General features: G+C 42.5%; 1 protein-coding gene across 2 annotated transcripts; it reads right to left on the reverse strand.

Moving 5' to 3' along the window:
* Positions 1 to 2,378: 2,378 nt before the first annotated feature.
* Positions 2,379 to 65,580, reverse strand: PARVA (parvin alpha). Of its 2 annotated transcripts, none has more exons than XM_058025876.1 (13): positions 65,329 to 65,580; positions 26,852 to 26,941; positions 26,682 to 26,752; positions 25,967 to 26,069; positions 23,109 to 23,249; positions 21,078 to 21,193; positions 15,601 to 15,659; positions 14,740 to 14,759; positions 13,517 to 13,578; positions 12,750 to 12,818; positions 11,416 to 11,517; positions 10,581 to 10,653; positions 2,379 to 7,257 (listed from the first exon to the last, which is right to left on the reverse strand). In XM_058025876.1, exons 1-13 carry the CDS (start codon positions 65,462 to 65,464, stop codon positions 7,181 to 7,183), a joined length of 1,119 nt encoding a protein of 372 aa, XP_057881859.1. In that variant the 5' UTR covers positions 65,465 to 65,580; the 3' UTR covers positions 2,379 to 7,180. The 2 variants fall into 2 exon arrangements, with proteins under 2 accessions (XP_057881859.1, XP_057881860.1); XM_058025877.1 differs by having other exon boundaries at positions 65,315 to 65,365.
* Between the last annotated feature and the right edge of the window lie 43,482 nt (positions 65,581 to 109,062).

The following is a 109,062-nucleotide window of genomic DNA, read 5'->3' on the forward strand; positions in this document are numbered from 1 at the left end:
TTTTTTTGTTGTTGTTGTTCTTACAGTTTGCAAAGCAAACAATCCAACCATATTAATTCCAATACTTTAACAGTCTATCAAATACAGCAGCTCTGTCACTTACCTTTCAGGCTACTGCCTTCATAGGAATCTTTTTATTTTGTAGCATTATCTCATATAAATACACATGTAAGTTTAGCACAAACCGTAAAAATGTGTTGTACACTTCAGCTAATCTAGTATCTTTCATTTCTAAGGAGGATTTGGGTGGAGGCCAAGTCAATTAAAACCAGAATAGAACTGGGTTCTATTCACATGAGTCATACACCTCTGACTCACAATAGAGTCTGTGCAGCTAATGGGTTAATTTGTCCTGATAACAGAAAAAAATAAGCTGGAGGTTATGACTGTTTGGAGTGAGTGCTGGTTTCAGACAGTAGATGTACAAGGTTTTTATGCCATTGAGAATACAGACCTGCTCTAATGATGTCCTTTCTGTCTATTCAAGTGCTGTAACAAACAGTTCAGAAAGATCTGGAGGCACAGAAGGCTCAGAAATGCAGGCCTGACGCCTTCAAAGCTCTATTATTGTAACAATGTGCACATGGAAGTGTTTAAGTCACTGTCACAGAGAGGGAAGTCTCAGCCACATGCAAGCAGCCAGCAATGCTGGCAAGAGGCTGATGGCCCTGCAGCATTCAAGGGGAAGGATTCCTCCCCCAGGCACCCGGGAAATCCACACACTTCCTTACCCCAGTACTGAGCACCCACCTCTCCACCACAGAAATGTGGAAATCTTCTAAGCCAACAACCTGCCTCCTGTCCCTGTGCCCCTGGGCACTGGCACCACCCCAGCCTCACTGGTCACTTTTAACTCCTTGTTTTACACCACAACCCAAAGGCAGAAAGGGGCACTTGGTCCCTAATCCACACCCGTCGTTCCTATCGTGAGATAGAGAGGCTCACAGCACAGAATTCCCCCCTGCCTTCCTGCAGGACTGTGAGCCTCTCAAGACAAGTACTTCATCACCATCCCTGCACTCAGTGTATCATCACATATATATTATGCAGAGTGCTGGCAAAGAGGAGTGAAAGTAGAAGCTCAGCAGGAACTTTGCAGTGAAACAGAGGCAAGACAGAGGTCTGTCTATTTTCTCTTCAAAACATGTTTGGGAATTTTAACAGTTTTTGATTGACTGAAATACAGAAGCAGGCCTTACAGGAGGCCCAGAAGACAGGTTCTTCCCCTAAATCCTTTTCCACCTTTTCAACAGCTTAATCACCAGCTATGCTCCCTCTTCTGCTCTCCTTCTGTCTCAGTTAATGTGGAGTTACTCTGCACACTGAGTTCAGCTTAGGCATCAACAGTGCCCCTCCAACAATAGTAAAAACACCATTTCTCCTTCATTTCATACTGCAGGATTCTAAAGAGGATGAGGAGTAACTCCCATGGCTGCAGAAGGGTATTAAAGCCAGATCTTTTGCTTTCTGTGTGAACAGCAATGAAAAGATTGAGGTAGCCAGACCATGACCTTTGTGTTGTACTGCAATGTTTGAAGAAGAGCAAGTCTTGTTCTTCAGGACAAAACCCACAAAATTTAGGACAAAAGCTCCAAGTGCTTATGGTGGGGGTTGAGAATGTGGATCCTAAGCAAGCAGAATTGCTTCTATCCAGCCCTGAGTAAAACTGGAGACTGAAGACTGGCATTAAAACTCACCCTGTCTTTAGTGCTCCCTGTTGATTAGGCAGCTCTGCTTGGTGGTTTCAGCTTTATAAGCAGACCTAAAGATCAAACACCTGCTTCTGGACTCCAGCCAGTAATTCAGTGGCTATAAATGTCGATCTGGAGCACTTTAGATGCCTATATTTTGGACTGGTTCCAAGCTCTGCATTGAAGCTCCTACATTAAAGGGTCGCAACAAAAACAAGTTTATAAAAAAATAGATCTCAAAATCTTCCTAAATGCAATTATTTTATGACACAGACATTATAATTTCAATGTTTTGCTAACATTTTGTTAGATTCAGAATTACCAAAATTGCTCTGCAGAGAATTGCATTATATCCAGCTGGGATATCCCCACTGAAGTGCCCAGCACCACAAAGTTAAAAGTAAAGGTGTTCTTTGCTGCTTTGAGTCAAAGACAGCATTTCCTGACCTGCTGCTGTTAATCATTTCAAACATATGTTTACATGATTGCTTTTGCCAGCCCCCGTTCAGCTGTCACCAGCCCCCACAGAATATAATAATAAACACCTTGCACACCCACAAAGGGGTTACTGGAAAAGGCTTGGGTGCATGGAGAGGTCTGGAAGTTTTGAGAACACAAAACACACAGCTTCCCTAATTTTTTGTCAGACAACTCATTCTTTGACCCAACAACAACATGCAGGGTTGATTTTCAGGTGCAAATTTTATTGTGAATCATAACAAAAGGTTTCAGGAAAAGCACAGGAAAAAAAAATCAGCAAGAGTGTGTCTTTTACTTACAGAGTACATATATTCTGTGAAAGCTACTAACTCTGCAGCTGAAGGCAATGCAGCTTAATTTTAACTAAAAATTATTTTCAGATACATGTTCAGCAAATTTTGAAAATATTCTTTTTTTCTCAGTTAGTTTGATATTGAAATTGAGGACCAAATGTTTCAATGACTACTATTGTTGCAGCGTGCATGGTATTAAATTGTCAGACAAAAAAGAAAATCTCATTATTGCAGAAACAATCTCACAGAAAATATTTTCAGAATACATAAAATTAGCCCTTGTAAATGTTGAATAACTCAAAAGCTCTTTGGAAAAATCTGTGGATATTGAGGTACGCCTAATTTCAAAATTTTGGTGGTGCTATGTCAAGTTTTCATGTGACAAATCAAAGTAAAATATCTTCATGCAAGCTAACTGTAACTTTTTACAAAGGATTTCTTCAGTCTGTAATTGCACCTTGACTGTGAAGAGAAAGCCCACATTAATTCTTACAATAAAATGACAAAAGTCATACAGGTAACAGTCTAAAAATCTTGCAAGAGGTCTTCAAGGCACTGTTTTCTCTTTGAATGCTTGGCCATTGATGAAGGTTGTTTTGAGAGGAAGACAAGAATAACAAAAACAAGACCTAAGGCTGGCATCTAGTATATTAAATATCACATATATCTTTACCTAATGAAATAAACTTCTAAAAGCCATTCTGCTTTACAACACTGTGGCTTGCAGTAAGGTGTCTGCTAAAACAACCTGAAAAATGAATTTAAAACCATACTTCCAGAATAAAAAGTAAGAACAAAAGCCAACCAATACCCCAATCACCATGGTCTGCTTGAATGCAGCCATCCCCCAGCACTGCAATGCTCTCTAAGAGAGGCTCTGGTGATTCCTGCCACAATTCACTGCAGTGGATTAGGACCTCATCCAGCTCCTGCTGGTCCACTTGAATTCCTGAGCTATGGAGCTGCAAGGGCTGCCACCCTCTGTAACATGACTAGGAAATGTAAAGAACTGCATTCTGCAGTCAGCACATTTAATAGGAAACTTGGTTCGTCTGGACTCCATCAGAAATACAGAGCAATCCAATTCTGGGCTTTATGAGTGTGTCTTGGGTAAAATCATGCAAAGGTTCCTTTTTATAGGACTTGTTCTTTATGGCAAATAACAGCCAGTCAGCTGAGAAAGAAATCTGAAAGGAGCTGACCTCAAGATATTAGGGTTTTAGGTAATTATCTTGACAACAGCTTATTGACACATTATGAAAAATCTGTAGCTCCTCTTTAAAAAAAAACCCAAACAGCAAGTTCTGTGTGCTTCAAAGAGCACACCAGGATCCATCAGGAGGGAAAGGATGCCCATCTCCAGCCACAGAAGAAACCTAGATATCCTATTGCTGGATGCAATGGATGAATCAGAAGTCACAGAAAATTGCTCTTTTGGGGGGTTTCACAATGCCCCAGCAGCAGCAATGATTACTGCTTGATTGCCTCTCGAGGCAGGCCAAGAATTGGCCACTTTTTGGTGGGCCCAGCTGCCTGTGGGGCACATTGGTCTGGTGGGTGGGATCCCAAAACCACCACGAGATCCTCAGGAAGGGCCCTGGATTTACCCCAGCTGGCTTTAGGATCCACAGTGCTGAGACAGCAGCCTGGGGACCACAGGCTCCCTCTGGGACCAGGGGAGGAACTGGCCTCGCCAGGTGGTAGCTCATGTCTCACACGAGCTCAATCAATTGATTTGGGTCCACTTAATCATCTTAAGTAATTATAAATAAACCTGGGATTGGCTAAAATTTAAACAACTTCTATCTTGATTTAAACAGTGAGGAGAATTCTGCTTTCAGCAGTATGTCAGGGTGCATTGCTGTGTATCAAGAATAAAAAAATGTAGGTGTGGCAGAATTTGGCCCAAATAACTTTTCCCTTCCCTGAAGGAAAGGGCTGGCCTACACCAACTGCTGAAAAGCAAGCTGTCTACAGTAGTATTCTATATTTCTCTTATATTCTGAATCAAAGCAATAAATATTAGATATAATCTCTATATTGGATGAATCTCTATATTGGATTTCATATTTATATGATAGCTATTTAAATCTACACTGTCAAAAATAAAAGCAGTGACCCACTCCTACATGGCAGCATATACTATTTGTGTGTAACTGTTCAAACTATCACATGGATCTATATTTACATAGGACACTGTTGTTTATATAGCAGATTTTCATTTACATAAATTCTTACCATGGGATAGATAATTGTGGAAAGGTTGGATATTATTTAAATGCTTCTACAGTTCTCCATAATTGCATTTCAACGTGAGGATTTAATAATTCTGTCTCAGTTTTATGTTTTATAAGGATGGAAATGGAGCCTGACAGATAAATCTCCAATAATGTTATACCCATATAGCACAAGAAATACTTATTTGCAAGTCCAGGCAAAGAAAACTGCTTCAGTGTTCACTTTACCCATACAAATCTCCTCTTAAAAGAAAGTGCACTCCTGAAAACAAAGGCTGTCAAAATCCTTCAGCACTGTTGAAATGTAAAAGAGTTGCAGCTGAGCATGGTCTGCAGAAAAAACATAATTTGTTTTTTTAATTAGCTATTACAATTACTACTAGGTGTGCAAATGAAAAGCTTGCATGTTAAACATTAAAATAAGCTGAAATTGCTGCTGATATATACACGAGAAATTCTGTCTCCGTTTGCTCAAAAAAAGTTTGGTTCATTCCTATTGTTTAGCTTCTCAGATACTACAGCTATAATGAAAATGTTCATTTTCATTGAGGTCAAAATGTCAAAATGTCCAGCTATTTCTCCCTGTAAAGGGGAAATAAATGTTGTTTTCTGTACCTCTAATTTCAGAAACTCAGTTTAAAACACACAGGTAAGAAAATATTTTAACCAAGATATTTAGAGTGCTTCTTACTCACATATTCTTAATCAGATAATTTCTGAGATCAGAGAACACCCAGGTATTGTCCTTTGAATTGAATATTGACTTTCCCTTGGAAAAGTTCATATTATGTCTCCGGAAAATAATTTTGTAGCCCCCCAGCAGAAGTCAGCATCACCTTATTACCAAATACCAGCTGGCTTTTAGCAAAGACAGAAAATCATTGCTGGAGTTCCCTCTGTGCTGACGTTGTACTGGAAAGCTCTACATAAAAGAAAAAGAAAAAAAGCCCTGGCAAATGGAAAGATGTAATGCTTTACATCATGAGTGACACCCAGCTGTTACTGAGTGTCCCTGCCAGCTCTGCCTTTTTGCTGGTGACCATTCAAGCACTGCCCCATCGCTTCTCCTTGACCTGAGCCAGCCCTGCTCCAGCTGCAGGGCTGTTAGCAGCTCTCCTTCCTGCACTAAGCACTCCCAAGATTTCTGAAGAGTTATCAAGGAATTTCAGCCTGAGGAATTTTTTTCCTGGCTGTGTAAAGCAGGACCCCAAGAATCTGTGGTTGCAACAGAGCGCTTTGTTTCAGAAGTGATGCAGGCAGCCTCCAGCAGCTTCCTCAGGAAGCATAACTGGAGCTTGGTAACAGTCTAAGGGAAGAATCATCTCCCATTTCCCTTCTGTGTCTTTGTTAAAGCTAAAACCAAACAGATAACAGCTCAATTGGTGGTAATTAAATTAAAAAAAAAAATCTTTGTAGCCATGTAAAATCACCAAAGAACTTTACACTCTAATGGAATCTTTGGATGGAAGTAGTTTTGACCATTTCTAGAAAATGAATCTTATTTCTTCATGTTGAACATCATGCAGTTCATTATGACGAACATACATTCACCATAAAATCAACCAAAGGGACAATTCTAAATTCTATTTAGCAATGAATCTGAACTTGCAATCTGATAATCCTGTGATTAAACTGCCAAAATAAAAAGCAGCCATTCTTCTACTTTTTAAATGTTATAATAATACAAATATTATAGAAAAGCTGTATTATACAGGTGTGTCTTCCTGAAAAGTGTTCTTTGCAAAAAAGATCTCTTCCTTGAACAAAAAACAAGTGACAAGCTGCAAAGTGTGGTTCTGTGGAATGCTCAATAGCACATATTGAAGCAGAGCATCACATCATAGTAAGTCTGAAGGAATGAGTAGGCCACTTCAGTTTGTACCCATAAAATTAAAGCCTAATAATAGCACTGGAACTATATATTCAGCAGGTTAAGCTTCTTCTTCTTAGCTGTCATGTGAACAAGTGTATTTAACTGTTTCTCCCCATGCACATTCCTCACAATTAGAATGGAACTGTCTTATCATGGATAGAAAATATTCTTCCCCTCCCCAGATTAAAAAAAGATTAATGTAAAAAAATAATTAAGTACTCAGTACAGAATATTCCTATGATTGGCCCCAAAGGCTGATTTGAATCAAACTTACTAATTTTCTTTTCATTGTTGCTTCACCTATTAAAAACAGTGTGAAGACAAGAATGCCTCCCAGACAAGACTGAATTATCCCAGAATGAAGACATGAATTCTCCCAGAAAATACCCAGATACCTTCCCCCAACCCCTTTTTTCTTTATAAGTTATATTAGATTTAAATCTACTGTGAAAATAGTAGTGCCAGAATAATCAACTAAAAACCAAAAATTCTTGAGGTAAATGGATTTGTTCCTTTTAGGATAGAGATGCAGAGGAATACTTATGGAAGATAGGCTAGTTATGATGTTTTCTTTGTCAACACTCCTTTGTGACTCAAATAAATTCTTCACTCCACATTCCTGTATTTGGAAAACAGATTGTACAGTACTCTCAGTGTAGACTTCAAGTCACAATTTACAATATCTAGAAAAAAGACAAGGGAAGACAAATTAGTAACTTCATTAGCTCCAAATGTTTTCCAGAAAAAAGTGGCCATTCCCCACTCCTTTCCCTTGCTCACATTGATAACCATGAACATTAGATCACAAGGACAGCAAAAAGAGTAGAAATATCAATAAAACACAATTTTCAAACTGGCAACTCAAAACTTGGTGTTTTAACCACTTCTAATTAGGGATAGAAGTAGCTCTTGCTGCTGCTGATGAAATGTAGCCAAGCTCAGATGCTCCTGAGTCAAAGTGTGCCCAGGATTACACATACTTGTATGACTTCATCTTCAGACAGTTGTGGCTGGAAAGTAATGATTTTGAAAAAAAGTCATCAGGCAGTAACCAATGGAAGCTTCCTCTTATGTAAGAATTGTAGGACTTGGCACACTCTGGACTGCAACATCCTTCACTAGGCCCAATTGCAGCAGGATAGCTAGAGGCAAGTTTAAATTTTCCAGAGGATCTAAAGAAGCTAGGTATACAAGTGCTCCTTGAACAAACATCTGAAAATTCTTTGAGTTAGCTGACATTCGTGGCTGAATTAGTCCTCAGAAACTCAACATCTAGAGTAAAGGATTTATATGAAACAAAAAGCTAATGAATACCTTCTGTTTCAAAGAGCAGTTCTTGAGAAAGTCAATATTATTTCACAAGAAATCTATAAAACAAACTGACAAGCACTACTGCAGCAGTCTACACCAGTGCTTGAGTCAATCTCAAACATGGATTCAGAACTGCCCCAGAAAGAGCAGAGTGGAATCAGAATTGTCCCATCTCTTTCTGCTGAATGCATAAGAACTCAAATTCCTAACTGTGGTTCTTGGAATTGGCCAAAACCTCCAAGTGAACCCAGTAAATGGTGCATATAGTCACCAGAGTTTAGCCATTATATTTTTCTACATTGATGTTTCTCACAGATTGTGAAGGGTCACACTTTAAATAATTAATCCAATCAAACCTATGCCTGGTAAGTGTGCCAACTAAAGACATTGAATTTACGTCCATGGACAAAGGGTGGAAACACTCAAGGCTAGATTTTATTCTGGGCCTTGGTCATATAACCAGAGCCAGCATTGGTTTGTGGCTCTTTATAAATCAGATGAAAAATGCTTGGTATAAAATGCAGAGGAAATGCCAAAAGCTGCAGGAAGGGTGCACTGCCCCCACAACATCCCACAGCAATCTGTAATACTGTTTGCATGCAACACTGGAAGTTTCCTCTTTCAGGCCAGCAGCAAGGTGCAGAATTACTTTTTTTCCAAATACAGAACTTCTATTATTAAAGAAGTAACTTTGTTAGTTCTTTGCAAAGACACCACGACAAAAAAGACACCACCACAACAACAAAATCCCACAGAAGGGCTCAAAGTAAAAGAAGCATACTCCCAGAGAAGGATGGGTTATTGCCATTGCTACATGGGGTTTGACCAGCACATGTAACATTTCACTGGTTGTAAGTAAGTTTCTAAAAGAGAAACTTGAGGTTGGCTTTGATGTACACATTGCAAAGAGCTCTGAAAAAGCTCAAACTGCAAATGAATTCATTATAGATTCAGCAGATTAATGTTCCAGCCATTTTTAAAGTAAAAGGTCACAGAAAGCTTTTTAAGACCTTTTTGATTATATTGCAAATAACCCAAATAAACTGTTGACCCCATAAAAATCATTGGTTTTCATACTCATTTATTTAACTGCATTCTTTTTTTTTTCCCACTAAATATGTTTCTCATATTCTAAAGCACTTTTCAGCATATTTTTTCCTCAAGGACCTCAAAGAAACAGTGTAGGAATTGAAAGAGTATTTAGTGTACACATTTAGGGTAAGATCCTTTTCAATACTCTTTTGCTCACTGGAAATTTTAAGTACGGGCATTGTGCCCAATGTAACAACACATAAAACACATGTGTTTTTCCATTCACTTTGGGCAGGAAGTTTCATATTAAGCATTTCAATAATTGCACAAGAAATGTCTTATATATGCTGAAATATCCTTATGGCTTGATTTATACTGGAAAAATTAGCTGTCCCCTAGAGCAATAAATACCTGAAAAATTAAATGCCATAAGAATTTTAAACCATCCATGGGGAGCAAGGGATCACAGATACTCTGTGTTTTACTTGGATCCCTCGATTTCACTGTTTCCTCATTCTCACTTTGACTATTTCAGACATAAAGGCTTGTGATACACTCACCAGTGGTACAGCTAAGCATGACTGTGGATAAGAGTTCAACCAGTCAAAAGAAGTAAAAAAACCAGGCTGGGTAGGTGGAGATTTAATGCACAGGCTCGATCCTGAGATGCATTATTTTTTGTGTGTGTGTGTGTGTGTGTGTGTGTCTGTGGCTGTTATAACCTGGAAGTTGGGAGGGATGGAAAAAGCCCTGAATGGAGCAGAACCTGATTGAGCAAGCAGTGCCTGAATCTCCCAAGAGTTCTGACTGCTAGAAGCAGCACTCTGACATGAGCTTATGTCAGCTCCTCAGGGAATGACAATCCAATATTGTGGCAGGAAAAGACTGTGAAATGTAAGTCTGAAATTGGCCTTGAAAAGACACAGCTATGTTGATTTTTGTGGCAGGTAACCAGCAGGAGCCCAGATATTCCTGGTGGGAAGAGGGGAGGAGAAGCTGCACACCCAGCTCCTGCATGGTAAGAAGTGGTAACTCCTCACAGGAGGAGCAACAAGAGATACCCATTGCCCGGGTGAATCCAGGGCTCTGTCTCCAGCCTGAAAAGCTGGATTTGAACACTGTATGTGTATGAACAAAGAGGAGTGGAATCCCAATGCTCCCAAAGTCAGCAGCAAAACCTTTATCCTCCCTGAAGCACATTCTACTGTCAGTCCCCAGCTCTACATCTAATTTGAATATGCATTATTAGGTCCTGCATCCAAAGGCAGGTATGTGACCATTTGAAATTCAGCTCCCACAACATCTCCTTCGTTTGTGAAAATCTTATAAATTACTGGAATACTCAAGGTTTAGCGTAAAAATGTGAGATGGAGGAAAATGGAGCAATTGGAGCAACTGACACCTGCCAGTGACACCAATCACAACTGTGCTCTCTTTCAGGGAATATTGGAGTATTACTGCATATGTTTGGCCAATGAATAAAGGAAGCATTGCAACCTTTGAAAAAGAGCATTTAAAATACAGAGTTCCCTGAGCACTATAAAAATACTGAGTTCCCTTTTGCTGCTGATTAACTTTACTTTCACTTAGCCACACTGTAACCTTGTAAGATCTGGAGCCCATACAAATTTTTAAGGAGATAGAAAAAAGGTAGAACAGGTACCTTCTGGTCTTGGCTTTGGTTTTTCCAATCCACCATCCTGCATTAGCTCAAATGCAAAGGATACATTGACAACCTGGCAATACAACAGAGGCAGTCACTCTTGTGAACTCTGTACAGTGCAAATGGTCAAGACAAGACATATTTAAAAGATATTCAAAAGGAAAAAATAGTCAGGGCTCTGTAGATCTGGTCTTTGGAATCCAGACAGTCCATTGTTTTGCTGTTTCTGGGTGATGGTGGTTGCAGAAAGATAAAGGTAATTGAAAGTTAACATGAACTAACACAACCCTTAACAAAATTACTCACAAGTTAGCACAGCCCACTTCCTACAAGTTCAAAAATTGGAACATGATGGCCCCTGAAGTGCTCTTGAACAGACAGATGAATTGCCTGGATAGCTACAGACACTGATGTAATGTTGGTCTCAAATTGACACATTGTACATATATGCCTTTATGCTTCCAAAACCCTTTAAACCTTTCCAACATTAAATTCTCGGATTTTGGACACACAAAGAAAATCAATTCTGTCATCAGTGCCTGTATGTAATCCTATATATGTTAATGAACAGTAGGTCTTGTATAATGACAGCACCACACAATGGCTGCCAAAATCTGTTAATACTTGCTAACCACCCCATCATTAATATAATTTTCTGTTTCATTCCAGCTAAGTATTAATACTGATTTTTTAAATACTTGGAAATGGTTAGCAGTACAATCCTTTCTTGACTTCAGCTATTAGCATCAAACTTATGCACAAAAGTTCGTGTTATCCTTCTACAACTAGACATATTTATATGCTTGTTTTTAACAGAAAGATGAAATCTAGTTACCTTTTGTTCAAAACTATCAGGAGTCAAAAAGAAGCTGTGCAGGGGAACAAAATAGCCTTCCAAGAGACCCATTAGCAGGACTAAGTACACTCCATCTGCAAACTGTGGAAAAAAAAAACCAAAACATTTCTCAGTACATTTTCTGAAAAATAGTTCACTGCTTTCCTTATTTGACAATGGAGTCCTGGAACAGATTTGCCCAGGGAAGTGACCAAGGCTGGATGGGGCTCTGAGCAAGCTGCTCTGGTAGAGGCGTCTCTGCAGGAGGAGTGGAGCTGGATGATCTTTAAGGTCCCCTCTAACCCAAACCATTCCATGTTTCTGTGGTTTTGTCACTCTCACTCCTACCCCAGTGGCATTAAGTCTATGGGTCTATCAGCCCATCACCTTCCTCAGGCAGGTGATTTTCCTTCAGCTGATGGAAATACAACCTCTCATTTCAGAGAATGCTGTTTCAGATAAATGCTTAAGGAGTTTCTAGATACATTTGAATGTTTTCCCCCAAGGTAAATGATGCAATGAGCAGAAATAGGGAATGCCCTTTTGAAAGCCTTTACACACAATTTCCATCTAAATCCTAATTTTACCTTTGAAAAATCTCTATCAGATTGGTAGGTGTGTAAATAAAGCAGAAAATCTTCATAACATGAACCAAGATATAAAATAAAGCCTGACCTGAAGACACCTGGGGTTTTTTGAGAGTGCAGATCCCAATCCCTTCCTGCCTGACCCCGTAATTTTCTTACAATAACTGCTGCAGTTGTTCACATGAGGAGGTATTAATACAGCAGGATTAAGCTTTTCTTTTAGCTTCTTTTCAGCCAATTTAGCAGCTGAGAACACGACAGAAGAGCATGCAGCACATTATTTCTGTGGTGCAATCAAGCCTGCAGCCCAGCTGTACAGCTGCCTGTACACTTGAGCAGCTTTGCTCTGGAGAATCCTGAATTCCCCCTGAATGGAGGCTTTGTGATCCCATGTGCTTGTGCAAAGGTAGGCAGGAAACAACTGCTCAGCCTGGTACTGCAGCAAACCAAGTGCACACAACCCCTTCCTGATCAAAACAAGCAGGTCCTCCTTGCAGCACTTGGCAGCACCCACAAGGTAGCATTTGGTAATTAATTTTTATGCTAATGGAGATACTAAACTGTTTTAGATGCTTGATTGGTGAGGTTCTTCTTTGTACATCTTTAGAAATGAAGGATTTCCTGCTGAAATAACATCTTAGAGCTCATTGAACAATAATTCAGTGAAATTTCTGGATAAAGATGAGGGCACAGTCCACAACAGAGTGCAACTACCTCTCCCCTTTAAGAAAGGCTATAAAATCCTACCTGTGTATCCAGTTCAGTCACCTCTAAATTCAACTTATTCAGATGCTTGTTCACAAAGGTGATGAGAGTCTGAAATATGAAAACACTGCAATGAAGGCCTATTCAGCAGGGCAGCAGCTCAACACCAGCAGTGTGAACTCCACTCAGAAGAGAATCTGCGTGAGTGAAGAGACTGCAACACAATCTCCAAATTTTGAAATTGAAATGTGACATTTAAAATTGTTTTAAAATTATTTTTTACAAGAATGAAGAACAGAACTAAAATGAATGCGATATATATATATATATATATATATATATATATATATATATATATAAATACACTGTTAAAACATAGAAAACCCCCAAATTTTTAGCAGACTAGGGAGAAGTGGGTAATTGGACTCCACTCAAATCTGACAGCAGCCAAAATACTCTAGGGTCAAACCTCTGGCAGCTGTAAACTGGATATCTCATTGGCATCGGTACAGTCAATGTACCAGTTGGGCTCTACTCAGCACACACTTTGTCAGAATTCTCCTGATGGAAACTTTGATAACTGTATGTTGTTCCATGTTCCAAAGTTAAGTTCATGCTGCTAAACATTAAATAAAAACTAAGATTATAATCATGACTTTGTGTATTTAAGCATAAAGCTTAATTGTATTTAATGTATGCAAAGCATGCCATTATACATTATATCCACACACAGCACATCCACACCATCTGATACACACAAGCATGCACATGAGCACAAGAGGTATTTCAGAAATAAAAAACCTTCCAACCTTTTTCACTACATTGAGCTTGTCTGGGGCATGGTCAAATAAAGTGTCGAATGCATCTCTTTCTGAAAAACATTCAGGGCCATTAATATACTGGGCAGCAGTTGTTCCAGTGCAGAATAAACACTTCCTGAGACACACATTCATTTCAGACAGCACAGTCAGCAAAATGGTTCAATATAGTCTCTGAATTCCAAGTGCCAAGGAGTTTGCATACTTCTCTCTTGCGGTGAGCTGTCAGTAACTTATTCTCTATTATTCACAAAAAAGCATCATTTTCAGGTAGGATTTGGGTCACCTAAAGACCCCATTTCTCAAAAATGAGCTAAGAATAGCATCTTTCTGCATGAGATCTTGAACAGCCAGATAGAGACAGCCAAGTAACCAAATCATTTCTGCAGAAGAACATGAGTTTACATTAGTAACTGTATCTACAGAGGAAGATTTTCCCCAAGGGCCACTGACTGCATTATAAAGCAGGTTTATGATTAAACTTCTGCAATACAATCCTTTGTACAGATGTTTTTGGCCATTATATGAGGCAATTTAGGACAGCCAATCTAAGGTAGCATGACTGGAGTGCTACTGCAGCCACCTTCTGAAGAAAAGAGAAAAATACATAAAAAGGCACCAGAGCCTTTTCTGAGCAATTTGTGTTTCAACAACCACCTGAATAACAGCAAATGACTCAACAAACATTCATATTCCTCAATTTAAGAAAAAAACCAAAGGCATTTGTGGAAGGCAGACCTTACACCAAGCAAGACTCAAGGGAGTGTTTTCTATTGTCCAGCCTCAATCCTGGCAGTGAGACACACGAGGCACAGGGCCTGCTGAATAATGACTCCACATCTTTAAAGTATAAGTAGGTAATGGATGTGGAATATCAACATTCACCAGCTGGTTCATGATAAGACACCATTTCACATTGCTGGGAACTCAGGACCATCAATACCACTGCAGTAATGTTCTGCAGGTTAAACCACAAAGCATATGCAAATTAACAAGTGCTGGACAGCAATGAAATGTGTTTTAAAGATGGTCAGAGTGATTTTATTGGCTTTTTTCCCCTTGTGTTAACTGCCACAACAGCCTGTGGTGCTTATTTACCAGGGCAACCTGAAATCCTCTCCTTTCTTGCCACTTGATCAAAGTGACCACCCACTGGAGAACTCATGTACCCTCTGGCTGCCTCAAGAAAAGAGACAATAATCAAATGAACTTACCATGCCTTCCTGATAATGCCCTGGGGGGGAAAAATTGAAAAGAACAAAACAGTTACATATAATTCACCTGCAGATATTGTGCTGCAACAAAACCCAGCATACATGGTATGATCTTCATACCATGATCCTCAGCTTGGTGACTAATGGAGTAGATCCATGGATTTAGGAGAATTTTGGGAATAACTTCACCAAGTTACTCCAGGGTTAGTCTGGAGTCTCTCAATATAATATCTCTTGTCTCCACCAAAGTCTCAGGAGGCCAGATCCCATATTCCCTGCTCTGAACCAGACCAGCACACCCTGCCTGAGTCAAGAAGGCTTTTCCATGTTGATTTTGAGAAAACTCTTCCCTCTGCTTCAAAGACGCATCTACCACACCAACCACAACAGAAATCCAGCCCAAACAAGGCTTGGGCTGGGTTCTTAGGAACTGCAGGATTTCGCTCCAGTTGATCCTTCATATAACTATCACACATAAATCCATACAGATTAATAATAAGTCAGTAGTGCAGCTTCTCTCCATTCAATTAGAAACCTGGATATTCTACTACTGTTCCCTTTTGGTTTGGAACAACTTTTCTGTTATGAAATGTTCAGTGAAATGGCACATACAAGGCTTACTACCATCATTTTACACACCTGAAGTCCTGCTTTTAGTTCCCCACCTCTCTATTTCCTCCCCCTTTTGTATTTTTAGATGGTTGTTTGCAGCTCTTGAAAAGGCTAAAATACAGTCACTGGCTGATGCATCATCTTCCCTGGAACCCCAATACTGAAAGCTAAATATCAGCAAATGTTTGAATTTCTGAGACACATCTGTGTTCAATTACTGTACTGCTGGCAAATGTGGTGTTGACATACTCAGTGTTACCAGTTATTTCCTCTTGGATTTGTCGAGACTGGAGGATTCCTTCTCGTTTCTGCAAAAAGGAAAAAAGCGACATTTTTCTCACTAAAGTTTAATGCTTAGGGTACAGTAAAAATTTGTGATCCCCAAATATAATTAGATAAGAAACCTGCAGAATAAGACCTTTTCTTACACAAATTTTCACAAGTAATATATTATTTTACCTTGCAAGTATTTCAGAGAACTCTTTTATACATTAACAAGAAACCTGAAACTCCACCTGTAGAAGGAAGTATTTATTTTCCTTTCTCCATTGTTCTTAATTCACTTTTCTTTTAAAGGCCCCAATTCAGCGAGACATTTGAAACACCCAAACACACATGTAAGTATTTTGGTGGAGATAGGTCTAGGTGAGCTGAATTAAGCCCTGTATTTCAATGAACAGCTTGGCAGATGGTGCCCACGCTTCTCTTTTGCAAAAATCATGCTCCCAGGCTATTTGCTATTTTGTTCTTTTCTTTTTGCCCTGTTTGTACTCTTTTTTTTTTTTTTCCTCAGTGTTTCCTTTCTCTGCTGACAAACAGCTCTATAGGCTTCTGACAGAAACCAAAAATCCACACTGCCATGCTGGTCCAGCAGTGACTGATGTTCCCCAGATGGGAGCTGGTGCTGAGGAGCCTTTGCCCAGAGGCTGTGCCCAACCTGGCAGAAGCCAGCTCCAGTCACTGCTGCTTGAATCAGCTGCAAAATGCAGCACTTGAAGAGTTTGACACTGTTTCAGTTTGCTGATCACACTCATCTGGGCCTGCTGCTGTAAATACCACACATATGTTTTGCCTCTCTTTGTGCTCTCTCTGTCAATCCTGTTCGCTGGTATTACCAAAAATTTGCAGTACACAGAGACAAGTCAGGCAAATGCTGACAACTCCATTTCAAGTCTAGACAAGATATCAGGCAATTACTCATGATTCTTCACTCCCTGTCATACAAGGAAATGAGAAAAATAGATTTATGCTGGTCCTATACTCATCTTCTATGTGGAAAAGCAAAAAGGAGAATTACCTTTAGAAAAGTCCTTCATGGCATCTGAACTGGGGCTGCTGCTTTCTCCTTCCTTGGAGAAGACAGCACATCCCTACCTGAGGCAGTCCTGAGTGTGTGATGTGCTGAGGACTGAGCCAAGCTTGTCTATTTCTTCCACTACTAAGATACATTTCTTGATATATTTTTCCTTCTACATTGTATTACTAAAATATATCAATAAATATATTTATTTCTCAAGTAAAGCTGAACACGTCCCTCTGGGTCATTCCAGACTGGCACCTGGAGCAATGTGAACTGTCCTTGCAGCTAGATGACAGTTTCAGGGGGTTTCCATGCTATTTTTGAAAGTCCAGTTTCTAAATATCTTGCACATAGTGAAAAATGCATTGAGGGAGGACCCTGGAGAACTTAAAAGACAGGGGAGTCAAGGGTGTTACACTGTGGAAGAGGGGGCACAGAGCAGCTGCAGAGGCATTGCCTATCAAAGCCTGAGGAAGAATGACATAATTTAGAATGACATAATTTAGGGCTACCTCCACTCCCAGCTTGTGCAGACAGCAGTGAGTGCTGTCTCCAGAACTAACTGAAAGCCCAAGTCACAATCTAGCTCATGCTAGCACAACTTGGATCTTCACTCTGTTTGGTATTTTTGTTTATTTTTCCCTTTGCTGCAGGGTGAAAGGAAACTTTTATTTCCTCCTCATGAGGACTCTGATATGCCACTGATGCCTCATGCAGCAAGAACCCTGCTGCTCTCATCTCCCACAGGGGCTGAGCACCACAGCAATGCCATCTGTAGCTTTCAGTGATCAGACTGGGAATATGGGAACAGAAAAAGGTTTATAATGCTCTACACCTTCTCTCTGCAAGCACACAAAAACTGCCAGAAATATACTCCAGTACTGATATTAAAAATATTTCCTTTTGCGATAAAACGCAGCTAAAATATTAAAAGAAAGGAATCCGCAGCCTTGTTGTTGACAATAACAACAAAAACAAACAAAAACCCCAAACCAAAATGATCCCAAACCCTTGTTTTGTGTCTGGCACCTGACCACTAACACTGATGGGATTTCCACACTGCCCAAACACAACGTGCATCCCCTGGACACTCATTTGACCAGCACATGTCAAGACAGACTTTCCTATACCTTTGATTTGTAAAAAGACTGGTAAATTCCCAGTGGAATGGACCCTAAAACACGGGTCTAAGCACCTTCTCTGAAGGCTGCTTCTCATAATCTCTTGCTCTTTAAAAACTCTTCACTCAGAATTGACCCCAGCACTGATGTCACCTATTGTGAGGTTTGTCTTATACTAGACAGAGAATGACACAATATTCCTGAAAATACAGAGAGGTGCTGCTGAGGACTGAAAGACTATCCAGCATGTTTCTTAAAGGCAACAGTGGCTAAAATTAAAACAACAAGCTATAAAAATCAATTATTTGAAAGTCCCTGAGAAAAGAGGCATGAATTAAAATTCCCCATTAAAAAGAAAAGCTGGAGATGCATTCCAGTGATAACAGAAGACCTTAATGAACAGGCTTGGCATTTTCTTCCCTCACAGCTGAAAGACTTCAGAAGGCCCTGAAGATATTCCTAATCAGTTACCATTTAAAATTGGCAACTCCCTAGAACAAAAAAAGGTAGTACATCTGGAATTAGAAAAGATCTCTTATCTCCTTTTGAGTCAGCATTTTTATGTAACTGAGGGCCAGCTGCTTAATTTCCCCCACAAAGCCCCAGTCTGAAAACCTTGCCATTATTTGGATGGCTTTTTGCCTATGTCTTGTTACAACTCATTTCACCTGGAGGACCATGTTTTATAATTGCCCCACCAAAGTGAAATGCAGAATTATTCTGGAGCTTGAAAGAACAAATGCATTTGTCAGGGGTCCAGAGAAGACTTCACTGGAACCTGGAGGCAGTGCTGCTCCAAACCCTTTCAGACCTTCCCAGGCAGTGGTACCAAGGATCTCTGATTAGGGCTGTGATTTACACACTCATCTCATCCCAATAATTACCTAGCTCTGCCTAAGAGCAGTTCATGCACCCCAGAACTGCTGTCCCAGAACATGCTGAAGCCATTCTGGCTGCTCTGCCAATGCATTCTTACACTCTCAAGATTTCCATCTCTTGGACACAAACAATCTGTCATCTAACCATCCGTGGATGGTAGAAATACATAATTTTTAAGAAGAGGCAAAATGATGACAAAACCTAGCTCTCCAAAAAAGCTCTCAGTCATTTCAGTAGATATGATCAAACAAAGCCTGGGCTTTGTTCAAAGTTATTTATTCTACTGTTATGGCAGGAAAAGAAAATAATAGAGTAGCTACAAAAGGTCCAACTATCACATTTTTTCCTAAATCAGCTTAAACCCAGATTTCATATCACTCTCATTGCTAACAGCTTTTGTACAAAAGAGCCAAAGGAAATAAGCTTTCATAAGAACTAGGCTGATTACCTGTTAGACACGAGCACATTTTTTGTTTCACAAATATGCTTTTTCTATTTCAATAAACTACATCCAGCCAACATAGCAACCCTCAAATTTTATGTGTTTCTATGCCTAACAAAATCATGAAATGAATTAAGGGAGTCTTTCTTAAAAGACTTTATAAAACCACTTTGTTCCTTTATTTCTGTCTCTCCTGTTCTCTTTATTAAACCATGCACAGCAGAATTTTAAAACAGCTACTGCATAGTCTGTTAAGCTTCCCTAGGCTTGATCCTTCTTTACAGAATGCATAAGTGTTCAGAACATGAGGCGTGCAAGCCTGACCACTAAATCAGCCATTAGGACCTGCTGATGGTTGATTAAAACTTCTGTGAGTTCAAAGAGTACATGATGCATGATATAGAATCAGTCCCATCACACAGGATGTGAAAGACAGATTTAAAAAACAAAAATAAAACCTTCACCCACCATTAAAAAAAAAAAGAGAAATGTCTGAAACAATTACAGCAATTACAATTACAGTAAATATACTGGCCCCCACCCTCTGTTAATAGGAATCAGCAGAACTCTGGAGTTCACTGGATTTCACCAAGGTCAGGGTCTGCAGGACAAAATCTCCTTCAACATGACTTGGAGATTATTCTGGCGGAACTGCCTCCCCTGCCAACCACTGGCGCCTGAGCTGCAGCTGTGCAACCAAGAGTGAGCCAGATTCTCCCACTACTTATTGTTTTAAATTGGTTTATCTGTACTGACTTCAGTGGATTTGCTCTTGAACTACATTAGCCTGTTAAACAAGAGGATAATGATGCCCACTGACTTAAACTGGAATTTTGTCTGGAGGTATGGAATGACAGCAGAGGTTCTGATTCTTTCTTTAAGGACTGTGTTATTTTTCTCATTTAGTTTTTCATCATTAAGATGCCCTACTCACTGTACTCCAGTTGGTTTTGGTGGAACTTTGAGATAAACCAGTATAAATAATACATTTATAATAGCCAAAGGTTAGGTTTCTTCAAAGCCTTAGACATATAAGTGCAGATTCCCAGGGATTGTCCTTCATCATCTGTAGAGAAACTCATGAAGCAGAATCTGAGTCAATGAGTCACTACCAGACACCAGTGACACATTTACCAGAGACTCTCCTTCAGATTTCTCCCTAAATTACAAAACTTGTCCTATTTGAATTCTACAAGAGAGAATGTTTACTTTCTCAGATCTGTCTTGCAGATTTTCAGCCACACAAAACTTGAGCAATAGCTCTTTCACCCAGTTACTTCAGGGTAACATCAGTTCAAAGACATAAATAAAGACAGTTGCAGTGTGAAAAATAAAGGCAAAGTTAATTGAGAGAAAGAAAAGCAGATTAAATGGGAAGAGGACAAATAAGATAACGAAAGCACAAGTTCAGCTGAAAGAAAAATGATGAACAGGAAAACATGAATTTGAATGGATGAGGCTCCAATAAGGAGACTGACAAAAGATTTAGTTGATGGGGATTTTTTTGCATGCCTTTGAGAAAACCAACACTGTAATCAGACTAAATTAGCATGCACAGAGCTGAAAAAGAAGTTAGTCACCTAACATAAATGCGAATGTAATAAACAGTGACAATTCATCATTCAGTGCCAAGAATAATTTGAATCTCTACACAAGTGAGAAGAGCATCAAAAAATGGGGAAAATAATAATTCTAGCGATCATTCCGGGTGATAAACACATTCCAACAATAATAATGTTTCATGTATTTTTACTGTCACAGTCTGGCCACTTCACAGTCAAAGTAAGACATTGTGAGGCACAGCTCAAGCTGGGAAAGCAGATTTTTCTCTTCTCATGCCTTTTCCAGGGAAGATGCACGGGTGCTCCTTGTCAGCCAAGGAGACACGCATGTGCCTGCCCAGCCAGAAACTCCAGGTGCATTTTTCAAGAAACCCCTCAGTCAACTTCACAACACTACCAAGAGCTGTTAAAGCCCCTCTTACCTGCACAACAACCACCTGGATGGACACATGGTCAGGGAGTCGGATTGGTGCTCGAAAATACTGAGATAATGCAACCAGAAGATGAAGTATGGCTACGAGACTTTTAGCATGAACAGCTGAAATAGACATTAAAAGCACAAGTTACAAACTGCAAAGTAATTAGGGCACAGATTTTTACTTCTGCTTAGCATACAGGGATTATGGGACTCCTTTCCTCTTGCCACCTGGAGCCAGGGGGCACCTTTAAGGCACCCCATCAGCACCAATGCGCTACTCTTTGCAATATGTCTGAGTGTCACAGGCTCATGGAGATGGAAATCTAAAGCTAATCCAAAAGCCAGATTTTATGTACAACAGTTTAAGTGCTGTCTCTGCATTCTCCTTGCCTCTCTTTTATTCCCTTTACTTCAATAAGGATTTATGGACTATCAGAAAGATATTTTTGTACTCATAACATGCACTTATTCATTTTTAAGTGTCACAATGTCTGCAGGATGATAAATGAGCCTGTTTTGGCACAAGCCTTAAGCAATAACTTATTAAACTCAATGACTCAAACATTCCTCATGAAGTTGTTCTAGTTCTGTTACTGAAGGTTTTTTCAGTGGGTCTCATATATGGGTAGTTAACACTAACACAACTTGCAAGACATCAAAAGCCAAACTGTAGGAAATCCTTGATCAAGCATCAAACCATTGGCATGCATGTGGATAATTTCCAATCCTTATTATTGCCTTTCTTCTTCTTCTTCTATTTTGTTTTTGCATTCCCCAAAGTAGTATTCCTAAAAGATCTCTGACACTGCCGTGCACTTAGATTTTTTGTACTTGAACTAATCATTAAGTACTACCTTACTGCACTGCTGAAACTCGATCAGATTCACTAAAATACCCTTCTCCATAATCCTACAGTGCAAGTCTCAGCTATGCCATGCAGATACACATTGCTATAAAATGTGGCATTGCTGGCAAATGCTGCTGGAGGGCCCATGGTCAGAGATGAGGTGCTTTAGCAGAACACTACAAAGATGTCTGTCTGCCTACCACCAGTGTGTGCTACAGCTGGACACAGCTGCTGCTCTCTATCTCTATTCCAGCTCTAAAACACATGTAAAACATTAAATTAAAACTAGGAGTTAAATTGTCAGGCCACTCCAAACACCCTGCCTCCAGCTGCATAATAAAGAATGGAAAGAAAACTCGGGGCAGGTTGAAAAAAGAAGGGGACAAAAAATTCAGCAGGACCACAGACAGGGGAAAGTCAAATGGCCAAATATTCACTCTTCCTCCCTTGAGATATTCCTCTCCTTCTAACTAATTGTTGTGAATGGAACAGGATACAAAACTGCTCAGCACAAGACAGGTACAGGAGACAGGGAAAATGTGATGTACTGGTCAAGGTATTCACCAGCATGAAATGATTCTGAAAACCAAACTTAAAACAGATTAAGAGGCCTAATTTTCTACAACTGATAACCTGCTTTCTCCAATACACATACACTGAAGTGTCTTGTGCTGGGCCACTGAAGACATTTCTATGAGATATGTTCATTTTTAATACAATAGACCAGGAAAGGCACAGAATTAGTCTTGATTAGAGTTTTGTAACCAAAACTAGTGGTTCAGACTTTGCCTGAAATTATCAGAAATATTATTCATATCTATGTCACAAATTTCACACAGAGTTCTAGGACCTAACTGTCCTTATGTCCATCTGCTGCATTTCTGCAGGTACTTGCCTGTTTCAACAAGCCAATTTAGCAATACAAAACTTAAGCTGGTATGCACACAGACTTCAGAGCAAAGCCACCACACTTGGACAGGCTCTGAGAAGACACCTAACTGGAACAGAAGGCTGAGCACCAGTAAAGAGGACAGAGTGGCACATCTGGAAGCGCCCTTCAGAGCAGTTCCTGCCATAAATCCCAGGTTTCAGCCCTCCCATGCCACTGGATATTTCAGAACTCCAGATGGCACCTACAACCTCCCAGCTGTCAACAGATGAGAAGAGCACAGCAAACACAAAACTTACAGTCAACATTCCACTTAATGCTTCTTGGAGGGAGTTTAAGGGTTTCATTGATCTTTTCAAGCACTGTCTGTAGCTTCTGTTTCTGAGCAATTTCAGACTGAGTAACTTCTGCAACATTCAGCTTCTCACTTTCAAGCTTCTCTGAAGTGATAGAAGAAAGAATGGAAGAAAAAAAAAATTGTCAGCTCCATGAAGAACACAAAGACATTCCATACACCCAGAGGAACATTCAGGAGACATCAGACTTCCTAATTTTGTATCTAAGGTTTTCCAGAGCCACTTTTCCTCTACACTTCTGAGCTTCTAAAGATAAGTTCACATTTTGCCTTTAGTTGCACACTGACAAGGAGAAGGCTCTATGCCACACCACTGGCTAACAAACATTTGCTGCAACTCCCTTTAGGGAGCACCAGACTTGGACATAAGGCCCTTTACTTCTATTGCTTCTGCTTGAAAGTCATTCTGCTTGCAAGTGGCTTGCACAGCAGACCATCAAACCTAGGAAACAGACACCAACTTTATTTCATCAGTCTCAGCCTCCCAGCTTCTACCTCAGATGCCGGAGATAAAAATTTTACTTGGCCTAGTAGTGATAAAATGAAAGTGATTCCGTATTCATAGAGGCAGAGGATGCATCAAAGAAAGGCAAACAAGTTTTCATGAAAACAACTAAAACCTCAGGCAAATTTCTCTCCATGAAAGCACAGCCATTTACTGCACTTAAAATTTGCAGTAGATTTTAAAATACTTTAGGAATTGGTTTGTTACAATTAGTACAGTTGCTATGTATATACATATGTGGTTTATCGTTAACCCTTAAAGAATAAGCAAAGAAAATACAGCAGCTCCCTGGTGACAATACCAGAAACAAAATGCTTGGTCACTTATTAATCTACTTCTACAAAAGAGTATTTTGTTAAGATTTATCTTTTTTGATAGGAGCTGATCTTGCTCCTATCAAAGCCAACTGAGTATCTTTCCAAAGTGAGTGAGCCTAAACCACCTGCCTAAGAGCTGCTATCTCCTAATCCTGCCTAAGAGCTGCTATCTCCTAACCCTGCCTAAGAGCTGCTATCCTCTAATCCAGCCTAAGAGCTACTATCTCCTAATCCTGCCTAAGAGCTGCTATCCTCTAATCCAGCCTAAGAGCTACTATCTCCTAATCCTGCCTAAGAGCTGCTATCTCCTAATCCTGCCTAAGAGCTGCTATCTCCTAACCCAGCCTAAGAGCTGCTGCTATCTCCTAACCCAGCCTAAGAGCTGCTGCTATCTCCTAATCCTGCCTAAGAGCTGCTATCTCCTAATCTTGCCTAAGAGCTGCTGCTATCTCCTAATCCAGCCTAAGAGCTGCTGCTATCTCCTAATCCTGCCTAAGAGCTGCTATCTCCTAATCTTGCCTAAGAGCTGCTGCTATCTCCTAATCCAGCCTAAGAGCTGCTGCTATCTCCTAACCCTGCCTAAAAGCTGCTATCCTCTAATCCAGCCTAAGAGCTATCTCCTAATCCTGCCTAAGAGCTGCTATCTCCTAACCCAGCCTAAGAGCTGCTGCTATCTCCTAACCCAGCCTAAGAGCTGCTATCTCCTAATCCAGCCTAAGAACTGCTATCTCCTAATTCTGACTAAGAGCTGCTATCTCCTAATCCTGCCTAAGAGCTGCTGCTATCTCCTAATCCAGCCTAAGAGCTGCTGCTATCTCCTAATCCTGCCTAAGAGCTGCTATCTTCTAATCCAGCCTAAGAGCTGCCATCTCCTAATCCAGCCTAAGAGCTGCCATCTCCTAATCCAGCCTAAGAGCTGCCATCTTCTAATCCAGCCTAAGAGCTGCTGCTATCTCCTAACCCAGCCTAAGAGCTGCTATCTCCTAATCCAGCCTAAGAGCTGCTATCTGCATAGGTTTCTTGCACCTCCTCACGACAAGACTGAAGATTTAGTAAACAGAGACCTGATCCACAAGGAATTAAGGGTAATGGAAAAGATTCCTCTGAAATCAATAAATGCTAGATCAGTGTATGCATATTTAGAGTCAGGCTGCACCTGATACACATGTTGTGAATTTTGGGTGAAGACACTGGAGATCTGCCCATGACAATCCAACTGCTCAGTCTGGGCAAATCCAGTCCATCACAATATATTCAACAGTTTAACCATTCATAGAAGGGAATAGTCTGTGAAGTCTTTATTAGAAGTGCTCACATGATGTTTCAAGATTCATGTAGGATACTGGAAAGAAATTTACTGGAGACTTTATGAGCTGTAATAACTAAGAAAATGGCTTTCAAGCCAACAGTGTAAAAAGCACATGCCAACACTGCATTAGCAGTTTCTTGTCTCTATCTGTTTCTCAGCTGAAGCTCAGATTGCAGTCCACTGGGCACCATTACCTCAGCCATGTTAAAAGCCAGACATCAAACCAGAAAGAAAATCCAACTTTCCAGAGGAACCTTGCGATGAACAAACTATAGCATGGAAGGAGCAGAGATTAAAAACATCCACCATGGCACTGAGACTGCCCTTGCCTTCAAACTTACTTTCCACTTGTAACATGGCAAAGTTTGTGCAGCCCATATGCACGTAATAAATTTAATTGGAGTGAAGAGTGCTGCCAAGACAAGAGCCCTCCCTCTGCAGCACCCCAGGTAGGCTTTGTGCTGCTCTCACCAGCTGCAGAGCACCACACATTGCACTGCAGCCACGAGGGCTGTGCACACAGCCCATTGCTCAGGGGGCTCATAACACAATGCTATTTTTGTACCACTTAGTGCCATAAATGTAAGATGATACCGAGGCTCCTGGGCAGGAACAAGAGATCCACTTCTTGACAAAGTGCTTTAACACCGTGCACGTGTATTTTTTCTTACCAAATAATTTCTGCAATACTTGTCCATCATACAGGTCTTCAGCCAAGTCTTTCACAATAATCCTCTCTCCTACCAACACATCATTAATCCAGTCAATTAATACCTATGTGGGAAACACAAATTTGGCAGTATTATACACTATTCATTTGCAATTTAAACCACATGCCATTTTTCTTAGCAGAAAGAATACCAAAGCTGCAGTGGCTCAAAATACAGTCTGACATACCTTCAGGAGCAAACAGGAAAGACTCAGGAAGGACTCACCTGAGGTGGTTGTGCCAATGCACCACAAGGTCTGGACAAACACTAATTAATGCAGTATCTTCTGGACTGAAATCTTTCCCTTGCTTTCAGTAGAATTTTAACATCTTATTGTGTTAAAGGTGCTGAAGTTGATTTTAATGAAGCATCCTGCTGAAGTTCTAACCCCAAGAATCACAAAGACAAGGGAAGATCAGCATGATCTTCAATTGGGGATGGGATGGGACTGAGACTCTGGCCTCAGGAGTTTAACAGAAATTTTAAAGTCTCCCTGTGCCACATCTAGAGAAAGATACTGCCACAAATGACCTCCCCATTTCACTGGGATGTATGCACCATGTGGTTCCAACTAATTAATATCTAACTAGTGCTTTCAAGTGCTCAAGTGAAAGAGGCAGGGGTGGCATTAAAAGATAGTTCCACTTTCCTGTCAGGGTTTACATGCTTTCATTACCTTCATTAGTTCTTGCAATTTTGGATCATTTCTTGAATTTGGATCCACCATTGTTCGGACTTCATTTTCCTCTGGAAGGTTTAAAAGAAAAACATTAGAAACTATCCCAGGCACAACACTTCATTTTACAGCAAGTTTTCGAGTTGAGATGTAAAATTTTTGTGAATTACCTAGCATAGTGTCCTCAGGGTCTAGTTCAAATGGAATGGGACTGAGAGGTAAGTTAATGGCATTTATTCCTTCTTCCTGTAATTCAGACACTAGGAAATAAAAAAAGAAAAGCTTGGTCAAAATTCAATTTAATTTTACTTACTATTTCACTCTCACTAAAAGTAGCATTAATTGTCTTAATTTCTTTATAAGAACATGACTCTATTAGATAAGCCACTGGGTGTAATTACAGCAATAAAGTAAAGCTAACAAAAATGGGGGGCCCAGCCAACAAATCTTTACTTGCATGAGTACATTTTTCACAGATAATGGTGCTGGAACCAACACAATTACCTCAAATCTTTTCCAGGACATGGCCCATTGTCTTCAAAATTTTAAAAGGCTTGCTTGCATGTTAATGGTCCTGACATTTTAACACTAATGAATCATTTCAGCTGAGGGAGATGGTTATTGCTCTCAGTATGTCACCGTGGCTCTAGGGATGTTTCAAGTTTAGCTCCTTGGGAAGAGCTGGTGTGGCTGTGCACCCACCCACCCATGCAGGAGTCACCAGGCTGAGGAGCCATCCCAGCCTGAAGGTGCAGCACTCAGCACATTCTGCTGCCCAGGATGCTGATGGGTCTGCACTGTCCAGCTGGAGCAGGCTGCAGGATGCTTCTGGCCTGTGCTCTTGGCCTTTCCTCAGCAGAAATCACAGCAACAAGACACAGTGTAGGATGATGAGCCCCCAGAAAATGGGTTCAGTCTGCAGGTTAGTGTGCAGTCAATGCAGGTTGAAAAAGAACTTGGATATAGAAATGGAGAAGTAATCCAAGATCCCACAGTTTGGAGATGTTGTCACTAAATATAGACAAGGTCTTACTCAGCCAAAGTCCCCGAATTCTGCAAAAATCAATGTTCTTGAGAAGAAAAGACCAGAAAGACCCAGAGAAGTGGTGTAAAGTGGTCACTTGTTCTGTGACAGGCCAGAGCAACTTCGTTCATTCCTCTGGGTGACCCAAACTTTAATAGGTTGCAAAGACAAAACCCTCCCTTCAGAGCCCAAAGGAAGAGCCTCCCTAGCAGAAGGCAAGGAATCCCAACAAGGCCACACACCATCCTGTGCTGTGGAAGAGCTCCCAGCACGGAGCAGGGAGGGAACCAGAGCAGGGATCACACGAGTTTGTACCTTGCTTTGAGAACAATCAGTGCAAAGCTGATTCACCAATCCAGGAAAGGGGCTCACTGTCTTAGCCATGACCAGGCAGTAATGTTGCTTTGACCACTCAATTTCCAACCAGAAGTGGTTGTTAGCTCATCTGTTCCAGTCAGAGTTTACACTTAAATAACTTAATCCAACAATCCTACATATGGCCTAAAGATTCAGGCAGCTGTCCACAGCTTCTGACATGTACTGAAATATCTGACTGATGTGCAGATGCAAGATTCACCATCCAACAATTCAGATTTACCAGCTGATCCTTTCCCCAGTTTATTCTGAAAATCACAGAGACAATTTGGTTTCTAAGAAAACAGAGAAATACTCTAAAGATCTTCTGTTTTATTTCTGCCCTCATGGCTGCCTCATAAATCAGCTTTACTTCCTTGGTGCATTAAGTGTAGCTAAATTCACATGAACACTGATCATCAGTCAGTTGGTGTGATAACAGGGCTTAGAAATTTACAAATATGTTCTATGTTTCATGAAATGTTTTGTGGTCTGCCAGATGAAATGTTTCTGTGCATGCTTCAAGGATCTGTGTAGCTGTATTCAAGCATCTATGTAAGACTCACAGCAATAATGGCTGCCAGAATGTTTATTACTTTTAATGGTACAAAAATAACTCTGAAAAATCCACTACCTTCAACACTGAACCCATAACTTCACTCCATACACTCACCCTGCTTATGTATCTGTAACAGACAAATACTGAGCAGCTCGAAAGAGTCATAAACCCATGCTGACAATAACAGTTCCCTCGACTGTTGTATATCCTCTAAAACTGATGGCTGAAAGCAAGGGACCAAATGAATCCCTGATGTAACTCCACTGAGTTCTGAGGAGTTACAGCAAGGATGAAGTTGGTCTAGCATGTACAATCTCGGGAACTGCTTGCACATTAAGTAATGGCAATTGTTGAAACTGCTAGCACTCCTTGGAGAAAATCACTGTTGGTTTCTTGGTTTCATTAACCTCTTTCAATTTTTTTTTTGGTTATGGGCAAATGTCAGCATGTAGAAAACATCCCTGTGGAGGTCTTCTGCTCTGAAATGTTTAGCTCATGGAGGACTACACACAAAGCCTCCTAGGCAGAAAACGTGGGATTTTTTCACATCAGTCCCAAGGGGGAGCATAGTAAATAAAATCTATTCAAGCCAACTGCCTCCCCTGAGCTCTCCTGTCCCAAAGGGCTGGAGGCTCTGCTTGGGTGAGACACACTGGAGAAAGCAGTCAGCTCATTTTCCAAGTGAAGGACAGTAGTGAAAGCTTTTGGTTCCTCTCTCCCGGGAGCAGGCCTCTGGCAGAGCTTGCTGACAATTTTGCAAGGAGACTGAGTGGACCTTTCAAGGTGGAAAGTTATGTAAGGAATTCTTTACAAGGCCCACTGAACTTTGCCATACCTGTCCTCTAGCATGCACAGCATTCTATCTTTGATAACATGACCTCCATCATATTCTCAGAGAAAATACGAGAAAGCAAATAAACTCCTGCCACATCTTTGAGTGAAAAGGGAACATAAAATACAAATAAGACAACAATAAATATACAAGGGGAACTAAAACACTGGCATGTTCTAGAATGTAAGTGTTCTATTTACTGCCCAGCAGGGGCCAAGCTCTGCTTGCTGTACACAGCTGTAAGCACAGACATTTTGCTCACCTGCCAGAGCCATTTGCAGAACCTCCAGATGATCCAAAGATCCCAGATGGATCCAGGTTTTAGAGAGCACAGCTCCTCCTCACCTCTGCTTTCTGCAGGGCACAACCCATGCCCCAGGCTAGTATTAGCCCCCTAATAAAGGGACTCCTGCCCTCCTGTCCCCCACAAGCAGAAAACATGATGCAGAAACCTTGAACCTGACAGCATCTTTTTCATTTCTTTCCCACTACTAAAAAGCAGAGATTTAACTGCAGATTAGTAATGCTACTAAATGGAGCAGGTAAGCACATGCATTATAACAAGCTGTATTAAACTGAGAGAAAATGTACTATGTAGTATAGCTTCACTTTCTAAGACTTTCCATCAAAAAAATACCATGACAAATCACTGCTATACACTTAGGTGTTTATAGAGCAACCACAAATATGTGATTGAGGTTAAGAGTTTGCATACCACAGTTTCAGTAGAGGAGTCCATTTTTCAGCTGCTTCTCATTAATTTGTTTTAATTAATTTTCATGGAAATCACTTCAGCAACTTAGTATTTTAATAAAAAGAAAGAACACAGCATTGGGGCAATTTTTTGCAGCAGCAGAAATTAACACAACATAATCTAATTTCTTGAAATACTTTGAGGAGTGGCTTTGGAGCATCAGTAAGGGCACTCCAAGCCTTACAGGAAGGGAGGAGGGGATGGGATGGACCTGCAGCAGCTCATCTCTACCTGCTGCCAGGAGCCAGAGCAGGGCACTGGGAGCTGTGGCAGCTCCTGTGAAGGACAGCACCCAGGGCGTGGCCACTGCACAGGGCCAGCAATTGGAGCTCAGACCCTCTGCTGTGACCCAGATCCAGCCCAGGTCATCAGCTCACCGTGCTGGCAGCATTGGGAAGATTAGGGACTTCATCCCTTTGGGCACGACAGCAAAATCCAGCCCTCCTTTTTTTTTCAGTCACTATGCTGAATGGAACTGGGGGAATGCACTTTCAAAGCAAGACCCTGAAAAGCAACAGCTACATCTGGGCCAGACAAGTTTCTGTGGATTGGCAATGTGGAAGTCCCAGTTTTAACTCTGGATGAGGAATGGACATTTCTGCTCAGACTTCTGATTCAGCTCCACGTGCCAAATTTCTTATGATGTAATCAAGTGCAACTCCACTGCTATCAGCTGTCAACAGACTTCCTCCCATCATGCCAGCACCAAATTTGGCCCCAGAGCCGGGGAGCCCTCGAGCCTCTATCAACAGCAACTACAGCAGCTATTTTAAGCTGGATGGAATTCTTACTGTTTTAGATGGTCTAGGATTACGAGGTCATAAACCTGTGCTATCAAACACAGGCGTGTGCTCTGAGCCAGAGCCCTGTGATGTGTGCATCCAGCTGCCCTTGGAGCTGCACATCTGAGATGCAGCACGGCCCATACGCTTCAAATTGCCTTAATTCCTCCAGTACATGCAGCCTGTTGCTCCACATTGTATTTATTAGACAGTTTCATTTGGGTTTTTTACTCATTTATTTTGTGTGCTTGAAGGCTTTTTGCTGCCCTATTTAGTATTCAGGGCTTAGAGTCATTCTGATTTGAATGAAACACATCTCATTATTTAACTGAGCTCAGCAATACCACATCACCAGTGCACTCTCTGTGGTTTAGATGTATTTTATATCCATCAGAAGAATCATGAAACAAATGCAGCAAGATGCAGAGTAAAACAGCCTCACCTCTGAGTGCTGCAGCCATGTCTTCCCCATGTAACTGGTTCTGTACTTACAAAATTAAAATTACTGAAGTGCAATGACAGCAATGGATGAATCCTGAAATTGTGCAATTAACTAGAACCAAACCATCATTTTGGAGGAGCACAATGCCACAGTGCTTCTAACCTCAATCTTTCAAATCCAGGAGGTTTAGATAGATGCATATACAACTACAGACATATATACATACATAACATTTCTGCAGGTCTTCAATATGCCTTATTTTCTGTAGCATAAGGGTTTTCTATTCACGCTTCTCAGCATTTTTAAGGTTTCACGTACATTGAGTTGGGGTTTTTTTGTTTTGGTTTGGGTGTTGATTTTTTGTTTATGTTTTTTTTTTCTTTTTGTGGAAGCTGAGATTTGCTGACATTCACATGACTCCAAGAGTTTAAGCTTTCTATAAGAAAGTCAAAATCTCCCTGATATTTTAAACTGCTACAGTAGGCAGCAGCTTTACATGTCATGTCTCTATCTTAAGCTATTTTTTCCTGGAACAAGCACCATTTGGAAGGCTAGCTGCAGACATCATATTGCCAGAATAACCCTGGATATTTGCATGTATGCCCACATTCAAACATACATGCCTATGCTACACACATTTAGATAGGTAGCCAGAAATTACAGCCAGTTTAGAAAAATGCTCATTTTCAGCACGAAATGTCTTTACTGCTCTTGTATATGACAAACACTCAATTATAGCAGAGCCAAATGTAGATGAATTGGGTTTTGGTTTCACATTCCCTTTATTGGGTGCAAGTTTCTGGTAAATGCCCACGACCTCGATGGTTTGCTTTTGTAACCACTCGGGCACAACAGCAGCTTTAGTTCTTCTACTGCCTTGATAGCCTATAATGCAGACTTGAGTGTAAATGACTGTATCCACACAGACCTCAGTGGATTTGTGCTGATTTATACCAGCTCACTGGCTCAGCACGGCTCCTGTTCCCTCTGATATAATTCTGGTGGGGTAATTCTGGATTTGTACTGGTAAATGAGAGAACTGACCAAAATTACTTAAGACAGCTAGAGAATGAGAGGAAAAAAGAAAACAAAAACACTTTCAAAAAGTCATAGTTCAGGCTTCTATAGAATTATACTATTTAGTCAAGAAAACTTACATAATTGCTTTCTGGGCCATCTATCCAAAATGTTAATTTCTGATACCTGTGCATGTGGATCCAATATGTCCACAAAGGGAAAAGAAAATATTAATCTAAAATAGTACTGCCTAATTTTCTGTAATACATAATTCATTAAACATGGATTCTGGCAGCTCAACTTTAGCTCTGAAACAAAAGAAATCCACACAAAAGACAATAAATCTGCTTTACACATGGTACTAAAATGATCCAATGGATTTATAGATGTTTACAAGTTTGCAGAGTGTGACACAGCGTCCACCAGAAATTTGATATTCACAGCACAAAACATCATAAACATATGTCTGCAACTACAAAAGGGCCTTTTTATGTGGGGATCATTGTTAAAATTGTCTTCAGAACATAAACCTTAAGTTGTAAATGCTACTCTCCATTTATTCTCCAAGACATAACAAATGAGGGAAGAAAAGCAGAGATATGTTTGTAATTGAAAATGTTTCTCAGGAAATGATCTGTACAGGAACATCATTCTCATTCCATTAACTGCTGACTCCAAGCCAACCATTTGTAAAAGTAAATAAATATGCAAACTGGCTGACAACAATGTGCCTGCCTTTAATGTTTCTGCATTAGTACTCAGTCTCCAAAAAAGAATCTATTTTCTTTTCTCATTTCTCCATTAAACCAAACATGGCATGCACACAAAAAGAACAGGAGTAATGCTGTTCACAATAAAAGATGGGAGAAATGCTATTATTTGATTTTCATGTATGCAAAACAAATTAAATGCCTTTTGCCTTGAACTTTCTCTGAAGTCCAAAGCCACGCTCAAGGACCTCAGTGACTAGTTTGCTGTTCCTTTCTCTTTTTGGAATTGGCAGGGAAAAAAAGCCTCCACAGACAGACAGACAGATGTCTGGTTTGGGTAGGTAAAAAACAACAAATCAGGAAGCAAACTCAGTCCTTTTTCAAAAGAGTACACGTGATTCTCTTTTGCCAGCTTCACTAAGCCTTCTGTGCTTTCTCATTTCATTTGGGATGAAGGTTCTTTCTCAGAATTCCCCTCTAGTTTCTAAGAGGTAATAAGCAGTGAAGTGCCAAGCTAACACAGATGCCAATCATTCCATTCATTCCTTCTACACATCCTCTCAACACATCTTTTAAAATACCTAAGCAGTATCTGCAGACATTTTGAAAATCCTGTCACCCTTTAACATCCAACAGGACTGTTAAAAACCCTACTGAAAAATCCCAAAAGGCAATTTTGGGAATAAATACAGACAAGAGTTCAATTGATGCTGATTCTCATTCCCACTGAAGAACAAATCGTGCATATGAGAAATGCTGAGACCATTCCAAGTTCTTATCAAAATGTGCTGTGTGGAATCTGATCCCAAAACAAACTCCAAAGAGCTTGAGATACTTTGGTATGGTGTTTGTGCAACAGAAACATGCAGGTTGTTAGCTGCTCTGCACGTGGTATCCCTACATACAAAATACTTTATTGAAACAAATCCTTTGACAGCAAAGTACTTCATGGAAACAAATCCTCTGCCAGCTAAGATTTCCAACTTACTGAGAGATCTCTGAACTGATTTACTGAGGGATCTCAGAACAACACAGAGCACTTGGGGCCATACAGAGAGGAAGGGAAAGCATTTGTATCCTCCTCACTGACATTTTGATATTTCTCAAGTTACAACAAATCTGCAGGTAGTAATACCCAGAAGAGAGGCAGCCAGACCTTTTGGTGCAAGTGGGGGCAACTGTTCTTCTTACATGCTCACCAGCTTGCTGCAACATTTTTTTCTAACACTGAGGAGTGTAGAAGCAGATTTTACAGGGCTGACTTGCCTCATTTTGTGAATCACCAACCAACCAAGAGCAGCTATTCCAACATCAACAAGAAGCGCTCATGCAGAGAAGACAAAACCAAGGATCTGTTCCAAGAAGTCTTTCCCAGCTCAACAAGTTCTAGCTATTCCTAAGAGAAAACCCAAAAATAGTTCTCAGGAATGTAAGGGCACACTAGTAGCAAGCTGAGGATTTCCTGAATTTCTTGCTCTTTTCTTCTTGTGTATATAAGCCTTGTTCCTGAAGGACAAAAAGTTAAGAGAGACCCACTGCAGCTCAATAATCTAGATGAGTGCTTTTTCTCGAAAGAAAAAAAAAAATACTACTTTTACTGGAAAGTTTGAGCTCCTTCTCATGGACTACAAACTGGTTTATGTGTCACACATTGTCCCCATTTTCAAACTGCAGTTACTAGAACTACTTGTGTTTTGAGATAAGCAACTCATCATTTTCAAGGAAAGACTGTGGCAAAGGATTAAAAGATTTTTAGTAAGTGGCCAAGCATTTCTATGTGCCAGAAGGAAAAAACCCAAAAAACTCCTAAAACACATTAGTATCTTACAAGAGCTTCAAGATCTTTCTTTACTATCAAAATCAACCAGGATGAAGTCTGGGGTTGACACCAAGGCTGGAGAAGCAGCAAACACAAGAAAGATGGGATAAGAGTCACCTGAAGAAATTAAAATAATAATGAATACAAATATGTAGATATACTACTTATTTGCATAACTGGTAGTTTGCAGTCCACTTTTTGCTACCTTCTGTGTCAATCCTGAATATCTAACCCTGGTTCTCAGATTCAGCAGCAGAACTGACTTGCAACATCTAATTCTGTTTTTCCTCTTGACTTTAAAGATTTTCAATTTCATGCTATGTTTAATATTTGTGCCTAACACACAGATGGTTTCTTAAAGTCTCTGCAATATGTCCCAGGGAATTGGAGTTTATAGTCAAGGACAGAATCAGGATCTAATTTGGGAATTGGGATCTAGAGACAGGCCTTCAACATGGCAAAAACAGGCTGTGGCTTTGGCTGGATCAACAGAAACCCAGCCACATTCTGAAAGAAAAAGGGATGGATTTGGTAAAAGGCTGCAAATGAAACCTTAAAATGGAAGAAATGTATCTTCTAGCATCCTGAAGACAAAACTGCCCTTCAGAGCTCTCATGGCCAACGTAGAGGTTAATGTGAATTTGAGAGCAGAAAAGCTTCAGGCTTTGACCTGAGAAAGGCAAACCTCCTTCTCTCACATGGGTGTGCACTGCCAAGCTGCACACCATTTGCGTGGAGCCCCTCTGCTTTTCCCAGCCATACATAGCTCAGGGATGAGAAGGGATGTATCAGGGCTGTCTGTGGAAATCCCTGGCTGGAGGGAGGACTTTGGTCATCTGGCATAAATCACAGTGTGGTGTGATCAATAGTGTGGCTGTGCTATCCTCCTCAAACACATTTACACAAAAGTGCAAGATGATGATGCAAGACAGGACTTTGGTAGCACAAACTAGAAATTGTGTTTGGCTTAGGAAAGCAGAATTTGTTCTCAATTTGCACAGGAAATAAATCAACACTTTCCAGCCTAGGTTTTCAAATCCCTTAATCAGAATTAATTCATTTACCAGAGGAAAACAGCAGTATCCTCATTCTGCAGCATAGAAAAAACCACAATTCTAGTTTAAGGCATTCATCTACATGTTTCCTTTCTGGAGACAAAATTGACTTGTAAAATGGAAGCCTAGCATTAAAATACAGCCTTAAAAGCTCATCTGTAATGCTACATTAGCCTGACAGAGCAGACGGGAATACCTGTACCTTTTGCTTTCCAAACCCCTGTCATGGCAAAGAAAACACCCCTTTTTCCATATAAACCAGCAGCAATGATTTTCATCCAGCCCTGTGGCTTGCTCTTCATGGGCCCTTCCTGGTACCCTCTGTGCATTCCTAATTTTGCTTATTTCCTTATAAAATCAAACAGCTGTTCCAGCTTCCAAATGCCCGGTCTAAAACAAACACCTGACTGAACTGTTCTATCTGATTTTGGTGTTTCTGTGAAGACAGCATGGTAAGGGCAAAGCTCTGACCTGCACCTGCACTGCCACTGCCTCTTCCAAGAGATCTCCAACATGCTGGAATTTCAGAGCAGCCCTTGCTAGCACCTGTCAAGAGCTGTCAGACAAGGGAAGCATCCCTGGGTGAACTCCTACCTATTAAATGCATTTCCTGGGTTGCTGTCATTGCCAATGTACCAATTTCATCATGAGGAACAATCACAGCAACAGTGCCTGTGGCTGTATTTCCTGTCCCACTTTGCAGGTGGGCATACCTAAACCTGCAGCTTAATCATCGATGTAGATAACCTCAAATGGATTTTACTCCATGGCACTAACACATTTGGAGTTTCCCCAAAATAATCTGCAGCCTTCTGCTTTGATGTTGTGAGTTTGTGTTACTGCTCCTCTTAGAAAGTGCATAGTACCATGAGGTTTTCATTTTAATAAGCATGAATATTAAAACTTACTGACTGCATAACACATAGTCCATTTGAAAATTGCTATCCCAAACATGCTTTTGACTACAAATGAAAACTTGCCCTGAATGGAAATTCAGCTGATAAAAATCACTATTTTCACACTGGAACCAGTGTTATCCCAAGACTGCATTTGTACTAAACTGAAGCTAACTGGAACACATAATCTTATGAAACATCACAGGGTGAAACAGCTAATTCTATTTCATATTGCAGAAATACTTCCACGAAATAATATTAAACATTAACAGACTGCTGTATCTTCTTCTTCTTCTTTTACCCAGGAAAAACAAAGTCTGACAGGAGTAAGAAGGAAATAAACTCTCATTCTTATCTTCAAAATATTGCAAACCAAAAATAAAAATTGCAAAAATTGTAGAAATTGTAAAAACACAGGGTCAGAAAGCAATAAGCAGAAAAGCAAAACAACCAGATGAGTGGGTCTGGGCTCCTACCTTTAGGGCAAAATGCTCCACAGCCCATCGTAGGGTCGCTGGGCCACCCTCATAGTGCATCCCAGGGGGAACTGCAGTCCTGGAGGTGCTGGAAGCTCTGGCAGGGCCCTGTGCTGCTGCTTTCAGAGGAGCTGGTTCAGCTTTGGAGCTGTTTTGCACCAGAATGGTCCAAGCACATCTCAACTCCTGGCTCAGAGCATCGCTTCAGAACAAGCGACTGACTGCCTATATAATTTAATATGATGCCACATGAGACTCATAGACCATCTGCAAAAGAAACTAAATCTGCTTTTTGCAGCTTGGTGAGCTGTGTTGTGAAGGCTGGGATGCAGTTTTGATTGTGTGCTTTTGTTATCAGTCATACAACTAAACAAAGTGCTCAAAGGGCAAGTGCAAAACGCACGTTTTTAGCAATCCCAGTCCGTTTCTGTTCTGGGTAACTTGTACCTTTTCCCCTTGTAACTGAATAAAGTCACAGCTCCCCTCAAAGCATAGGAAAAATATGTGCATACACACTGCAACATGTGATGGGAAATTTCTTTCTCTTTCTCTTTTTTTTTTTTTTTGTTTGGTTTTATTTTTTCGTTTTAGTTTTCATTTTTGTTGTTGTGAAACAAAGTCTGATCAATAGGAGTTACTTGAATCCTGTTGTCTGAATTAAGATGCACGTATTATATTACCAAATATTACCAAATTCAGATCCTGATCACAGTATTCTTTTCTCCACAAATACTTCCCTACTGAAATAATTAGCAACACACACGGAACAAGGACTAAGCCCTGAAACAGGCAAAAGCATATAAAAAGCTAAAAAGCACAGGAAAGGAGAGGTATGAGCCATCAAAAAATAATAAACTACTGGTAAGAAATAAACTAGTTTTATGGTCTATGGGCTCTTCCAAAGGGGAACAGTAATGAAAATATAATCTAAAGCAATTACTTACTTGGGCTAAAAATCAAATTCCTATGAAGTTTTCTACAGACTAAAACCTTACAGAAGCTATAAAATGTCAAAGTGCTTGTTTCAACTTGGAGCAGGAGGAGGGAAGTGACACATCCCTGGCTCATTTCGAAGTCATGGAAAGTAGTTACCTTTCTAATTTCCAATGGAACTCCATTTAAAATACCTGTGCCAAAAGACAACTATGGAGAATGGAGTGGTATTAACTGTTCAGGATTATTCAGCTCAGCTACACAGCATCCCTCCCCAGGTTTCATAACAGATGTGACTCCTTGCAGAAGTCTCAGAGCTCTTGTCAGTGTTCTGACATCACATTCTCTGCCAGTTCTAAGGAGTCTCTGATACACACAGGTCTGCAGCCTTTGGGTCGCTCCTAAAAGCAGCTTTCCCTTCCAGCATTTCTATTTCATGCTACACTCACAAGCAGCAAAGGGGCTCCCCATTCTGCCTCCTGGAGTCCCACTGCCTTCTGGCACTGAAAACCTGCATTGCTGGGCTGCTGAATAACAGCATTCAACTACACACAACACTGAGCTGGCAGCTCTTTACCAGGCTTTCCTTTTCTTAATTTCTGAAAAGAATCACAAGTGTCCCACATACTTTATTATGGCAATCCTGTTTGGGACACAAGTACAGCTAAAGGAAAACATGCTTCACTTGAAATGTCAAGAAGGATGCTGAAAGTTATTATATATTAAATCCAAAGTCATAGTTACCTGCATCATCAATTCAATCACTTATTTTATAAGTGCTTATTTACATCTGTTCATAAAGTAGTATTTTTTGCATGCACAAAAGCAGTTATTTTACAAAAAATAGTAAATGAAATTTGTTTCTTTTATGCTGAGTTTTTATACCTACAGAAGCAGACAAAGTATCATGCCCAGGTAGTAGGTGAGGTTACAGCAGGGTAAGAAGGCTGCAAATTAGCTAAAGCAGAGCTCTTTCCTCAGAGGGTATGACATGGCAAGAAGTGGAAAACTTCAGCAGGTCTGAAGTACACAGCTTGGGGACCCAGTAGAGGAATTTCCTCCTTTCTATAATTAATTTTCACTTGCCACAAATGTAAACTCAAGCAGGGCTCGATTTCTAATTCCTGCAATATAACAACACCTTTCAAAAAGCCTGTGCACTTCTCCTTCCCCTTAGCAGAGGTCACTGCAGGGAGAAACCCAGCACATTGGGAAGATGCTTTGGGCCTAGAGTTTCCCCAACTGTTCCTGAGGGCTCATTCTCAACCCTGCAATTTTCAGCTTTGTAAAACAGAAATATACCAGGCAGGACTAAAGTCTTATTCAAGCCGTTTTGGCCATCAATACAGGAAACAATTCAAAGGCAACATGACACTGATAGCTTAATTTGTGAAAATGGATAAATACTGGATCTGCCACATAGCACATTAACCCATGTAACAAATAAATACAGAAATAGCACTGCAATACTTGGTTAAAAGGTTTTGGTTCACAGAGGAGGAAATTCAATTAAAGCATGTAATGTCAATTACTGTCATTTGTAATTTTATTTTGCTTCCCTAGAAACAATACAGATGCAGGATTCTAAAGTTACCTGCATGTTTGATGCAAATGGGATAAAATTATCTAGGTTCTGAGAAAATCCAGATAGTAGTAAGGAAAAAACCCCACAGTTTCACCTAACCTCACTCATGGATCGTCTTCAGAGTGCTGGTCACATGAGAACTGACAAGCCTTCCATTTAAACACAAAAACCAACAACCCAGACCTGAAACAGGACTTTTATGCTTCAAAAGTGATATTAAGTCATCAGAAAGGCTGGGAGGAGAGCAACTGCTTAATTCTCAGCTACTGCAAATGGGCACAGCCTTACTAAAGCCAACAGAAGAGCACTGACTGATAGCAGAAGAGAATTTGCCTTACTGTTTACACTGGAAATTGGAAATTGGAAAATTACAGGGTCAGGTCCTTAATGTTCCTGTCTCCTTTGCCCTGCTCTGTGTAAAAGTGACTAAAAGTCACGTGGAAGACTCCAAGCATCCCAGCAGCACAGAAACAAACATCAGATCCCACCAGTCCCTTTTCCCCTCTGCCACGGGAAATGCCCTGCAGCAGCAGCAGCACCCAGCTCTGCCTTCACACCAACAGCAGAGCTCAGTGCTGCACAGGAGCATCCTCCCCACTGCATCTTCTGCTGACTCAGGAAACAATACAAAAATGGATTAATTAAAGTTACTGGTGCTGAAATAAATGCCAGGTATCTTTCTACCTTGCACACTACAATATGAGCTACACCAGAACTAGCAGAGAATCTGCTGTAAAGACTTCCAATCCAAGCCATTTTCTTTTAAGCATCACCACTTCTAAATATGGAAGCATTCTGCCTTTGAAAACCCATACCTTCCTCAATAGTGCAATGCTACAGTAAAATGATGATTAGAATGATAGGAAAGAGCTAACAAAAGAAAGACTAAATCAATCAGATGCTTTCTTATGCCTCTAAATGATACACATAAATTGTGTCTATCAGGTTCCCCCAGGCTATTTCAGGAGCAAGCAGAACACAAAATGATGCAGATTCATTACAAAAAGTCTAAATCTAATCTACCTGAATTTAAAATGCCAGGAATCATGTAAATGGAAGAAAAGATGACAGACTTTGCATGTTATACATAAGCAGAAACAGGAGTCACATAAACTGGGAGTCACATAAAGTGCTCATTTACCAAGAAATTACAGGTGAGATCCTTGGCAGTGCCAACATCTATTGGTGTAAGTGCAGAGAGGACAGAGGCGTCTCCACACTGCCCTTGTGCCTTCCCCTGCCCTCCAAAGGATGCCATGAGCCTGGCACTGGGGCTCAGGGGTGGCACTGAGGGTATGGGTGACATTTAACCTCTCCTCTCCACCCACCAGGGCTAAAATCCAAAAGAGAAGAATTCCAGCACAGGCTGTGTGATGCAAAGGGAGAAGGTAGATCCCAGAGTTATGTTTTTAGACATGCAAATTAAAATGGTGTCCTTCCCAAATAACACATGAATGCTGACAAAAGTCATTTAAAAGGGTCAATCACAACTAGATCTGGGTGGCAAATGCAAGAAAATTAGACTCTTGAAAAATAAAATACTACTGATATGACACAGTTCACCTATAATATAACTGACATATGGCAAAAAATGCATTGACAAGAACCTGAGAAACTCCAGCTCTCCCAGAATCTTACTGTTATTTGCAATGTACCTTGCAAGGTCCAAGTGTTACTCAACACAGGCAGGCCCATGACCTTTTCCCCTGAACACACAGGAGAAAGAGAATGATGTTATACCTATAAATACACACACTTTTTTATGCCTCGTACCATAAATAAAATCTTTACTACAACCATACATGCACACAAAATTGGATCATTTGGAACACTCAATAGTACAGCCTCTCTCTCCTAACAGGCCAGCCTCATTCCCTGCCATTAAATCAAGACACATTCAGGTCTGAAACCTTCACCTGGAGCCAGACCTCTTGACTTGCTATGTGCTGACATTTTAAACTGAATGCAGGAATAGTTCTCCTCTCATTTTCTAAGCTATGCTGGATCAAAACCTAAACCTCGGCAATGCTCCTGAAAAGACAAATCAACCTCAAAGTCAACAGAATCTCAGCAGCATAAACCCAGTAAGCAGGTCAGACCTAAATCATAACTCCTGCAGATTTCTCTTGTTGCACAAAAATATTACTCAGCAATAGGCAACACAGTTGTTTACCAAATAATTTACTCATTTTTATGTCATTATTTCTCAAGTGGAAAAAGTACTGACTTGCAGGGATGCACTAAATTGGCTCAAAGTTTGTGCCAGAGCAATAGGAAAAAACCCTTGATTTATAGACCTGCACATTAACAAGTGCCTCTTTCTTGTTACTCTCTCTCTGCCTTCCATTTAGAGTTCATGTTACCGGAGCTGGATTTCCTCTAGGCTGGGCCCTATTCAGAGCCTGCATTACCAGCCCAGTTGCACTGGAGAGTCTGTTCCCAGAATCCTGCCAAGCTGGCAGGATGGTTCCTCAGAGACTACTTTGCCTGACATGCAGTAAGCTATTTATTGACACACCACTGTTCCCATTCAGTTCTGCACCTAAGCACTCAACTGGATAGCAGTTCCATATGTTGGATCTGTTACACTCCTCTGGAAAATTATATTACTTTGGGTAAATAAAAAGCTAAGAGCAGCAGGAAAAATATCATAAAAATGCAGCCAAATTTGTTTCATCCTGCCTCCATCAGCAAATTTGGTCTATGACCTCTGCATATGAGTCATGCAAGTGCTTTAAAACTTGCAATGATTTATATGTTCAGGATAGGAAGTTCAAGGCTTATATTTCTGCTCCCCTACCATACATTATTATTCTTTATACACAATTTCTTGATAATTATCTATCTGAAATATATAGGCATCTTTTTTCCCTACTTTGTGGTGCACATTAACCAAAACCATTCATCTCAATAACCAGTCTCAGGGTTCTTGGCAGAGTAGAGCTGAATGTGTAGGTTATTCCTGGAACCATACTAGGCTGATGCTCTCATCATAGTTTTAGTCATGGAAACAGGCTTGCACCAAGACAGGCATTGTTCGTTAAAAAGGAAATTCCTGGCATATCTGTGAGAAACGAGGAGTAATAGGGTACACCACTTAAAATGTAATATTTGCACAGGGCTGTTTGTTAGAAGGCTTTAGTCTGCTCTACAAATCAGGTGATGCTTTCTGAAGCTTTGGGCTCGTGTCCTGCTGAGAAACCACTCTCTGTATTCACAGTCCCTCTGCAGCACAGCTTCACTCCACGAGACCTCCCTTCACACAAGAGCAACGAGTTCTCTTCAAGCTCTGAAGAGATCCAGCAAAAGAGCTGACTTTCCAGTTTCTCTAAGCATTAATAGTGGGGCTTTTGGATCCACAAACCTGCATTTTCTATGGCATATTTGACCTTTAACACAACACTTGCAAGGTTTTGAGGAGGGTCTCTCTGCCTTGAAAGGGATAATTTGCTTCCCTTGTGATTCAGCCCCATGAGAAGCACAGGGCAGCTCTAGCCATGGATATGTGACTTTACCATGAGGGACCAGCTCTGAATTGTAGTGAGCTGCCACTGGTTAAGCACTCTTTTCCTGTGAAATTCAGCAAAGAGCACCTTCACTGAATAACAGTGTAAAAATCTATCTACACAGATAAATTCTTTGCAGCTCTAGTCTGCAGCACTTCCCTCTGTAGGACATTTCAAGACAGCAAAAGCAAAGTGTCTCTCTCATCAGAGTCTGGGGAGTTTGTGTGACACTGGTGTTTATCCTCTTTGCTCTCTTGGACTGGTCCTGCCCAGACAATGAAAACCTTTTCATCTCATCTCTCCAGAGTACTAACAGAGATCAATAATTCTGCTTTATCAAATGGAAAATCTCTGGGGTCTTGTGAATCATGTGCTGGCAGCTTTATTTAGATGGAAATCTATGTTCATCCCTGGGAAGCCTTGCTTTATAAAACGATTTTCTGTAACATTCAGACTTCAGTTGATCTTTCAAAAAATTTCTAGGCTGAATGAGTTAAAACACAGGTGAAGTTTCCCTGCTGAATGATCAGCTCAAGCACAAAACCTGACCTGACAGATCTGGATCAGTTTTAGAAGTCGGCTGCAAAATGTTACATCAGTGAGCAAGTTAATCCTAAGGCAGGACCTGAAAGCTTCTGTTTTTCTTCAAATGTTTCCATTTTCATTAGTACTACAGGGCATGTCAGGCGAATCCTGCCCTTTGTTACTTGTGCAGCCCGATTGCAATTAAGCTAACAAGTCTGCTGTACTACAGGATGGTGTCCAAACCCTTTTCATAGCTGTGGTAGCTCAGGAAGAAGAAAGCAAACCCTTAATTTGTCACTGAGGTAAGCATTTATCGACTGTGGGACCAAAGGAAGGTCAACACATCTCTGCTGTTTCACAACTACAATGGCACTTTAAGCCTCTGATACCACTTTGATGCAGACAATGGCCATTATCACTATTTCATGAATATGAGAACAGACACATAGAGGGAAAAAAAAAAAAAAGAAAGAGAATTTGCACACAGCCCCAGAGCAGAGCAGGATTAGTGCTCAGAGGCCGCTGGCTCCCAGCACAGGCTCAGTCCCCACATCATCACTCTCACCCACATCCCCCTCCCCTCACCCTCTGTCCTGATTCAAGCTGGTCACCTCCTCAGCACTGCTGTCCCCTTCCAAGGCCTGTGTTTGTTATCACCTTTCCAATCTCCCACTCTGCCACTCGCTCCCCACGGCTTCCCCCTTCCGCACCCTACAGCTGCAGGCAGAGAGCCAGAGCTGCTGTGTCCAAGGAATCTTGTTTTCCAGATCTCAGAGGGAGCAGAACCAGATAGGTAAATGATGAAAAACAGTGCCCCATGTTGCCAATCTAATTTATCATATTTTGAATGAAGGTATTAAAAATATGAAAATTATTATTGACTCTCTCTCGTCCCATTTAGTGGCACCTTAGACTGATCATTTGAACTTTGCCTTAGAAATCTGTTTCCAGAATTAACCGCTGATTTTACATTACATCCTAGACTGACTATTTCTCACCATAATCTCCAGCCCTCTCTGCTCCCTGTAAAACATTTCAATTTCTGAAAAGGCTTTAAACAATATTAGGAAGAGAATCTGATAGTCTATGCTTCTAGGCAGAACCAAATTCAAAACCACTGTACAGGCAAAAAAAAAAAAAATTATTTTGTGGATCAATCAAAGCTTAGTTCAAGAAAGAGAGGATGTTGCCTTTAAGGTCGGAGGACTCTCCCACCTTGTGGAAGAGGCTGAGGCAGGCAAGCCGTGCTGAAGAGCAGAGAGGAGACTCTCAGAGCCTGGCCAGGTTCACACAATTGCAGCTCTCTGTGCCCCAGCACAGAGCACCTGCATGCAAATGCAACAGCACCAGCCCAGGGGCTCCGAAGGGAACCACTTGCCATAAGTAAATGCACTTTGACAGCAGCTCCTAATAAGAGGAAGGAAATGAGGGAGAGAAAGAAAAGTGATAGGAGACAAAAGGACTTTATAAAACCAGGCTTTATTGCTTTCATTTGCAGCATTTTCCCTTTGTTCTGTTGAGCCTTCCAATTCCAGATACTGCACAAAAGAGATACCTGTCTAAAAAAGTTTATTTCAATCTGAAACTGACTTGTAAGATGCTTCACTAATTCAACAGCCCATTATCAGGAGCAACAATGAGCTACCTCTAATTAATTTGGTGCGGCCTTTGCTTCTGATACCAATCAAATCAATATTAATGGGGAGTTTGTGCTCTCTCATTACAGCACAAAAAGGGTACCAATCTTCTCATGAAGATTTTTGGACCATAAACTGTGTTTGAGGTCAGTGTAGCTGGCTTCTTCCCACACCCTTTTTTTCAACCAGAATGGAAAAAAATATATAATGACATGCTATTTAGTACCTGGATAAAAATCTACACTCAGGCTGCCTACACCAAAAGACTGAAACCAGTTCAATATGAAGAAATCTCAGTCTAAGAAAACAGAGATTTTAGTAGCTCGCAGAGCTCAAATTAAACACTTAAATAGGTAACACTAGATATTTCTCATGCTGCCTCACATTTCTCTATTTATTTTTATCTGCAGGATCAGGCGTGTTAGAGAGGGAGGCCTGGTAAGAATTGCCTCAGCCATCATTCTTGGTTACTTACATCTGTGGTCAATTTTCCACACTTTCTTCCATAAAAGGTAAACGAGGCACTGTACTTGCAACAGGATAATCTAAACAATATGAACAATGTTACTGTTGAAGACCATCTGGCTCATCAAGCACAGCTCCAGACTTTTAACTCCTTGAATAAAGTGTGGAACCCCACAGTGGTTTTTGTTTTTTGGGGTTTTTTTTGGTTTTTTTGGTTTTTTTTAATCCAAAATTCATTTTTAAAATGGTAAAACTAGAGGTCCTGGAGACACGAGGCATTCAGACAGGGAGAAAACTCAGTTTCTGGTTTTATCCTTTTTGTACCTTATGCATGTTGCAATCCAGGCTGCATACAAACACTTGGACGTCAAATTTTCCTATTTAAAAAAAGCCCTCCACGAGTAACTGGTCTGTGTGGGGTTGGTGTTCCAGAGGGGAGACAAGAGGGTTAAGTATTTCATAACTCACTTCAACTTAATGGCCTGATTCTGCCACTTCTTAAAAGGTAATAAAAGTCAAAGGAGGGTCACCAGGAATTAGAGGAAAACAGGGGGGAGGGATAAGGGTGAATGCGACCAAAGAAGGCTTTTGCTAATTGCACACACAATTTCTTATCTGTAAATAAATTAACAAGTGGTGGCTCTCAGGGAGAAGAACGTGAAAGCAGCACAGGAACAAAACAGCCTGGAAGAGGGCGAGCCAGCAGGGAGAACACCGCGATCCCCAAAGTCCAAAGAGCAGAGGAAGCTCTGGAGCTGTTTGTGCCCCATCCTCAGAGGCAGCCCATGGCTCTGTGCCTCAGTTTCCCCAGGGCAGCTGTGCCAGGGCTCACCTCAGCTCTGGAATACAGAAGGGCAGCCAGTCGTGGCTTACAGCACAACAGACACACAGGAGTTAAATATTCTTACACTCCCAAAAGGCCACAGACTTCAAATCACGCTTGGTTTTCAGCTGAGCAACACAAAGAATTAGATTTTGTTGTGGGTCTCGGTTCAGTTTTCGCTCAGCTCCCTGATTTCTCTGTGCACAGAGTGGGTTAAAAAGCCCTGTAAGCCTTGGCTGTAACAGGGCAGGGCTTTGGTCCTCAAGGGGGTTGTTATCCTCCAAAGAAGTTTTAATGGCATTATAAAAACCAAACCAAAACAAAACAATAAAAACATCCAAAACAAAACCAAAACCCCACAACCAACTGGTTGTTGAAATACTTCAATGCTTTTTATTTAATTTCTAAACATATTTTTGGAAAGGAAAGCAAAGAAAATGAATTAGACCATAGTTGGATTTTTTTTCTTTTTGTGTAAACACAAAAATTAATTTTCATATTCAGTGGTTCCTTGCTTTAAATTCTGCATCTTGCTTTAACTAGAAACATCAGCCTATCTGGTTTCTAGGTAGAGCACACACAGGGCTGAACCTTCCCCTACAGTAAATTCTTCCAGCCACTCCCAAAAACATGTGCCCACAGCCCTTTTTCAAAGTCTACTCTAATTTAGATCTAATTTTCATTGAAGCTAATATATCATAAGCCCACTGCAAGATGTACTGACATACATATGCTGAATTCTTGACTTACAAAATCATTTTAAGATGCAAGAAGGACTTTTAAAAATTATTTTTAAAGAAATTGTATTTAATATATGCTCATGACTCATCAATTGAAAGGAAAAAGCAATGTTACAGTAAGCAAGATCAGGCAGTTTTATGATTAATGGGGTCAAAAAGTTAGAATTCATGTTTAAAACTTTGGTTACTCACACTGAAACAATTAACCCTATCTATCGAGCATCAGGCCCCAAAAAACAATGCAAAATTTCAGAAAGAAGCAACTCTATGTTACAAAACACTTATTTTGGTGTGTGCTCCTTCACTTCAAAAACAGAGCAACAGATTTCACTTTTTTATCGAGAGATTCTCTGCGTGTAACTCAGAGAACTTCCAAAGCAAATCTGGCTTTGAAGCCTGAGACGTTAGAGTACAATGTATAAACTAGGCTTGCCCTAATGCCTATTTTGCTGCAAAAGCACCCTGTTTTCTGCTGCCCCAACATAAAGACCCTTTCCTCCTACTTGAGCTAATATCAGGATTTGAAAAATGAAAACAGAAGTCATTTGATCAGCAAGGAATCTGCAGCCAAAACCTCCCGTGCGATCGTGACAGCCCCGGTTACAGAAGCGCTGCCAATTGTATCGTAGCTCAGAGAAAAATCATTCCTTTATGTTGCCCCGCTTTTTAAAGATTTTTTTAAGTCTTCTGATGTTTACATTCTTGTAATGAACCTTCTCACATATTATCTGTAAATAACTTATTGTTTTGCAATCTTTTATGGAAGAAGAGAAATTTGATGGGCTGTTGGTTTGTCCAGTGTCATTGGAGAGGTGGCACTATCACCCTCCAATCCACTGCCACTTTTGGAAATCTATAAATGTTGGAGTCAAAAATAAACTGTTTTTTCTACCTTGAGAACAGCAGCGTGTCCGTGTCGTGTTGTTTTGTGTCTTATAGTAACATTTAAATTAATTGTGCTGCTAACTTGACTGAGTGTTCATGATATTGATCATCAAATGCACTGTAAGCAGCTCCTGGATTTTAATTAAGAGCATTCCACAGGAATAATGCTAACACGTGCTGAGTGATAAACATATAAGCACTAATACTGTTCTGTAAAGCCTTAAATTACACGCTCCACTGCGCTGCATTTAAATCCTAGAAGACACTGGCACCAATTGCTGGGATTACAACTTTCAATTAAACCTAGAGCTAAATTACTGGATTTCTAACCATTTCTTTAATCCACACCTGTCTGCTAAGCTTTTCACCACATTCACACTCAATAACCCTTAACATTTTTCATTGAGAAAGCTCAAAGGTTCTTCCAAATTTAATCCCCGTCACCGCTCCACTTCACACATCTGGAAACTGAGGCACACAAAAATTAAATATCTCAAACTAATGCAGGAACCTGTGCCATGGCCACTGCTTTTGAAAGGGGCAATTGCACCTTGTTCCACACTTGTTGATCAATCTCACTCCCACCTGATCATCATCTCTTGTGCGAGTATTCACATGGTAAATTATGCCAGGAAAGAGCTTCAGATTAAAACTGAGGGGTAAAAGGAGTTACTGCATGTAAATGAACACAGCTGTAGCCATTATTTATGAGGCACCTCTAGGTGGGCACATTTCAAGGCTTCTTCTACACCTTTCTATATTGACTCAGCACAATCAAAGTCTACAGCTGCCTTTGAAAACCTCAGTCATGTTCTCATCTAATTGAAAAGAGATAAAAGAAGAAAACAAAACCAAAATATCTTTTCCTCCTGATTCGGGAGTGTTCTCTAGATTCATTTAGTAGCCTGGTAAAAAGTAGTCTATTGAACAGATATGCTCTGGGCATAAGATCTGTCACAAATCAAAATTATTGAGAATGATTCTGTCTTTCACCCAATGTCTGATATATCTCATTAGGTATATTGAAATCCTTGTACACACCAGAAGAAAATGGTCTGAGTATTTTGAGAAGTGTGAAGCTAACATGTATCACTTCTGAGGAAAAATATTACCCTCTCCTTTTTTGGTTGTCATCACAAAAGTAGGTAGTTGTTTCCTGCAGATGAAATCCCTGAAACTGCACATTCTAGTCTGTACTCTGCAGTAACTGCTTTGAAGCAAAAATAAAAATTCTTGGGTTGCAGCTTCTTGTGCAAAGGTTTCCATGTCAGTAACAACAATGTGTGTAACACTTTTAAAGCCTGATGAACTAGAAGACAAGGAGGACTCTGCTAAACACAAAATCCCTTACAGTGCCTGGGTAAAACAACTGAAGAAAGCCACTGCAGCTGCTTGTACTGTCTCTAGGTTTTGGCATTCATTATTTAAGTTCAGTGGAAACTGTTCAGCCTTGAAGTAGACTGACTCATGCACTTTAACTTCCAATTTCCTGCAAACAATCCATTAGTTTTTGGCAAGTTTCATACTGCACAGTACTTCCCTGAAAAGGGCAGCTCCCAAACTCTACTGATTTCTGCAGCATTTTTTCAGTTTAATCAAAGTAGAATTTGTACTTGTGCCCTTGCAATACTGAGTGTGATCCACACCCGAAGGTGTCTGACACACTTATCAGAGGCAGATGAGTGACTTTGCTTAGAAAGGTTCACTTCAAATGTACTTGCTGGGACAAATCCTACTGGGCTGTACCGTATGGGCATTTCTCACAGCTTAGATGTGCACTGTTAAGTTTTACCTGACAAGGAAAGCAAAAACAATATTTTCATACTACCTACACCTCTCCCAAAAGTGTACTACCTACCCTTACATTTCTCTGCTTTTATAACAGCTGAAATGAGTTACTTGCTAACTAAATGCTAATTCCATCATTTGCAGCTACAATGGTTTTAAAATTTAGCATTCCCTTCAAATATTTTGTCCCCAAGTGATATCTGAAATATGTCAGTAACTCAGAATGGAAAATAACTGTGGTAGCTCCATTGCCACCAGTGGGTAACTGTATATAAATGTGGTCTAGTAAGCAGGGACTAGTAAAATAATTCTTCCATCCCCAGGATGTAATTATTTAAAAATGAGAAAAGAGATGAAAGCATCAACATAAATACATGTGCATACTCTTTTCAAATCACTCAGTGGGGTTCCAAATCTCCAGTTTAGCTGACACAGTAGAAGAGCTTTCCACATTAAAATTAATTTTTTTTTACTCTGTGCACCTTGCAGAGGTGTGTGGTGCTGGAATCTTGAGTTTATCCACATTCTAAAAAAGCTACAGCAAACAGCAGCACAGATTTTCTCACCTCAGCACACCAAATCTCCATCTACACAAGGCAATCATAAATAGGTTGCACAGTTTTCATGTTCATTCAGGGCCTTAGCCCTCTCTCCTGGGACTGTCAGCAAGCACAATTTAATAACTGCGATGTGCAAACTGCTCCACTCTTTACAAGAGCTGAGCCCATCTCACCCAAGGGGTTTCACTTCAGTGATACAACCATCAAATGGGCAGTGGCCATCGTGGCAGTGTCCCCATGCAACTATCTAGGCAAGGTGGTCTAGTAGCAAAAAACGTTGACCAAAATGTAGAAGCAAGCTCTAGAATGTTTTGAAAGGCTTGTTTATAAGTGTTTAAAAATACATTGTGACTACCAGGTGATTTTACATATTGTGGGAACTGAAGTGGTAATGGCTGTGGAACTTAAGCACCTAGACCTGCTATGTTATTTGTGTGTTCAAAAGACACCTACCAGTTAAAAATGAGCGACATAATAAAGCTCTACAGGTGCCTGCATTCCAGCTGAGAGAAGTCCAACAGGTATTTCATTCCCTGCTGCTGTACATGAACACAGGCATAAACCTGACTCCAACAGCAGGTGCTTATTTCCCAGCTTCCTTTCCCAAGCTAGACTGTGCACAGGCATTTCCACTGTAAATAAGATACACAAAGATGGCAGTTACACAAAGTTGTAGCAGTTATTACTTACTGCTGAGGGTACCTTCTTTTCTGCACAATTATGTGATGTTTCATAGCAACTCTAGGTTTGTATTATTTCTTGGTATATGTGTTGTTATCCTCCACCTCAGAAAGAACTCTCTCCTACCTTGCTGAAGCCCCTGGGAAGTAGCCCCAAAGACTGATTAAAAGTTCAGATAATTAGCATAAGCTTCCTTTTCCTTTTTCCTTTCCTTTCCTTTTTCCTTTCCTTTCCTTTTTCCTTTCCTTTCCTTTCCTTTCCTTTCCTTTCCTTTCCTTTCCTTTCCTTTCCTTTCCTTTCCTTTCCTTTCCTTTCCTTTCCTTTCCTTTCCTTTCCTTTCCTTTCCTTTCCTTTCCTTTCCGTTTTTTTTAATAGACTCCCATTTCCCCACTTTTAAAAATGTGCAATTTCTTGCAGCTTTCCTTAAGGCTGATAGCTCCATTCCCTCTTTGCACTCCATTTCCAAGCCTTAGCAGAGAATGTGCCTATTTAGTCCTTCAGCTCTGCCTACTCTGACACGATCCACGTATGCACCTCTTTGAGCCATGAATGCTTTCTTGACTTGCATCTTTGACTTGTCTGCTTGCAGGCTCATTGTCAGGAGGGGAATTAAGTGGTTTGTCAGACTGATCCCAAGTGCTTAGCATCTGAACAGCGTGAAGTTTTACTCCACTGAGTAAGAAAACATTTCCCACAACTTCATCCCTCTAGCCATGATAAGTGACTACATACAATTCTACTTCCCTGACAAAAGAATAAAACTTACAGACATCCTTATCTCCCTGGGATTTATTACTGGAGCTGGAGACTGATGGTTTGAACTGGGGAAGTGAATGAAGCAGAGCTGGCACGCCAGTCATCCAGGGGTTAAGCTAATTTGTTAGTGCCCTTGCTGTTTCTTGCTGTCAGCCACAGTGCATCCACTCTTTAAATTCTGAAAAGAACACCGACCTTTAATCTGTGGTATTAGTTCCTTTGACAAAATGGAAGATTATGTCTTTCTCCCACAAGCCTTCATGCGAAGCTTAGCCAGCTTCCATCTGGTCTGGCTAATTAAATGTAAGTTAACATTAAGTTAAGAGCCAGCTCCAGCCCACAGACCTTCTATTCTGCAACGGCAGATTTATTAATTGCCTGAACTATTTGAGTATTTAATACCAATTTTTGATTACTTTTATTTCCTTTCCTCTTCCATGAAAACAGGGAAATGTTTTTGAAGACATATTTGCATAATTTCAGTTCAGAAACACCAAACACCAAGATGTGCTAATAAGATTCTGAGCAGCCATAACACTGTCAGGTTTTTTTCTTCTGTATTTGACATGTTAATAAAGTACCATCATAACAGTGTGAAGGATCTGCCTATTATGCACAAGATGTGGAATCACTGGAGCTGCACACTTAAAGCTGGCCCAGACCCACAATCTGGCCCTACATGTACTAAAAGTACAGCCAGTTGTTGTATTCCTTATTCAGTCAAAACTTTCCTTGACCTTAATGGGCGTCTTGTCTGAATGAAGAACAAAGGGATTACTTCTAATATGGGAAGCTAGTAATTAGAATCATGCCCACAGCTGACTTTTGATAAAATTAATTCGTAAAAATGAAAATACAAAGAATTTACAAAGTCAAAATCATGCTTTGCACTGTTTTAATATTAACTCTATGTAGGTCTGGTGCCTAATCTATTTCACTGTATTTAACATTAGATGTTAGAGAAGAAATATATACACTTCACTATATATACTTATATATAGTATACATAAGAAATATATACACTACACTATATACTTCAAGACTTTTAAAATAAATAATACAGTGAAGTTAGATTTATAAATTTTTTTAACACGTGACTGTTATTATGTCAAAGATCTTAAACCTCTTAACCAAGCCTTCCTTCTTTGGGATAGAGTCAACGATCACATAAAGAAATGTTATTTCTTCATATATCTATTTAATATAATTCCTGCTGCTACTGTATGTAAAGCATATTAAAAATTCAAACTCCAGGAAACTTCTACCTAGTTCACATATAAAAACCAATCGACCAACCAATGAGCCCCAACCAGTTAAAAGTTCAGTTTCGTAATAAAATCTAAACTGTATCAGGACACACATCAGAGAGTTAAAAAACCAACAAAAACCATGAATGGCACAAAGCTGCCTAATGGAGCAAGACTAACCACAGAAATGAGGAGACCACTGCTTCCTTCCACTTCTTTGCCTGCAGAAGATCACATGAGAAAATCAATTCACCTTTTCTGCCTCAGTTGCCCAAGCAGATGGTGCAGGGAGAACAAACATTTCTGCTTTTCTGATCTCACCTTAAAATTCTCAGGTGTTTCAGTCAGACGAGATGTTCTCTGTAAGGCCAGACTGTTACCAGCTAATATTATGTTGGGAATAGCAAAGGACAAGCAATTTACTTCCAGAAGACTCTGAAAACAAAACTGCTATTTTAGAGGGTGCAAGACCAACAACAGCATTTCTGACTATCTGTTTATAATATGGGGTTTTCTTATCAACTTATTCTCTTCTCTCATCTATCCATTAAATTATAATGACCTGTTTCCAAAAAGCCCAAACAATCCAGACCAAAAACCCCAACCCCCTCCTCATTAAGCTTTCATTCTCTGTCTTATCTTCTGTCCTGCTTACTTTACATTTGTGTTCTCTCTGTGTACACCAACTCTGTTTATTTTGATAGCTTACCCCGGGAATGCTGTTCTGCACAGAATTATCTTTTACTCAGGCAACAGGAGAATGTCTGATAAAACCCACAGGGGGAAGTCCCTCAGAAACGAAATACAAGAGCCCAAATGCAATCTGAACGTACTGGTTTGACTCTAAGGCCAGACAGGGCTTTCTGCTACAGGCCATTAGGATTCAGCTCATTTTCAGAATAGCAGGCGTGCACTCAGGATCTGCCGAGCTCCATTGTGACAGAGCAGCAGCCGATTCCTCCGGACTCTTTCCTGGCTCTCGGGCTGCTCACAGCGGCTTTCCTCGTCAGCTGGAGCCACCTTGTGCCCTGCAGAGCACCTGCACCCTGCGGGCTGCTGAGACAAAACTGGCGGTGCGTGCTGGCTCCCTCTGCATCACACAACAACTCCTAAAAACATTTACTCGGGTTCTACATAAACCGTTTCATTTGGGAGTCACCGCAACAAGTCGGTTAAGGATGATTTATTTGCGGGTAACTATTTCAAGTCAGTTAAAAGTGAACAGGATAATAAAGCTGCAGATCAACTGGATGCTGATTATTTTGTTTCCAACTCAACCCACCACTGCAGTAAGGATTTACGAGTAAAACAGGACACTAAGTCACTTGAACACTCGTGAGATAATGAGGAATACCACCACTATTTTCCAGTTTATTCCGTGTCCTTACATATGACTGAGAATTATAACAAAGCAGCGACAAAAATGCGAGACCACGAGCTGCTCTGCTGCCAGTTTTACTTTGCAGTCAAACAGCAAAGTCTCTTTCTCTGCAGTAATGAATTTGAGTGCACAGCATAAGAATGTTTAAAAGTGCTGCAATTCAGATTTGGCCGCTAGCCATAAAATTCTAATGCAGCTTTCAAACATGTCTAAAGTCAGAGTTCATTTTTTTTGGTCTCATTATAAAATAGGTATCACATGAATCAAATAGGTGTGGACAAACTTCCAGAGGCTACTGGGGCAAATTATGACTTGGGCCCAGATCTGCCATATTCCTGTTATTATGACAGGATCAATATCAAATGTGTTGAGGATATGAGGGTACTGAGCCAATAGATATCTCCTTTCCTTCTCAAAGCAAGAGTGATGTTCATTATTCCAAGCGGGTAGGACAGATGTGATCACACCTTCTAATAAAATTAATACTTATCATTTAAACACATGAGACCTGACATTTCTTCTTAAACCTGAAAGCATAAGCCACAAAAACCCACAAACAAACCACAAAATCCAAACCCCTGAACTACACAGTTAGAATGAAAAGTGTTCTGACCTTTTACCATTCTTCTTCTTCATGCATCCTGACGACAAGTTAGGCATATCATCTTTTGAATTCAGCTCTGCAATACATTATACTGCATTTACTCTGAGCACTCTGACATTATCATTATCTTCTTTTGTGCCCAACAGCAACTGCAGCTCCTATAATACCATTATTGTAATTAAGAACAATCTGAACCATTGACAGCATTGCCTCGTTTGCTCTAGAATCCCCTGTGCATTAGTGTTCTTCTAAACCAATATTTCACTATTAATAGTTTGCTACTTTAGAACTGCCTATGGTTAAAAAAAATAAAAAAAATTAGGCCTCAGCCTAACTCAGTGGCCAAAGAAAAACCTGCTAAGAAAAAAAATAAATGAAAGGCTGTGCACTGGCAAACTGTTACACTTTTCTTTACATGTGTTGAAAATGGATTCACACCCTGCCAACCTATTCAGGCCGTTACCCAGGTGAGGAAGCTTATTTTGGCTTGCTTCAAAAGGACCACCTGGACAGATACAAAAGAAAACATCTCTTCTCCCACTAAATGTACCCAAAGTCTAAACTCTAAATGTACCCTGTCTAAACTCTCCCTTTCATTAATCCAGCTCACAGTTGGGTAAGTAGGGCACAGCAATTTAGGCATTCTTGTCTGGGAGATTCTGACCTTAACTCCCGGCCCTGCAGCACACGTGCTCTGCAGGCTGCCTGCACCCTGCCCATGTGTTTGCTGGGGGGGACACCTGCCTGTCCCTGGGCCAGGAGGTGCTCAGCCATAGCCCTGTGACCAACTAACACCCCTGACACATTAACATGCACCTCTCAGAACCCAGAAAGCCCAGAAATGGCCCCGTCATCAGAAGCAACTTCCATTTTCCCTCTGCAGTAAAGGAGAAGCTGGAGTGCTTAATTCTACCAGAGAAGAACCCAGCAATCATTACCTGCATGCTGTCTGTTACCATGGCTGTAACGTGGAGTTTTAGGTATTTGTAGTAGATGTGAACATAGGAAAGCACCATACGAAGATGACAAAAGAAACATGGCTAGTGGAAAAGAGCTGGTAACTCCCAAGGAAATTTACATTGATGTGGCAGACTTTTTCTGCTTGTGAACACGTATTTCATTGAAAAAATTACCAACCTTATGTTAAAGGAATGTTCAGGAAATGGCAATGCTCCGGCTACGTTTGGAATTTTTTATTCTTTCAAAGCTTTTGCAGTGTGAGATTGTATTTTTATGTCTGGGAAATCACTACTGGGCTGGAGCTGCTTCTCTCTGCACCAGATGGGGAACAGTGCTCACTGACAATTGTTGCACCTCTCTCTTCCTAAAGTCCCTTTTCCCAAGTGGGATTTCATGGGTTTCCCTATGAATAAAAGCTAATATCACTCATCACTGGATCAATGCCACAGACTGCTCTACCACTCCACTGGAAGGGCCAAGAACAGGAGCAGCTTTATGCTAAGCAGGAATCAGAGAAGCCAGAGGGACTTGACCATAACTGCAACTATCAAGAATGACCCACAGAAATTCATATTCCAGGTTTTTTCTTTCACAAAAGTAATTATCTAAGAAAAAGTAACATATTGTCAACCATGGTACACTGTGTGCTGCTTGACACAAAGATCAATAAGAAGTCAGGAAGGGAAGTGCTAAGATTAAAAAGAAAGCAGTATTGCTAAGTCAGGACCTTTTGTGTTAAATCCACATATATGATCAGAACATTTCATAGCACCACATGCAATTATTTCCCATGGACGACTACAAAATTGAAAGGAAACCAGAGTACTTGGGAGACTGTAGAGCTTTGTTATTTCACCCTGCAGTTCTTTAATATTTTGAGAAAGATGACTGCTTGCTGAACAGTGGTATAGTCTAGAGGCAGGTGCAGGATTTGGGTGAACAGATGGTGGCTAATCTTCCTAATACAGCTCTGCCAGCACAACTCACTCTTGACCAGTCACATCCCTAGGTTTTTTCTGGCCCTTGGTTTTCCCTGGCCTCAGCACAGCTTTTCAAGGGGTAGTTGCAGAGTAGACTAAGGATTCACAAAAGGCTATTGATCTGATTTTGCTTGTGGTCCAAGACATCTTTTGTTTGTATTTCAGTTTGGTCACTAAAGTGAATTAACTCACTGGTGCACTCAACACAGACATACACACCCAATTCCAACAGGGACAAAGGTATTCAAGCCAAATAACATTATCTATTAGTAAGTATTAGCACACCAAGCAGAAAATGCATGAGGATGCATGCAGAGAGCAAGGCTTTGCTGCTCAGTGCTCCAACTACAGAGCAGCACAGGAACTCCGACGAGCTGGAGAAGGCAGACAGAACACACAGAGAGCAAGCTACACCTTCAGCCCCAGCCCAGCAACTGCTGATTTCACCCACAGCAACACCAGCATTTTGCTGAAAAAGACTGCAGAACTCTGGATTAAGTTATTAGGAAGCACTTGATCTCACATACAGTGACACAACAAACAAACTGGACTGTCCTTATCTTAATCTCCGTGAGAAAGGCAGAGAGGCCAGCACTGAACAGTTCTGCAGGGAGGACATCATTTAATGGTTGGGAAGGGCATTAAAGAAAGAAAATAAAAATTAGGATACATCCCAGAGATTCTGTCCAAGGGAGACTTCTAGAAGCACAGACCTGTACTTACAGGAAGCTGCCTTTAAAGTGAGGGGTTTCAGAAGATGTAAATCCAATCTTGGCCTCTAGGTCTTCTCTTACCTTCAGGGCAGATTCCTTTAAATGCTATGGGAAATATCAGAGCCCTAAAACTCCAGATTCTCATGACAGCTCACTCACTTCACTGAGGGTGAAAACTTTATCCTCAGTTGAGCACCTCATATTTATTCTACAGCATTACTCAATTATATCCACCTTCACTCTGCAAACCAGATATATGTTTTTACAAGGATGATCTAAGGGAATGCATGTTTTAAATCTGGATGTGTAAAGGAAAAATTAGCACTGAAACAAAAGTGCATCAATCTGAGCTGGTGCCTAGCTGGTTTTGGTGGGGGTTTTGGGGGTTTTTTTTGTTTGTTTTTTGGTGGGGGGGTTGTTGTTGTTTTGTTGGTTTTTTGTGGGTTTTTTGTTTGTCTTGCTTGTTTTTGTTGTTTTTTTTTTTTTCTTTTCCATGGCTCCATCCTGTAATCTGAAAGCACTGGAGGCTCTTCAATCAATTGTTCAATGCATGCTTATTTTTAGCTGAAACCTCAGCTCAGACGAGGAAAGAATTACTGAAATGGGAAAAAGTCAGGAAATAAAAGGCATACTTCCGCAGCAGCTGACTTGCCCACATAATTTAGGCTTTTGCAAGTCAAATGCAAAGACAGAGTTCAGTGGCTCTACTGCCCTCATGCAGGTAGTCAGAGAACAGCAGAATTCTGTTTTGGGTCAGAACAGGAGGTCAAAGCCCAGGGTAGAAATGCCTGGCAGAAATGCCTTCTTTCCAATACTAACAGGAAAGGGCAAGCCAACAGAAGCTTCATAACAGCTTCATAATGCTAACAACATGTCACAACAGGTATTTTATGATTTCTGAACACAAGATGTCTCTGATGGCCTATGTGATTCACACATGGACCACTGGAGACATATAAGATCCACACAGACTTGCTTTTAGCCCCCACCCCCCATTCCTTTCAAAAAACACTTCTGGCATTCAAAACACCTCACAGCAGTAATTTTCAGAAAATAATAAAATAATCATGCACACACTCAGCTGAACCATGATAGCACAGCTCTGGATATACACTCATTTACCAGAAAAGCTGGCATCTGGGACTCACATATTCCTGCAGATTTGAGCTGCACATGAAACACACAGACTGAGCATAGCCAGACTGGGCCCTGCATGAACTTTGAAACAATGAACTTTTAAGAATAATTTCAGGATCATATTTTATTTTTGAGATTCAGAAACGCATTCAGAATATTTCATGTCTTCCTCTGAACCACCTGGAGCCAGAGGCTATTAAAAAGGGGGGGACAAAGAAAGCTCCACCTGGGCAGAGCCCAGCTGGACAGATGCTGAACAGCCCCAAGCATGGCAGAGATGCCATCCACATTTATCCCTGGGAGCTCTGGCATTCACATTCTCTGAAAAATCCCTTTGCCCAGGAGTTTTCTCCTAGGAAGCTAAGAAGCCTCAGAGAAAAAGGGAAACAATAATTATCTCATTTGCTTCTCCTGTGTTGTGCTCATGTGGAATGTGTTTGGAGATTGTTTACCCACAGGTGATTGTTTCATTGGATTCATGTGATTTGTTTTCACTCTTTGGCCAAGGAATGCCAAACTGTGTCAGGACTCTGGAGAGAGTCAGGAGTTTTCATTAATATCTTTTTAGCCTTGTGTAAGTATCCTTTCTGTATTCTTTAGTATAGTTTAGTATAGTATTCTTTAATACAATATAGTACCATAAAATAATAAATTAGCATTCTGAGAACATGGAGTCAGATCCATCATTCCTCCCTGCCAATACAATAGAGCTGCACCTGCAGGGCCATTGCCATCCCAGCCCAAGCAACAGGAGGGTGTTCAGCTTTCAGAGGCAATTCTCTTCCTTCCCACTGAGCAATCCCTTCCACCAGCACAGCACAGCACAGCACAGGCCTCCCCAGACAATGCCCTGACAATCTGGCTACAAAGCACACCACCAGCAGCCTGGTGCTGTCCTCCTGAGGAGTTTCTGTCCTACTGCACGTGTGCTCAGAAGGCCTGAAGCAGTGAAGTGACAACAAACAAAGCAAGTGGACCTCCCCTCTATTTTTCTGTTTGTCCACGTTCCTTCCACAGAACAGAAGTATTTTATGTCCTTAAGAGAACTTGCTCCAAGGCAGTAATTCCTTCAGTGGTGATGCTAGCAGGTTTTGCCCAGCATCACCAGGGACACAGAAATGTGCAGCACAGAACACAGGGAAAGGATTCTGAGCACATTGCAGGTGCTGTGCAGTGGGGCTGGTGGAGAGCCACGGTCATGTCAGACAGCAAAACCAGCAGCTCAGGCACTCTGATGGCACTGCAAGGCCCGGGGTGATGCACTGGTACGTGCAGTGAAAGGCAGAATGGGAGCAGCATTGGTGAGAGTGACAGTAAAGCCTTTCCCACATCTCCTTTCCCCAGAAGACACCACATGCCATCCTCTGAACACCAGTATGAAATTAGCACCCAGGGGCTCATTTCCATCATTCATGAGATACATCAGCAAATACAACGGTAGGACACAGATCATTTCTTCCAGCTCCTGATTTTAAATGCAGCATCAGGGAAGAGCAGAGGAAAAGAAAAGCCTGCTGAGTGTTTCAGCCAGCCGAGAACCTCTCACACAAGAAACAGACAAGCACAAACATCTACTGACACAAAAACTAGTCATTTACAATTGCTGTGCAGTAAGTTGCAGAAACAGGTCCAAAGAAAATGAGTCAAGTAAAATCTACCAGAACACTACTTCTACATCAAAAAATAAGTTCCTATTTCATTGGAAAAGGCCCAGAGCAAGACCAAGGCATGATCTTTCTGTCAGTGAGCCTCACAGCAAAGCATTTTACTCATGGATTGCAGAAAGACAATCATTCTATGTAAAACACCTGAAAAGCTTTCATCAGCCTACATTTACTCTCTGAATTCTGAGATTTTTCTGATTTCATATTATACCATAAAATACATGAAGTAAAGATTAAGAAAGTTAAGGTTATTATCAAAACCCATCAGAATTTACAATATTTTACACTGTTAACATACTCTTCCCTGAGGCACATAGAGAGGCACACTGCCTACCCCACACACCAAAATTAAATCAAAACAAGACAAACACAAAAAGAAGCAATATCACAAGTGGAGGACAGCAGAAGATTCATTCTTTCTCCTGCCCATCAACCCCAAATAGACTAGGCAGAAGAGCAGTCAAATTACCGAAATTGATGTCACATCAATTGGCAAACTGACTGAGCCTGTACAATTGCTCTCCACCAAATTCACGTCTTCAAGCTGTCTGTTCCCCATCTGCTCCTCTGCAATTTAAGCAATTCTGAACTTCACTCTCTGTACCCAAATGTGTCACAGATTTATCAGCATGTCAGGGCCCATTCTTTACATTCTCCACTAAGGTAAGCTATTAGGGGGAGGAAATTTTCTGTGTTTATAATAGCCAGGCCAGGAAAATTCAAGGAGGACAATCACACATGACCTTACTAAATCCACCATGAAAAATTCATTAGATAACACAATCTCCACTATCCCCCCCACCCCCAAATGTTTTTTAAAAAGGCCATTTTGTTCTCTTACATGTGTTTAAAGACATGTTTAGTACACAGTACAAAATACTGTAACAAGCTTACAGAAAATCGAATTTGTGGGCCTTTTTTGCTCATATGATGAGCTCCACCATGTATGTGAACCCCTGACAGATAAGGACTGGGATCCTTCACTAGCATATATGGGGTGGCCAATCTTTAAATGCCTTTCAGCAATAAAGGGGAGGGAACCTTATTAAAAACCACAAACAACTTTTGCACACCACAGTTCAGTTTGCAGACAGGCTGTCAAGTATTTTAGTCTTTGTTCACAATTCTCTCACTGCCTAAAAAGCTAATTTAATTAATTCCAAACATAGTTAATAATTTGTAATTTAGCTACCTTAACAGAATGCATCCTCCATTTAGAGATGCAGCTGCAGATGCTCTCACAGGGAAGAGCAAAGCACAATGCTCTGATCCTGGAATTACACCACTGGTGATGAGATGCTGTAAATGAAAACCAGACTATGGCTCTACGTGACAGACAACATCAACAAATCTGAGCTCCAAATTCCAGATTTTACCAAATACTCTCTAATATGTAATGGCAATGTATTTTCCATATTAACATATGTCTTATGCTATGACTGATCCCTGCTTACATCCTGTATGATATCTCAGGTATCTCAGGTTATTCTCTTTGTTTTGGTCACCTCTTCCACTGGTGGACCTCTTACCACTGCCAAGAACTTTGAAATACATAAGCAAAGGTTTGCTATGTATTTTATATATATATATGTATGCATATAAATTAACATCAATACTGAAATTGCATTTTATGTTGTATTATAAATGATTTCTGCTACACCTAGAACTACATAAACTTTACTCTCTTCATAAATAATCTACATTACTCTTCATCATAAAGTCACTTCAGATCCTAAAGGATTTTCATTTGGTGAAGTACTTTGGCACTGGCTCTGCTGTTGCAATATACAAAAGTGTAGTTTTGACAACAATCAAAACACCTCTTGATGACAAAAATACAAAACTCACAGACATGTAATAATGTATCACCTACAACAGTTACCCACATATATAGCAGAGATGGTACTAAAGTGTAACCAGCATAGCCCCTACAAGAGATAAAATATATTTTGCATTATTAAAAACCATCAGTTCTTAGCCCTTGTGGTGAAACACTGGAGTAAATCAGTTTGCTTCTCTCCTCTATGTAACAGCAGAATTTACACCAACTGAAAGACATGGAAATTTTCAGATGTCCCTCATTTATACTGACTTATACTGACCATTTTCCTATACAACCTGTGTGTAAGCAGCTGAAAAACCACATGCACTTCTATGACCAAGACCCACCTCCATGGGAAGCCTGCCACAGGTTGGTCAAAGCAGGAAAAAACCACCAAAGCTCAGATCCTAGATGAACAAGCAAACTGACCTCTGAAATTCCTACCTAGGCTTCAAAAACACCTGGAGCCCCACAAAAAAACCCAGCACAACTTAAGATGGAACCTATGTGGGCCACAGCCAGCAAGGCACAATGCTCATTAATTGTTTGCAAACTTGTATGTATTTTTAGTAGAGAAAAATATCAAGAAGTAAGAAAGAGGACAGGCTTCACAGTAAGGCTCAAGCCACCTGAATGTGTTAAAACCCATAAATCAATAAAAAGAAAGATAAGATAGCATACTATCAATTTCACCCCTATATATGCTTCCACCAGATAAAGGTCACAAATACACACTCAAGTAAAAATTTAACGGTGAATTTAACACAATACATTTTTGTCCATCAGCAAATAACAGTCATTACAAAGTTAATAAAAAACCCCCAGCTCTCTAAACCAGTTATTTTTAGACAAACCTTGGAAAATTGGGAAACACAAAAGACAATGCAGTTTCAAAATATCAAAAGGACAGATGATAAAGAAATGGCAGGTGCAGGTTTTAATCAATACATGTAATACATTAATGAGAAGAAATATGATTTCACAGAATAAATATTCTTGTAAGATTACAAGATATGGATAAAAGTAACTGCTGCCTCTAACAGTTTGCTGGAGATTTGTGACTTCTGCCACTAAGGAAAAATGCATTTAATAGTAAAAACAGTATTTATGACAATGTAATGGACATACCCAAAACGCCACATAGGCTTACTTAAAGATCTCTAAACACATCTACAGCATGGACTCATCAAGGAAGATTGTTGCTAGTTCAACGTTGCTAATAAGTCACAAATACACAAATTTTGAAAAGTAGGTAATTATTGGAGCTGTCATTCTTTACTATTTCATCAACATCTGGTCCATCTGCAATGACCAGAAAAAGCTAAATAATGTGAGCACAGTTGTGCAACATAGATCTAATTGAAAAGCAAGGCCGTACATCACAGAAAGATGACGTGACAGCTACAGAATGAGGAGCTGAACCCTCCCCAGTGGTGTCACCCTCATCCCCAGCACTGGTGCTGCTCTGAAACGCTGCGTGCCTGGCTCCAGCGCTGTGTGTGCATGGGGAGCGAGGGGCTGCTGAGCCTCACACCCTTCCTCACACTCACAAGCAATGAATTCTGCTTGAAAAACTCAATGAAGCGACTGTTGCGTTAGCTCTATTTGCATCACGTTTAAATTAAGTTCAGCTGTGAAAACGATGGGTGAGCGAGGGTAAATTTCCATTCTCTCGCTGTCATGGGATTTCACACAGGAAAATTCAGCGGGGGGCGGGTACTAACTCGCATGTACGGACAAAGAACCAGTCCGTTGTACATGCTCGGCCTTCAATAAAGGTTCTTCTTCTATAAAGTAGAAGTATTTTGCTCAGCACGAGGATAACTGCGCTCCGAGCCGCGGAGGAACGATCGCTGCTCTGGAACTCGTGTCAGAGGCGTGCATTGCACAGAGCGCTGTGTGCGGACCGCACCGCACCGCCGGGTGACTCACGCCGGGTTTGGGGGCCCACGGCACCGGGTTTTGGGGTGCCCACGGCACCGGGTTTTGGGGTGGCCGCACCCCAGCAGCGGAGGCAAATCCCGCTGAGGGAAAAAATCCCCGTGCGCTCCCAGGCCTGCGGGGCCCGCCGGGCGCCCGGGCCGCTGTGGGCAGCGCTCCTTCCATCCGTCCTTCCCCGGCCGGGCCCGCAGGCGGACCGCGGGAGCGGCCCCATACACAGATCCAGCACACACACAGACCCCGGGAGCGGCCCCGCACACAGATCCAGCACACACACAGACCCCGGGAGCGGCCCCGCACCCAGATCCCGCACACAGACCCCGGGAGCGGCGCCGCACCCAGATCCCGCACACAAACACTGCACACACACTCCGGGAGCGGCCCCCCACAGAAGGCCCCGGGAATGGTGCCGGCGGGCCGGGGCGGCTCCTCCCTCGTCGCTCGCCTGCCTGCCCACCCCACCCCGCACGTCCTTCCCCGCCAGCCCCTTCCTCCCGCTCCCCAGAGCCTTTTCCTCTCCCCCTGTCTCCTCCCTCCCTCCCCCCCACACAGTAAGGTAACTCCCAGGAAATATGCGAACCTGTTAATTTTTACCTTCCTTGGCTTTTTTCCTCCTGGCCAGCGTGCCGCCGAGCTTGCCCAGGAAGGAGTCATCCTTCTTTCTGGAGGGGGGAGATTTCGGGGTGGGGGACTTGGGGGAAGAAGGGGATTTCTGCGGGGAGGTTGCCATGCTGGGCCAGCCGCCGCCGGCGCTGCGGGACGGAGGAGCGGCACGGCTCCGAAGCCCCGGTGCCGTGGGAGGCTGTTCCCGGCTCTGAACGGAAGCGGAATTATTTCAAGCATTTGAGGCAGCTCCTGCTCCGCTCTCCCGGCTCTCCCGCTCCTTCCCTCCCTCCTCCCGCCCTCCCTCCCGCCGGGGAGGGCCCGCTCGCCTCGCACGGCTCCCGGTGGCCCGGGGCGGTGCGGGAGCCGCTCCGCTCCCGGCTGGGGGGAATCGGCATTCGGGGGGCCCAAGAGAGCCGGGGCAGCGCCTCGCCCCTCGCTCCAGCCTCCGGCCGCGCACAGGGGCCGGGCACAGCGGGGCTGGGTGGGCGAGGGACCCAGGGTGGGTGAGTGACCCAGGTACCATGGGTGCCGAAGGGTGAAGGTAGGTGTGGGCACAGTGCTCGCACCGCTCAGTTCAGCCTCAGCTGCTCCAAAGTGAAGGGCAGCTGAAGGATAGCAGGGTCACAGCTGCCAGCAGATGTTTGTACGTCCATAGGAAAATAGAATCACAGTCAGGGTTGGAAGGGTTAAGGATAACCTAGTTTCCAACACGCTGCCATGGACAGGGATGCCTTCAATTAGACTTGATTGTTTTAAGCCCCGTTTAACCTTGCCTTGAACACTTCCATGGATGGAGTGTCCAGAGCTTCTCTGGAGAGCTTGTTGCAGAGTCTCACCACCCTCCCAATAAAGAGTTTCTTCGTAATATCTTGTCTAAACCTACACTTCTTCAGCTTAAGGCCATTTCCCCTTCTTCTGTCACTACCTGCCCTCACAAGAAGTCCCTCTGAGGTGTCCTGTAACCCCTCTTTAGGTACTGGCGGGCTGCTAGGTCTCCCTGAAGCATTCTCCAGGCTGAAAACCCCCGACTTTCTCAACCTGTATTCATGGGAGAGGTGTTCCAGCCCTCTGAGCACCTTGGTGGCCTCCTCAGGACATGCTCCATCAAGTTCATCTCTCTTGTGTTGGAGGCCCCACATCTGGGCACACAAAAGAACTTATGAAGCAATAAAGTCTCACTAAATAGTTTCCTGCAAGTTAAATTTCAAGCTTACTACAGACATTTCAGTCTGGATAACATTTTGCAAAGCTCTTCTGCCTGCTTGTCCTCTGTGTCTGTGGTGAGAAGCAGCGGGCATCGTCATATCCACTGCTACAAAACAAACCAACTGTTGTAGGCAGACCGGTATAAAAAGGCTGTGGAAGGAAAGGTGACTTAACATGATAGATTGCCTATACCAACCCTGCTTTGATTTGCAGATGAGCAGCTTAAGGAAGGTTTAAAACAGATAATTTGCTGTGACTGGTTCAGGAGGCATCCAGGAGTGGAACAGCATTAATGTCATCTGGATGCACTACTTTCACTTACCACTTAATCACTTGATTAACAATTCAGGCAAAAAGCCATACACACTTCATGCAAATATCTAGCTATCCATTAGACATAATAAGTGAAATGAAATTACCATGAGAATATTTCTAAATCAGCTAATAATTGTTGTGTTTTTACAAGCTGGTAATGTTGGTTAGCTGATGAGGGGTAGACATCAATGTCTATTTGTTGCATGCAGTTCGTGTGTGCCCTGGAAAAAAACTCTATTCATCCATCCTGCTATCAGTTATAAACAGGAATGAGCCCGAGGCTGAGCACAATCCTTTCCTTACATTTACCCTCTGGTTCTAGCACCAGTTACTGTCTCAGGCCTTTTCTCTTTGGATTTCACCCTGAATTTCACACATTATTCTCTTTTTGCAGAAGCGCTGCTTATACAGTGTATGTATAATTTTAAATAACATAATAAACGACAGCTTCAAAAGGAGAAATACACACATCATGCACTTTTTAAAATATGCCTGTAAACCTGTGCTATTTACAAACAGAGCAGTGACCCAGCTGAATCTCCATTTGGAGCCAAATGACTATGCATGGATGTCAATATAGGATTTTGTGGGCACAGCAGGAGAGAGAACATTTTGGTAAGCACAAGTGCACTTGCCTTTGTACCCCTGTGTTTGTGGTAAATACAGAAGGAACAAGCCAGATGCCTCACAAAGAGCAGTGGGTACTGAGCTGTGCAGTACAGAGTGGTCAGAAATCAACAAACATTTGTCAATTCCCTCACAAAACTCTTAAAAAGACACAGAATCGTTCCTATTTCTCAGTATTATGGTTTTTTTTTCCTTAAGAAGTTTCAGTTGTAGCCTTTGTTTGGGCCTGTAGTTATGTACAGGTGTGTTACACAAATGTTCTAGCAAGCACAATACTGGCATGCAGTGACACCATGATATTCCCTGAAAAATCCCTTCACCAGGATTTTTCTCCTGAGAAGCTGAAAGCCTCAGAAAAGAAATGTTTACAATAATTATCTGATTGCTTGGAATGTGGTCTGGAGGTTGCTCGAAAACAGGTGCATCTTGGATTGCTTCCATGTGAATTGTTTTTAATTAATGAACAATCCCAGTCCAGCTGTGTCAGACTCTCTAGTCAGTCACAGGTTTTTATTATTCATTCTTGTTAAGCCTTCTGATGTCTCCTTTCTCATAATATAATATAATATAATATAATATAATATAATATAATATAATATAATATAATATAATATAATATAATATAATATAATATAATATAATATAATATAATATAATATAATATAATATAATATAATATAATATAATATAATATAATATAATATAATATATCAGCGTTCTGAGAACAAGGAGTCAAATTCTCATTTCTCACCTCATCCTGTGGTTTCTTCTGTTACTCATGAGAAGCAACAGAAGAAACCACAATTTTTCTCATAAATATTAGGCAAAGAGATCTGTGTGAAGTCCAGCAAGTACCTTGCCCATTTGAAGGAACAGCATTTGCATGCTGCCATGGCAAACCCATTGTGCTAAACAATGCCAAAATGTGTGGTCCATGAAAGCCCAGCAGGGACAGCTTAAAAACAAAAATCATAACAGCAGCAAAGTCACAAAAGCTACACAGTGTCTCTAATCTGCTATGCCACATCCTGTTACTTGCTCAAGCAAGGAAGAAAACAGTGTATCTCTCATGGAAAATAACTACTAAACTAATGCAAAAATCTTAGTTGAAATCAGAATGCATTGGGCTACAAAACAGAAGTTTCAAGGCACAAGACCTTTAAATTTGTTTCCTATGGTCAAACACACTAAAAATCAGTGAGGTGTCCTTTTACCTTGGAGGCAAATGGGTTGGTCTTGGTTCAAACAGTGATTTAAAAAATTGTTTTCCCCAAGCTTTTTATAGAATCACAGAATTGTTTAAGTTTGAACAGACCTTTAAGATCAAGTCCAGCCATTAACCCAGTACTGCCAAATCCACACTGAACCACATCCCTAAACACCAACTGAGTTTCTTTAGACCTGTGATCTTTTGAAGAGGGGATAAGGAGGGTGTGTGCATGCACTGTGATTACAAGAGCCACAATAAATTCCTGTGGTGGCATTTCTGTTCTGCTCCTGGGACGGAAAAGTCCACAAGATGGAAGGGAAAGGACATGACAGTGAAAGGAAAAATCTCAGTTCAAAGATGCCAGAAATGACACTGACCTCTGAAGAGAAGCAGCTATCTGTCAGAACCCAGGAAATTCCTCTGGCTGCCCTGGAGGACTCAGGACCCTGCCCAGGGAGCTCAGAGACCTTGGCACAGAGCCCAAGACCCCTGTGCCTTTGGTTTAGCCCTTGGAGCAAATTATCACCTTTATATGAAGAATTACAAGTCAAGAGAGTTTAAGTAAAATAATAGTTTGTCACAGGGTGAAAAATAGATTTTTGAGGTTTTAGAATGGGGGCTTGGGGTCCCAAGATGGAGGAATTTGGGTGTACCCTGTCCTTCTTCTTTCTTCTTCTTGGCCTCCATCTTCCGGGTGATGCTGGCACTTTTAGATTGGTTTAGAGTAGAAGCTCACTGTCTAACATAGGCGATAGGTATTGGGAAGTTATGTAAATATTGTATATGTAGTTTTTAGTATAAAAAGATAACACTGCCCGAGGGTGTGTGCCTCTGTCCTGCTGAGCAGACCTCAGCAGGCCAGAGAAAGAATTTTATAGATAAAAAACAATAAACAACCTTGAGAATGAGAACTGAAGAGCTCTGACTCCTTCTTTGACCGCCGGGCTGGGAAAAGAGACTTTCTAACCCATCTCGGGTCACTGTGAGCAGCAGAGATTCTGAGAGCTGTCCGTCTGTCCTGTGAGGAGGAGAGACCCATCCATCAGTCCAGAGTCACTGAGCAGGGCACAATCATGCTGGCTTATCCTCTTCTCTCCTCTGGGCAGCACATGGTCTGGGTCAGTGAGACTCTCCCACTGCTGGAAAGCAACAAAACAAGATGACCTGATAGAGGGAAAGTTAGTGCCATTTGAAAATTGACAGTTAATTGGCAATTATGATTTTGATCACCACTTTGTCAACACTTTTCCTTTGAGTCTTGAAGGAGCTGTTGTAATTTGTGTGTCAAGCCCAAGGAAAGCAGCTGGTGAATTCCTGTGTAAGCATGTGTGGAAGTTGTTGGTCTCCTGGGGTTTGTAATCTCTTCTGTTAGAGATGCCCCCTAACCTCAGTGTCATTATTTCTGAACCACAAAAGGAATCTGTGCGTGGCAAGATGCTGTGATTTACTTACCAGTACATGAGTTCAGAAGATGATTTAATTTCTTTAGCTAAAGATCTGTCCTTATCTCACATTATTGTGCTGTAGGTGTCAGTAGAAAGAAATTTCTATGGAAATTAGCTGGGGACTTCAAGAGTGAGCCAGAATTTTATTCTTTCAAATAGATAATTTCTCACAACCAGCCCATTTAGACACACTCAGTACATTCCAGCACATCACGTTATACTCCAAAATTACAGTGCTATACCCCAAAATGACAGTGCCATCAACTTGAAAATGAACAAATCTATTATAAATTAGCGAGCCAAGTTACAGAAAAGATTGAGCAGCAAGAAAACTGATAACCAAACCAGTGTTTAAATACATTTCTAGTAGAAGCCAGCCATAATAAATTGACCTGGCAACAGTGCACATAGCTTCTCCTTTTTTTAACCCCCTTCTCTACTCTCACTATACACAAAGACCTGCTTTAAACGACTTAGGAGTTTATGATTTTCTAAATCACTTGCACAGTTTATTTTTGGGTCTGATCTTGTGAGGTACTTAATATCAGGCAGGGCAGCAGTAGCCTGACAGGTTTTTCCACCCAAGAGCAGACAGTTTTGGGTGGAACACATGTAACCACCACAGGGCATCTAGAAAAGTGCTTCTTTAGCAGAGAATGTTTTTGATGTCCATAAAGTTCTGATGGCCCTCAGCTCTTGCAGACTCTGATACTCTCAAGAGTGCAAGTCTTTGAAGCTCAAGGGAAAGCACCCTTTGGAGTCTGGTTTTATAGCTGAACAGGTATCTATCTGCTGTAAACTGAAATCTCAGGGCATATTTGCAGCAGCAAGACTAATGTGAATGGGACTACTTAATTGTAAAAGTGAGGTGAGAAAACCAAATTTGATATAACTGGAGATTTCTGCAGAATTCTACTCTTTTGAAAAGCTCTAAGAATTTTGCTTTCAAACTTTTGAAAAATACCTTGAAATCATTATGATTTTCACAGAAAACGATGACATTTCCTAGACTGTCTTTTTCTACAGGACTGCATGAGGGAGGATTGGGGACAGTGATAAAACCCAGAAATTTTCTCCACCAAACTGGAAATACCAGCAGATCTCAACAAAGAAAATGAAAATATTTATTGCTGCTCTGCCTCTCCTACTTTGTGTCAGTCTTAAGTAATAGAGTTAGTTTAAAGAATCAATCACTGCAATCCGTCTCAGTAAAAATGTCATCTGAAGATCAGGTATGCTTAGCCTATGAATGAGAGGGGGAAAAAGTCTGGTGGTAAATTTTGGAAAACATTTAAGTATTTCTTCCACATCTTTTCACTGTGATGGAAGACAAATTGTATGTTAAAGCCCTGAATGCTGTGTTTTAAGGGTATCCCTTCAAGTTACAGTCACTGAGAACACTGTTTAAAATCTTAATTCATATTTAATTGCTAATTATGTACCAAACCTATACAGCTGTCTACTCTACAAGGCACAATTTTGCTGTACACAGCTGTTAGAAATACACATTTTTCAATCAAAATCAGAGACAACATCCAAACTGTAAGATGCAATCAGACACTCTTACCCTCTCCAAACAGTCTAATAAATAGATATAAATAAATATTGCAGAGCAATAGTATAAAGCTTGCACCAACAGAGGTATATTATTTATCTGTGACCAATAGCAAAAACTTGCTTTTACCTTTAGAAAGAATATTTCAAATTTCTTGCAATAAAGAATGAAAAACAAAACCAAAACCAAACCAACCCTAAAGATAACTCAGAAATTATTGTGACAGGATCCAGTGTGTCTGTTACTTTACCAGTACCCACCAAGAGGTTTTTCAGTTTAAAGCTTTTTTAATAGGAATGCTTCTATCTTTGACTGTACCACAGGCAGATGCTGCAAATTAGCACCATTCACAAAATAATGAGAACATCAAATCTTCTCAGAGCACGAGGTAAAATGATAGTCAAAAAACAGTCTTTCAGTTTCTTCTTGTTTTTTCCAGTTTGAAAATCTAGTGTATCACACATACAGCTGGGAAATATTACCGATCTTAAATTGGCAGAATTATCTCAGATTTAAGAAGTTACTTAAATTAGGAGAATATCTGCATGCCTTTTTGCCAATATCTACAAATGCATGTACAAAAAAGATAGGAGATGGTCCCTTTAAGCAAAAAATATGCATATATTCTCAAGCAGCAGGATAAATGTAATTGAAATACACTCACAATATTTTCTTTCAAATGTTGATACTAAAAACTCAACATTTTTAGTTCTTTTATGGGATGGTTGTCGGGGAAGTCTTTAACTACTATACCATTTATTACACCCAACAATACAATTTGTGATGTGTTTTGTGAAGAAATTGTAAAGTATGCCCTAGTAAATTCTGCCCTATAGTCCAATTGGGACTGAATTACTATTTTTAAATTATCTTTTTGCTGATTTTAAAGACCTTAGTCTCTGATATACAGAAACTTTTTTGTGCATGTAACAGCTGTAAGGATAGTCACCCCTTTGATAATCCCTTACACTTTTACAAAATGCAGGCATTTAATAATGCTTTAACTTCTTGTTCAAAAATACACAGTGCAATAAAACTTATACATACCTGAAAAATTAATTTCTGGTGTTGCATTTACAGTCATTTTAGCAAGTGCTCATATGTAGTTATTAGTCAAATGACTCTTCCTCCACCAGAAATAAAGACTAACCCTATTTTTATGAGATGCTTGTTTTCTGACTTTTCTATACTTGACCACAGCTTGGCTGTGCCAAAATATTAACAAAGCCACACAGAGATTCAGACAAACAGATGGAGAGTAAGGCTGTCTCAGAAATACTAAATGATGTCATCATGTTCCTCAGTAACTCTACTCTCAGCACTAAAATAAAATTCCAAGAGCATAATGGAGCTCTGATTTCCCTTTCACTGGCCCTGGTGCCTGTCAGACAGACACATTAAGTCCAAATCTGGATCCCAGTGATCCTTTGAGCTCACAGTGAAATGACTGTCTCTGGTCTAAGCAAAAGACCTGCTTTAAAGCTTTTGATAACAAAATGATGTGCTTCCCAAATAAGTTGATTTAAAATTTGAATTCCTTCATTTTCCAGAAGAGTGTATCTCCGTGAGAAGGAATACTGCTGAAAGGATGTTTATTTGCATGTGGCTGTTTAAATCCTGCTCAGCTGATAACCTGTAGATAAAATGAGGCTTTCAAAGTGCTGGTCTTCTGCTCTTTCTTTCACTCTCTGCTCTTCTAAGGCACATACGAGTCTGTCCCTTTCTTCAACCACTTTCATCATCTCGGTAAAAATTTCATCCTCCTCGTTCAGATCCATCTCATCTTTAAGGCTGTCTAAAAGGCCACAAAAAAGAGGTTAAGAACCAGATCACTGTTTGCATTTTAACTGTTGGTGCACAGCTTGAATTAACATTATCATCAACGACAAATGTAGTCAGTAGCAGTTAGTATGGTTAAAGTTACAGCTTAGGAAAATTTTCTCCTGGATTTGGGCCACTTGAATTTGATCATTAGGGTTCCTAGAGTCTATAGTAGATCTGGTACAAAATTTAGACTGGAAGGGATAGGAAAAGCACTACTTAATTATAGAAGCAATTAAGCTGTAGTTTAAATTTAGCTCACAAGGTAAAAATCCCTACATAAAATGTAGTACCTGTAAGGAAATGGAAAGCATTTTTCAGAAAATGTAGTGAAACCTGCCATCACTTGCAATCCACATGCCTAGAACAAATCAGGATATTTTTGGATACTCAGTGCTATGGAAGCACTCTTCTCCCTGCATTGCTCCTCCCCATGCTCCTTTTCAAATCCCAAATGAAAGGACAAGCCCAGGCTGTAATCCCAAGTACTTCACAGCAGTCCCAAAATACTGTGGTGCCCAGCAATGCTGCATAAGAGCAGAAAATCTCTTCTCTTAGATGAGAGAAGAAGTCACTTTCCATTGGTGTCCATCATCAGCTGGCCTGGAGAGCTGCCTGAGGGAGCACAGGAGCCTCAGCCACCCTTTTTGGAGCAAGCAGGGTTGGCACAGTCTGTCCCTGTGGGCTGCAGCACACTGTCCCCTCTGACTTACCATCAATGGCCATTTTCTCTCTCAGCTTTTGCTCCAGCCTGCTTTGGTGGTCCTCCAATTCTAGCTCTTGGGCTCTGGGTGCAGCAAAAAGTATGTTAAAGAAGTAGCTTTTTTCAATGAAGACATATATGTTAACATGATTTCAATTCTGGGATTCTGTGTTGTGTTTATCTGGTATTTTCTCTTGCCAAAGCTGAAAGGTCTGCCTGTGCCAGCATCTCCAGAGCAGCTCCAGGAGCACCACTGCCACCTTTTACATTAGGTATGGGGTTAAACTCCCCCATGCACAGCAATGCTTAAGGCTTTGAACCACCTGTGTTTGGCTGGTGGCACCCACATTGTAATTCTGCATAGGGCTGAACCCACACATGAAGGGCCTCCAGAGCTACTCTGGATTTTATTCCTCAGCTGCCTCAAATGCAGCACACAGGAAGGTGTTCAGGTGTATTGTGAGTTGTGAGTACATTTTTCCCTCTCCCCTCCCATCTTTAATACTTCTGCTTGTTCTTACTTACATAATCAGGAGCTCAGACTCATAACGCATTAATTTATTCTTCTCCATGACCAGCTCAAACCATTCATGTAGCATCTGATTTTCATCCTTTGTGCCTGAATCTGTGGGAAATAGGAGACTTCAGTGTGCTTTCTTTCCAATGCTTTTGCCAACTAAGTTCTCCTGTGTAAGCCTACATGACTCCAAATGGAGATGGTTTTGGTGTGACTTACCCCAGTAATGGCTGAGTACAACAGGTATGACATTTTTGTCTATTTTTGGTTGACACTTGTGGCTTATTGCAGCTAAAGATGCATTGGATTTTAAAAAACTTCTGTCCTTAAGTTTTTCCTTTCAAATAATCACATATTGGGCACTATTTCTGTCTCTTAGCTCAGTGTCTCCTTTGAAACTGGGCTTCAGAGCTGAACTGTGTCTTGGTGGATATTCCATTAACACCATCTGCCTTCAGGATGTGCACATTGGCAGCTTAATCCCTGCTTCCAGTGGGCATCAGACACACCACTGCAAATCCTCTCCAAATTTCCCTTCACTCGTCAACTGGCCTCTAAATCTGCATTTGCTTTCAATGACAAATCTATGATAACTGGGTGGTTTTATAACACAGGGCATCACTGATGGACAGCCTTTCTCCCAAAGAGCTCACAGCTTGACTCTGCCTCGCTGTAGAAGAGGGTGGATCTCTCTCACTGGGTAAGGACCTTTACTCTCCTAAAATACCATCTGAACAAAACTCCTTGGCAATGAAGAACCCCTGGATGTTTTCAAATGGCAAGTCAGAGCACATATGTATTTCTTTTCCTTGCTGTCCTTTTTAACATCCTCGTGACTTCACATTTCCCATTCATTTTTTCACAAAACAAAGCCACCCCATCTCCCTTTGATGCAGAGTTACAGCAACACTGATGGCACTGCCAGCACACCTCCCACATCTGTTCTGCCTGTTCCTGCCTGCTGCCACACTTTAGAAACTCTGTCTCTCTAATAAAAGACTGTGTATTGTAGCTTGATTGAGGTAAGCAAAGATACTGCAGTTTGCAAAAAAACACTCGTTTTCATAAAATCCACAAAAAGATGCAATAAAAGTAGCCCTTGTTTTGCCTCCTCCTCCAGCCCACAGAATCCCCCTAAGTGTTCCCAGTGGCATTTTCCCCCTGAGCTTTTCAAATGTTTGTTAGTAGCAATTTAAATACTTATTTAAGTCTGATGGAGCGTTCAATGCCTTCCAAGGGCAGAACAAACCAAAGAAGCATTTTGGATGATACAGTTTGACAGATATTTTTAATAGCTTAGAGGAAAAAAAGTTTGTGAGTTTGCTTTGTGAGCCATGTTGGCTTTTCCCTACAGCATTGCTAAAGCAAACCTGTCCTGGTTTACCCAAGTCTCTTGACTGAGATCCATTTGAAAGTCAGCCATTCTTCTTATTACATCAGAGGCATTTCTATTTTCATCGCTTTTGAGGGAATTGTATATAGGCTGTGGAGGAGTATTTACTGAACACTCCTCTCAAAACCTGAACCTTCTCAGGTTGATGCTTCACTGTCCCTTCTTACAGTCATCACACAGTAAAAGGATCTTGGCCAGTTTGCACCTTTTTAGGTACAGTTAAACCTCATATTCCTTATTTCTATTGCACCTTTTTAGGTACAGTTAAACCTCATATTCCTTATTTCTACAGGCTTGCAACTGATTTCTTTTGACTCTGTTGAAAATTCCGAGACACCTCAGATATGTTTTTGTGAAATCAAAAACTAGCTCCAACATGTGCAGATATTTATTCACCTTCCAAAGCATGGAGACATTTCCTAATGTTCTCTCAACATAGGTTTTCTTCTTTACCATCATTGTTTATGACTTGATTAGTCAACTGAACCCTTATGCTAATTTCAGTGGAAAACGTGTTTTGAGATTTTTATTTCTGTATTTTCTTGTAGGCAGAAGCTCTCCATAAGCCTTCACAAATGTCAGTGAAAAACAAAGCAATGGTACATCAGTGATTTATTATTTGGTATTTTGAAGCAGAATAAAGGAAATAACGAACATGAAAAGTTATTCATAGGACTGATATTATTTCTTCTCATTTTTGGGGGTAGTTTTTTTTTGGGTTTGTGGTTTTTTCCCTAATGCATGAATTATTGTCACTACAATTACAAGATCATCAAAACCTCATTTTGCTCATCAGTCTTCATGGCAGTTGTTTCGCACCCACGCATGTTCTCTTCTAATTCAGTTGAGGAGCTAATGAATAACTCCCCCTAACAAAGAGGCCATTCATCCCAGGCTTGCAGAATTATTAGAGGAGAGTTGCGTAAATGTCACTGCAAACTGCTGTTTGCAGGCCTGCCTCTAAATTTGGTTATTCACAATCTTTGCAGCTCAATATTATTGCTGAACTGTGATCGTTTTCTAATTACCTTAATAATACCTATTAAATCACTTGAATTGCATAAGCGCAGACCTGCTTAAATACAACTTAACCTAATAAACACTGGTCATTCATTAAAAAGTAATGCTCATTATTTTTAGGAAGCTTGAACAGAATATTAAACTCAGCAGTTCCTGCATCATTACACATATGTTATTGTGAGCAACAAAGCACTCACATTTTGTCTGGGGAGCTCATGGCTTTTGCACCAGAAGAGTTATTGAGAGACAGTAACATCCTACCTTTCAGTATCTGCCCTATTTGTAACTGGCTACCTACACACAAACAATCAACAGGGAGAAAAAAACAGTACTTTCACCTTAATGAGGGCAATCCAATTACCAGGGATGGTAAGAGAATGAGAAGCATCGATCTCTTGGCAGGCAGCCTTCTTTAGGAAATGCGATTGTCGAAACAGCAACAACAAGAAGTGGCTCTAGGCCATTTATCCTGGCATTCTGTGCCTATCCCAAGAGCTAGAAGCTTCTCGTCCCTCTATATTTTTGAGGTTTACAAAAAAGAACCACCTTCATAAAAATCAGAAGAAAAAAGCTAACTCTGTAATTCTCACAGCCTTTTTAGCAGACTTTCTCACAGGCAGTGAGTGGGGTGCTGTTTGATAAAGGGTTATGATTTCATTTAAGAAAAATAGATTATAAATTTTTAGATAAAATTTGGAATAGGCTGACACAGTCAATTCTAGGAAATTAGTTAATAAATATGAAAGGTTGGGTGAATGCTCTCTTGCTGAACTTAGTGTTCAGAATAGGGGTGAGAGCTGCTATGAAATGTGGTCAAAAGACCAGCATGGAGGGGTTGGACTGGATTGCCTGGTTAAGACAACAACAAGATCAGGTGCCAAAACATATCTGGGTTTTCCATGTTGTGCAAGTGCCTGTCACGAGAAAACAAGGCTGCCATCCCCTGCCATCCTCTGGGGGAAGAGCTGTGCTGGTGGGGTCTGTGCCTGTAGCCTGCTGTTGCTATAGCATGGCCACTGGCTCTAATCATATTAATGGCATTTCACACTCCAGGAAAGTCATTAAAGACTCTGTTACTAGGCACGGGCTGCTGCTGGCTTGGTAACTGAGATACAGCTCCTGGAAACCTCACTGGTTCCCTCCACAAGATGAAATTTAGCTCAGGATGGGACTTAAAAAAAAAAGTGTGGGGGAGGTAGTGTTGGGGGAAATGTAAATTCACATTCAATAGCATTGTCATTAATTCCAAATCTATGATAACCAACAGAAAATTTAAAGTATTCAATGTAAAGGTGCTTGAGGTAACACAGAGTTTGAGAAAAAGGTTTATCAATCATTTTTGTCGTGCCAGTTATTGTTCCTTTTCGGATTTTGCACCAAACTATTTCCATGACAACCATTAAAACCCTGTGTTTTGGAACAGGTTAAAAATCCCACCACTGAACAAGCAAACTGCTTTGTGTACCTGCTTCTCCTCTTAGTTCTCTCTCCAGTTCGACACCAAAAATCTCCAAAGTTCTTTGTCTTTCCTCCAGTTCTTCTAGCTGGCGCTGGATTGCCTGCAAAAATGTAATGATAGAAAAGCTACAGACACAGCTTCAAAATTCAGAGACAAAAGATGGCCTCAGTTCTCAGAGAAACAGCTTGGAAAGGTCTTGGAGGAGTCGTGGTTCCTGCCAACTCATTGCGTGTCCCAGGCACCTAAGCAATTCAAATATGCCACCAGATGCCTGTCACAACTTTATCTAAGTATCACAGGCACCAAAAGAACCTCAGCTTTTTCTGAGTTTTAGCTCTCCCATTGTAAAAAAAGAGATCACAACATTTCTGTGTCTCACAAGGTGCAAAAAGTCAATATTTTCACATTCAGAGACATATATTCTGAGATATTACATTAGTAAAGCTCATATAAATAGGGAAGGTTTACAGCTGGAAAGCTCTGCTTGCTATTTTATTGTCCATGGGAATTTTGTTTGGTTTGCTTTCATATTTCACCATATTTGACCCAGAAAGAAAAGGATCTAATAGCTGTGACAATTCAGTGGCACTTCAGGAAAGATTTCTACATCCATTGTCCATTCCCTCTGAAATAAGACTTTTAGAGGTGTGGTGGGGATAAAAAGCATGAAACACCTTAAAAGGTTGAAATGTCAAAGAGAGATGCTCAGCAGTTCCCATTTCAGGCTGTGTTAGGGCATTCCAAGCCAAGCCCTCAGCAACAGCCTAACAAATACAAAAGATCATTCAAAAAGTTTGGACTTCATTGTCTCCACAAAGCATTGAAACAAAAGTAGTCACATATGCATCTAATGTCACCTGGAGATCATTTACAATTCTCAGATAAAAAACTAAAACACAGCTTCTCTTCCCATGTATTGAGCAGGACACATCTGAGATCAAATTGTGCAGAAGTGCATGTACAAATCTTAAACTGTAATTGGAAATAATCACACACCAGTAGAGTCCAGAGCTTTCCTAGCATTCTCTGAACAGCAGGGCCTGTATAAAATGAAGTGGCTCTCTGTCATTAAGGGGAAAAATGATTCACTTTCATTGTTGTAGCAGGGAGAGAACAAAAGCCATCACTGCATTTTTGTATCCTCCTGTCATGCACAGAGGTAATGGCTCAGTTTCGTACATTGTGCAGGGCTGATGTTACTTCCCCTTTCTATCTCTCTCCCTCTTCAGTTCCCTTCTCTTATTTCCAGCCACTGTTCCCTCTTGTTCTTCGTGCACATCTACAAAATCATGATGCCAATTATGATGATCTCCAGGGACTGACATGGGTTTGTCAGGGCCCTGGCACAGGCCCCTTCCTGCTGCTGCTGCTGCTGGGGCATTTCAGCACAGAGAGCAGAGAGCCATGCTGAGGAGTGTGGGGAGCTGCAGAGCCCCTTTGGGTCCCCCCATCCTCACCAGTCACTCCTGGGGACAAAGGGGACATCTGTGAGCTGCATTTTCACCTGTGCTTTGTGAAGCCTCTTCAGCTCCTCTTGTTTAATCAACTGCTTTGTCTCCTTCTCCAGCTTCCTTCTCTTTCTGAGAGCCTTTTTTGCCTGTAAGAGACACAGAGGGAAAGAAAAACGCAATCAAAGCACGAGTCTGCCATTGCAGCTTTCCTCAAAGCTCCCCCAGAACCACGGAGCCCCTGAGGGTGGGACTGACCCTGGGGACAGTCTGAGCCCATCCCCTGCCCAGAGCAGGCTCAGCTACTGCAGGCAGAAGGGAAACAGCCATGTAGGAGCATTTACAGGCATTTGCTATGCTGCCTTTAAAGCTTTACAAGCTCCCAAGGCAGCCCTCAGCGGGTGTCAATAAAACATTTCCAAATCACAAAGCTGGCTGTATACAACATCCCACTATACACGGCCATGCAGAGGCTGGGGAAAGCACCAGTTTAGGGAAATGCAACCTATTTCCATTGCTGGAGCTCTAAAGTGGTGAATTCACATCATGGGACACTACTTGAAGCCCTGTGAAACCTTCCCTAATGCCATTGCTGTGCTGCATTACAGAGACTTTTGCTTTTCCCCAGGGCACTTGTTGCTGCTGTTGGGAGATCAGGACAGCACAGGGAATCACCTGCCAGGGAAATCACTTGCCATTTCTCCATCTTGCCTTTGACCCAAGCTGTCCTGAAGTGCTTCAAGGCTGTGGTGTTCCCATTTTGGAGGAGGCAGGATACATGAGCACCACAGATGGGCAAAATTAAAAATTAACCAGCCACGAAGTCACTAAAATTATTCTCACCAAGTTTTGCCAGATACAAACAGTGGAACTGGCAAAATAGCAGCCAGAAGTGGCATGAAAAGGGATGGTAGGAGACAGCTGAAAGAAGCACACCGAGTGGGGAATGTGCATCCAAACTGAGCCACTGATAATGCCCATGTGCAACAGCTGCTCCTTCTTCCCCTTTCTGGCAGCTTTCCTGGAGCTCTGCCTTCTCCCTGCCCTGGTCCTGCCCTGTCTGAACTGCTGGGGTCACTCCTATCCAGCTTGCTCCCATGTCTCCCTTCTTTTCTCTATTTTATTTAAACCTGCTTTAATTCCCCATGACATTATTGTACTGCAGATTGCCTTTCCTGTAACAGGCAAGATGAATGAAGAATTCCTGCCATCCCCGCACACCCTGACACAGAGCCACTGGGGACAAGTGCTGCCACACATTGCTCTGCTTTGGCTCCACTTTTTCCATTCAAAGTCCCACTTGGAACAGATATTTTTCAGTCTTTTTCAGTACTTTGCTTTCCTTCCTCTTCCCCCCCCCCCCCCAAAGGCAGCAAATCAAAAGGCCCCCTCATATTATAAATCACATTTACTGATACCCTACACAGGAAAGAGATATAACACCTTTCTGGTGAGCCATTCAGACAACAGAAGCTGTGTTTCCTCACCTCAGAGCTGGGTTGGAGGGTTCAGGGGGCTGTAGCCCCCAGCTCCTGCTGTCAGCCCTTTTGGGGTACAGGGCCTGGGGGGGATTTATCCTAATCAGCACAAGTGGGTGAGCCACAAACAGAGTGTTTTCCAGGCAACCTGCCTGCAGCTCTTCTCCAATGAATCTGCATTCCCCCAAAGGAAATCTGCATCTGTTTGGTTTGTTTTTTTCAATAGCTTGCTTGTTGGGCTACTTATTTAAGGCCACTTAAGGATCAGCTTCAAAGCAGCTTCAGTGAAACATTTCTGTTTGTCAGATGAAGACCTCCTCTGTCAGTGCTGGTATAACCAGGGGAAATTGACGGTCCAAAGAGGCAAAAGAATTGTTGATGTTCATCAGTCTTAATGTAATGACATGTAACCTCCAATGTTCCAATCCCCACTTTGAGGAACTGCTGCATGTTTTAGATCAAAATCATATGACGAATTTTCAATACAGCCCAACTAGGGAAATACCTTTCTGTTTCCAACTCAAATTACCTTCTGTGTTAATGAAGGCTTGGATTCAAACTCCTCATCAGAGGATGAAGTAGAATAGTCAGTAGCTTGTTTTCTGACAGGTATGTGTTTATATCCTAAAACACAATAATAAAACGATCAGCGAAGCAAAAAATACTGTTCTTTAACTTAAACAGACATTTTGCACCTGCCCTGAGTTCTAATCATCAGCACCTAGAGCAATTTGGACATTCAACTGACAACACTAATTAAATTTTTTATACCTGTCAAAAACTGTCTGGCCATATATTTTATTTTTTTCTAGGTACTCCAAACAAATAAATTAATTCCTTGAGCACCCTGCATGTAGCATGCTGTTCTGAACGCACTCAACATTCATTAAAATGTATATCTGAAGTTAGCCATATTACCCAAATGATTGTATAAGGCTCACTATACAGTGTAATTGAATGCACAAAGTCTGAGCCAGCTCTTAAACAAATTACCCTTATGTGGCTTGTAGCATCTGGCACCCATTTTTACTACATGACATCTGCTCAGTGTAAAATAGTTGGCGTCAGAATGTCTGGTCATATAAAAAAATCACAAATGTAATCAGAAGCAAATGGACTAAGAGAACAGGGCTTTATCACACAGCCTCATGCAACATAAATATTTCATTAATTATGTCTAAACAAATGTCACTTATTTTTCTGCTTTAGGAATATTATCACATCATTGGGCTGTTGATTAAAATGCCATAAGAAGTCAGGAAAATCTGTACATCACAACAATACACTCCATAAGGAAAACTCAAAGTCAGCCTTTGGAAGAAACATGCTTTCCGAATTATAAATTAAATTACATTTAATTGCAGCAATTTTATCTTGCCTGTTTTTCCAGCATCTTGTTTCAACTGGGTGTAAATATTTGAATTTCTTCTTAATTTGTCTAATGCGTAGCTTCATTCTCTTTAATTCAGAAAATAAAACCTCTTTTGGAACATCTGTCTCTATGCTTCAACCTGCTGCAGGGTTAATGATTAACAGCTGGCCATCTTGGAAATGTACATAATTTAAAGCTAACACTGTATCTACAAGGCAACAGTTGGCTTTCTAGGTGTGTTCAGATTGAAATCTCCTCCCCTTCTCCCAGTGTAGATATTTCTTCTTTGCCTTGCTCTGGGTCCCAGGGCTGAATTAGGACTTTTGCCTCCAGCCCTCATTTAAACTCAGAATCCATGAAACGTGTTCATCCCATTGTCCTTCCCTTTGGGTGATATCAATAATTTAGGAAGCATTACAAGGTCTGGAGGAGAAGCAGCCTGCTCCATACAATGAGACAAACAAGCAACAAAAATCCCCAACCAAAACCCAAAAAACCCCCTCCAACTAAACAGGGTGAGATAGGCAGAACTTAGCCAACAGCTGTGAGAATTTGGACAAAACAAACATAACAATGTTCAAACTTAGGGACTTTACTGAGTCATTAAGATCTGACATTTAGAACTGCAGTACTAAAGTTAGATAACAATTTGCCTCCAAATATGACAAGCCTAAAGCTTGAGCTGCTGCAGAGCTGATATCAAAAATGTAGGTTCTTTTCCAAATATTAACTCAAGTCCTCTAGACTTGGGCTTTCACTTTCCAGGCATCTCATTCCTTCAGACTGGGAGTTATTTATTGCATATTTCTTATTTCCTGAGTACTCTAGCATCTCCCTCATTTCCAAATTAGCATATGTCATGCTAGAGCTTTCCCTCCCCATGGAACAAGCCCTCAGATGGAAGTGCAATGCTTTTGAGAACCTCTCCCTTAACATGAACACCCAAGGTACTCATGTTCCCAGGTAGCCTGAGGTCCCCTGGAAAGCAAGGGAGCTGTGATGTGAAGAGCTCCTGAGGTGATGCCCTGAGTTAGATGTGGGAGCATTTCTGATTGTCCTGCAGATTCCCAGGGAAACCCAGCCCTGGTGTCCATCTGCCTGTCACAGCTCACTGCCCTTTCCTCCCTGGGCTGCTTTTGTGCCATGCAGCCTGAACATACAGAATGTCTTGGAGCAGGAACTGTTCTGATAACATGATGCTGTATTCATCTCTTGGCTTCCTCCACAACTGTCCAAGACTGCGTATTTTTGTAAAGTCATGGGATTAATCCTGACCACTGTAAGAACTTCAGTGTTTTACAAGAGAGAGAGATAAAGTTACACACATCTCCTGGGGCACTGGTGTCCAAAATGAGATGGAAGCTGGTAGGAAATGGAAGGAATGGCCAGTGGGAATCCAGAAGAATGAGCAGCAGAAAGAGAGGACTTGGCTTGGTTTCATATCTCTGCTTCTCCACAGATTTCTCATGTGGTCTTATGCTTGTAATGAATTTTCTAGTGCCTCAGCTCCCCTTCTAAAATACAAAATCAGTGCAAAAGCAGTGTCCTCACTGAGCAGACACTGCAAACACACAGAGCTTCTGGGGCACAACAATGCAGTAATGGGAACCTGAAACATTTGCAAGCAATCCCTTCCCAGTCTGAGTGAGCACAAAACCAGCAAAGAGAGCTCACAGCACGTTAAATTTCCTCATCAGCTGAATTGGCTATCCTGCCTAAAGTATCAGTAATTAACATGGCACTTTGGCATTTTTTTGAATTTCAAAAGGTCAAGTAGGCTTAGGAGAGAACAGTTAGCCATCTGATTGAACAATTTTATTGATCAGTTTTTTGGGGGCAGTTTTACTGCAGGTTGGAACACAAAGGAAGCATCAGAGGACAAAAGCCTTAAAGATATTTATGCAGTAAATCAAAAATCTGAAATAGGTGCTGGGAGTACTTTTATCCCTTAAAGAAATTTTCTGAAATTTGTAGTAAATTTCAAGAGAGGAAAATAATAACAAGAAGTGTGTGCCTAAAGCTTGTCATCACTTCATGGCTAAAGTTTGCCAAGCCTGGGCCTCTGACAAGGGCCTGTATGAGACAGAAATGCCATTTCTGAGAGTCAAACAGGACTCAGCTCTTTACTAGTTTTACTATTTACAGATTTACTCAAATATGAATGTTTTAAAAACTTCAGAGAGCTACAATGTTGAAACATTGAAGATAACAGATTACTGGGCAAATGACTAGATTAGAGCTTCATTTTCTTTTTTTTCTAAACAGATTTTGTATTGCCTATATTCAATAATTGTAATAATTTAATAATTTCTCTTCTGGCTTGGACAGCAGAGGAATCCAACACGTTACACCAGCATGTTATTTCAAAATATTTTCAGCATAAATCAAGTAAAGCATTATTCAAACTTGCAAGAACTTTTCCCATTTCAGTATGAGCACAACATACCAATTACTGCAAAAATATTTCACACCTGAATCTGTGTGCTGCACTTAATTCTTTCTGAGCCTCTGCTCACATCACTCAGACTGCTCTTGGTCAGGCATCAATATTTCTTGGACTTGTCTGCAGTTTTAATACTAACCTTTCTCTAGCAAGCAAACAAGAAAATTGATGCCTTTTAATCACTGCCAAGATAGACTCACAAATAGGTCAGAGGAGGTCAATAAGGTGCTCTCTCCTCTCAGATTGAACAACAAGGAGATATTAATGACACTGCAAAGCTCCCAAAAGTATGTCCACAGTGGTCACTGACAGCAGAGCTGAGGAGACACGTGCTGAGGAAGCACAAACACAGAGCAAAGCTTCTTGCTGCTGCAACCATATTGCTTCAGTCGCTGGTTCCTCATGCAGGGAAAACAAATGTACTCTGCACTGCAAAAACTGGAGCTTTTGGTGCTTGTCCTTCTGCTTGCCTGCTCTCGTCCCCCTTCCACAGCCCAGTGTCACTGCAGAAGCTGCTGTGCCCAGTGTGCCACTCTGCCTTGCCACCCCTGACCCAAACATGTCCCAGCAGCAGGGAGCAGCAAACCAAACTTTGGTCCAGCAAGATGCTTCTGCTTGCAAGTCCACTCCACTTCTTTAAATCTGTAGCAACTCCTAAACTTTAGCCACAAAATTGTAGGAAATGCCTAGAAATTAAACATAGCACACCACAGGTGTGTGCCTGCATGGGCATGCACAGGTCTTTCAAAGGTTGAGTGCTATTACACAATAATAATAATAGTGATGATGATGATGATAACAGTAATAATAATAATAATAATAAAGTAATTCCTCTGGTGTCCTCACCTGTGAAAGGATAGCACAACCTCTCTGGAGAATGGTCCTTAAGGACAGGCAGAGATGACACCAAGGAATTCCGTTCCCTCTCATGAGCTTTGCTTCTCAGTCTGTTGAAGAGTGACCCTTTCTGTGCACAGTCACCCAGACTGTCCTTGGGCTCTGCAGATGAAAGGGGAGTGGACTTTTCCTTACAGACACATATTTCATCCATGGGAGTCTCCAGAGGACTGTCCTCAAAGGTGAACTTTTCTAGGAGTCCTGGGACCTCCTCCATCCTAGTGCAAGCTGGTTTCTGAGGTATATGGGCTGTCTTGGAGGGCCTGTGGGGTGTGAAGGATACCTCCTCCCTGGAGTCCCTTAGAGATATCCCTTCTGAACCCACAGAAGAATGAGACTGATTTGAGTAAGGGCTCCCATCTCCTACGTATTTTCCTGCCCACTCCCTTATTTTAGGATGCTGTGACTGAGTGTTGTTGTTGTTCCTGTTCCTTTGGCTCAGGGAATACCCAGGAGCGCTGGGGAAGCTGAAGAAGGCGTGTTCTGAGGAGGCTTTGACTTTGGTGTCCAAGTCCTGCTTTAATCCTTCTGGAGCTGAGGTCAGAGACTCCCAAATGGACCTTCTGATGGCATTGGCTATGAGCCTCAGTGGGGACTTTGGCTGGGTGGCTGCATGCTCCCTGGACACCACATCTGGAGCCCTCAGAGCACCCTTGGTGTGCACTGATGAAGCTGGTGGAGAACCATCTGCAAATAGGGGCAGTTGTCCAGGGCAGCCAGGGCGTTTGAACGCTTCTTTTGTCCAGGCAGCATCCCTTTTGTCCAGAGCCATGGGGGCTCTGTTCTTTGCCCAGCCTGCACTGCTCCCTCCTGGCTCTGTCCTGTCTGAGCCACACAAGGGCTGCTGCTGCCTCTGTTTTGCCTCCTTAAATTCTTGCTGAAACTCCTCTTCTGGGTGCCTGGTGGCTTTGCCATCTTTCTTTTTCAAGCCCAGAGATGACTGTGTGTTTGTCTCCCTGTTAAGGTGCTCTGGTTCAAAGGTGAATTTCCATGTTTTTTCCTTCCAGTCCCAGGCTGAGCTGTCACTGTCTGTGTCTTCAGGCTCAGGAAAATCAGCAGCCAGTGTCTCATTCCCAGCAGGGCTCTGTGGAGAGCCCGTGGTGCTGCTCTGAAAGGGACAGTGGGGAACATAGCAATGGGTGTCTTCAGGCATCCCCCTGGCTTTTTCTTTTCTTTGAAACACCGGGCTGCAGGGTTTGAAATGTCCTCTTGGAATTTCTGGTGATTTCTTGTAAGAAGCCAACTGTGAAGTACATTAAAAAAAATTATTTTAGGGATATAAAAACACTGCTTCGTGTAGCTTCTATTTCATAAAATATTTTATTCCACTTTAATCTCAGCATAATAGTAATCAACATAATGTTTAATTTATACACAAATACACGTGTAGATGATAATGTGAGAAAAGCTTTTCTCCCTAAAGGGCTAATATTTCTCTAAGAGTAGCAATCTAATAATAGTGGAAATTTTAATAGTCTAAAAATAATGTTATTCATCTTTATGAATTACCTTTAATATTTTCTTTAGAAAGAAACAATCCTATCTCCAGGAAAGCAGACAAGAGCAGATCTGCTCTATTCTCCTGTGCATTCCAGTTGCATCACCTTAGAGTTTTGAGCAAGCAAAAGAGACCATTATCCATCCTCTTCAAATTTCTAATAAACACTACATGTTTATGTAGTGCATGTAGGAATGGAAAAAGTGACCCAGGAAAGATTATAAAATGTAAAATGGTAGTTTTATACAATTAAATTAGTTCCCTCCCGTGGTTATTTTTCCTTTGGTAAAGGCTTAAATTCATTACTCCAGCCACCAAAATGTTCTGCTAAAGATAGTAACAGGGATAAATACCCACTTTATGTAGCCAGCAGAACAAAACTAGAGTTCTTCCTTCCTTCTTAAAAGGGAGGCATTTTATCATCAGTACTATGTGATAATGGATGTTGTGAAGATTGAATTCCTGCTTCCACTTCTGTGCCAGATACCCAAATTCACATGGGTGAAGCCATTAATCTGTCTGACTTTTCACTTCCCAGAAGCAGCAGAAGCAAGGCAATAATGATTGCACTTTGTTTGATGACTAAAGTTGTTACTGGCCAGGATTTTGGATTTAAAAAAAAAAAAAACACAAAACGTAAGAAACAATAAACAAATAAACACCCTGTTAATCCTTGCTTTCCAGAGTAAGGAAAAGGGCTGTGAGCAGTGCTGGTAGGGCAGGAGCTGAATGGGGTCAGGCAGTGCTGTGCAGCTCTGCTCCCCTGGGACCTTCCCTTCCTGGCCCCATTGTCCTGCACCGGATCTCAGCCACCACCATGGACGTGGAAGAGTTCATTTTTTTCCCAACACAGGCCCAGAGGTCAAGTAATTTTAGTCATGTTTAACCCAAGGGTGGGACAAGTGTCCAGGGCATGGAGGATGTGGGCTGGTCCCTGCTCCACCTGGATCCAGGGACTCTTTGCTCAGGATGGGCAGTCAGGACTCCTGCACTGCTGCACTCATGGCAGGCCCACCCTTCCTCATTCTTATAAAAACTAAAAATAAAAAGCCTTCAGAAAACACCATGGAAATCTGAGGTCCTGAAGGACCCAGAAGATGCTCCCGAGCAGTGGGAGTTGTGAAGTCCTTTTCCAGCCTAAACTATTCTGTGATTTTATGACTGATGCAACAGATTAGTGGCTAACTCCTTGTGTGACTGAGGCCTGAGTCTCACAGACACTTGATTTGGGAATGATCACATCAAATCCAAGTCTCTTCCCTCTGTACAGCACAAGTCTGGCTCCACCCTCAGTGGTCACTGTGAGGACCAAAGCTCTTTAAAGGAGCAGGGACAGCTTGCTGAGAGTCCCAGCCATCCTGCTGTGCACAATTCCCTTTGTACCTGAGTCTGGGAGTGCTTCTCTGCAGCACCATGCTGGCAGCTCCCTGAGCTCTCCTTCCCTTGTGGCCCAGGTTTCTTGCTTGACAGCAGAGGAAAGCCTGCAAAATACACAACTTTTACCTTCCCATTGGTATTGACTTTGTCTATAAATATCTAAAATGAAGCCTGCAATTGAAGAAGAAGAGCAGAAGATTAAACAGCCTCCTGAGTAGAGTTAAACCTGAAGAACTGACCTGCAGCATTGAAGTTTATGGCCTCACTCACATATGTGTGTGCCTGCTGTGCCAAACATATGTTGATATTTTCAGTTCAGGACCTGAACTGCTTCCACTTCAGGGCTGGGTGTAGTGAAGCAGCTTTGGAGTTCCAGGAAACTTCTGGAAAGCCAGTCCTCTTTAGAGGGCCTTCAGGCCTCAGAAGCAGAGGCAGTCAAAGCAACCTGTGACTTTTGAACTTTGGGTAATTCCAAGAAATGAAGGAAATGGATGACTCCTGAGAGGGCTGTCCATCAGAATGGGGACAAAATAGGAGATGTATCCACGTGCAGGCAGCAGGGACAGAAAAAAAGTCCCCCAAGTCAGGACAACAGGCAACAAGATCTGCTGGGATCAGGCAGGGTAATTAATTACTAAAGGAGGCAACACCCACCTGAAGGGAGGCAGGAGAACTTTCCCTACTTGTGCCTATGGGAATTTTACATAACAAATAATCTTTGGACAAACAAAAGTATCCCTGATCCAAGATATTATCATGTCCAGCTATAACATGACAAGTATATTCACAGCTCAGTCATTAACTCCCAAACCCAAGCATTAGTCTATGGGGAGAATTCCTGCCCACTCCAGCTCTCATGGGCACACATGAGAACATTGCTCCACACAAAGCCACAGCCCCCACCTGTCACAGGGAAAACAGTTTCGTTCCCACAAGATAAATTAGGAGCACGGCGTTCCCTGTGGCCATGCATGGGGATTAAAGGTTTTGAAAGGTAATATCCTGCTCTGAGCCTTTCAGCCAATATAGCCATGACACTGATTTCCTCTCCTTGGCTGCCTACCCTGTGCTGTTTATGAAACATATGTGTTTGGGGAAATATGCCTGAAAAGGAGACTGAGGTTTTTTTCATGTGACTGATGATCACATGAATTCCTTTAATCAAATTGGATTAAATATAGAAACTATGACTTACAGTCTTCCTCCAGAGAGTAAAAAAAGCTTTTATTCTGCTCCCAGTGTATGCTGACTGTGCTTTACACCTCATTCTAACAGCATACTTGAGCTGCAGGCAGACTCATGCAGCACATTGCTTCCCTCTCAAAGGCTTTTAGCTCCCTCTACAGCCCTTGAGCACACGGAAGACTTTAACAAAATTATGGAAAAATTAATTGGCAAACCTGTAAGTAATGCCCTTGCTGAGAACAAGCTGAAAATCAGTCAGAATTAAGAGTGACACCCCCTCCAGTCTTCTCTGCTTTCTTCTCTAACAATCTTTCTTACCCCACACACAAACCTGGATCAAGAACCATTATTGATCTTTTAAAAACTGAGATCAATTCAGGCAAGACTTTAAATCCAAGCCTTTGGTGGAGCCAAACTCTGCTGTCTGTGCCAATTCTCACTTGCTCTACAGTGCTCCAGAGGCAGAGCCAAGGCTGGCAGGGATGCCAGGAGACCTTGGGAACACCGTGTCCCACCTGCTCATGCCAGGCATGGTGGGGCACCCCAGGAGCCTCTCAGAGCCTCCTGGCACAGGCAATCCCAGGGCATGCAGCCCTGTCTGTCTGTCTGTCTAGCACAGCTGCCTCTGCAGGGACAGACCTTCACAGAGCTTGTGGGAGCCTCCTCTCAGGAGCATGGAATGGCTCTGTGTGTGCCCTACTGAGATTTACTGAGTTATCCTGAGGCACCCAGGCCTCCAGGGCACTGTGGGTGGGCAGTGACAGTGCTCATGTGCACCTGATTGAAGGCAAGGCTGATGCCAGGAAGAGGAAATGCATCTTATCTTGTCATTTGAGATATAAAAATTCATCCCATAGCACAGGGACTTGACAATAATCTCAAAGCTTTCTTGTGCATTCAAAGCAAGCTGAAATGCCTCTGCTTGAGCACTGGTCCCAGCATAGGCACAGGGATCCTGCCTGCTTCAGCAGCAGAGCCATAACTTCTCTGGGATGCTGGGCAGCAGCAGAAATGCCCCTGGCTGCAGAGGGCAGCTTGGGGCAGGGTTAAAGAGCAGCTGTCCCCACCATTCCCAAATCCTGCTGTCCCTGTGCCCAGGCACTCAGTTCCCTGCACAGATCCCACCCTGCTGCTGCTGGACACACACGTTTCACACTCCAGCCTGCCAACACCCCCACTCCCAAACACAGCTGCACCTCTGGGGGGCTCTGGGGGCTGCTGGGCTCCCCCAGCCCCTCTCTGGTGAGGCCATTCCCAGCAGGAACCTGCCAGTCCTTGGGGCACAGGCAGGGAGGTGAGGGCTGTGCGGGCACGAGGGACATCCAGCCCCAGGCAGCAGGGCTGAAACCAGGGCTGGTGTCTGTACCATTCACATTCTCTGAAATATCCCCCCTCCCAGGAGTTTCACCTGGGAAGCTGAGAAGCCTCAGAGAAAAAGGGAAACAATAATTATCTCTTTTGCTTCTCCTGTGTTGTGCTCACATGTGCAATGTGTTTGGAGATTGTTTACCCACAGGTGATTGTTTCATTGGATTCTGCTGTGAGTTGTTTTCACTCTTTGGCCAATCAGGGCCAAGCTGTGTCAGGACTCTGGAGAGAGTCAGGAGTTTTCATTATTATCTTTTTAGCCTTCTGTAAGTATCCTTTCTGTATCTTTAGTATAGCATTCTTTAATATAATGTAGTATCATAAAATAATAAATTAGCCTTCTCAGACCATGGAGTCAGATCCATCATTCCTGCCCCCAACTGGGGGGAACCCAAACACAACAGGTGTCTTGTCTGGGGACCCCAGCCCAGGAGGAAGGTTACCTCAGCTGGGAGGGGTGACCACACTGTGTATCAGAAATTAATAGAGCACAATCTCTATCAAAATCACTGCATTCCTGCGTGAATCCCACAGGGAAAGGCAGGTCAGCCCAAAGCAAGGAAAATTGCTACAGGACAAGAACCACTAACACTTATTTTCACCATCTCACCTCTTGGGATTGGCTTTGTCCCTTTCACCAACCCAGAAATATCACCTGGGGGTTTTTTACCCAACAGAAAAGAGGTGACAGCACCAGTGGGAGTGTGTCAACAGGCACCTCAGGAGTACTTCCAGTGAGTGACACCAGGTCAGCCCCAGAGCCACACCTGATCAAAGGCAATCAGTGCAGGCCGGCTAGAGACAAAATCTGCAGCTCTGGGACAGGACTGTGTATTCCCACCTGGAGAATGAAGTGCACACCATCTGCCGATGGGTGCAGTCACACAGAAAGGGAGTTTGATCTTTTGAGGGTAAGAAAATGGAAAGAAACATTTGGTGTGTTTTAGATCTCTGTTTTCTCAACTAGTGACTCAAAATACAAAACTAGTAGTGACTAGTGACTCAAAACCACAGAAACTCTAAAGGAAAAGAGGGAATACAGACAGCTAAAGGACAGGAAAACAGCATGAATAGTAGATACAATCACTTCTCAGGCTCTACTCACTTGTTTGGAATTTTCTCCTCCAATTCTGATACTTATTTAACGCCGTGGACTGGAAACTGTTGGCTCTCTGGAGTGCTGGGCAGAAACAGAGGGGACACAGGGTAAGCTAATGCAGCACAAGCCGGAGAGCAAACGTGGAGCTGGGGAGAACAGGCGGCAGGAGGAGCAGAACCCCACATTCCCGGGGCAGGGGCTCCGTTCTCCGAGCAGCTGCAGCCGGGAGAGGGCAGCGCGCATCCGCAGGGATGCAGGAGCAGCTCCGAGCCCTGCCTGACCCCGAACCCAACAGGGATGGGGCAGGAAAACAGCCCAGCAAACAGGGATGGGGCAGGAAAAACAGCTCAGCAAAGAGGGATGGGAGAAGGAAAAACACCTCAGCAAACAGGGATGGGGCAGGAAAAACACCTCAGCAAACAGGGATGGGAGAAGAAAAAACAGCCCAGCAAACAGGGATGGGGCAGGAAAAAGACCCAGCAAACAGGGATGGGGGCAGTGGGAAACTGGGGATGAAGAGGGACAAAATTCTTTGGTGGTTACATGGAGCCACAAGCTGCTGGGCACCTTTTGGGTCTGCTGCTGTCCTTTTGCATCAAACAAGGGCTCCTTATTCAAGAGGGGATTTAAATTGCTGTGTAAAATCCCCTCTTTTCTGCTAGGATTAAAAATGCATATATGGATGTGGGAGTGGTGGGAGATGGGAAGAAAGGAACGCTGGCAGCCTTTTATTTTCTGCAGAACCATGTCTTTGGCTGTTTTGTGCACATCTTTTAGTTGTGACCAGCTCCAGAGAAGAGTTTCTTTCCATTTGAAGGCAGACTGCTCCCAAACCCCTCCCCATCTCCCTGCTAGCTGTGTCCTTTCCTCCCTGTGCTTTCACTGGGCACAAAACCATGCAGCAGCTACCTGTAGAAACCCAAACTGTTGCAAGCAGAGCTCTCCAGTGATTCCCAGCCTCACCCTTGCCTAGGCAGTGCTGCAGATTACCTAGCACCACCCTAACATTTTACTGGTGGGAAAACATCCCTCCCACCCCTGCAAGCCAAGCACGAGGCACAGCTCCTCCAGGCTACCCTGCACTGTGGGAATGGTGCTTTTGGGCAGAAAAAAGGCAGAAAACCCCCCAAAAAGACAACCTGGCCACACTGCAGGAACAGCCTCCACTTTGAACAGTCTCCCCCAGTCCTACCTGCACCCTCAGAGAGGCAGCTGGAGCACCCCCACGCCAGGGTACTGCTTACCATCAGCCACTTTGGATGTTTTGGAGCTTTCCTGGGGCACCATGGGGCTCCTGATGAGCGATGCCCACCTCGGGATGGGGCTGGAGCAGGCGGGGGGCGAGGCTGGCACCAAGGGATGGGCTTCACCCACCTCCGAGCTCGAGGAGCCCCCGGGCACATCAAACTCCAGCTCAGAGCTACAGGGGAAAGGGAGAGAAAAATGCATGATTGGCTTTTGGCAAATATTGAAATGAGTATTATATGGGTTGTGTTAGAAAGTTATGCTGTATTAATTCTCTTAAGCATGTGGTAAATATAGTTTTAGGTTATAACATCATGCTAAAATAGAAACTATGCTATGTAGAGTACTTTTTTTTTAAAGGGAGGACTGACAGTGAGACAGCAGCCACAGGACACCTGAATCTTTCAGAGAAAGAGAATTTATTGCCTCATTATCAGAAGAAATGAACTTCTTCCCACCTCACTCAGCCCTGAAGACGCCGTCAGGATTCAGAGGAAGAAGCTGACACTGCCCAGACAGAATCCTGGGTTTGAATGGAATTTATGCATCATGGATGAGGTGTATGAATATGCAACAGGCTGTTGCTTTTAAGGGTTAATCCTCTGTTAACTTGGGTCCTTTTTCGGGCTTATTTTGCCCAGAAAAGGTACCTGGGTCATCCATAACTCTTTGTTTTTATTGTCTCATATTGTTCTAATCCAAATTGTCCAAATTATTATTACTCTAACTATATTACTATTTATATAACCATTTTATTACTATTAAACTTTTAAAAACAAGTGATTGGTGTTTTTCACAAGGGCAAGATGGAAGTGGGACATTTCAGGGGGTGCAACCAGCACTAGCATGAGCCCTGACAGCAGTGTGGGTGTTTCAGAGGAAGAGGTGCCTGGCAGCCAAAGCTGATGGCCTCATTTTCCTCCTTTCATCACCACGATGCCAGGACTGTGATTTGCTGTGGGTGCTACCCAGCTGAGCTATCCCCATTGCCATCAGAGTCTGGATTTGCACCCACAGCCACAAGGTTCAGCACCTGGGATCAAACCCCTCAGTGAAACCCCTCAGTGCTCACACAGCAAGGCCAGGCACTTCTGCCTGCAAGTATGAACTGAGGGAAACAGCATTTGCAGTGCTGGGGTTGGCCTGGAAACAATGCACCGTGCCCTGTTCACATTTTTCCTGCAGATTTGTGAAAATATGAGGAGAAAGGAGCCTGGAGGAGAGGCGTGAGGACAGCCACAGGCCCAGCAAGCAAGGCTGAGTCAAGAAGCTGGAGAAAATTGTAAGCATAAGTCTAGAGAGAGAGGATTGGGTGAAGCTACTTAAGCAGCCTTCAAACGTGCAGAAGGTGTCTGTAGGAAAGAAGGAAACTCAGCTCATTCCTGGGAGCCACTGGGCCAGCCCATGGAACAGTGAGCAGCACAGGGAGGCACCTGAGCTGATCAGAGGCAGATTATGGCATCCCCTTGAGTAAATGTAATTAAAAATACACCACGCAAACACACCATGCACATCCTGACCTTGCCTCAGGGCACATCAACCTTTTGAGGTGATTATTAGCCCTTTTTCTAGTAACCAGGCCATTTCTTTCATCTCTGAAGTCCAGGCTGTAGGGAACAGACACCATCAGCCCTTCTGATGTGACCACATTGCCATTGCAGCCACACATGAGTGCACTGCAGCAGGATCCCTCTCAGCCTCTTTTGCATGCCAACAATACTGCCAACCTAATTTATTCCCACCTAAATCTATTCCTGTGATGATTAATAGCTGTGCCTCAAAAGAAGAGGAGTTCACATTGCGAGCAGTCCTGCTGGCATGGCAGGAGAAGCTGCTCTGTGTTTGTACAGAAGAAAGCAGGGTTTTGTTGTCACAGCCCAGCAGGAAGAAGAGGAAGAGGAGAGGCTGCAGGCCTGTATAAAGGCACACATTTGGGTAGCACCCACCAGTGCTGGCCCCCAGCTGCGCCCAGATCCAGCCAGCAGTGCAGGGAGGCCAGGGCAGGCAGGACAGCAGGGAAGTGAGCACCTCTCCAGGTGCACTGCTCTCTGAACAGCAGGCTGAACCACAGTGGCCTTGAATGTCATGCTAAAACACACTTTTTAAGCTGCCTTTCAAGCAAAGTCAACCATACAGATAGATACAGACATATATATGTAGAAGTATAAATATATGAAGTCTTTGACCCTGTGTGAGACCCGGTGTGGATGGAGAGACACCACACTGAGATTGGGTAGAACGCCACACCGAAGGAAAGGAAAAAGCCCTGCCATGAACATTGATTGATATCTTTCTGTTTTAAAGAGCAAAACATGTATTTTCCTTGGCCAGCAAGGAGGTAAGTGCTCTAGTATGAGGTTTCTCCTCTTGTCTCTGCTGGAAAGGGGGTCATTATTCACATTATTCAAAGCCTGAACTGCACAGCTGTCACTGCTTGTTTTCCCAGTCCCCCCGAGTTCCCTGCAGCCAGCCCAGCAGTGCCATTTGTCACTTGCTGTTTCTCTTGTCCCCCCTTTCAGGCAGGGACTGTCCTGCTGGAGCAGAGGGGGCAGTGGGACATTCACCCCTGTGCCACTGGCACCCTCTGTGCTGTCACCCCTGTGCCAGGTCCTGCTGTCCAGCCCCAGGGGAAGGAGCTGATCCCTCAGATCAGGGGATTAGCTGGCTTCCATCACTGCCAGGACACCAGGAGCTGCAGGGTGCTAGCAGGGGATGCAGCACATGCTCTGCAGAGGAGCTGTCAAACAGGCAGGAAACCCTTCCCTGTGTTCTTCATTTCCTCATGGACAGGCTCATCCTTCCCTGTAAGAGCACCCAGCACACACAGGGCACAAACCCCATTTACAGCCACCTCAGGGAACAGCAGAAGGTTGCATTTCTCAGAGCCAGGCTGCTCTCTAAAAGCTGCACACAGCACTACAAGTGGGTGTTTAGAGGGGTGTCAGAAATCTGAATGAGCTTCCCAGCAGAGCAGCAGTGTTTGAATCAATTGGTCTCTTGGGTTTGCCTTTTCTCCTTTTTGTTTTTCACTTCCCCTCTTACTGTTTAGTTCTCAGTAAGGAAAAGTGCTTTACTCAGGGGAAACCAATCTAATCTTCAGATGGAATGAACTGCCACAGAACCCTGCCCAAAAGCAAATATACTCTCATGAGTATGTAGAAATTGGGCTTCCTCTGACAGCTCCCCAAGGTTCATCAAATTTCAGATTTCTTAGGGATGGGCAGGCTCTCAAAACCCAGGAGAGGCCCAGGGTGTGGAGCTGCAGGATGGGCCCAAGGTGGGAGGTGGCCATGTCACAGGATGCACCTTTTGCCATAACACACCCATTGCCCAAATCCCAATTCCCTGTGTAACAAAAACTGTCCATTCCAAGAGCTGAACCCAAGCTGATCACAGCAATGCTTTACCCTCTGATCCAGGCCCCTGTGTGGGATGGGAATGTTTGAACATTTCCTGCAAAGTGATTCATGTGCCTTGTGGGGATTTATGGCTGCGGTTAAGAACAACTGTTATTCTGAGCATTTGTGAAGTTTTTTTTTGTTTGGTTCTTTTCTCCCACCCTCCTTTGTTGTACATACATCCAGCACTATATTATGTTATGATTTTCTTTAGCATTCCAGAGAAAAGCAAACTGCTCTTGCAGCTTTAGTTGTGTTTTAGGTACCTGCTAGCATCACTGGTGACTATGACTCGAACAGCCAGGAGGTTGTGCTCAGCCAGCTCCTCCTCGGGGATGACCCAAGGAGAAAAAGGAAAAGCAAACTGGTCTTGCAGCTTTAGTTATGTTTTAGGTACCTAAAAGCAAACTGTTCTTGTAGCTTTAGTTGTATCTTAAGTACCTGCTAGCATCACTGGTGACCATGACTCGAACGGCCAGGAGATGCCCAGCCATCTCCTCCTCAGGGATGACCCAAAGAGAAAAGCAAACTGCTCTTGTAGGTTTAGCTGTGTTTTAGGTACCTGCTAGCATCACTGGTGACCATGACTCGAACGGCCAGGAGGTTGTGCTCAGCCATCTCCTCCTCGGGGATGACCCTCACGATGGCCCACTCGGGGGAAGGGGGGCACAACCAGGGCTCCAGCTCCTGCTCTTCAGAGATGCTCCTTGCCTTCTTGGGGGAGCTGGGCTCATCAGCCATGGGCAGGCAGCAGCCTAGAAGGCACAAAGGGGACAGCAGGCTGTTAGGGGAGGAGGGAGTCCATGGGGCACCTTGCCCCTGCACTTGAGTGGTCCTTGGCTGGTGGTTTCTGCCTGGGGTCCCCAAAGGCACAGGCAAAGTGTGTGCACTGACAGCCTGGCATGGCAGAAACACCCCTCCAGCCCAGGACAGCCCTGTCAGGGCTCCTCAGCTTGGATCCAGAGAGAAGGAGCCTTCAGGGGCAGCCTCAGCTTCTGCAGCTGCGGGTCCGTATTGTATTTGCTGGGACCCCCGTGGCAGGGAGGAATGATGGATCTGACTCCATGTTCTCAGAAGGCTAATTTATTATTTTATGGTACTATATTATATTAAAGAATACTGTACTAAACTATACTACAGAATAGAGACAGGATACTTACAGAAGGCTAAAAAGATAATAATGAAAACTCGTGACACTTTCCAGAGCCCCGACACAGCTTGGCCCCGATTGGCCAAAGAGTGAAAACAACTCACAGCAGAATCCAATGAAACAATCACCTGTGGGTAAACAATCTCCAAACACATTCCACATGAGCACAACACAGGAGAAGCAAATGAGGTAATAATTCTTTTCCTTTTTCTCTAAGGCTTCTCAGCTTCCCAGGAGAAAAATCCTGGGTGAAGGGATTTTTCAGAAAATGTGAATGTGACAGGTCCTGTGATATCAGCCTGGTGCCAGCAGTGCCACACGTGCCAGCCACACAAGTAGGGATTTATGGGCTTTTTTCCAGCCTCTTATGGACCTGTGTGCATGGCAGGAGGCAGATGAACCAACCTTGCTTGGATGGCTGAACCTTCAGCCTCACCCTGCAAGTTTAGGTCAGTTTAGGACAGTGGGAATGAAGAAAATAAACACAGACCCCCTCAGGTTATTCTTGATTGTGTACAGCAAATACAGAACCTGGTTTGTGAAAAGCAGCAGCATCCCAGCAGCTGAACAGTGCTGTCCCTGAACTTCACATTCAGGCAGGGGAAATAAAGAATAAAGCCATGTTTCCCTTGCTCACCGCAACTGGTTGTGACAGGAGATCGTTTCTCCCTGTGAAATCCTTCACTTCTGAGCAACCTTTTCTACCCACAATTTCCCACCCAAGCAGATACAAACATATCAGCTGCAAAGTTCCCTGGGGCTGGGTGCAGAAGGGACAAATTACAAGCTCCAGGAGAGTGGCTGTGCCCATGTGTGGTGCTTTACCTGCATTCAATTCAACACTGTCCTTCTAATTTACACCTAGACTAGGGGAAAAAACATCAAACTCGGGACATGGCTTATTTTCTGATCTGCTGGAGCAAACCATCCAGTTAACATCAATTAAACTCCTATTTAACTTGCAGTGCCTCCATTTATGGCAGGAGTGCACTCACTCCATCCTTCTCTTTGCAGGAGTTTTTAGCTTGAACACTCTCAGGCCCTACATCCAGCTCAATAGCACCACAGCAGCCACATGTTTCTTGACTGCAGAGGTTTCATTTCCTCTGGGAGATAGGAGGAAATTCATACCTCTCTGATTTTTATGTCTGACTTCTAGTTCGGCCCAACCAGGCCACCCACCCAAGGATGCTGTGGGTTCCAGCAGCTAAGGAAAATTCAGTGTTCTGAGCCAATTTGTAAACCCCAAATCTTCCAACTCAACTTTCTCCTGAAAAGATGGTGCATTTTACATGAAAATCAGAGCAAGCAAATGCAAATAATATTTTACTAGCTCTTTCTATAAGTTCTGCACCCATGCTGGCAATAAACACTACCCAAGGTCACTTCAAGGGGCTGCCAAAGAAAGTCAGTTTTGCCATCGGCTCGCACACTCAGTGTGTTCCTTCCCACCCCACTCACTATGCTTTCCCTGCCACACTACCAGGAAAGAGGAGAAAACATGTTTATGACTAACAGACACACAGCTGGAGACCATCAAAACCCACAGACAGACAGACTACCTACAGTGATTGCTAGCATGGTTCCTGAACGTGAACACATTTCCAGTCAACATGTCCCTCTGCAATGCCTTGCTGCACATCCAGTTTCCAACCATAAGGGGCACGTAACAGTCGTCAGAGCTGGTGAAGGACCTCAGGGTGCCACCATCAGGACACCAGATGACAGTGATGGATGGCACCATTACCTCTCTGAAGAGGCAAATTTCTGTGCTTGCTTTTTTCTATTGCATTCTTCTTTTTTTTTTTTTTTTTTTTTTTTTTTTTTTTTTTTTTTTTTAATTTCTTTCTGGCATTACAACCTCTCCACTTCTTGAACTCTGCACCCAGGAGCTGACCCTCCCAGCAGGCTGTTAAAACAGCAGAGTCCTTTCTGAGCAAGTTCAGTTTACATCCACAGTGATGCCAAGCAGGTTCAAGACCAGCACCCCTGCCCATGGCAGATCTCTGTAGATCCCTTCCCACTCAAACCACTCAAGGATTTGAAAGCAAACCCACTCCTTACTAACATATTTTATCAGTATTTGTAGTGAGACATATAAATTGAATAAATTACATTGCACTCAGCTCCATCAAAGCAGAGATTGGACCATCTTGGTGTTCCTGTGCATGGGACACCCACATGGGCATGTGAACTCCAACACTGGCTTACACATTCTGAAGGGACTTCTTTACAGCTCTTATTTTGCACAGCTAGAGAAGAAGGGCTATCTGAACTAATTTCTGCTGAATCAGCCCAGAGGCTGAGTACTCACACAAAGGTGAGGCACACATTTATGCTGCTGGACAGATGTTAGGCTAAATTAGAAGCAGGTCATTCAGAAATTTCCAGCCTCACAGCTCTCCCTGAATCCTGAACAGCCAGCCATCCTTGGTCCTCAGTGAGATGTCAGCACAGCAAGGCTGAGCAGGAGGACCCTGATTTTCTGGAATTCTGACTTCAGGGTGGAAAGCAGGCTGTAAACCTCAGTGCCCATCATAGTGCAGATTGAGACTGCCAGGACCTCAGAATGCCAGTGAAGGACTTCAGGCTGCTGCTGCTTGAGTCCTTTACTAACTCTGTGCCTGGCTCTTGAGTATCTCCAGCAAGGGACACTCCACACCCTCCCTGGGCAACCTGCACAGCCACTGCACAGCGCAGCAGCTCTTCCTCATGTTCAGGTGGAACCTCCCGTGCACCAATTTCTGTCCATTGCCTCTTGTCCTAGTGCTCAGTGCCACTGAGCAGAGCCTGGCTCTGCCCTCTTTTCACCCTCCCTTCAGATACTGATAGACTTTGATTAAGTCCCTCTCAGTCATCTGTTCTCAAGGCTCAAATCTCTCAGCCTGTCCTCATGAGAGGATGCTCCAGCAGCCTAATCATTTCCTCCCCAGGACAGGAGGTTTTTGACTAGAAGCCAAGAAGCTGAGTCAGAGGAACTGAGTTTATCTCAATTAAAGCTGCAGAGGCATGGTGTGTGCAGGATGGAACAGGCACAGCCCTGTTCCTGCTGTGCAGAGGGTGCCATGCCATGACCTCTGCGGGGCCTCACCAGAGGAAGCCCCACTCCTCAGGAAACAGGCCCTCAAAATAGCATTTGTGTAAGGAATTACTTCATTTCCACCGTGCTCACTCCACACTCCCTGTGTCTCAGCATCCCACAGACTTCCAGCAGGGAATTTGCCTGCTCCACAGCACACTTTGGGCTGGAGGCCCTGCTAATCCTTGGCCTAAACACCCAACTGACCCAGGGAAGGGGGCTTGTCATAGATGCTACGTATAAATTCGTGCTGAGGCTATAGTAATCTCACCTGATGAAAATCCTGGCATGCCAAAGGAGGATTCTGGGGAAATTCCCTCTGATGAGACTGCAGCGATATGCACCAAGATCCTAGCCTGATTATTCATCTCCAGAAATGTTGATTCCAGAGGATTATTCATCTGACCAAACCCCAGCAATATGCATTGAATATGCATCATCAATAAGATAAATCTGTCTCCTAGAATGTATATTGCAGGAGATTTTCCTCTAACAAGGTGAATTATTTACCAGCTTTGGGAAACTCTCAGCAAGAGCAACAGCAAGGAAGGAAAACCTACATGAATATGCCAAGAGGATAAGATCAACATAAGAAGGCAAGAAACCCTTCCCAGCAACCCTCAGAGCTTGGAAACGTATAAAACAGACTTAGTGAGAGCTGTCTCTGGGTGATGCACAGAGGAAAGGAGCCATAGTGGCCCCCCATCTCACCCAACGCTGTGAGCCTGGTTCAGCACTGATCTGAGCTTTGCTTGTGGCCTTTTTACCTTTGTATTTTAATTATGGAATAAATTCTCCTTATTAATCCAACTGCCTAATTCCTTTATAACAGGCTGGAGGAGCAGGACAAGGCCCTGTGGGAAGGTGTGAGCACTGTGTCACCCACATATGATGATCCTTCTCATCCATAACCCTGCCCCAGTCTTTGGCTGACTTTCATTTAGAGCAAAGAACATGGCTTTAGAGTTTGTGGGGGTTTTCTGTTTGTTTGCTTGTTTGGTGTTTGGGGTTTTAAACTTTTTTTTATGCAAGCAGTGAAGCTTAGCTGCCTTCAGCTGCTTAAGAGCAGCAACACAGTCAGTGATTTGAACAGAACAACCACATATTCATCTGGCCTTCCCACTCAAACACGATGAAAAATGTGGATAAAAACAATTTCTCCTTTGTCTGCATTTCAAAACTCACCTCACCCTCCTCACATGGGCAGAGAAACGACTGTTTTCCTTACAGGGCAAGGATTTAGCTAAGCCCTGTGGTAACTGAGAAGTATTCCCAAGGCTTCAGCTTGCAGGGCTTGTACCTGGGTTGGCTCTCACCCAGAGGTCAGGGCTGGTCAAAACTGACTCCTATCCATGGGCTTGGCCAAAGAGCCCCTGCAGACCCCAAGGACAGATACAGATACAAACCCCTTCCCTTTAAAACATAATTTTTCTCTCCATTAAGTGTCATGCCAAGTGTTTTAATCCAATGTTGTGCCAGCTCATCTTTGTATTAAAGACAGAAATGTCTGCACCAGGCCTTGAATTAGTCAGAGATGCAGCAGTGAGGGACAAAGACATTATAAAAAACCTTTCCCTCCATCTCTCTGGAGATGCTTTCCCTGGCTGACCCTTCAGGAAGCTCAGGGGCTCAAGGCCTTGTCTTGCTAACCAAAAGCAGGCAAACTCAGCACAGCTCTTCTGCTTGCTCAAAGTTCAGTGCAACCCTGAATTTGCAAGCCTCTCTCAATGACAGGCTTGTAAAATTCACATTGCTTACAGAGTGATTATCCACCATAACCTAAAAAGCATTTCTACCTTTTTTCTTTTTTTAAATAACTTTTTGTAATGGCAGCCTCAGTCTGGATGCATTTCGGCATCTAACAGGGCCATCATGCAGCACCACTGTCCTGCAAAGGCTCGGTGCCTGTCGCAGACATCCTTTACACTAAAAATCCTTTCTTTAGGATTTTCCCTTCTGGGAAGCTGAAGGCCCAGAAAAAGAATGGAAACATTGCTTATCTGCTGCTGTGGAATGCAAGAGGTGCATCTGTGATTGGCCCATGTTGGTTGTGTATAGTTAATGGCCAATCAAGGACCAAGCTCTCTCTGGGACAGAGTGGGAGAGAGCTCCTTTGTTATTCATTCCTTTTCTATTCTTAGCTTAGCTAGCCTTCTGAGAACTTTTCCTTCTATTTCTTTTTAGTATAGTCATAATCTACTATATATATCATAAAATAATAACTTAAGCCTTCTGAACATAGAATCAACATTCTCGTCTCTCTCTTCACCTGCAAATCCTTGTGACCATAGTCACAGGTGCCCAAGGCAGGAACATGGCAGTGAAACCTGATGTCCCCACAGTTGTTGCCTTTCCTAATGGAAATTCTTCCAAAACCGTGCTTTGGATCAACGCATTTGGAGAGCCAAAGTCATCCCAAGGTCCAGAAACAAGAATAGAGATGTGGGATGTGGGGTCAGGGCCTCTGGCATCTCAAGAGGTTTTGCTGATACTTTGGGTTGCCTTTCTTCCCTAGGTACGAGGGCAAAGCTGACAGTGCAGCAGAGCAGTGGAGAGACCTTCCCTGTCTGTATTGTGCTGCCTGTTGCAGACACGAGCCACATGGATATTCTTACAGCCTGAAAGCTTGCAGTGACACCCTGCTCGGAGGTGAGATTACAATGGGCTTTGCTGAGCTGATGAAAACACCCTGGGAGTCCCTGGCACGGGTCCCCTTCAGAAACGTGCCCAGCAGCAGTGTGCCACTGCAGCTGTGCCAAAGAAGCTGCCCTTTCCAAAGGGGCTTAGCTCTACCCACCCAGGACACCCTCTCTGATTCCCAAGGCAAGGCATTGATCACTGCAGCATCCCTGTGCCCCCAGCCCTAGGGGCAGGGCTGGCACCAGGCACGAGCAGGAGATGCTGGATGTGCTGCCAGTCCTGCCCCACAAGGCAGCCTGACTCCAGCCCTGTTGGGGAAGATGAAACAGGAGAGCCTTGTAAATATGATTGTCTGGCAAAAGATTTTGAGAATATGGAAAGTATAAGTGAGATTGAAATAAAAGCAAGCTTTGAGATACCTTAGCTACTGAACAACTGGAAAACAATGGTGTGGCTGGCTGAAGGTGATCCCCTTTTGATGAAACAACACCCTCTGCTTGCAGACAGCTCCAAGGTCAGAGCAGACCCTACAGCTTGGCAGAAGGGGCCCAAAGAGGAGTTTTTAGGGTTTAAAATGTAACACAGTATGGTAATGTAAAGATTCTTATAGGCTATATGTAAATGCTATAGGATTTGTTATTCAATGCAGAAGATGATTTATGGTATTGTAAAGGGGACTCACTCTCTTACGCTTTTGCTCTCTTATCCTTTTACTCTCTTGCCCCTCTTACTCTCTCATCCTCTCTATCCCTCTCTTCTTTGGGGCATGCTCCAGCTGTGGCTGCAGCTCCCAGCAGGGCCCTGCACCCAGGCCCTTGGCAATAAACCCCAATTCCACAACCTGGCTTCAGAGATCTCTGCTCTCCGTCTGTCCTGACCATCCTACCCCTCAAAGCTCCTACACAGCCCGGCTGCTGCTGCTGCTCCTGACTCATGTGCCAAGGCAGATGACACTGCTGTGACCTGGCACGGAGGTGACACGGCCCTGGGAACCTGCCAGCTTCAGGCAGAGCCAAGCTCCTGCTGGGGCAGCTGGACCGGGTCAGACGTCTCCTCCCCTGCCCACAGTGGCACAAAGCCTGGGCTCTGCCAAAAACCATTCCCCTCCCTGCCAGCAGCCAAGCAGCTCAGACACCAGCTGGCCCAGGGCAGCTGCCTTTGATCAGCTCCTCCCAGGAGTGGCTGCTCCCCATGTGCCTCTCTCCAGCACGGACAAAAATGGTCAAAGATGCTCCAGTGAAAATCCCCAACCAAGGCAGCTGCAGCCAGCTCTCCATCAATTGGATGCTGCTGGGCCACAAACAGCAGGAAGTGTTCCCATTTCTCCTCCCTCCTCCTCTGTAGCTGGTTTTAAGTTATGTGAGGGGAATTAATTTTTAAGCAAATCCTGTGGGATTTCTTGGCTAAAGTGAGTCAGACCAAATGGGAGCCCCACATAAGAGGAAAGGGGGAGTGAACCTCACCAAGTCAACCGAAGTATGAAAGTTCACACAAACCCAGAGAACATCCCTGAAGGCAGATGAAAAGCATGAACAGAGGCAGGAAACAACAAATTTTAAAATTTATCTACCTTTCTTCTTAGGCCTACAACACACTCAAGGTACTGGTGGTCAGGAACAACCAGTTTTATGGGGAGGGTGGTACAGAAAACAACAGCAAGAACTCCTGATCTGCCCAGGCTGGGGTCCCCACACACAAACACAAGGTCTGGGGGCTGACCAGGTGGAGATGCCCCAGCAGCACCCTCAGAGGGGACAAGAAATTATCCCTCCCTGCTGCTGGCAGTGAAAGGGGACCTCATCCCTGCTCCTCAACTGTGGAAAAGTAGACAAGAAGCAATTCCTTGTGAGCCTTATTTGGGGGATAGGGAGGAAGAATGAAACCTCCTGAATTAGTTATCCCAGCCTGTAGTGGGGATGTGATGTTCTGTGGCACACCTGAGGGCTGTGAAGCAGGAATAGTACAACAGTACTTACCCCAAGAGCCCCAGCCACTCAGCACAGGCACGGGGCTTTCTGGTCCTCAGCTGAAAGGCACCACCAAACACAGAGCAGGGTGTGGGTGCCTGGCACCCAGGGCTGGCAGAGGGCTCACCCTCCCTGCCTCATTCCAGGCTCCAGCCTTGCTGGCACCCTGCGTTCCCCGCTGGCAACCCTGAGGCTCCTGGCCTGCCACTGCACTGTGTCACCTCATCTGTCACCCACAGGGCAAGGGCACCCTGCCTGGCCTTGTATGGAGCTGCTGACTCAAGCACTGAGAGCACTGGGCAGCTCTGAGGTGGAGTTACTCACAAACGTGGGCAGCTCTGATGGTGAAAGCAAACACCAGCTGGCATCACACACCGGCATTAGGAAACTCAGTCAGCAGACCACAAATTGATCTGCAGCACACCCAGCCTGCTTACTGCCTGACTCCTCACTGTGCAATAAACAAAAAAAGCAATCTGAGTCCAGCTTACGAAACAGCAATGCTTCAGGAGAGCTGTGGGGACAGAAGGGAGGTGTGCCAACAGCAGAGCTGTGCAAGCACCGCTGAAATGAACCCGGTGAGCTCAGGGGCAAGATCCCGAGCAGAAAGCACTGTCCAGGAAAGCACAGCCCACGTGGCACTGGCAGAGGGAATGGGAAAACACCTCCCGCTTGGTTAGACCTTGGTGTTGCTGAAATACAGGGCTCAGCAGCCCACACGAGTGAGACCCAAGCTCAGAGCTGTCAGAGCTTCAGCTGCATCCTGCAGCCTGAGCTCAAAACACACAAGGCTGCATGGGAGCACTGCCTGTTCCTTCAGAGTCCCAGCTGGACTCTGAAGGAAGACATTCCACTGAGGTATCCCACAGATCTGCCTTAGGAGGCTATCGGGCTTCCAGCAGCATTCCCAAACTGATGTCCTGTCCCAACTTCGACTTTTCATCCCACCTGAGAAACCACCAGGTAGGTTTTTGCCCTTGGAAAAGGATTCGTACAAAAGGTATGGTGGCTGACATTTCACTTCCTCCTCACACTTCTAACAGAAGCAATTTCCACTTTGTTGTGGCCAGCACATGGCAAAGAGTGAAGGGCACTGCTGCTCCCATTATCCATGGGGTGTCACTGAGCACCAGATCAGCTGCCTGCCTTCCAACTAACACTGCCTACAGAGGCTTTCCTGCCACCTCTTCCCATCCCTGGTGCAGGGATGAGCCCCCTCCTGCTGTCCCCGTGCCAGGAGACCATCTCCTCACTCTCCTATGAGCCCATGCCAGCACCTACACAAGTTCCTCAGCAGCAAAACACTTTCTCCAAGTCTCCATCACCTACTTCGTAAACACTTCTGAATTCTGGCACAAAATAAAACCATGGAATTTGGAGCTCTCAGAGCCAGCCAGAGACTCCCATGATTTTTTAATGCATCTGAGGGCACAGTGCAAGTATATGTGCCAATATAAACTGAACAAAAATTAACAAAGGAGAAAAAAAAAAAACAACTTAGAGGAAACCTATTAGATATACTGAATAACTGAATATGTGTCTTTAGGAAAAATTGATTCTCAAACAAAACCTGCTATGATAGCATACTACTTCTATCACTTTAGAGTAAATATATATTTAATTAGAGCAATCTGTGTTAGTCTGGTATATTAAGGCATGTATTAGTTATGAATTTGGAGTGCAGCAACACCACTTTCAGTTTCCAGTGTCCTTCAAAATAGTATTTTTGGACACAGATTCAAAGCACTAAAAACCTTAAAACAAAGACATGAGTGAATGAATACCTGCAGAACAAATGCTGAAATGGCAAATTCAATAATATGGCAACACAGAAATTTCATCATTTCACATTTCAAAAAAACAGTTCAGAAATTCCATCCATTTCAAACAAGTTTGGAGCCCACCACCTAATGAGATTAAAGCCTCACTTCTTTTATGTGAGCACAGCTCATGAAGTAAAGGAAAGAGACTTGGGGAAATATTTACATGACTAATATGTATACCTGCATCAGGCATTGATACATAACGTCTTCTTATCTTCAGTGACATGATCTTTCAGGCAAAAAAAAAAATCAAGTCATCTGCAAACATATCATGTCTTTGAAAACATAAATATTAATGCAGAACTCAGTGCATTTCAAAACTCAGTGTTTTGATTGGAATGTGAGGAATGAGTGAGCCAGAAGTGAATTAAAGCCAATTATAGTAACTAATTGCCACAATGCTGTGGAAAAATGCAGATCATAGTCTTTGCTTGAGGTTGGAAGACACACAGAAGCAACTTTCACTGGCATTTTACAGCTGTAGTAATTTAGAAGAAACTCAGAGGAGCAGAAATTACTCTTCTTGGTAATGAAAGGCTGGTGTTTGAATTTGAGCAATTTTGAGAAGTTTTGTCTGTATTCTTCTATTCAAATCAAGTATGTTTAACACCTGCAAGATCTTTTTAATTTTAAAGGCTTAGCACAATTATAATAAAGGTGGGTTACCTTTAGTGGATGCTGACATGTTTGATTTTCATTAACAGACACCTAGGCAGTTAATGCTGCTTGGCTTTGAGGATGAAAGGCTAGCCTGGCTTTTCAAAAAAAGAAAAGGCTCTGCAGAGAACTCCAGGGCACAGCAGGAGGAAGATCCAGGTCTCCTGCTCACACAGCAAGAGAAGCAGTCCCAAACCAGCTTGTTACATTCACACAGCCCTTAACCCACCAGGCTCTCCCTTCAGCAACACCACCAGCAGCAAAACAGGGAATGTGTGGTTTTATTGTGTAATAATTTGGACCAAGAGCGAGGGAACCAAGACAAAC

This window comes from Melospiza georgiana, chromosome 6 (assembly GCF_028018845.1).
Source record: "Melospiza georgiana isolate bMelGeo1 chromosome 6, bMelGeo1.pri, whole genome shotgun sequence".
Taxonomy (NCBI): domain Eukaryota; kingdom Metazoa; phylum Chordata; class Aves; order Passeriformes; family Passerellidae; genus Melospiza; species Melospiza georgiana.

Coding starts and splice junctions, on each gene's coding strand:
- PARVA (XM_058025876.1), bottom strand. CDS start 65,464: ATGGCAACCTCCCCGCAGAAATCCCCTTCTTCCCCCAAGTCCCCCACC. Junction 26,942..65,328: donor GAGGAAAAAAGCCAAGGAAG/GTAAAAATTAAC, acceptor TTTATTTCCTAG/TGTCTGAATTACAGGAAGAA. Junction 15,660..21,077: donor TCCAGGTGGTTGTTGTGCAG/GTAAGAGGGGCT, acceptor TCCTTTTTGCAG/AAACGAGAAGGAATCCTCCA.